This window comes from Nycticebus coucang, chromosome 1 (genome assembly GCF_027406575.1).
Source record: "Nycticebus coucang isolate mNycCou1 chromosome 1, mNycCou1.pri, whole genome shotgun sequence".
In the NCBI taxonomy this organism is placed as follows: domain Eukaryota; kingdom Metazoa; phylum Chordata; class Mammalia; order Primates; family Lorisidae; genus Nycticebus; species Nycticebus coucang.
The window spans coordinates 181,501,844-181,646,022 of record NC_069780.1 but is presented as its reverse complement, the minus strand read 5'-3'; the positions used below and the strand labels follow the sequence as shown (position 1 = coordinate 181,646,022).

At 40.2% G+C, this 144,179-nt stretch overlaps 2 protein-coding genes across 2 annotated transcripts; one reads left to right on the top strand and one right to left on the bottom strand.

Annotated features, from left to right (window-relative positions):
* Nucleotides 1–137,046: 137,046 nt before the first annotated feature.
* Nucleotides 137,047–137,528, bottom strand: LOC128589961 (histone H3.3 type 2-like). Its single transcript, XM_053596930.1, has one exon. It carries the CDS (start codon nucleotides 137,455–137,457, stop codon nucleotides 137,047–137,049), a length of 411 nt encoding a protein of 136 aa, XP_053452905.1. The 5' UTR covers nucleotides 137,458–137,528.
* Nucleotides 137,529–142,303: 4,775 nt separating this feature from the next.
* LOC128586748 (histone H3.3 type 2-like) lies at nucleotides 142,304–142,740 on the top strand. The gene has a single exon (XM_053592835.1). The coding sequence runs from the start codon at nucleotides 142,304–142,306 to the stop codon at nucleotides 142,712–142,714; it is 411 nt and encodes a 136-aa protein (XP_053448810.1). The 3' UTR covers nucleotides 142,715–142,740.
* The last annotated feature ends 1,439 nt before the right edge of the window (nucleotides 142,741–144,179 follow it).

The following is a 144,179-nucleotide window of genomic DNA, read 5'->3' as shown; positions in this document are numbered from 1 at the left end:
GGAGCATTAGCTTATCTTTGTGCACTTCAGCTGAACTTGCCCTCTGGCCTGGTGTTGGAGAGTTTTTGGCATCAAGATTTACAAGCTCTTCCATCACGGTCAACCATCTGTAAATTCTTTCTTTCTGCTGTACTTTTCCTTCTGTTCTCCCTGTACCACCTTGGTCAGGGCCCTTAATTCCAGCCTGCACTGGCTTAGTATCCTGTTTCAGTTCTAACCAGTTAGAATACAGCCTCGGGGCTCTCCCCACACCTGTTCACCCTGTGTGTGGCACTGTGCTAATCCCTCCAAAAACTACTTAGCTCAGATTGCCCTGTGCTCAAAAACATTGAATGGCCCCTATGATGGCTACAGAGAAAAGGGCTGAACTCCCCAATTTTTTTTTTTTATAAGGACCTTCAGGATCTGTTCTTTCTATATTTCTCTGTCTTTCATGTGTCAAACTCACTAATAAGAACCCCTACGTATTGATATTCTTTTATTGTTTGTAACTCTCTGTATATATTGCATTGTATATAACTAAGCCAACAGAAATCATTATTTTTGTAATGTGAAACCTCAAGGGAAAAGCTTGAGGATAAACACCAATGGATGTTGCAAACATTTAAAGTTTTAATAACTGTTATAACCCCACATAAATCTGGCAGGATCCTTTTTATAATTAACTCTTTGGTCACAATAGGTATTAGGTAGAGTGTTGTGACTAAATCCATCCCACCTAGAAGCAGATCCCATTTGTGTAGAAATCTTCATCTTCACAAGAATCCGTCCTGCCGTTGCGTTGTTCTTTGTCCGTCCTTTTATTTTGAACTATCCCTTCTGACATTTATTATTAACAGTGCCTGCAGTCCCATGTTCCTGAATACTTGCCATCCTCAGAACAGCTGGGTTTATTTTGATTGATGTCCATGGCTCATCATGCAAACACAGCATCTCTTTGAACATGATTTTCAATTTGATGAATGTTCTGAGGGTTTATTATGCCAGGGGTGGTCTTGTCCATAACATATTCCCCAGTGGATTCTGGAAGCTTCTCACATGTTTATGGGTCTGGAGCTCACAAATTTTAACTCTTATATTCCTTTATTCTTAAAAATCTTATAATCAAATCAGTAATTTTGTGTTCAAATAATAGCTGTTTATGTGTTTGAAATCTTTTTTTTTTTTTGGTAGAGACAGAGTCTCACTTTATGGCCCTCGGTAGAGTGCCGTGGCCTCACACAGCTCACAACAACCTCCAACTCCTGGGCCCAAGCGATTCTCTTGCCTCAGCCTCCTGAGTAGCTGGGACTACAGGCACCCACCACAACGCCCGGCTATTTTTTGGTTGCAGTTTGGCCGGGGCCGGGTTTGAACCCGCCACCCTCGGTATATGGGGCCGGCGCCTTACCGACTGAGCCACAGGCGCCGCCCATGTTTGAAATCTTTTAATTTTGCTTAAGGGGCAGTATAGGAGATACTAAGACATTAGTATAGGAGATACTAAGACATTAATTTATGTTATTATTTCTAAAGACATAAATGCACATATATTGAGGATGAACACTTATATTTTTAATGAGGGGTACATGATAACGTGATACTGAAAGTTTGGAGACCATTTATATATTTTTACCATTGGTTTGATATTTATCATGTCCCACAGTATGTGATTATCTTTTTAAAGACAGCTTTATTGATGCATAATCTATATTCCACAAAATTAATTCCTTTCAAATATTAAATTATTCTAATATTTGATTTTAATATTTTTAAGCAATGAAATTATTTTTTAGTAAATGTGTAGAGTTATGCATGTATCAACACAATTTTATTTATTTATTTATTTATTTATTTATTTATTTTATTAAATCATAGCTGTGTACATTAATGTGATCATGGGGCACCATACCCTGGTTTCATAGACCGTTTGACACATTTTCATCACACTGGTTAACATAGCCTTCCTGGCATTTTCCTAGTTATTGTGCTAAGACATTTACATTCCACATTTTCAACACAATTTTAGAACATTTTTATTTCCCCCCAGAGATCCTGTATGTCCATTTGCAGCCACTCTCTGTGCCTCCTCCCAGCCTCAGGTAGCCAGTGATCTATTTCCAGCTCTGTGGGTTTGCCCCTTCTGGACTCTGCATTTAAATGGGGTCATACATTATGGGGTCTTCCATGACGACTTCCTTCACTTAGCATGTTTCTGAGGTTCTTCCATGTTGAAGTGTGTATTAATATTTCATACATGTTTCTGAACCACAGTCCATTGTATAGACATACCACATTTTGATGGCCATTTGGACCATATGGTACTATGAATAGTGCCATTGTGCACATTCACGTGGACATGCCTTTATTTCTCTTAGGTAAGTTTCTAAGGGTTGCTGGTTCATATGGTAATTTCATGTTTAACTTTCAAGAAGTGGCAAAACTGTTTTCCCATGCAGCGTCACCATTTTGGATCCTATTAGCAATATGGGGGGTTCCAGTTTCCTGATATCCTCCTCATCAACTCATCAACATTTGTTCTTGCATTTTTAAAATTATAGCCATTCTAGTGGGTGTGAAATGGTATTTTTCTACAGTTTTGTTGGGTTGGTTTCTTATTCTGTTGCTTGGTCTAGAGTGCAGTGGCATCATCATAGCTCATCATCATCTCTGCAACCTCAAACTCCTGGGATCAGTAGAGCTGCCTGCTTCAGCTCCTAAGTAGCTGTGATTACAGGAGGGACTATACCACCACACCTGGTTAATTTTTATATTTTTTGTAGAGGCCAGGGTCTTACTATGTTTCCCAGTCTGGTCTTGAACTCCTGGCTTGAGTGATCCTCCAAAATCATTGTTCTTTTTATTTGCTTTTCTTTAATGACAAATATCGATGCTCTTTTCAAGGTATACCTTCATCTGTGAAATGTCTATTCAAATCTTTTGCTGATTGTCTTTTTTACAGTTTTTCCAAAAAAGGTGAACCCTCCAGAAGTATAGAAATAATGTTCTATACTTCTCTAAACTCCATGTGCCTGCCTGGAATATGATAGAGTTGTTTCCACAGTAGTGACCCAGATGCCCAAAAGGATGAAAATGATTTCATGCATTGAATGTAAAAAACAAATCTGATGTTCTGTCTCGTAGGCTCACAAACTTAAATGTCCACAGAGGCCACTGAGGCGAGATAAATGTGTGACTTGGGTCAACTTTAGGAAAGAAGAGAGTGATGGAGAGTGCTTGTCCTATTTTATTTTTTTTTAATTTTTTCTTTCAAATTAATATGAAATTACAAATTTTTAGGCTCATTGTTCTCACTTCCGGGGCCATGTTGTAGACCCTCACTGTGTACACATGAGGTGAGATTTGCTTCTTGCCCACCCTCCTTCTGCCAATCGCCCCCCTCTTCTGCCCCCTCCCATGTCCCTCTACCCCTGTACTGGACTATATTTGTGTTTTATTTTTCATACGAGCATGCAATTATTTACATATTGGTTTTGTATTAGTATGGGGTATATCAAATATTTATTTTTTCAGGAATACTATTCAGCCATTAAAAAGGATGGAGACTTTACATTTACCTGGATGAAGTTGAAATACAAGTCCTGCTTTAAAAAGAGATCTATGTTCATTTAAAAATAACCACTAAGGCCGGGAGTAGTGGATTGCCTGAGCTCACAAGTTGGAGATCAGCATGAGACAGAGCAAGACCTTGTCTCTAAAAATAGCTGGGTGTTGTGGCAGGTGCCTGTAGTTCCAGCTACTTGGGAGGCTGAGGCAAAAGAATTGCTTGAGCCCAAGAGTTTGAGGTTGCTGTGAGCTGTGACACGGTGGCATCCTACCGAGGGTGACAAAGTGAGACAACCAAAAACAACTAAGGTGAAGCTCAAGAAGATGCATTTATCACAGGATTTGATCTGTAGGAATGTCAGATTGATACTCCTGGTTAGATGCCACTGGACTTCTAACCCCTGAACCTAATTTAGGAGAAGTCAGGACACTAAATAGAGTGTGTTTCCCTATCACCCTGGTGTGATGAGGATCTTCTAGGAGGAGAGATTCTTCCATATTCTAATAGGTCTTCTCCCCCTTGGCTTTCCACAGGTCACTGAAGTACAGCTAGAGGTGTCTTTCTGAATACAGCCTGGCTGTTATTGTGGCATTTAAAGCTGTCCAAAGCATCTCCATTGCTCTTTCGCGACTCTAAGTGGTCTAATACGTCCTCTAAGAAGACTGGACCTGAGCCTTTAGTTATGCAAATGCTCAGGCCATATCGTCATCACTGGCCCTTTGCTCCTGAGATTTCATCTTCCCGTAACTTCCCCACCCCTCCCAGCTGACAACTCCCTGTCTGTCCTCACAAACAATGTGACACTTCCTAAAAACTCCTGTGGGATCCCATATTATTCTTGTCTGAGCACATTTCACAATTTATTGTCGTTCATGTTTTCCTGTTCAGCTTATCTGCTATTTGAGGGCAAGGGCTCTGCAGATACTACCCCTCAGTATGTCCTTGGTGACCAGAGATCTGCACAGAGGAAGACTATAGGGGCTGTTATGGTGCCATCCTGGGGAATGACACTACAGTGAAGAGTCACCATGCCTGGCTAGAAAGGACCTAATGAAACCCCAATTCACCTGCCCAGCAGGTGGATGCATTATTTTCACTCATATTCTCCTCTGAGTATGAAGTGTGGGAGACATTTGCCTTTGTTTCCTAGAATGGGGTTTGCTGGAGATGTTCAGTAAGGTGTGGAGCCAGGATGAGAAGCTGAATGACGAAGTTGCCAGCTGCAGAGTCATTCAGAGTGTCGACAGGTTGCTTCCCTCCGGGTGACGCTGTGCCCAGACATCGGCTTCCTTCCTTCTCCAACAGAGTCCCCGGGGAATATTAAATTCTTCCCTAACATACTAGCTTCTATGACACACCAAGTAACGATTAGCAAAGCAGTTCAGAGTCAATCTTCGCCTAAGGAAACGCAGGGCTGTGGGTGGTGGAGATCTCTGCATGCCAAACACATGACTTCATTTTCTTGTTTTAAGAGCTTAGGTCATTAGCAAACCTGCAGGGTCCTAGTAATTGGCTCACTTTAAATTTGGAAAGGGCGTCACTGCTTAGGGCTAGAGTTTTAAAGTTACTTTTTCAAATTTGACTGTAGATGACATGCATGCGGGCATTCTATCTTGAAGACCTAGTACCACTCCCCGGGCCATGTTTTAGGTGCCTCAGGCAAGCAGAACTGAGGCGTGAACTGCTTTGGGCTGCACCATTCTTCCCTCTTCCAAGGGCAGGACCAGACATCTGTTATAGAGCTCACCAGGCAAATTCTCCAAGTTTTTAGGATGAGTAAAATCTTGCCAATAATGTTACCCTTTCAAAGTGTGTCCTGTGTGCTGCTGGCAACATCACAAAGAAGATGATGAACTGAGCATGTTCTTGACTTTGCTGTAACTCTTGAGAATGGAATTAAATTAATGATATTTTAACACTTCATTTATTTGTCTAGTTAAGGAGTCAGAGGCTTCCTATTAAGTAAATTGTAAGAGATCTTTCCCCTATAAGCACTAAAACTTATATTCATCTTTGTAAGCTACAGAATACACTTCTCTACTTTATTAAGATTTTATAAAAACCACAATCTAATGCTGCATCAACACCTTAGGCTGTTGATAAAGAATCCTGGGTTTCTCTGTTACTGATGTGTCCAGAGACTCTCTGTAGGTGGGTAGGTCCAACTGATCCTTCACTGAAAAGCAGCAGGCTGCTGCCTGATTTATTTTTCTTTCTCAACTCTAGGGTCTTTTTAATTTTCTTTTTCTTTTTCTTTCTTTCTTCTTTTTTTTTTTTTTTTTTTAAGAATTTTCATCTCATGTTTGCAGTTGGGTTACCATGTCTCACTTCTTTTTGCAAATATTAGGTCTCTTTCAGCAATTGACTCCTCACTCTTTTTTCTTATCTGTGACTTTAGATTTTATAATGGGTGAAGCAAGTAGATCACTGAGTTTCTTAGAACTTACTTAAGAGTCTATAGGTGCATAGATACTATCCGAGGGTTAAATGGAAGACACTTAGTGAGCGGAAGATGTTGTGTCTGCTTTGGCTACTTTAAAAAATTCTGGACTTTTTCATGTTACAGGTGATCAAAGATGTTAGATACCTGAACTCTATAGAAGTGATGTGTTCTTGTATCACATTTGCGTGATCAAAGTAAGGGATACCATCTTAGTCCAAATCTGTACTTTCTATCTTTTTCAGGCTGAGAGAAGGATGATCATGATGAGAGAGGTTGAGTACACAGTAGGGGTTTATCTGAGGCCCAGGACTTAGCTTTATCTTTCAGAAATTTAATTTTTCAGTACATTCAGAGGTTATCGGATTCTGAAATATTAAATCACACCAATTATATTAGTTTCCCCATGGCTGCTGTCACAAATCACCACAAATGTACTAGCTTAAAAAAACACTGATTTATTATTATCATACAGTTCTAGAGGTTAAAAGTTGTAAATCAGCCTCACTAGGCTAAAGGCAAGGTGGGCTCCTTCACAGGGTCTCAGGGAGAATCTTTGGTCTCCTCACATGACTTTCTTCCCTGGCAAAAAAGAGTATCCTAAGTAAAAAAAAATTAAAGGTTTCCTTGCCCTTTTCAGCTTCTCGAGGCCACCTGCATTCTTTGCCACTGGCCCCTTTGTTCATTTTCAAAACCAGCACTGGAGCATTTTTGAATCCTCTCTGACTGTCCGACCTCTGCCTTACTCATTACTATAGTGGCCAGACAGACTTTCTTCTGTGCTCTACATATTTCTACCCAGATAGTCAGCACTGGCTGCCGGAATTGTTTTGAGTAGTCAGTTCTTGAGTTTGATGGCCTAACAGGCGCAGGCCTATGGTTCTTCTTCCACTGTATCCCATGGAATGTGGAAACGATGGCTGGCTGTGACAATCATGTTTTCTTGTATACAAAGTGACCCATCTGTGTTAAAGTGAACTTTAATCTACCCTCGTTGAAGCTTCTGAGTCAGAATACACATTGTAGGCTGATGAGTTAGCATTTGAATCATCACCCTGAGAAACTAACTCTTCTTTCACTTACTCCTTCAGATCTCTTAAAATCTGTACTAAAAGATTTATTATACAGCAACTGGGATGTAGGAAATACAGTTTCAGTAGTGAAGTGAGCAGTTTGCAAGGTCAGTGACATGGTTGGACATTTGTTCCCACCACCTCTGCTGATGAAATTTCATCCCTAATATTGGAGATGAGGCCTGGCTGGGGGCGGGGGGATCCCTCATGAACGGGTTGGTGTCCTCCCCACAGTAATGAGTGAGTTTTCCGCTTTGTTAGTCTGTGGGGGTCTGGCAGTTCAAAAGGGAATGGACATATGCTCCTTCCTCTCTCTGGCTCCCTCTCCTGCCATACCACATTCTTATTTCTTCTTAGCCTTCTTAGTGGAGGCTTCCTGACGTCCTCATCAGAAGCAGATGCCAGTTCCGGGTTTCTGGGACATCCTGCAGAACCATTAGCCAAATAAACCCCTCCCTTTTGCTCTTCTTTTCTTTTAACCCAGCATCCCATATTTTTTTGTAGCAATACAAAACGGAACCGAGACAGTCAGAGGCAGGTTAGAAACATTGGTTGGGTCTCAGTGCTTTTAATATAAGACCCAGGAGGGCCAGGGGACTGATCCAGTCAGTGGAGTGCTCAAGGTCTGGACCTACTGTGCTTTCTGGAGAACACTGGCACTTCCCTAAGACCTGGAGGGTTATGTCTGCAAGATGTCCTCTGATCTGCCTGCGAATGCAACTTCTGTGCAAGGTGCTGGTTAGAGTGTCAGAGAGAACACTATAGTGAGCTATGAGAATGGGTCTCATGGCTTTTTGGTGTCCGCCCGCTAGTAAATATTTCTGCAGTTTTCAGAAATTGGATAAAGGCTTGCTTTCTTGGTAATCTGCCACCAGGCATTGAGAAAAAGGGCATGCTATCCTGTGTTCTGAAGTGTCAGGATTAGCACCATGTAGGTCTTCAGCTCTTCAGCTTTAGTAAGCATCAGTGTCAGTGGGGTCACTGGTTAAAATTCGGTAGCTGGGCCCTGGCCCTTGAGTTTCAGACTCAGTAGGCCTAGGGTGGGAAGTCGAGATGTTGCATTGCTCACAAGGGCCCAAGTGATGCCAACGCTGCTGGTTGAGAACCATTCGTTGACAACTACTGGGCTAGGGTTTGCTGTGACTTAAAGCAACCAAGGTTTATTTCTTGCTTGTATTACATGTCCACCATGGGTCAGCCACAGATCTGCTCTGCATCTTGGCTGATCTTACTTTGCAACCCAGGCCAATGGAGTAATGCAGTCTGGAGCAACCTTGCTTGCAGTGCACATGTGCAAGAGGGCCGGCAGGTGCGGTGCTGGCAATTGAAAGATCTCTCACAACCCATTGACTAATTCTGGTCACGTACCTCCCCCCCGCCAGGTAAATACCCAGAGTACCATTTGATCATGTGTCCTGGAGGAGGGTAGTCTGAATGTTTGTAAGGAGCACTAACGATAACCACAAATACTACCCACCTTTAACAAAAAGAGACTGCTAACAGCGGAGCAGCCACACTGATTTCAGAAAGCTGACAATACTTGGGCAAGACACAGCAGATGTCATCATGGCTCAGTCTTAACTACCATTTAGTCTTCCCAAGGAGAATCGGGAATTATACTAGTCTCACTGGTGCAAATTACAAAACAACTCTAACTTGTTTACTCTTAAATAAATGGTTAATTTAGCTCTTCCTCTTCCCATACCCCACTTCTGTTGGTTTTTAGATTCTGCTGCAGATATGATTTTTTTTCTGAGTTTTTCCTGGAATTTCGGTGATGGACTTGACTTTGGAGGCTTGCTGTCTTAATGCAATGGCAGCCATGATGAGAACAGGTCTGAAAATTCTGGTGATAGTGACTCTGACTTTGGGGTTCTCTTCATTCCTCTCTCCCTCCCTTCCTTTCTAATGCACCTTCATCATCAATTTAACCATCCAGGAATCTGGGACAACATAATATATAATTTAATCATAAACTTAAAACTTTTACTCCAAAATTATGTCTTAAGACTCCCTCCAAGTGATCGCTTCAACCAGTATTCCTGCAAACCACTTCCTTGTTATAGTTCTTAATTACTTTTGAGCCAGCCAGAGAGAGCTGTTAACATTTTCACCCAAGGACAGACTATGAGGAAAAACAACAGGGTGCAGATTGCTTGTTTTGCATTCTTTGGTTCAATCACTTCAGCTCATCAGGGAAATAAAACTGTCAGCACAACATCTCTGAGTATAGAGGACAGTGGTACAATATATGATTCCAAAGACTGCCCCAGGCTAAAGCCACTGTGTAAGCTTTAATTAACTGGGACTGGCAGGTGCTGTGGAAGGGAACACTATCGCTATTAATGTTAATTTTTTTATGTGAACACAGGGAAACTTCTGGATGCATTATTTTATAATTGATTTTCTTGTAAGTTAGGAATGGCCTAGATATCCCCTAAAGGAGGGCTGGAGAGATCATTTAGTGCAGTTTAGATTTCAGAGGTTCTTCTGGAAGCTCTAAGTTATGGTGACCATTTTGCTTTGCTTTTTTAAAATGTGTTTTTTTTCTGGAGCTTAAAATAGTTGTCTTTAACATGGAAATGGTTAATGATTATTACTATGCTTTTGGAATATTTTAAGCTCCTTGGGTGCATTTCAGGCAATAGGTCAAAGCAAGATGAGCAAAAATGACTAGGGGGGGACGTTTCTGGTATTTAAATCACTACTGCAGGAAATCTGTAGGTATTTATCAACTCAATAAATGTTGCCTTTCAAAAAAGAATGTAGGGTTATCCTGGCAATTGGTTTTAGCAAACCACTGTATTTTGCCTTATGCAAAATATTGTATATAATATTTTTTTACCTTAAAAGTTGAAGTTTTCTGCCTATCTTTTGTTAACATTGGCATTTTTTTATTGTTCGTCACCACAAACTTAATTGGGAACAGGTAGCACCCAGCTATTTGTGTCTGCCCTAAGGTTTAGAAGCAAGGCTGATTAAGACCATTTTCAGTTGAACCAGATTTTCAGGTAGGACAGAACTGCCAGGGTCTAGAGACAGTCTGAACTGCTGCCTGCGGGTGGCTGGGGTGATGGGGCAGGTTCAGTGGTGCAGAGAAGGACATTTTTCTCTGGGGACATGATTCCTTTCAAAAACTGGTGGGTTTCTCAAACCACAGCATGTCTGAGATATTTGTTGTATGGGAGTTAAAAACTCCCTCAAAACACTTCCCCGTTCCCCACCTGTGAGATTCTTCCTTGACATCTGTGTAACTCTTAGGCATATGGCACTGGAGCCCATGGTTTGGCTAAGTTCAAATGCTCCAGTACTTACCAGCTGAAGGATCAGACCAGGGTCCTTTATTTCTTATTTATAAAATGAGAATAATAAGAATGTCTCATCTCATGGAATGTTGAGAATATTAAGTGATAAAAAGTAGATTGCACAGTGTCTGCCAAAAAGGTAAACACTTAGTAAATATTATCTATTATTTTTGTGTGTCTTTTTCTTGTTCCATTTTCCAAAAATGAACAAATTCAAGCAACAAATGTACTTTTTCCTCCTCCCAATCGTAAGACATTCTTAGGCTCACAAAAAAATTGTAAGGCACAGTCTTCTTGCAAGGATTTAAAACAATCAGTGAGTTGAATCATAAATTAGTGATTATTTGGGAAACATAAGTGAGATACAAATTTTCATTAGTTTTCAAATAAATAGTAGAGAGCACACATATCAGTGAAATTCAAAGGGGGCAAAGTGATTGTGAATGCAGTGTCTGGAAGGCCTCACAAAGGAATGATACAGATAGTTACAAAAACACAGAGGTGGGGTAAAAAATGTTGGGGAGATACGCAGGGAGTATTAGAGTATTAGGTAATAATACAAGTATTCTAATATTAGTATTTTTAACACTAATAAAATCATTGAAGCAAAAAGTGCAGGGTGTGTTCGAAGAATAGGAAATAATTTAGTTGGTGAGAAAATACTTTAAAAAAAAGTGTGTCATAGTCATTTTTATCAGGGACATGTATTATATGTACTGTATTTTTTAGGCTCATAAGTATAGTCGAGAAAGTATGAATGTTAACATTTTAGTTGGGGGTGAAAAAGAAAAATAGTTTAGAGTGCTCTGTGGAATTTGAGACATACAGTTTATCAGGCTTGGAGAGACAGGGCTATGAACCTTCAGTCATATGGGTCCACCACCCTGAGGCCTACGGGCAATTATTTGAAGGCATTTTGTTCTTTCTTTTCTTCCTGGTAGTTCCCAGACTTGCTGATAAGTTATCCAAAATGCTACCATAAGTTGCACAATGTAATTCTGACCGATTATCTCCATATTCCTGGAACTAGTGAAGAACAATGTCTAGCCAATCATAGAATTGATGTTGTTTTCTGTAAACCCATGAGAATTCCTGACAGACAATTTTGTGTCAATCTGCTCCTGTCTCCCTTTTTTGTCTTTAACAAACTGCTCGTAACAAAGGCCCAGGGGAGCTCAGATAGGAGAGTGCTGGGAACCGAGCGTTGCAGGCAGAGCTGTACTCATTCATTTTGGCCCAAATAAACTCTTTCAAATTATATTTTATGCTTCAGCTTCTTCCTTTAGGTCAGCAGGGATGTATGTTTGATCCTTCTGTCTGCGTTATATGGTTATTGTCATGGTTAATTTATGCATCAACAAGCCTGGTAAAACATTGTTTCTGGGTTGGTCTGTTCGGGTATTTTCTCATGAGATTGGTAGGGGACTATGGAAGATGGCCCTTGTCAATCCACTGAGGGCCCAGATAGAACAAAAGGTGGAGTAAGGAAACAACTTAAAACAAAATTAATTTAACAAAGTTTATCTGAGCAAGGACTGCTTTATGAACTGCGGAGCACTCAAGAGAGGAGAGCACAGAGAAGCCCTCTCCGGCAGCCTGGGTAGGAAGGTTTCATAGCGCTGATGCAGGAGTTAGACAAAGAAAGTACATTTGTTTAGCTAAAGTGGAAAGAACCTAGTGAGAGGGTGGCTGGCAATTTCTGACCGCAAAGTCTCTAGTTCCCTTTTACTGTTTCTGTTGGCTTATGCAGGAACTTAACTCAGTAGAGCTACCCCAATCTAATGGCCTCCCATTTGAAATGGTTTTTTAACAGGGTCAATTCACTCTCTCTTCCTGAGCTGGGACGTTCATCTTCTCTGGCCCTTGGACACCAGTGCTCCTAGTTCTTGGACCTTCAGACTCAGACCCAGACTCACACTTTTGGGGCCCTGGGTCTCAGGCCTTTGGACTCAGACTGCGATTTACATTGTTGACTCTTCCAACATAATCATATTTATGATCTACCCATAAATATAATTGAGACATGGACATATGTCAACCTCTCTGCAGAGAACTCCTCTACACTTTCTCACCCTACTTTTAAAAAACAGCACTTCAGGGCGGCACCTGTGGCTCACTCGGTAAGGCGCCGGCCCCATATACCGAGGGTGACAGGTTCAAACCCGGCCCCCGGCCAAACTGCAACCAAAAAATAGCCGGGCGTTGTGGCGAGCGCCTGTAGTCCCAGCTGCTCGGGAGGCTGAGGCAAGAGAATCGCATAAGCCCAGGAGTTGGAGGTTGCTGTGAGCTGTGTGAGGCCACGGCACTCTACCGAGGGCCATAAAGTGAGACTCTGTCTCTACAAAAAAAAAAAACCAAAAAAACCCCCAGCGCTTCAAGCTGAACAGATATCTTGCACTATTTATCTGATATCGTACAGTATTTACCTGTTTTGATAGACTGTTCTTCTTGGCACTGTCCATTTGAAGTTCCTGAGACTTACTCCTTGGCCTGGCAAAAGAAAATAGGAAGTTTTGGATCAATTGATAAATATTTATATTGAATTTAATTATTATTAAATCACATCTACGATTGTAACAGCTTACCATTTTGGGGGAGGTGATATAATAAGATAGTATTGAACAGCTTCAATAATTTATATATTCTTTACTTAATCACTCTTTCATTGAACACATCCAAATAATTAAAAATAATTTTTACCTTTTAATATGGAATTATGTTATGTGGATTGATTATTTTAATAAAATGTCTAAAGCAGCATTCATAACTCCAGTGTCAGAATTGATGTTTCATAAGATTAAAATGTTTCTTCCATAAAATACCCAACTAAGCTGAGGTCCAACAATCACAACTTGAAGACAAATGCTTCTTCGTTTAAGATCTCTGTGTGTGTGTGGCAATCACCAAGAGTGGGAAGAGAAAGGAAAGAAGGGAAGGAGGAGAAGAAAGAAAAGTAGAATCCAGCAAGAATCACTTGGGGTCAATTGGGTGTCCTACTTGTGTAATAATTTATTTTTAAACTTTGATTCAACATTTTATTATGAAGCTTTTAATGGGGCGGTGCCTGTGGCTCAGTGAGTAGGGGGCCGGCCCCATATGCCGAGGGTGGTGGGTTTGGACCCAGCCCCGGCCAAACTGCAACCAAAAAATAGCCGGGCATTGTGGCGGGCACCTGTAGTCCCAGCTGCTCGGGAGGCTGAGGCAAGAGAATCGCGTAAGCCCAGGAGTTAGAGGTTGCTGTGAGCTGTGTGACGCCACGGCACTCTACCCAAGGGCGGTACAGTGAGACTCTGTCTCTACAAAAAAAAAAAAAGAAAAGTACAATAAATTTGAAAGAATTTTAAATAGACCCCCACATCACCACCACCTGGTTTACTCTGCCTGCTTTACACATATCGCCCATTCTTCTACCTTGGATGTACAAAGATTTTAATTCTGACTATGCAAGGAATGACTAAGTCAATTTTGTATAGCCAGAGTTTCGCTTTGTTAGGGCTATGCTGTTTTTCTGTTTCTGCAGCATCTACCGTCTCTTCCAAGCAAGACCTGGGGGAGAGATTGGAAGAGTCCAGTTCAGTTTATCAAAAAATGCTTCTTGAGCATTTAATGATGTTCCTAACTGGATTCTGTGGAGCTCTGAGGGCTTAGCTGCATAACAATCACCTGGGGGACTTGTTAACTGGACATTCTCTTGGGCCTCCCTCCCCAAACTTGTGAGTCAATAAATTTGACATGGGGATTTGAAATCTGTGTCATTTTCAGGGTGCTTTTAAGAGGCATCAAAGATTATTTTGACATGTGCCTGGTCAATTTTGACCATTGACCTTGACTTTACCAAAGAGGTATAGCTTACAGTCTGCAGAGAAGGCGAGATGTTTGGGTGGGAAGTCAATAATCCAATATCTCACCAAGTGCTCAATTCTGTGGTTTAAATTTTAAATGCTAGAGGCTTTCAGAGGAATCAGTAACATTTGAAGAAGGCACAAAAGAAGGGATGGCTAGTGCAAATCTGGGACCCAAAGGGAGTGTGTCAAGAAACTGATGTTGAGGAAAGGGGGGGGGGCTGTGGGTTTGGGAGAATGTCCAATGCTAGATAGGTAGCAAATGTTAAGTTCCTGAAAATTTTTTTAAAAAATAGCCTTGAGAGACTCCAGGCATCTCTGGCTGGTGGGATCTGCCTATAATCATCCCTTTGAGGACACACGGAGTCAGTAAGAGACTCCTGGACCCCAAGAGGAGGACAAAAATAGTGGAAAACTGGCAAGTGGTTGCGTGTGTTTGATCAACCTAATCCTGCCAGAGCTGTAAGTACAAGCAGCAGTGAGACTGCAAACGGGAAAGGCCTTAACTGTGAACTGTTTTGGTGTTTTTGGACTTGGCACTCAGTTGAACTGCCTTGGGGAGAACTTGAGCAGGAGTGCAGAGAACTTTGGGCATTGTTTGGCGCCCCAGACAAAGCCACTGAGATGGATGGAGCTGATGGTGTTTGGCTGTGGGCCACAGGGAGCCATTGTGAGAGAACTGCCCCGGCAAGCTCCGCCCTCAGGGTCACCGAGCAAGGATCGGGTGGGAGCTAGTAACCTAGTGACTGAGCAGCCTAAAGGCGAGGACTGAGCTGCCTTACAGCCTTAACCCTCAGGGGCAAAGTAAGACTGGTTTTGGCACACTGGAGCCATGGGCTATTGCCCTGGGTAGAGTGCCGTGGTGTCATAGCTCATAGCAACCTCAAACTCCTGGGCTTGGCGCTGCCTGGACCTCCATAAGAGCTGTGCCATGACCCCCAACCCATGACCCGTGCCTGCTGGGCCTCCATATGGAGGTGCTCCCACCAGGAACTGCGGGAGCCGTGCAACCCCGCGTCCTCCCTCCTGTACCCTCCCTGCCTCCACACTGGCCTGCTCATCCGGCCAGGGACTCTGGTAGTCGCATGCTCTCCGAGGCCTCCCTGCCTCTGCCTAGAGCCCTTCTCCTGGTCAGAGGCTGTTGGAGCCTTGGGCTCTCTGTGCCAAAGTCACTGAGCACCAGGCACTCCCAGAACTGTGCACACCACCTCTTGTCCTGTTGCTGGATCTGGGTGTGTCACACTCCAGAGCCGCTTCCACAACCAGAACTCCCTGGCTGGGGCAGCCTCAGAGGAACTACACAGGGTCACTCCCTACAAAGATCCAGCAACAATAGAGTGATCCCTCTGGGGTCTAATCTTGGAGAGACACCTCCCCAACTCTGAGGATGACCAGAGGCAATGGTGAAAAAAAATCTTGAGGTGAAATCAACAGAAAAACCCTGGCAATATGAATAGTCAGAGTAGAGCAACACCCCCAAGGATCTATGGGGCAGACACAGCACAAGATTCCACGCACAAACAAATAGCCGAGATGTCAGAAATAAAATTCAGAATCTGGATAGCAAATAAGATCGAATTAGAATTCCAAGCAGTAACCCAAAAGATATCTCAAGAATTCAACGAATTCAAAGACCAAATGACCAAAGATTTTGACACATTGAGACAAGAAGTTGCCGCCCTCAACGATCTGAGAAACACAGTAGAATCCCTCAGTAATGGGATTGGAGCAAGCAGAAGAAAGGATTCCTGAATTGAAGACAAAGCTTTCAAATGCTCCCAAACTCTCAAAGAGGAAGAGAAATGGAGGACAAAAACAGATCACTCTCTCAGAGAGCTCTGGGATAATTCGAAGAAAACTAATATTCGGCTTATAGGGATCCCCAAAAGTGATGAAGTGGCTTCACAAGGCACAGAGTCTCTTCTCCATGAGATTATGAAGGAGAACTTTCCAGACATGCCAAGAGATTCTGAAATTCAGATAGCGGACAGTTTCAGAACTCCAGCACGACTCAACCCAAATAAGACATCACCCAGACACATCATAATCAATTTCTTTCTTTTTTTATTATTAATATTAAATCATAGCTGTGTACATTAATGTGATCATGGGACACCATACATTGGTTTTATAAACAGTTTGACACATTTTCATCACACTGGTTAACGTAGCCTTCCTGGCATTTTCTTAGTTATTGTGTTAAGACAATTATATTCTACATTTACTAAGTTTCACATGTGCCCTTGTAAGATGCACTGCAGGTGTAATCCCACCTATCATCCTTCCTCCGCCCATCCTCCCCCCTCCCTCCCTTTCCTCTCCTCATTCCCCACATTTTTAGGTTATAACTGGGTTATAGCTTTTATATGAAAGCCAAAAACTAGTTTTATAGTAGGGCTGAGTACATTGGATACTTTTTTTCCATTCTTGAGATACTTTACTAAGAAGAATATGTTCCAGCTCCATCCTTGTAAACATAAATGAGGTAAAGTCTCCATCTTTCTTTAAGGCTGCATAATATTCCATGGTGTACATATACCACAATTTATTATTACATTAGTGGATTGATGGGCACTTGGGCTTTTCCCATGACTTAGCAATTGTGAATTGGGCTGCAATAAACATTCTGGTGCAAATATCTTTGTTATAATGTGATTTTTGGTCTTCTGGGTATATACCTAGTAGAGGAATTATAGGACTGAATGGCAGGTCTATTTTTAGAACTCTAAGTGTTCTCCAAACATTTTTCCAAAAGGAATGTATGAATTTACATTCCCACCAGCAGTGCAGAAGTGTTCCCTTTTCTCCACATCCATGCCAACATCTCTGGTCTTGGGATTTTGTGACATGGGCTAATCTTACTGGAGTTAGATGGTATCTCAAGGTAGTTTTCATTTGCATATCTCTGATGATTAAAGACGATGGACATTTTTTCATATGTCTGTAGGCCGTGCACCTGTCTTCTTCAGAGAAGTTTCTCTTCAAGTCCCTTGCCCAGCCTTCGATGGGATCACTTGTTTTTTCTTGCTTATACGTTTGAGTTCTCTGTGTATTCTGGTATCATAATCAATTTCACTAAAGTTAATATGAAGGAGAAAATTTTGAAAGCAGCCAGATAAAAGAAAACCATCACCTCCAAGGGCAAGAATATTGGAATAACTGCAGATCTCTCTGCTGAAACCTTTCAAGCTAGAAGAGGATTGTCATCAACTTTTAATCTCCTGAAACAAAATAATTTTCAACCCAGGATCCTGTACCCAGCTAAACTGAGCTTCATTTATGCCAGAGAAATTAAATACTTCAATGACATTCACATGTTGAAGAAATTTGCCATAACTAAACCAGCTCTCCAGGATATTTTCAGATCTATCCTCCATAAAGACCAGCATAATCCTCCACAACAAAAGTAAACCCATGCAGAAAATTTTGATCAAATTCCAACTTCCAAAGTTGCAAAAGGATTAAAAATGTCCACCGGACTCTCGAAAGGCTTATCAATATTCTCAATTAATGTGAATGGTTTAAATTGTCCTCTAAAGAGGCACAGGTTGGCTGACTGGATACAAAAACTCAAGCCAGATATCTGCTGCATACAAGAATCGCATCCTACATTAAAGGACAAATATATACTGAAGGTAAAGGGATGGTCATCTATACTCCAGGCAAATGGAAAACAGAAAAAAGCAGGCATTGCAATCCTATTCGCAGATGCAATAGGGTTTAAACCAACCAAAATAAGGAAGGATAAGGATGGACACTTCATATTTGTTAAAGGTAATACTCAATATGATGAGATTTCAATTATTAATACTTATGCACCCAACCAGAATGCACCTCAATTTATAAGAGAAACTCTAACAGACATGAGCAACTTGATTTCCTCCAGTTCCATAATAGTTGGAGATTTTAACATCCCTTTAGCAGTGCTGGATAGATCCTCCAAAAAGAAGCTAAGCAAAGAAATTTTGGATTTAAACTTAACCATTCAACATCTGGACTTAACAGACATCTACAGAACAATTCATCCCCACAAAACTGAATACACAATCTTCTCATCAGCCCATGGAACATAGTCCAAAATCGACCACATCCTAGGCCACAAATCTAACCTCAGCAAATTTAAAAAAATAGAAATTATTCCTTGCATCTTCTCAGACCTTCATGGAATAAAAGTTGAACTCAATAACAACAGGAACCTGCATACCCATACAAAAACATGGAAGCTAAACAACCTTATGCTGAAGGATAGATGGGTTATAGACGAGATTAAGAAGGAAATCACCAAATTTTGGGAACAAAACAACAATTAAGATGAAAATTACCAGAACCTCTGGGATATTGCAAAGGCAGTCCTAAGAGGGAAATGCATAGCCCTGCAAGCCTTCATCAAGAAAAAGGAAAGAGAGGAAGTTAATAACTTAATGGGACATCTCAAGCAACTAGAGAAGGAAGAACACTCCAACCCCAAACCCAGCAGAAGAAAAGAAATAACCAAAATCAGAGCAGAATTAAATGAAATTGAAAACAAAAGAATTATACAACAGATCAATAAATCCAAAAGTTGGTTTTCTGAAAAGATCAATAAAATAGATAAACCTTTGGCCAACCTAACCAGAAAAAAAGAGTAAAATTTCTAATTTCATCAATCAGAAATGGTAATGATGAAATAACAACAGACCCCTCAGAAATTCAAAAAATCCTTAATGAATACTACAAGAAACTCTACTCTCAGAAAAATGAAATTCTGAAAGAAATTGACCAATACCTGGAAGTACGCCACCTACCAAGACTTAGCCAGAACAACGTGGAAATGTTGAACAGGCCTATATCAAGTTCTGAAATAGCATCAACTATACAAAATCTCCCTAAAAAGAAAAGCCCAGGACCAGATGGGTTAACGTCAGAATTCTACCAAAGCTTTAAAGAAGAACTAGTACCTATATTACTAAACCTCTTCCAAAATATAGAAAAAGAAGGACTATTACCCAACACATTCTATGAAGCAAACATCACATTGATCCCCAAAACAGGGAAAGACCCAACAAGAAAAGAAAATTATAGACCAATATCACTAATGAATATTGATGCTAAAATACTCGATAAGATCCTAACAAACAGAATCCAACAACACATCAAAAAAATTATACACCACAACCAAGTGGGATTTATCCCAGGGTCTCAAGGCTGGTTTAGTATACGTAAATCTATAAATGTAATTCAGCACATAAACAAACTAAAAAACAAGGACCATATGATTCTTTCAATTGATGCAGAAAAAGCTTTTGATAATATCCAGCATCCCTTCATGATCAGAACACTTAAGAAAATTGGTATACAAGGGACATTTCTTAAACTAATACGGGCCATCTACAGTAAACCCACAGCCAATATCATATTGAATGGAGTTAAATTGAAATTATTTCCATTCAGATCTGGAACCAGGCAAGGTTGCCCATTGTCTCCATTGCTCTTTAACATTGTAACGGAAGTTTTAGCCATTGCAATTAGGGAAGAAAGGGTGATCAAGGGTATCCACATAGGGCAGAGGAGATCAAACTTTCACTTTTCACAGATGAAATGATTGTATATCTGGAAAACACTAGGGATTCTACTACAAAACTTTTATAAGTGATCAAGGAATACAGCAATGTCTCAGGCTACGAAATCAACTCCCATAAATCTGTAGCCTTTATATATACCAACAATAACCAAACTGAAAAAACAGTCAAGGACTCTATTCCTTTCACAATAGTGCAAAAGTAGATGAAATATTTGGGAGTATACCTAACAAAGGACGTGAAAGATCTCTTCAAAGAGAACTATGAAACTTTAAGAAAAGAAATAGTTGAAGATGTTAACAAATGGAAAAACATATCATGCTCATGGCTGGGAAGAATCAACATTGTTAAAATGTCTATACTACCCAAAGCAATATATAATTTTAATGCAATTCCTATTAAAGCTCCATTGTCATATTTTAAAGATCTTGGAAAAATAATACTTTGTTTTATATGGAATCAGAAAAAACCTGAAATAGCCAAAACATTACTCAGCAATAAAAACACAGCAGGAGGAATCATGCTACCAGACCTGAAACTGTACTATAAATTGATAGTGATCAAAACAGCATGGTATTGGCACAAAAACAGAGAAGTAGATGTCTAGAACAGAATAGGGAACCAAGAGATGAATAAGCTGATCATTTGACAATTCGTTATTTGATCTTTGACAAGCCAGTTAAAAACATCCAGTAGAGAAAAGATTATTGCAAGAGGGACTTTACCTAACAATTTCAATCAGTGTAACCTGGCTTATTGTACCCTCAATGAATCCCCAACAATAAAAAAAATAAAATAAAATAAATAATAAAAAAAAAGAAAAAAAAAAAAAGAAAAGATTCCCTATTTAACAAATGGTGCTGGGTGAACTGGCTGGCAACCTGTAGAAGTTTGAAACTGGACCCACACCTTTCACCATTAACTAAGATAGACTCTCACTGGATAAAAGATTTAAACTTAAGACATGAAACTATAAAAATACTTGAAGAAAGTGCAGGGAAAACTCTTGAAGGAATCGGCCTGGGTGAATATTTTATGAGGAGGACTCCCCAGGCAATTGAAGCAGTATCAAAAATACACTACTGGGACCTGATCAAACTAAAAAGCTTCTGCACAGCCAAGAACATAGTAAGTAAAGCAAGCAGACAGCCCTCAGAATGGGAGAAAATATTTGCAGGTTATACCTTTAATAAAGTTCTAATAACCAGAATCCACAGAGAACTCAAACGTATTAGCAAGAAAAGAACACGTGATCCCATCTCAGGATGGGCAAGGGACTTGAAGAGAAACTTCTCTAAAGAAGACAGACGCACGATCTATAAACACATGAAAAAAAGCTCATCATCCTCAATCATCAGAGAAATGCAAATCAAAACTACTTTGAGATATCACCTAACCCCAGTAAGAGTAGCCCACATAACAAAATCCCCAAACCAGAGATGTTGGCATGGATGTGGAGAAAAGAGCACACTTCTCTGGTGGGAATGTACCCTAATACGTTCCTTCTGGAAGGACGTTTGGAGAATACTTAGAGACCTAAAAATAGACCTGCCATTTGATCCTACAATTCCTTTACTAGGTTTATACTCAGAAGACCAAAAATCACAGTATAACAAAGACATTTGTATTAGAATGTTTATTGCAGCCCAATTCATAATCGCTAAGTCATGGAAGAAGCCCAAGTGCCCATCGACCCACGAATGGACTAGCAAATTGTGGTACATGTAAACCATGGAATATTATGCAGCCTTAAAGAAAGATGGAGACTTTACCTCTTTCTTGTTTACATGGATGGAGCTGGAACATATTCTTCTTAGCAAAGTATCTCAGGAATGGAAGAAAAGTATACAATATACTCAGCCCTACTATGAAGCTAAATTATAGCATTCACATGAAGGGCTACAACCCAACTATAGCACAAGACTATGAGGAAAGGGCCAAGGAAGGGGAAGGGAGGGGGGAGGTTAGGGTGTAGGGAGGGTAATGGGTGGGGCCACACCTATGGTGCATCTTAGAATGGGTACAGGTGAAACTTACTAAAGGCAGAATACAAATGTCTACATACAATAACTAAGAAAATGCCATGAAGGCTACGTTGAACAGTTTGATGAAAATGTTTCAGATTGTATATGAAACTAGCACATTGTACCCCTTGATGGCACTAATGTACACAACTATGATTTAACAATAAAAAAGAAAAAAGAAAAAAATAGCCTTGAAAGTCTTCAGCCCCTGCCATGGAAGTGAATGACGCACTGATTATATTGTTTAACTTTCTGCTGTGGTTCTGGCAGACAGAGCCACTGCATTCAATGCAAAGGTTGGTGGAGTCCAGCTCAGATCACTCTCCTCCCAGGAGGATGCATTCTCCTGTATTCTAATTGCTCAATTCCTTCTGGGTTTCAGTTACTTGCCAGTTTGAACCACTGAGATCTCAGAGGGCTTTTTCTCACTTTGGCATTGATTTCCTGGTTCTAAAAACCTTATTTGGCTCACATACAGATTTCTTCCATCTGTACTCATCCAAGATCTTTGGCTTTCATCAAATTCCAAGTCTGTGGCTGTTGTTATTTAGCTTATTATTTACTTTCTTTCCCTGTCTCCCCAAGGTCAAGCCTGAAACTGAGGTCAAGGACTATCTCCATGTTCCATCATCATCTTGGACCCCTATAGACTTATCTTTGACTTATTTATAGGACTCAGGAACTATGTTAGTTATCAGTTACCCCTATGATTGGCAGTTTCTGAGGGTCAGCGATCTGGAAGGGCTTGGCTGCATGGTTCTTGCTGAGGAGCACTTGTGTGGTTGCAGTTGAGATGTTGGCAAGGGCAGTACACATCTCAAGACTTGACTGGGGCTAAAAAAGCCACATCCAAACTCCAGCATGTGGCTGGCAGCAACCCCCAGGCCCTCACTGGCTATTGGCAGCTGCTTTCCCCAGAGTCAGTGATACCCCGGAGAGAGAGCCATCAAGCTGGGGAGGGCCTAAGCTGGGAGGTTCAATCTTTCATAACTGAGTATTAGAAGCAGGAGCTCATCACTTCTGCTGGGTATTATTGGTCACAGAGACAAACCATGGGGCAGTTCAGGGACGGACTATGACAGATTAAGTATTGAGATACGGGCTTCACTGGAGCTGCCTTAAAGGCTAGTCAGCCTTGGAACCATCACCCTGGTTTGGGAGCCCAACATTATCTCAGCTCCATATCTATCTAAATGTTTCTATATCTGTCTTGTCTCAACACGAAACAGGATAGACATTGAGCCCATTATCATAAAAGCATCAGTACATTGACTGAGGGCCTTCTGAGTATTAAATGCCATCTTAGGTGGCATGGAGGTCACAGAAACACTGGGAGGTGAATTCTTCTGAAGAATTTTATGATGTGGTTGAGAAAACAGAACACACACCAGGGCATTTAGAATCCTTCTCTCATGAAACTGTAGAAATTCAACTCAAATGTAGCTTAAGCAAAGAGGGGAATTTCTTGGCAGCTTGGTGTAGCTCAAGGAAGGGCAGGGGTGTTGGCACAGCTACCCTGTTTCCCCAAAAATAAGACAGTGTCTTATTTTAAGGTGTGCTCCCAAAGATGCGCTAGGTCTTATTTTCAGGGGACGTCTTATCTTTCCTGTAAGTAGGTCTTATTTTCGGAGGATATCTTATTTTCGGGGAAACAGGGTAGGTGTAGGGTACAAATCCCACCAGGTCTCTTCCTGCCCATTTCTCATTTCTGTTATTCTATGATTGACTGACTCCACTTACTCAGACACAGCTCCCAGCAGCTGTCTACAGCTTTTAGATCTACTGTGTTAAATATCACGACCGTGTACACTTCCCAATTTTAAAAGTTAAGCAAAAGGCTCTGATTGGTCCAGCCTGATCCTGAACCCATCAGCACATCTTCATTCTTCTGTCCAACCCTCATTAGGTGTTGACTTTGTGCCAGACACGGGCTGGGGCTGGAATTATAAAACTCTAAACAAAAAAGGTTTAATTTCTCTGCTAAAGAGACACAGTGGCTGGGAGGGAAGGGGCAAGAGGGTTGAGAAGCACATTCGTAGCCCTGAAACAATTCCAAATTGAAGAATTTGATTGTAAACAGTTCCACCTAACAGGGGAGGCAGTCAGGGTGTGGTGAGCCAGCAGGTTATGTGAGGCCATGTAGGATTGCTCTTCCTTTCTTGAACTTCAGTTCTTTCCCTCTAGTCTTCAGCTGGGTCTACCAGTTATCCTCCCTTGCATAAACCACTCTTCTCACGCTGTGTTCTGAGTATCATCCAGCTTGCTGAGAAGCACTCAGTTTCTCACAAGACATAATATTCTCTGACAGAGCTTTCTTTTGACAGCAAATGTGAGAAAGCAAGGTAGATAGAAATATCTTTGTTTTCCCTGAAGTACAGTCAGAATGAATAATTAAGACATTGATACTAAACCCAGCAGCATTATCTGAGCTGTTAGTCAAAAGAAGGTGGATGAAGGTGTGGGAGTGTTTGTGCTTCCAGATGACAGGTGGAAGTTTTTGAGCCCATGTTTCTGTTAATGGTTCCATCCAACTGGATGATGAGGGCAGAACTTCTGTTTTTCTGAAGTGACACACTTGGAGTAACTTTCATAAGTGGTGTAATTACAGGAAAATACAGGTTTCTAACTCCAAGTTAATATCTCAACTCTGTGCCCAATGTCTAAAGGGCTATCAGAGGCAAAATATTTTCTTCTGTGATTAAAAAGAGAAAGATGGAAATATTTCTGCAATCTTTAGAACACTAGTGTAAACTTATATTAAAATGTTGGTAAGTCATGTCCAATGCTTTCTTGGATTATTTTTTAATTGGATGAAGCTTGTGCATAAGGGTGTGTGTGAGAGAGAGAAAGAGAGAGGAAGAATAAGATTAGGCACATGGGCCTCAAATTTCTAATACACAATTTTGCCTAGAGCTGATTATGCCATTAAATCCTCATTCTGCTTTTTATCACATTCTGTCTGCAAAATATCAATATGGAACCAGATGTCGGACTCCTGTAGACTATTTATGCCTTTGCCTATTGAACAGCTTGTCTGGATGTTTGCATTCTGTAAGGCTAGTTCTCTCAAAACTTCATTCTTTTAAATAGGAACACACAATTTAACTTTTTTCTCTTAAATATGTAGTTCAGGGACTGAGAAAAGTTCAACATTCCTTTCCCAATGTAAGGCTCTTTCAGAAGAGCCTTATCTCTTTCAAATGACAACGTTTGGATACAATTCAAATCAGATAAGGCCTGTTATTTATTTTAAAGCCCTTTGAGAATGTAGCCAATTAGGGACTGTGGGACAAGACGCACACCCCTGAGGTTTCCTAGAAAGGGCTCAGGCTTGGGTTGTAGAGCTCCCTTACAAAGCATGGCAGGTTGCCTATTTTTAAAAGGACATTTATTTTTGGAAATCTGTGATCCTCGTCAGCCTCAAACTCCTTTGCTTGTAGGTGTTTCACAGAAGTCTGAGCCCTTGCAGGCTATTTCTATAAAGTCACCTTCTTTTCTCCCTCCATAGGCTGCCCGTGAGAGGGGCTAAGTAAAAATAGGGTTAGTAAAGCTGTTCCACACTCAGTTCGACTGAATTCAAATCAGTAATTCATTAAATTGCTATTAATTAATTATTTCATGAATTTATTGATTTGGTAAATATTTATTAAGAGCCCACTATGAGGTAAGTATCACGGTTGATGTGGTAGATAAGTTCTCTCTCTTATATGATAATATAGAAATATGCAAACACATGTGAACACACACATGTACAAATGAACAACAGGTACCGTTAAGAGCCAGGCTGCGAATTCACCCAGGGTGATGGGTTAGGCAGTGACTGGTCAGTATCTGAGTTGAGTGGGTGAGAGGTATTCTCTTTTAGAAGAAGCCATGTATGCAAAGTCTGTATGACCAGAAGGAATTAGACTTGTGAAGACCTAGGGATGAACATTCAGGGAAGGGCGAAGAGTTGGTGCAAAGGCCCCAAGTTGTGAATAAGATCGACGTGTTGGGAAAATAGACAGAAGGTCTGTGAGACAAAGCTCAAAGGCAGGCTGCAGACAGTGGTTCAGAGAAGTGGGCAGGGCCTAGACCATGGAAGACTTGTAGGTCGGGGCAGGAGTTCAGATTTTAAGTGCAGCGAAAGACAATTGGAGAATTTTAAGCAGAGAAATGGCATGGTGTAATTTAATTTTGTTCCATGGAAAATGGATTATGGGAAACAAGATTGGAGGTAAGGAGATCAATTCAGAGGGAATTATAGTAGGTTAGGCTAGGGTCTCCAATGCAGAGTCCACATAGTTCATAGAGTGTGTGGAATAATCTCATAGCATGGAAAACGAGTGTGCACACACACACACCCCGCTCCCCCATATATATAGTTCATTCAGACAAATCTAACACAATAGCATAAACTAGATGACTTAGAAACAACATAAATTTATTTCCTACAGTTCTGGAGGCTGGGAAGTTCATGGTCAAGTTACCATCAGGACATGTGTGTGGTGAGGGCCTATTTTCTGATTCATAGATGGGCTTTCTTGCTGTGTCCTCATCTTCATGTGATGAAAGAGGTAACAGAGTTCGCTATTTTTTTTTTTTTCTTAAATAAGGGCACTAATTCCATACACAAGGGCTTTACTCTCAAGACCTAATCAACTCCCAAACATCCTACCTAATAATAAATACCATCACTTGGAAGTTAGGTTTCAATATAGATTTTGTTGGAGGAGGTACAACCATTCAGGCCAAAATGGCACGTATTTAAACTTTCTCCTTACAACTTTTACTTATGTGTTATTAAATGTATAATAACATATGGATACCATGGTACATGTATTAGTCATAAATAAATCAGCATATGTAGTAAAGTACATAGTGGAGAACTGTGTGTGGTCAAAAATATTTTATTGATGTGCATGTGAAATTTCTCTATTTTTTTGAGATAGAGTCTTGTTCTATTGCCTAGGCTGGAATACAATGGTAGAATCATAGCTCACTGCAACCTCCAACTCCTAGGCTCCAGAGATCCTCCTGCCTCAGAGTCCCAAAGTGCTAGAATTACAGGTGTGAGCCATCCTGTCTAGTCAATCAAAAGGTTTTGGAAGTCACTGGTCTATGTGTTAGGTGATGGTGACTTGGATTTTATTTATTTATTTTTTTATTGTGTTAAGACATTTATATTCTACATTTAGTAAATTTCGCATGTACTCTTGTAAGATGCACCGTAGGTGTGGTCCTACCGATTAGGTGACTTGGATTTTTAGGTGATAGCAGAAAAGGAGAGAAGTAGATGCATTTGGGATACATTTTGAAGGTAAAACTGTTATGACGTATTGATGAGTTGGGAGGTGCTATGCCTTCTCTGAGGGCTGTCAGTACATGGACAGCTTGAGACGCAGGCCAGTCCTCAGGTACCCTGCAGCTCTATAGTATTTTCCTGACTGGAGACTGAGGATCTAACAGTTTTCAAGTTTTATTGACTTTTACATGCATAATTGCTCACAGTTCTCCAAGAAAAAATAAATTTCATTTCATGAGCACCTCTTTGCGTGGTTCTAGGGGTCACTATTTCAATTACATTTCTACAGCGTGACTCAGGACAAACCGTTTAGAATTAAATATTGAAAAGGTGATATGTGTTTGTATGCGTGTATGCGTGTATGCATATGTGTGTGTGTCTGCCTGTCGTCAAGAGTCTTTCCAGGTAGAGTAACTCTGATTTAGGTCTTAATTTTCTCTTCTTTTTTTTCTTGAGTTGGGGTGTGAGATTGCAGAAATAAGGAATAATGTGAAATTAACCAACTCATGACTCAGGAGTTCAGGATAAGTAGCAGACTTTAGGTGAGCTTTGGAATTAAGAACGAGGTTCTCATTTTCCTTCCTGCACGTGGTTAGGACAGAGTGTAACCCAGAGGGTTACACACATGTGATTTCCACATATGATCTTTCCTTGTCTTTTGCCAGGTTCAATGTGTCCCATAATCCCCACTCACCTCAACCCCCACCATCACCAGCCACGCAATAGGTCACCCACACCAACAGTATTCCTTGAGAAATGTTGAACTTATTGAAAATTTTGTCCACAGAAGATGTTTGTTTTTCCACTCTTACCACCTAGAAACCCCTTTTCTCACACAATTCTGTTTCTGGCTTCAGCTCTCTCAATGTCCTTTCTCACCCCAATTTGGTGTCTAATCACTGCCTCCCTTAGGGCACACCCACTGTGGGCACTTGAAATTATCTTCTGGACAACCAAATTGTCTTCGAGATGCAATTCACATACCGATCTCTACAAAGGCAACATTGCTTTATTACATGTGGTTATAATGATTATTACCTGGTAACAATCACATTGTTACTATGATAAAATAAATTTTCAGTTCCAACTGACTTACTAACAAATGTATGTTTGGAATATGATGTGTATTAGAGACCAGCCTTTATCTATTAAATTCACAAGTGTAGCCTTTAGATAGGTGCTGAAAAGAGTGTCCTTTACTTGTTCTGATATGAATACAATTTTTTCTAAGAAACAAACAAAAGAATTATTTTTTATTTTTTACATGTTTATTTATTTATATTCTAATTTTTAAAATTATTTTTTATAATGTAGTGTTCTAATTTTTCATAAAAATTAAGTACTAGGCAAAGAGTTAAGGTAGCCTTTGTTGTTGTCATTTTTGTTACAGTAAGGAGACTTACATTATGTTGTTAAAAGCATCTTAAATAAAGATGTAAGGTCAGGGTGGTGCCTGTGGCTCAACAGAATAGGGTGCCAGCCCCATATGCCAGACGTGGTGGGTTCAAACCCAGCCCTGACCAAAAAAAAAAAAAAAAAAAAAAAAGACTGAGATGTAAGGTCATTGGTTTCTAATAAGAAAGCACAAGAAGATCTACTCTGCCATTTTGTTGCTGTGGTGTTGGGAGTTCTGTGTTTTGGTTTTGAACTCTGAAAGCATAGAGAGACATCCCCAGTACTCTAACAAGTGACAATTGAACATAGACCCACAATGACTCGAGGCATTTGGGGAATTGATGGTTAAATCCATCACCTGACAAATGATTTTTGTCTGTAGCCTGTTTGTATTTCTGTCTGTGATTATAAGACTCACAAAAGTATGCCATTGTTGGAGTTTGAGTAAAGGTAGGTAGAAAATTTGAAATTGTTAGGTGTTGAGCAATTATCATGCTTTCTGGCTACCTTGTACATTTTAGACACTCTTCAAGTACCTGCAGAATTCCACAACTATGTTGGTTTTCTATTGCTGCTTTAAAAATTAGTGGCTTAAAAAACGTAACTTTAGGCAGTGCCTGTGGCTCAGGGAGTAGGGTGCTGGCCCCGTATGCTGAGGGTGGCAGGTTCATGTCCCGGCCCCGGCCAAACTGCAAGAAACAAACAAACAAACAAACACCCCCCACCGCCCAACCCATAAATTTGTTACCTTATAGTTGTAGAGATTGAAAGTCCAGATCAGTCTCTCTGGAAAAAGATCAAGGTGATAGCGGACTGTCTGCTTCCCGACCTCCCCAACTTCTAGAGGCTGCTTATACTTCTCAGTTCATGGCCCTGTTCTGTCTTCAAAGCCAGCAACACGGCGTTGTCCAATCTCTCTGTCTTCTGCTTCTGTTGTCACCTCTCTTTCTCCCCTACTCTGCCTCCCTTGCCTTCCTCCTCTGCGGACTCTAGTGATTAGACAAGGCCCACCTGCATAATCCAGGGTCATTTTCCCACCTCAAGTTCCTTAAGCACATCTGTAAAGTCCACTTTGCCACGTAAGGTGCTATAGTCCCAGGTTCTGGGGTGAGGACACAGAGCACTTGGGACCATTCCTCTGTGTACCACACCCCCTTCTGTTTTACACCCAGAATCTCACTTTATCAGCTCCCTCCCCCAGGGCTTTTAGCAGGATGGTAGCCTTTGCCTCTGAGTAAAAGAGGACCCAGACTATAAAAACGAGGTGTCCTTGACTTTGATTTAGACAGAGCAACCAAAGGAAGTAGGAGCTCTGCAAGAAATTTTCACACTGGCTTGGGAAGCTGGCAGCTGAGAGCAGAGGCAAAAAAAGGGTTGTCCAGGTCCTAGGGTCCCTGGGGTGCCAACCTCTAGGCTGTTATCTCGCTCAGGAACAATTGCTCTTAGGTGCTATTTACTTTAGCAGAAGGGAGAGAGAGAGAAAGAGATAGTCTTTGAGGGTGAAAAGGAATAAATCTTAATAGTATTTCTTAGAAGGATAGATCTTAGGTCTTTAACAGAGATCTTAATAGTGCTTCACAAAGTTTAGCTTAGTAATTTTCAGCAAAGATGCCCTGCTGGCATTCTGCAGAAGCAACAGAGTCAGAGTGAGCGGGTCCGCGATAGAAGGAGCTCACTCTCAGCTGCCTTCTCCCGCAGCCTAATACAGAGCTGATCGCCTGACTTTTTCACAACAGGTGTAGCGACTGCTGCTGCTCTCGTCTTGCGAGCACTCATGCTTGTTAGGAGAGCTAAATCCCTCCCCATGCCCTTTTCACCAAGGTGTTCCATTATTGAGCTATACAGGTGGTACTTGTAACTCTCACTCCTAACCATAGGCTACAGGGACTGCTACAATATGTGGCTGGCTTCAGAAGTAGTAGCTACTTGCCTGGTCCCCTGTTTTGGGATGTCAGTGGCCTGTGGGCCATAAGTTGGTGTAACTTAGGTTTTGTTCCTGGTCACATTGCTTGTAAGCCCTGATTCATCGGAAGATTTTGATAGCTACCTAAATCCTTTTCCTGCTTAAACAGACAATTTGCTGTTGTTTGTAACTAACAACCCTGAATAACATAATTTATCACAGTCAGGATGGTTTGATTAGCGTGGCAGAGCCAAACCAAAGCCACAGGCACCCATCAGTACTAAGGAGCAGCACAGCTCTGCCTTAATTAAGGAAATAAAGCAGATGTACCTCGCCTAAAAAATCCACCCTAATATTCTCTGAAATCTAAAAATATGATCTTCACTTCTCAGCTCCTTCCCATTTCAAATTTGGAGCTTATTCTGGACTTTATTAGCAATAAGAAGACATTGACTTTACCTCTGCACAAAGAATAACAAATCAGTTCCTGTTGGAGTCACATATGAGGTGCTGAGAGGATTTTTCCAAAATTAGCCTTGGTGCAGGCTTTTACTCTCTCTTTTAGGTTCTGATACAGGAGTAAAATTGTGATTCCAAATTACAAAATTTCTAGACCTTATATTCCAGCTGTTAATTTATCTAGTTTTTCTTTGAAGGTGGGGGAGTCAAGATGGGGCTTGCTCCAAAATTCTCAAGAGACCCCTGGCTAGTGTAGCCACACTTTCTTCTTTTCAGATCCTTTCTTTGAGAGCTTTCTTATCTTTTTGTCTAAACCTATTTAATCAAATTAATTATATATTAGAATCAACTATGCATTCATCAAATAATTTCTTTAATCATAAGAGATTGATTACTGTTATCAAATCACAAATCCGTGTCTAGTAGAAAGTAACAGATAAAAAATAAGCAAGTATTAAGATTATTAATCAAGGTAGTTGAAGTAAAGTAGGCAGGCAGCTTCTTTTCTGGTAGTTAGCAAAGTGTCCTGTGACCTTTTGCCAAGCCTGATTTCAGGGACAATTCTCTAAAAACAACTGTTAGGCTCCAGTTGTTAGCAGAGTCATCTTTACTGAACTGAAATCATAGTTTTCCTCTAGCAGTTTTTCTGTACTAATATTTTCCAACCCCTTATTTCTGCCCAATTGCTTTAATTCTGCAGTTAGTAAGACTTAAAGTAGTTATGACAAATCTGCATAAAAGGATGATATAAACAACAACTGTATCCGAATCATTGCCCTAGCACAGTGATTTTCAACTGGTGGGCTATGAGAGGAACTTTAAGTGTGCCACGAAAAATTTTAAAGACTGTTAATTAAATTATTTTTGAAAGAAGTTCAAAGCACTGTAAGTACATTCTTTTTTTACTTTTTTATTTTTGATCAACATAATTTAAGTGTGCTGTGGAAGTTTAACTATAGGTTCAAGAGTGCTGTGAGATAAAAAGTGTTGAAAAACACTGTAAGGTCATTGGTTGAAAGCATGATCATTGCCCAACACCTGACAATTTCAAATTTTCTACCTACCTTTACTCAAACTCCAACAATGGCATACTTTTGTGAGTCTTATAATCACAGACTAAAAGAGGACCCAGACTATAAAAATGAGGTGTCCTTGACTTTGATTTAGACAGAGCAACCAAAGGAAGTAGGAGCTCTGCAAGAAATTTTCACGCTGGCTTGGGAAGCTGGCAGCTGAGAGCAGAGGCAAACAAAGTGTTGTCGGAAGAAAGTGTTGATGTGAGAAATACTCTTTTATCCCTTTAAATGAAACTAAAAAATGTTCATATATTGGGTTCCAACAAAATGCCCAGCACTGTTATAGGTATTACCAGAGAGAAAAGTGGAAGCTTCAATGATTGCCTTCTGGACTCTTAAGATGTAACTGGAGAAGCTGGGCTCAGTGGCATGTGCCTGTATTGGACTACTCAAGGGACTGAGGCAGGAGGATTTCTGGAACGCAGGAGTTCAAGAAATTATAGGAAAAAATCTAATTAGATAGTGAAAATTAGTATTTAAACATGGAGTAAGTTATGCTAGTATAGAATCAAGAGCAAAACTGTGGGCTACTGACCATCACAAACATAATTTAGGAGTTCAGTCATGAAGCAGAAGAATGATAGCTAGAGGGAGCCTTCTGGGAGGCCTTTCTTCCTTATTTTTTTGTAGAGCAGGGTCTCACTATGTTGCCCAGGCTGGCTTGAACTCCTGACCTCAAGTAATCTGCCTGCCAGCCTCCCAAAATGCTGGGTGAGCCAACATGCCTGGCCTGGGAAGGCTTTCTTGATGGTGGTTCCCATGTAGCCTTCTTCTCCACCAGAAACTTAACTTTATCATTTAGAATGTGAATTAAAGAATATGAGTAGAATTCATATTTAATTAAGAATATGAATTAAAGAAGGCTAAAACTGACAAAGAAAAGTAGTTCGTTCCCAGGTCAGATTCAATCAGGGAAATACAAGTAAAAACCACGTAAGATATTTCCATCAGAGAGGTATTTGATCTGTGGAATTAGATTAAAAAATTGTTGAAAAGGTTGGAAAAGCAGAGCGTGGTTTTCAGAGATCAGGAACTCTAGAAATCTGCTGCCAGCCTGGCAGGTGTCTGCACTTGTCTACCCTGAGCAGCTACATGAGAGCCTGTGCTGGCCTATTGTTCCACTCCCATTTGAGTGTACTGTAGGCACTATATGAGTCTGCACCCCCTACTAAGACTTGAAAAGGAAAGGTTTGTACCCTATTTCCACTTTCTAATCTCACATGAAAGCCTCCTGTTGGCAGATCCTCCACTGGAAGCCTGTTGGCATAAGAAAGGGTAAAATGTAGTTCTCAGGCTTCTAGCCCCTGCTGAGAACCAATAGACAGTATCTGCATAAGGAGTGCTAGGGTGCAAGCGCTGTTTTGGAAAAATTTCTCTGTTAGTGACCAAAGTCCCATGATCCCAGTAACACTTTTTCTTTTCTAACTCTTCCAACCCATGTTGTATCCCCTTGCAACTGCTCCGGGGTTTGTTTTAGTCTTGTTACTTTCTATCATATTAATATTATATACTTGTTTAATATGTATTCGTTTTATCTCTTTATCTGAATTTTTAAACATTTGGAACAGAGCTTCATTTATTAACAAATAATAATTTGCATGGATGAGGAATAAGACATGTTCACAATGCTGAGGATGGAGCAGTTACAAAGACAGTCATAAGCTGCTCAGAATGGATCTTAACGTTTTAGTAAGACAGACTAAGAATAAACAATAAGTAAATTATTATGTGGTGATAGACGCTCTGAAGAAAAAGCAAAATATTTTAAAGTAATAGAGAAGGGTAGCAGTGGGGACAGCAGGATGCTGTTTTATATCAGGTGCTTGGGAGATTCTCTCACAAGAGAAACCATAGAATAAGAGAAAGAGGGAACCCTGTGCGTAGCTAGGAAAGAGGTTTCCAAGTGAACAAAGCACAGATGTAGAATTGAGGCAGAAGCTATGACAGCCCATCTGAGAAATGTCAAAAAGTCCAATAAGGCTGGGAGGTGTTAAGAAGATCAGAGAGGCAAGGCAAGCGGGGAAGATCACATATTGTAATATATGGTCTTATATATTATGTGGTAATACACGTGATCTTATATGGTATATGATAATATATAATATGACATATCTTTTGTGTCCCTCCTAAATCTACCTTTCTTCTGGGAAAGTAAGATGTTTAACTCCAATCTTTAGATCCGTCTCCTACCATCCAAAACATTCTTATTTTCCTTTCTGTATTTTATTTTGCTATCTTTTCTCTGATGTGGGTCTGTAGCTACATTTTGTTTTTTTCTTCTATTAAATTGCAAAGACTGCCTCCCAGAATGATGTATGGATTGGTTATTCCTGTAGGCAGGTTGCCTTAGAAACAGAGCAAGTCTTATGCATTTCAGCAAAACCTTATCAATAAAGCAGTCTCACAAGAGGCTAATGTTCACATCATTAAATGTCTGCTATGCTTTCCCTTCATTTCTTAACGATGGTAATTCTCAGATTGGTAATTAGGCAAAGGCCAATTGATTGGCTCCACAGAGCAGACATTAAGAAAGCATAATAATAAAAGGTATATCTCAGGCAGTCAAAGTTGACAACTCCAAGTTACCGTATTGTTTCAGTTTCCAAGTTGCACCACAGCAAATCTTTATCCCTTCCTAGCATAGTAGTGCAAGTTCCATGTTGAATACCTGGCATCCATTTAGACTGGCCGGTGTCCATTACTTAACAAGCCCTGGGCACTAAGGAAACAGTATGTGGAAGGAGAAAAGAGAAGGTCCAGTCTCACCAGCTGCAGTTTATGAATGAGCAGGGATGTGGCTGCCCAATGGGGCAAAGTAAAATAAATTCATGCTAAAGCTCTCAGGTTAAAACTTAAGGGACCTCACACTACTGAAATAAATGATCTAATTAATGGTAAAGCAGATATATAAATGAAGCCTTTTTTTTTTTTTTTTTTTTTTACAATAAGATGTATTTCTTACCTAAAATATTTAAGAGAAAACTAAGGAAGAAATTTATATTAGTCAAAGATTTCCAGAAATAGTACACACACACACACACATACACACACATACACTCACACACACACACATACACACGCTCTCTTACTAGTGATTGGTTGGTTGGAATTGGCTGACATAATTCTGGAGGCTGGAAAGTCTGAAACTGGTAGGGCAGCTTAGTAGGCTGGACATTTAGCTAAGGGTTGTTGTAGTGTCTGGAATCTGAATTTTGTAAGGACTGAAGGCCAGAAAGCCAGGATTTCTGTACTATTTTCTTGACAAGAATTCTTGAGAAGACTGGGAAACCTTAGTCATTGCTCTTCCAGCCTCTAAGTGATCAAGAATCACATAAGGTGATAGGAGAGGCACGGTGGCTCTTACCTATAATCCTAACACTTTGGGAGGCTGAGCTGGGACAATCTCTTGAGGCCAGGAGTTCAAGATCAGCCTGAGCAACATAGTAAAACCCTATCCCTACAAAAAGTAGAAAAATTAGCTGGGTATGGTCGAGTGCACCTGTAGCTACCAGAGGGAGCCTAGGCTTTTGAGGTTGCAGTGTGCTATGATGAGGCCACTGCACTATAACCCAAGAAAAACCCTGACTGAAAAAAAAATCACAAGATGATGAAAAGGAAGTGAAACCAGGATGAAGAAGAAAGATGGCAACTAGAATAAAAGAGATCGTACTCAGTCTAGCAATTTCCTTACCTCTTTTTTCTCATTTCCTTTAGCAGAGCACTTTTGTATGATAAAACCATTAGCAAAGCTGGGAAGAATATTCTCTTCAGTAAGTTGATGAATCAGGTCAGAATTTGCATCATTATTTTATATGGTACCATCACGTTAAAAACATCATCTTATGCCTTTACAATAGAGAACAATTACATATCCTGGGTAATTAGAGACTTTTTCACTTTAGGATAACCTCTTACATTAATGTGGTATGGTTTGCTTAAAAGAAATGATGATTGGTTTGACAGCAAAAGGGTATGAGGGACTAAAATCAGTGTGTTAGCCTGTGCTGGGTTTTGGCCCCTCAGTCACGTCTCTCTCAGCTTGTTGGCAGTAACGTGTGTATATTTATGCAATTTGCCATGACTGTCAGTTTCTATCTTTAGATAATCTTCTCTTGCATAGCAGGAGCTATGCCTCAATGTCTTGGTAACATCCTCCCCCAGCTGATAGAGCCTTTGCTGATACTGAAACTATTCTCGATCCATAAACACTGCCACACTGTGGCGGTCAACTTTGTGTCAACTTTGCTAGGGTATAGTACCCAATTATTATTATTATTATTTTTTCTTTTTTTGTGGTTTTTGGCCGGGGCTGGGTTTGAACCCACCACCTCCGGCATATGGAACCGGCACCCTACTCCTTGAGCCACAGGCGCCGCCCAGTACCCAATTATTTAATCAAACTCTAATCTAGGGATTGCTGTCAAAGTATTTTTTAAATATGATTAATATCGACAATCAGTTGAGTTCAAGTAAAAAAGATTAACCTCGATTATAACTTTTAGCTTTAATAGCAAAAACTGAGGCCTCCTAGAGGAAGAAGAAATTTTTCCTCAAAACTGTAATGTAGAAATCCTGTGAGAGCTTCTAGCCTGCCACCTGCCTTATAGACTGTAGCCGTGCTGGACCCTGCACTCATGCAAGCAAATTCCTTAAAATAACTCTCTGCAGAAATATGTGTACATATATTTACACGCATATACGCATATTTGTGTGTTTATATATAGATATATTCAATTGGTTCTATTTCTCCAGGAACCCTGAATGATACTCACACTGACACTGCCTTCGTATGACTCATCCATTTGCTTTATTAAATTTGGAATCTATCTGTTAAAAATAAAACATCTTTATGAAACTACCCAGGGTAATGGATGTAAGAAGTCATGTAGGCTGTGATGTTGTGGTCCTACTTGACTAGACCTGACAATAATTTTACTGGGACTACTTAATGATTTGAAAAACTTTTATGAGTGTTGGATAAAATGTAGAATTGAACTGGACGGTACTAGCTTATAAAATTATGTGTTTGGCTTGTGGGATTCAACCTTGAAAGTCTTAATTGACAAACATTCCTTAGAGCTGAGCCTCTAGAAACATAATTAGACTAATGGCAATGCCTAAAAGCATAACCAAGTGCAAGTGATGTGAATCTCTCTGCAAACAGAAGCATCCGTGAATGGGGAGACTATTCATCATGACAGAAGAGTTGAGTTCAAGGCATATGGTACAGATACCTGCATGAAATTTCAGTACCTTAAAAAAGGATGCTAGTCACGAGGTTTGGTTTAAAAACAAACGCTAGCTGAGCAATGTGGCTTGGTTTAAAAGGATATTAAAATGAAGAATAGCATGGATGTTTAGTTAGGGTACGAACGGATTAATGCACTTTCTTAGAATTGTTCTCATTAGAAATCTGCTTGAAGAGGTGCTGAGTGTAGAGTTCACTCTTAGCACTATTCCAGAAAGGCAGCCACAAATATGCAGCCTTTGGAAACTCAACTGGGAGCCACTTTGTGACACAGAACAGAAAACTGGCAACAAGTGTTTCTTGAAGGCAAATTGTCTGTGTGCGTGTTAAAAATGTGGGTTTACAAATGAGTGTGAGTAGCACCAAACCCACAGTTCTGTTACTCACGTAAAATGGTCTTTTGCTTTCTTGAGTTGACCGGTGGAATTTGGGAGTCTGACATAGATTATTTGTAAGATGTCAGGAAGTGCAGGATTAGAGGGGATGATTTTGGGATGAATTGCATAAAGCAAAGCATTGAACTCTTTCCTGCTGACACTGCTCTTTTGAAGGTTATTCTCTTGCTCATTGTCAAGTTCAGTGGCTCTGAGTCTGCCCTCACTCCCCAGGGTGTCTGCTGAAGTCGCTCCTTGGGCACTGTCTTCCTGACACTACATGTTGTTGTCTGGTCTGCCAACTTTTCTTTTTCCCACGCTGGCTTATTCTAACACTATCTTCTCTGCAGAAAGAAATTTAAGAGTCTCTAAGTATAAAATCACCTTAGAAAACAATTTTTTCTTATCTTAAAAACTTCACCATTCCCAACTTTTTCTATCCTCCCTTCCTCTTTGTTCTTTTTAGAGAAGAAGAGGAAATATTTAAATTATAACAAGCCACGGAATTATGCTGAGACTCCTTCACAATAAGCCAGAGAAGGAGGTTTGCTTGTATTATGGTTTCCTCATTCAGGAGAGAGTGGAAGACCTCTGCCTCCTCCCGGGAGAGACGGCTGGGAATGGCAACTCTGAAGGGCTTCCTCCAGCATGTTGCCAGGAACATGGGTCCCAGAAGCCCAACCTGGCTTCCTGTGTAGGGAGAAACAGGGCAGGAGAGACTGGGCAATGGCGGATTAGAAGAAAAGAGGAGTGAGATGGGCTCAGGGAATAAAACTGGCTTCTTCCTCTTTCTTTTCTATTCTAAGCTGAAGACTTTAGATAGATAGGTTTTTGTAAAAATAATTTGTCCTATCCTGCCATTGTGATTCAGAAACTTTCAATTTAAATCTGTTTGGTGTCCAGAGCCCTTTTGGCCAGCCTCATTCTCCAAAAATTCTGATTTCTCCAGTATAACTTTTTCCTTCTTGTCAGAATGGTCCTGTGCCTACACAGGCTGCATAATTATCTCTCAGTACAGACCCGAAAACATGGCATTACATTGATCTTTAGCCACCAAAGATAGCACTTCTCAAAGCCGTAGGGAGCAATGTAGATTCTGGAGCAATGTAATTTTACCAATGATTTCCAGACCTGAAGAGTATCAACTTCAGAGCCAACAATTTCATTATAACCCTAGAAAGAGTAAACACCAATATGTATATAATTCCTTGTTTCTGTGTTAAACAGTACAAGGATCAGACATCCTTTCTTGCCTATGTTAAACAACACTGAGGAAAAACCTTCAAAAACCCAAACAAGCAAGCAAAAGATCTTACCTAGTTGCTCCAGGAAATACTTGCTTCTTGAAGACAAGGTGAACCACTATAATAGTTTACTTAACAGAGCTTACATCTTACTCTCCAGGGCTCCCTTCAAAACCCTCACTCCACTGTGCTTTTCAATCCACTGCTATTATGTCAGAAATTCTAGCCCAAGCAACCATTTTGCTATTTTGGAAGACCCACCTTAAAAATCACTTGAGGCCCCCAAATCCAAGTTTCCTCAATTTTCCCATTTGAGACGAGTTAAATTCTATCAAAAGTTGTTCCCCTTGATTGTTGGAAGTTGGGTAAATTGGTCTCTGCTTTCTGGTGTTCCGTCGGGAGGTTGTTGAGACACTTTTGCTCTCTCAAGTTCCCTCAGTTTCCAGCTTCTCTTTGTCCTTCATTCATGTAGCTCTTAACTACCCACCTCACCTTAACTTCCCCATTCATGAGCAGGGCAATTCAGATCAACTCCTGTTGGTAAATCTGCAGGCTTTTGGACAGCCAACCACCAAGGAGACCTACCCAAGTATTTACTCAACCACGTGGTTCTCCATGTAGAGAAATTAATACTTGCCTTCTAATGTTAAATCGCATTGTTCCACCTAGAGTCTGGGGGTGTGGAGGTGTCTGGGGGTTTTATTCATTTTTTTCGTTCTTTTTCTCTCTACCTATCTCAGGAGGCTGAAACAACTGGCCAGCAGCTGCCCAAGAAAGACATTGAAAGTGTGAAATCAGCAGATGGCAGGGAGAAACATTCACTACTCTGACTGCCGTGCTTTCTTTCTTCCAAAGATGGGCATTCACTTTGTGTGTGTGGATATAGAGTTACAGGAGGATTACGCCTCTCCCTAACCAACTCCCCCTGTTTTAGCCCCATGGCGTGGCAACATCTCTAATTTCAAAAGCGGAAAAACAAAAGAAAGGATATAAGGAAACCCAGAAATTCCTTGGGATTAACTAGTGGTTCTGTGAACCTCTTGGAAGCATAGTGAAATTCTTCAAAGCATAAGTGTGCTTTTAAAAGTTCCCCACAAATATGATTTTTAACGACCACATAGTGTTCTATCGCAGGCATGTTGAATAATAATACTTCTTTACCGTTTCCCTGTTGATGGACATTTAAGTTGTTTGTAGTTTCCCAGAATTTTAACCACTCCTCAAAATAGTTGCTGTCATTTCTTATTTCCTTTTAGCATGAATTTCTGATTGTGGAGTTACTGGATAAAAGGCTATGACCATTTTAAAGGCTTTAAGTATCCACTGTGAAAGGGCTTCTGTTTGGAAATGTGAGATCTCCCATGTGAGATGGGTAACTACGTCAAAGGAAGAAATATGTGGAATCAATCTTTAGCATTAGCTGCAGGTCAAATTGATATGGAAACGGCACTTTTGACTATCCCTGTGCACCAAGTGGTAGCTTTGTTTTTGAACACAAGCAGATCTGTAGATGGCTGCCGGGGTCTGTCTGTTTAGGGGAAAGTATTTACCATTCCGTATGCCAATTTTAATAAATGACATGTTCTCTGTTTCCCACTGTTGCTGCAGGGACGCTGGGCTTCTCAGAAGACATTGAAGCCATAGAGACAAATCCTCTTTCTGGAATCAGATGAGATGTTCATTTCCATTAGACGCATTCTCCTCTCTTGGGGTATTTTTCTGTGTTTTCTTGTTATCAGAACTCCTTGTACTTTTGAAAAGCCAGGCCCTCCCCTTCCCCTTCCCTTACGTTGTTTGGAAGTGGTCTGTGTTTCTAAATTGTCTAACCAGGCAGAGCAATTAGTGCCCAAGGAGAGAGGAGGCTGCCTGCCTGCAGAATGAATGGTTTTCATGGGAATAGATTGAAAGGACGTGCTGAGAACGGAAACTTGCCAGCGACCTTGTTTGGTGCTGGCCCTCCTGTCTGGATTTACAGAAGTTGTTTATATTTGCTGATGCTCTAATAAACAGCCCCTTTCACGGAGCGAATCCATGGAATGGTTTCATTCCCAGCATGCACCCCTATCACCAGTTGAACACTACAGGGGAGAATCAGCTGAGAGTAGCCGTGGTCTCTGCTGTTCTCTGGTAAGCAAATCCAGGCCCTGGTAAGTCCTGGGGTCTCACCTCCTGGGGGAAGCCTTTCTGCAGTCACTCAGTCTTCAAATATCCATCAGTTGGCCAAGTGCCTCAGGTCCTGTTTTGGAGAGGAAAGGGTGAAACAGACAAAGTCCTATTTCTCAGGGAGGTCTCCACCTAGTGTGTGTGGTTAGGCAATAAACAGATAAATAAACACAAGATTTTTCAGGTCTTGCCAAAGATAGACAGATAATTAGACCAGCCCGCTGTGATGATGACTCTCAATCCCTGACCGAGATGTCTCAGAGAAAGGCATCGCTGAGCGACTCTGAATAACTACAGGGACCGGCACATTTAGAAGAGGGTGAGGATGCCAGGCCAGTGGAGAGATGAGCAAAAATAGTCCTAAAGCAAAAAGATTGGCGGATTTAAAAAATAGAAAACCAGGCACCAGGCCCACATGAAGAGGACTCAGTGAGCAGGAGGGTGTGGTGTGAAGTGAGGTTTGTGAGTAGGCAGGGGAGACCCGGGTCAGAAGGGTCTTGAAAGCGAGACTAAGGTGGTTGGGTTTTCTTCCCTGTGTCCTAGGAAGCCTTGGAGGGCTTTAAGCTGAGGATATATTGTTATTTGGGTTTTAAACACTCCACCCTGCAGGCTGAGTGTGGGTTACATTGCAAGGGCAACAGAGGAAGCAGAAAGATTAGTAGGGAGCCTATTACACAGGGAAGTCCAGAAACCAGGAGAGGACAGATCGGACTAGAAAAACAGCCCTGGAGATAAGAAGTGGTGCTGGAATTGGGATACACACCTGTGAGGCTTTTTCACACAACCACAAATTCTCCAATTCTCCAACACCAACTTGGTGTCCAATAATTCAATTCTGACACTAACTGTTAATAACGGAGTTAGCACAGACCCTACAGGGGAAGGCTCTGTCCCACACTACTGTTCCTGCTTCAGACATCAGCCACACAGGGAGGGTCCAGGATACATTTGTCACTATTAGAGTTGGGGTTCTCACATCCCCCCTCGGGGTTTGCTAATTTGCTAGAATGACACCAAAAATGCAGGAGAGGGCTTTCTTACTCTTAACGGTTTATTAGAAAGGATACAAAAGTGAACAGGCGTTCTGAGGCCTCCTGACGGCAGCAGATGCACCCTCATCTCGGCAGGAGGATGTATTCACCAGCTCAGAAGCTACCTTAGCCTCTTTGTATCAAGTTGTTATGGAAAAGCCTCTCTCTGTAGGTATAGTTCGTAAAATCATGGGCCATCGAGGACTGAAGGCCTTCTCCAGCCCCTCTCCCATCCTTGGAGGAGGTTGGAGGGTGGTGGGGAAGATTCCAAACCTCCAATAACATTTCTGGTTCCTCTGGCAACCAGACTGGCCCCCATCCTGAAGCAATCTAGGGACCCTGCCAAGAGTCATCTCATTAACACAAACTCAGGTATGGTTGAGAAGGGCTAGTTAGGAATAACAAAAGGCACTCCTATCACTCAGGGAATTCCAAGGGTTTCAGGAACTCTGTGCCAAGAACAGGGACAAAAGCCAAACACACAGTTTTCATTGTATCACCATACTGGAGGTTGAATTTGTAGGCTTGAGCGTGGCAGAATTTTGGAAAAGAAAGCATGAATAATTCCTAGCTGTCTTGCTTGTGTCTCAGCAGATTGTACTGGTGGTTTTAGCTTATTCAACAACAGAGACATATGACATAGTTTGAATGTTATGGTTTCAAAAGGTGTTCAGTTACTGCACAAGACTTCATTCTATCCCCAGTGGGGTTTTTTTTTGTGGGGGTTGTGGGGTGGTAAGAACACACTGGGAAGAAGAAGAATTGGACGTGCTACCTGATATATTTAGGAATTTCAAATTGGCGCTTTTCACGCCGGCTCTACAATAGAAGGATTGAAGACCAACCCCACGTGAGCACACAGTGTATGTAGACAGCCTCTGTCCCAGCTTCAGGGGTCTCCTTACCTGTATGCTGACCTTGAGTACTGATCTCCATTTTCTTGCGATTAATAGCTGTAGACACCAGTGTGACCAAAGCATTGCAGCAGGGGGGAGCGTCCTGTTTCTGCAGAGTGCGGGGAAGGCTGCACAAGGAAAACAGGTGAAGGAGGGTCAGCTGTGCATGGACAGGCAAGGGTCTCACCCAGCGACATTCAAACTGGGGTGTGCACACCTCAGGCAGCAGGTGCAGGCTTCCCAGAGTTTGGTTGGAAGCCTGGGGGATTTTAATGGATTTTGCTTCTAGAGAATCAATTTCCATATACGCTCTTGTCTGGAAAGTGATCTGCCTCTGAACACGTTCATGAAAGTGCCAAGCTATTCTTCCCACCTCTCCTTGGGATCTCATTTTTGCTGCTTTATTAAGAACAGAATGGCCTTCTGGTATACCAGTTCTCATTAGGTGGCTTTATTCATGACGAATAAACTTTATGAAGGCCAAGCAAAGGAGCAACCCAAAACTATATTGGTGTCAGAGGAGTTTTTTACAGTCCAGGCACTACAACTTTGCCTATCCACTTCATTAGGCAATGCATTTCCAAAAGTGTTTTTTTTTTCTTGATACAGAGCCTCATGCTGTAGCCCTTGGTAGAGTGCCATGGCATCACAGCACAGAAAACTCCAACTTTTGGGCTTAAGCGATTTCCTTGCCCCAGCCTCCCAAGTAGCTGGGATTACAGGCACCTGCCACAACGCCTATTTTTTTGGTTGTAGTTGTCATTGTTGTTTGGCAGGCCCGGGCTGGATTTGAACCCGCTAGCTCTGGTGTATGTGGCCGGTGCCCTAGCTGCTTGAGCTACAGGTGCTGAGCCCCAAAAGTTTATTTTTTTACTTTTTATTTCTTATTAATTACCAAAACTTATTATGTGTTTCTGTTGTTTTGATCAATTGTGCACTAATAATAATGTTATTGATTCCTAGAACTTCTGCCCACCCTCCAATTTTAATCACTTAGAATCATATGAGTACAGTGACTTACACACGATATAAACTTAAGATTACCTACTTATGTTTGATGATTTACGATAGAGTGATCCACAGAAAACATTCAAATGTAAAAATGCATCACTATATTGTAAGTTATGTGCAAAATTAAATAAAACATATAATTTCAAGTAGAGAAGAAATAATGTAAAATATACAAAATTTATATTAAAAATGCTTATTTATATATTAAAAAGTAGAAGACAATAAGGTTCAAATTGCTTTAGTATTTAAATTAACACTCTTATTTTAAAGTATCACAATTTAAATATATGATATAGGCCAGAAATTATATCTCTGGCAATCATGTAAACTAACATAACAAATTTTAGATATCCACTTAAAACCTGTTACGTAATCAGAAGTTTGAAGCTCTAAACAACTCACTAACAATGTTTTTAGAACTCCCATTGGGGGCATTAGAGCACAGGCACGTTTTCCTTCCAGATGGTTCTCTGGCTTTTTAGTTTATTGGTATGTTTAAATTATTCTCATGAATCTTTTTTCTATCAGGATGGTGGAACTTGAGTGATGGTAGTGACGGCTGAGTGGAGTGTTATTTAGCTAAAACAAGGCAAATTGCCTCCATTATTTTTTTCTGATTTTTTTTTTTTTTTTTTTGAGGGTGAAGGAAGCAGGAGTTGAGTAGTTGGTATACAATATGCCCAGGTTTAGAACTGCTTCCTTTTGAATGAGAGCCGGAGAGCTTCAGAATCTTTTAACCAAGGTCTACCAACAGTTTCTTTCCTTTCTACGGCTGTTTTTATGCGAATCAAATATAGGGCTTACCCTTTGACAAAGAATTTTAATTTTATTTTGCTTATGGGATAGAATTCTGCTGACTTGCAATTCTTTCTCCAAACTGCTGACCTCTCTATTTACAAGTTGATTCAGGATTTAGAGAACTTCACTGCTCTGCTTCCTCTTTCTGTTGCAGTGGGAGGAGACCATTGCATGGAGTCCAGTCTGTGTCCGGTATTCACGCTTCACTGTGAATCAACTCAGCTTTCTCTGACCCTCAGGGATCTGTTTAAACGTAGGAGCCTTTCTTGGGAGCCACTGAGTGGGAATTTGTGCTCCCATGTACAAGATGGGGTGACAGGCCCACAGGCAGGTCCCAAGCTGACGTCTTGCATCTGTGAGCTCTGGCTGGTGCATTTCTGAGTTTTACAAAAAGAGCCTGTCCAAAGACTTTAACAATAGATGATGGGCATAAAATTCCTCTGATATTTAAAGTGTCTAATACCTTTATTTGAAAAGTCTAACAGACTGTGCCCCAGACATCATTTGCTACTATGTTTCAGCCTCTTAAACATGACTTTGCAATCCCCTGGTCTTCTGTTCTATACCCCGTTTATCCCTTTCTTCTGAACTGTTCTCAAGGATTTACAGCAGAACATTAGGACTAAAAGCAAATTAGTTAACAGCATAGTGCTCCTCACCCCGGGCTCTTAACCCCCCCTCCCCTGAATAAAACCTTTTATTGGGTCATGGATTAAAAATCATTATCTGAGCTTTTTTTTTTTTTTTTTTAATTTAGAACAATTTGCACCTGGTGCTATTTTGGGGCAAGAGCACAAACATCTCATGTTCACTTTAGACCAACTGTGTAGATCTACGGTTTTACGTAGTGTTATTATTTGTTTAGCCGTTGTCTCCTGCACTGACCCATCAAGGGGCTTAATAAATATATAATAGGGATTATATTCTTTGGGGGCATAATAATTCACTCTATGAGAAACCTGATGAATCTTGTTACCTTGAACAGTTGCATTTCAGGTGAGCAGTAGCTGAGTTTGATTGAATTTAGAAATGGGCTACTCCACTAGCCTGCAGCTGACAAAGGGTACTGACCCCCAACCCCTAATCTGGGGGCTCCAACTTGGATAAGGCTTTGTTACAGGAGCGTAGAGATGCTCGGTTGCACCCCAGGGCAGATTTCCTGACAGGAAGGGCTCCCTTTTCTCATTTTGTATTCTCCAAACATGAATATAAATCCAGCCATTCTCTCTCTCTTTCTGCCTGTCATCTCTCTCTCAATAGAAGCCTATGTGGTACAAATCAAAAGCCACTGATTCCCAAGAGCTGGGAATATAACATACTTTTCTATCATGGAATTTAATTCCTATTACAAACCTTCATTTTTTTCCAGGCCAAAAAAATCCCTTTATCTAAGTTAATTTAGTGCTTTCCCCCGCATTTTTAATGGGGTCCAGCCTCCTGCAGGGGTCAGATGAGGGTTTGGCTCTCACCAGCATCCATGCCCAGCATCCTCTGCTGAGGACACTCATTCCTGTCTGCTTGGTCATTAGTTCATTCAGGTAGTGCCACTTTTGGGTCTTACGGTTCTCAGTCCAAACACCTGCCAAACATGGCCTCCAGAGAAACAGTCTCTGCCTCCAGAAGGGCCACCTGGATTGACCTCCCATCTGCCCAACCACCATATTCTGCTCCTCCCTCACTCACAGTGCCTAGGCACGGGTCAGTCAGACAGAGGCCCACTGCTGCCCCGGGACCTAGCTGGGTCCTGCCAGGAATAAGGTTTAAGTTCCAAGCCTATCAGTCCTTCCCTGGGATAGGAAGGAGGGAGGGGCAGGCTTCAGGGCTGCTTCTCAGGCACATACCAGCTTGGAATCCTCTTGTCTCCTCTGCATTTGTCTCTCCCCTCTTTCTTCTCACCTGAACAAACTTCATCTCACTTTGGAACAGAGAAAATAACTCCTGCCTGATATAAGTATGTCTTCGCAGTGTTTTAAAGCCTGGACCCACAGAGGCTTTTGAGACTCAGAGACTGAGGCTAACACCTGCCCTCAGTCTTACCCCAGGGCCTGCTTTGATTGTTTTCTATAGCACTTTCATCAGCTGACACTTTTTATTTTCTTTTCCATTTTTAATTTCTTTGTCCATTACCTCCCCCCATTAGGATATACAGGTCCATATGGATGAAGACCAGGTAATCTGTTTATTATTTTCACCACTTAGGACAGTGTCTTACAGATTGATGGTGTTCAATAAATATTTATTAAAGTAATAGGAATAGTAATAGAATGTTACTTTCTATAGATAGAAATAGAATGTAATAGTAATGTGAATGTTGCTTTCTTAGTATTGTTATTATTGCTTACTATTTCCATGTAGTAATTGTCTGATTCCTTTTTCTGAATGTATTTATGTTCGTTTCTTCTTTACGAGGTTTTTGTTTCTAGTCCTTATCTTAAACATTGTTATTGTTATTCAATTTTAAGCCTTTTTAATTTTGTGAAGGCAAAAAAAATGGAAACCTAATAAACACATGTATATGTAAAAATAAAAAATAAAAAATAAAATAAAGTAGTAGGTGAATAAATGAGTGAAGTTGACCTTCTTGCCTTTTTGAATTATTCCTTTCTTGAGGCAGTAGAAGTAATCTGAGTTGGGAAAAGGGGTGTGGATTCACAGATCCCAGAAAAAAATACTTGGATAGCATCTCACGACATTGTCCCATTCCATGTAGGCACTGGTAATAATGATGCTATTTACAAGGTATAATGAGAACGGAGGTGGTGTTTTCCTGAAGGTAGAAGAGTCTGCCCAGCTCCTTCCTGGCAGGCAGATTTCATTTCCTGATGTGCAGAAGGAGCTTGGCGGCAATTTGGTGTGTAGCACGACCATTTGTCTTCAGATAGCTCAGTGGAGATCTTTCCCTCCCAGTCATGTTCCTCGGCTCTGGTGGGAGTTACAGCAAAGGCTTTGTTTACATTCTTCTTGGAAACTGGTTGCAAAACCACTCTGGAATGCGATAAAACATAAAAATGAAAACACTAGTGGGAAATGGACTTGAACTTCATGGTGTTGTTTTTTTTTTCCAGACAAAATACATGTATAGAGAGATTTATTTTTACAGAAATAACATTTTTTTTCTAAGCTGCTTGGTTCTAAATAGAACTGTAGCTCTTATTTTTTACCTCCAAATCAGAACTGAGTATTACAGAACACAAATATTCTGAAAAGATTTACCGATTTACTGGTGTATCAACAGCTGAGATAGGAGACCTAAAGACATACCCTGGGGAAGGCCAGTGACAAGACGTGCGTTCCTAAGTCCTGATGCAGATTCTCTTGGACTGCAGACAGGAGAGAGGCACAGTTGTCTTTGAAAGTACAGCTTCCTCACTGATTACAAGCATCAGCAGGACTAACATTTTTAAGCCCTATGTTTACTCTTGATACTAATGATTACTTTGCACATAGAAAATTAATGTATTTACAGTCATTTAGAAATACTTGGCTATAACAGACTCATCTTTACCAAAGAGTTATAAGTTAGATATTAGGGGTTGAAAGTATAACTCATTTTTTTTGCAGATTCTTGGGTGTTGGAAGACCTATTTCTGAGAAAAATTATGCTCCCTCCCTAACTCCAACCCTAGTCAAGCTCCTCCGTGTGGATAACTCCCGGCTCAGATGTTTCTCATTTTATGCAGCAGTGCTCTCTTGAAACTGCAACTAAACCAGATCATCTTTTAAATGTACTGAAAGCACTGGCTGTAATAAATCATGAAAAGTGATACCTTCTCCAAACTGAATCACTACCTCTAATGTAGCTGACTTTTACATTTGAATTCCCTGAGGTTTGGCTTCAAGCTTGGCTCTGGGCCAAGCTGCCATTAGGAGATCGTGCGGCTAACTCCAAGACACACCACGAGATTGCCCCCAGGCTCGTAAGTGGTCTCAACAAAAGGGAAAGACACCCTTGTATATAATTTTGTAGACAAAAAAAGACACCGTATGAAAATTTCCCTGCAATTTCTACCTTTCATTCACTGTGGCTGCTTCTGTGCACATGAGAAAAGTAATGACATAGAAAAAATTACATCGGAGACAAAAATATATTTCTACCCCATGGGTACTTATCCCATTGTAAAGAATGATGAAAAAGGGTGTCATTTGGTGACATGGCTCTGTGAGTCATACATACATCATGTGCTTAGAGATCATGTTTCTCATTCATTTCCATGTTTGCTGCCAAATGGAGCAATTTACTGATCAGCTGTTCAAAGAGCTGGGCGAAAGTGTGTGTCGCAGGGCCTCAGTCTTTTGAATGCTGTTTATGGCTTGGCTTTGTAGCTCTTAAAAGAATGCAGACTTGCCCCATATTCCAGCCCACTGTAGGTGCTGAGTTGCTGGTATTATCATTAGTACTTGGGAGTTCCTCTGGCACTTGGAAAAAAATATTTCTCAGTGAGAGTTAAACTTTGAAATCGTCTCATGTGAGATTAGAATATTGTACAAAGGACTCGTAGAAAAGGCAAAATGGCTTTTAGAACGCTTTAACCTGATGGGAAGGTTTTTCCCTTAGCTGTGTTGCTGCTGTCACTCTGAACCAGTTGAACCCATGTGGATGCTTGGATAAAACATTTATTAACCATCTAGCATTACCTAGGAAAAGTGAGGTTAGCCAGAAAACTTGAAGTGCTAAGGACCTCCACTGATGCCACTGTCTCTATTCTAGGGAGTGTAGCCCAATGATCTTATATTTCCAGTTAATATTATTCTTTCTGTTCTGACTCCAAATTCACCAGGCCACGTGCTAAAGACAGTTCTTTCTTTATCGCTTCATTAAGTATGGCATTTCTCCATTGAGTGAGTCAACTGGCCCTTGACATGGGTCAAAGGACCTACATCATATTACATACTTGGTTTCTGTGAATTTGCCCGTGCAAGACAACAGATCTCATGTCAAATACACAGAATATACAAACCCAGTTTCCTTTATTCAGTCAACAGAGGAGTCCCCGTGCACCCAAGACTGCTAATGTCACTCTGCAAGGCCCCTCGGGAAGGCCAGAGGACGCCCTGCTGAACTCAGGCCAGTGTCCACTTAGAAATATCTACGTGTCTTTTCCTGTTTCCTCCCTCCCTTGAACCTCTCTCAAGCGCCTGATGCGGTGGCACTGTTGTTACCAGATGCTCATTCAACCTTTGAAAAGTTTTAAGAATTTTCACCAGCTTGCTGGTTGGCAACGTGTGATAGAAAATGATGCTCTGCTCTGCCCTAGCAAGTGGCAGCAGTGACATAGGTCTCACTTCAAAGCCTGTGTTCACAGTTTTTAAACTGATAAAGTTGTTTCTCCCAAAGGATCTCATGTCAGGAAAGAAAAAAAAAAAAGGGAGAGAAGAGAGTAGGGGATGAAAGCCTACTTATTGGGTATAATGAACATAAAATCAGCCGTGGTTATTTTCTGAGGTACAGCTTTGCTCCTGGGCCACTTCTGAGAGCTAATAAGCCCCTTATAACCCTGACTCACACAGAACATAAGAGAGCCACGTAATCAAAAACATCTGTACTCTTATAATATTTTGAAATAATTAAAAAAAGGAAGACATCATGTTAAATGAGATAAGCCAGTAACAGAAGGATGAATATCATATGCCATTTACATGAGGTAGCTAAAGAGAAAAATTCACAAGGACAAAAAATAGAATGGTAGTTGCCAGAAACCGGGGAAAGCAGGAAATGGGGAGTTACTGTTTATAACAATGTGAATGTAGTTAACAGCACTGAATATTACACTTAAAAATGGTTAAAATGGTAAATTTTAAGTTATATTTATTTTACCACAAGCAAAAACAAATGAACAACAATAAAAAGTTGTCTGAAGTGACACCCAGTTCTTTCATTTTGCTCAACCAATGGCACCAGATTAGACGTGCAACCTTTGTTTTGTTTTATGAGTCTAAAAAAAGTCACTCTTTTTCAAACTCATGTGTGTAATCATGTTCTGATTTATAATTTTTTAATGCATGTCTTGTATGTTAGTTTTATTATTATGTAACCTTTCTTCACCCTGTGGATTTTTGGTTACATTCACAATTAGTTTCTTGAAGACAGGGATAGCTTTTGGTACTTCCATGTTTTTGGATATGACTGTCACTGTGCTTTGTAAATAATAAGAATCCAATGAATCTTTTTTGATGGATTTGATTCACTCTGAAATGAAAACAGTAATAGGCTAGGAGATCATTTCTTTCTAGGAAACTGTCAGCTTGGCATAGGGGACCAGATGTGGTGGGAAAGAATTATGCCTTGTGTTGTATGGAGAATTGGGAGAAATTCCCACAAGATCGGGCTTAGGAAATTTCTCAAGTGCATCTTTGTCCCTGGACCACTTCTGAGAGGGTTTGTGGGTAAATTAGAATGATTAGCCATCTCAGTTTACCTGGGACTGATGTTTTCCCAGAACATGGGATTCTTGGTGCTGAAACCAGGACAGTCCTAGTCAAACCCAGATTGTTTTAGCAAGCCTGCATGTTTGGTGAGGAGGAGAGTAGTTGGTTTTTTTTTGCTATCTTTATGTGATTTTTTCTTTTTCTGTGCCTTTAAACCTAACCAGCCAACTAGCCAACCAACTGGCCAAGCAACATTTGGATATCTTAAAAGATATATTGAAGTCTACTATTTCATAACTGCTATATACTTTCTATCATAAATATGATATGATTTAAATAGCCAGTTTTAGCTTGGAAGGTCTGATGGTGTTCTGGAGGTCATTCTCATCAATATTTATCTGTCATGTGCAGACAAGGCCCCTGATGGTCTGTTTCATGTTGCAGGTCTCCTTTGAAGCCCTGGAGAGTTTTGCCCACTGAGTGGCTGTACAGGAGGCAGACAGGAATACAAGCAGGTGATTAGCATGCACCATGCGTCCAGGAGAGCTGTATCAAAAGCTCACACGACAGGGCATGTCATTTATTAGCTGCTCCGTAGAAAGAGGCCTGGTGGGCAAGGTGGGTTTGAAGAATCTGTGGAGAGGAATACTAATGAATTCATACCATTACATCTTGGCTTCACTCACATACGGATGAAGACTACTTTCTGTACTAGCGGCATGTACACGTATCTGTTGCTACTTTGTTGGTACCCTGCGAGTTGGTGGAGAAGACCACACCAGTGGGCTGACTAGTATTCTACTTTCAAGTTATTTTAAACTTCCCTTTGGCATTGATAGGTGATCCTATCGTGTTTCTCTAGCAGGTATTCTTTCTCAACCCTTCTTTTTGGTCCCAAACTTCCCACATCCTCTTTTTTAGTAGATGACCTTGCCTCCTTCTTTAGGAGATAAAACAAATATATCATCAGCCCTAGTTCCATAATCAGTCACCACCAACTATAACAACCTATCTCCACCTTCACACACATGCACCTCTCCTGCTCAGTTCTATGAGAACTGTTCCTTCTCCCCCAAGACGAACTGTCTCATGTCTGCTCCCTGCATTTCTTAGTTCTATGTAGACAGCTTCTGAATTGGGTTCAGTGATCCCTGTTTCCTGGTATTCAAGCCCTTAGGTTATCTCTGCAGTAGAGTATGGACTGGACGTAGTCACTTGCTTCTAATGAGAAGAATATGGCAACAGTGATAGGCTGGTCTTTCCAAGATCAGGTTACAGGAAACTGTGACCACCACCTGGCCAGCTCTGTCTCTGACCTGCTGGCTCAGACGAAGCACCTGGTGTGTTGGCAGCTGAACAGCAACAGGCCGGCAGGAGCAGGGGCTCGCCAGTCCAACCACCACGAGGAGTTGCATCTTGCCACCAGCAATTTGGGAAGGCTCAACGCGAATCCCTCCCCAGTTAAGGCTTGAGATGATGGCAGCCCTGCTGACACCTTCATCTCAGCCTGCGAGAGACCCTGAGCCAGAGGATCCAGCTGAGCTGCACCCAGAGTCCTCACACAATGACCTGAGAGATGGTAAGTATGGCTTTAAATCAAGTTTTATTTTTTCACTTAGCAGTGGATAACTCATACGTCTGAAAGTTTTTACATCTGTGTTTGTCACTGGATTCAAGATAAATACATGCGGAGATACAACTTGCTTTGTATCTCTAAAGTGCTATTGTATGATAACATACAAGGAGCCATGAATGGGAACAATATATTTTCCAGTAGACACTTTAAAAAAAAGCAAAAGGAAAACAGGTAAAGTTTATCTTAATAACATATTTTATTTAATCAATATGTCAAAATCATATCACTTAAACACAATCAATATGCTACTTGATTGAAGATATACTTTAGAATATAAATATTATATATACATATATATGTATGTATATGGCCCTGTTATTTCCCCTGAGGTTCTCCCAGGCTCTTGGAAGGGACCTACCTCCATTGGGCTCTCAGCTATCAGCTGTCTACCCTGTGCCCGTGTACGTTATCTAGCATCTTTTGCAGATAGATACAATTCAAATTATTAGTGCCACTTCTGGAAAAACTATTTTTTAAATTAAATCATAGCTGTGTACACTATGGCAATTATGGGGTACAATGTGCTGGTTTTATATACAATTTGAAATACTTTCATCAAACTGGTTAACATAGCCTTCACCACATTTTCTTAGTTGTTGTGTTAAGGTTAACATAGGCTTCACCGCATTTATGGAAAAACTATTCAAAAAACGATTACTCACCTGGTAGCTGCCTTTTGGCCTCTCCTTCTCATTTCATTTATTATGATTGGAATGTAAAAGTGATGGCTAGATCTAGCAGCCATCATGTGACCAAGAAGCATCCTTGAGAACTGAAGTCTTGTACTAAAATTGAGGTGAGAGATACGTAGAAAAAGTATAATGTATGATTTAATAAAAAAAATTGTTAAGAGGGAAAAAAAGAAAAAGTATAATATTGATGTCTGGCTTCAGACTAGATAGTCTAGATTTATTAGTATTGACCTTGGAATATCCACCTCTAGATGTTGTATTATATGAGAAAAATGAATTCTTATCTGGTTGAAGCCAACTTTCCATTTCTGGCATTCAAAGTCCCATCATAGGCATACTTACTTTAAATTCACTTTCTTAAAACTCTTGTCACTTCTTTGAAACTACTCTTTTCAAGTTCTTACTTTTTAAATAACAAATAACTCAATGCCGAATTCAATGAATGCCCTTTGGTCCTTTCTTTCTGTAACCACTTACTGATGGCTTTCAGGTTCAGCCTTTCCTCCAGTCAGTCTCCAAGTACTTTCCTTCCCCCAGTGTCTCCCTGCAGAGCAGCTTCTCTCTTTGGCTAACTTCTCTGTCTCCACACACATGTCGATGTGCCTCTTGAGCCTCTAATCTTTCTGTATACTAGGTTGGACAATTAAGCTCATGAACTCATCCTAGGAAAAGTGCATTGAAGGGTGAACAACGTGCTGGCATCAGTGCATAGCTTTCCAAGGGAAGTGATATTCAGCAATGAGGTATCATTATTTCTACCTGCTTGTGGATTAAGTTTTCAAACTTAATTGTCCAACCTCATATTTTATCTTTAGGTGATTTCAATCATTTTTAGGGATTCCTATTAATCTTTATGTTAGCTATGCCAAAAATTTTATCTTTTGCTCACAATTTTCCTTTAGGTTCTAGACATGACATCCATAGCTGGTGGTCTAGTGTTTCCTCTTCGAAGTCACACAGACTTACCGTGGGTAATAACCAACGGCAGCAGAAGATAATCTACTCTTCCAGCTGCCCCACCTTCTCCGTCCTCCCCAAAGCTGCCAACACCGAAAGTGCACAAAGTCATTGTCTGGCTTAGGACCCATCAATTGCTGTCCATTACACTTGGGATAAAACAAGGCCCCCGGCCTCTGGTCCTTCTGAAACCTCATCTTATATCACTCCCCACCCCCTTTATTTAGAAGAGGGAAATAAACTTCCCCCTTCTAAACTTTATTTAGAAGTTTCTTGAGCACGGAGGCCTTTTCTGCATGGAGCCTTCTCACCGACTGTTCCTCCTACCTGGAAGGCTCTTCACCTCACTTTTCCAGGGGCAGGCTATCCCTCTCGGAGCCTCCACATCTCCCTCTGTCAGTCACATGGATTTTCCCCTGATTCTCTTTTAACCCTTGCTAGAGTTTGTAGCAATTTCATTTATTTAGTGGATTATTTCTTTTCAGTTGTGTCTTTAGTAGAATTGAAACTCTCTTAAAGGGAGGGTTTTTAATCTTTCTTGCTTCCCAACTCATTCCTAGCACCTGGACTATCACCAAGGACAAGAGAAATGTGAATAAGGAAAGGACGGCCCTGGCTCTACCTGGGCAGATGACTCTGCACTTTGTTCTTAGCTATATTTGTCACCAAGAGAAATAAAATGGGAATCAGAAATCCATAGATCATAGGAATAGTATTTAATTCCTCGAGGATAATGCTTATTATTTTTATAAAAATCATATAGGCTCACTCTAATAAATTTTTGTCAGTCATAAACTCTATAGAAGAAAACCTGATTACTCAGAATAAGTCATTATGAACATCTACAACCGTCTTTTTTTGTTTGTTTGTTTTTTTGAGACAGAGTTTCATTATGTCTCCCTCTGTAGAGTGCTGGCGTCATAGCTCACGGCAACCTCAAACTCTTGGGCTTAAGCCATTCTCTTGCCTCAGCCTCCCAAGTACAGGGGACTACAGGCACCCACCACAACACCCGGCTATTTTTTTGTTATAGTTGTCATTGTTATTTTAGCAGGTCTGGGCTGGGTTCGAACCCACCATTCCCCGTGTATGTGACTGGCACCCCTACCTACTGAGCTATGGGCGCGGAGCCTACAACTATCCTTTTGACATCACCTTGTCATAAATACAAAGGTGAACACTTATTTAGTTATAGAAAATAGTATTGTATTCTATATGACTTTTTCAATAAAATATTGATTCAACTTTTATTTTAAATATTTATAAAGAAAGAAAGTGAAGGGATTGCTAAACTTCAGATTAACTATTCACTTTTGTTCCCCCTTAAAGTTATCTCTACAGTTAAGAAAAAAAGAAAAACAGCTTTGGGATACATTGAATAAATTAAATTCATTTTTAAAGCAATCTATTTAAATTTTTGGCAGTCTTAATGACTCTCCTTTATCCTTTCATTTCTCTTTCATCTGCTGATTTTTGATGGTTTTATTATTATTGGTATACAGTGATGCTGCAACATTGCATTTTGTTCTGTAACTATCATTCCAAAGTTATTTTGCCTTCATTTCATATTTAAATTCATTTTGAATTCACTCTCATCCTTTTATCTACCTTCTTCAATTGTTAGTATCAAGATTAAAGCATCTGTTTTTTTTTCCTTGGGCTGTCACTTCACTAAAGTATTGTATAAGAGTACATCACCACTAATTTTGGGTTCCTGTTTCTTTATAGCTTAATTTTTTTTTTGTTTTGAATTATTTTGATTAAGCCTTGTAGGATTCTATTTGTTAGACCTCTTTAGTTGTAGATTATAGAAAACCAACTTAAGCTAGCTCAAAGCAAGTGAGGCATTTTATTTTCTTATATAAAGGGCAACTTTAAGTGGGTGCACTAGTTTCAGCCATGGCGGGACCCAGGAGTGCAAATCTTGCCCCTGGGACTCCGGGTCTCCATGTCTGTGCTCAGCTGCTGTTAGTCTGTGGTGTGCCCTTTAATTGTGGTGGCAATGGCGTCTACCATTAATGGAAGTTTCCATTGTCTTTACTGGCAAAGTAAGAGGCAACACAGCTTGCAGATCATCTGTGTCTCTGAATTAAAACATTTTCATTGAACTTGATAAATAAAAAGTTAGATAATGTTACTATGCATTTTTCTGTAATTGACTATTAGTCATGTGTGTTCCTTAGTCTGCTCCTACTTTCCAACCCCTTCACTCCAATTCAGTACTTGCAGACTAATTGACATAGGTTGTAGTAGATTAGGCACAAACCATTTCCTTGGGAGAGAGAAAGATCTGATTGTTTTAGAACAAGATTCAGGATCTTCTTGATGATCTAACATGATGTTTGCCTGATAGAAGAACAGAGGAGCTAGCTGGTGCCGTTACCTCTGCAGCTGTCTTCTGCTTTGCTTGATATGGGCAGCCTGACTCTGGGGAATATTAGGCACATCACTGCTGAAGTGATTGTTTGTTTAAAGTCCTTTAAAAAGAGAAAGTTTCCCAAAGAAATCAACGGTGTTTGTCAGCTGCAAGGTCTTCGGACAACTTTCTGGTCCATCCAGGGTCCACAGAAGGAGCCACAGGCTCCATTGCAAACCAGTGTGTGTTTTGAACTATGCGAGATTCTGAATGCAAATGAGAAATTCAGAGGATGGAGGGAAAACAGCTTCATCTGGGCAGGAAACTATTCTAGTACTTTCCTCTTTATCTCTCTAGCACATATATGACACTTACTAAGCACTAAATAGATGGGTCTTAACTAATTTGAGTAACCAATTAATATATAGAAAAGTTAGACATTGAGTTAAAAATTAAAAAAAAAAAAGTGCTACCTGAAAAGTTGGCTGCCTGCTGAATTTAATCGCTGCACCTTGAAAAGACTCAGCAAATGTTCCTTGGTATCATTAACTGATATTCAATTAACTTGTAATAACTACCTTAATAATAATGAAGCTATAATTTGAGTCTCCTTAAGAGTTGTCTAGCATTTTCTTTTGTTAGTCTGTTCTGGGAGAATGAGTCATAAGTATTAATTATTGAGTGAGAATTCATTTTTTTCTAATGTAGTGATGAACATACAGCACTAATATTAAATAATGCTGAAGAGTTTTTCAATAATAGGAAGTTATCAGTAATTGGTGGACAAAGAGAAGATTCTATTTGGTTGTACAAGCATGTGGTAAAAGAAAATTGGCTTAAGTTGTTGAATTTCTGCTTCCATTTTCCATTTAATAGCCGCTTAAAAATGAAAGTGGAGAACGTGTAATTACCCCAATGGAATGATTATGGGACATCGAAAAACTGGCTGCCCTAGGTGGTTAACTGCATGATTCAGCTACAATAACAGTATGGCTAATGTGAACCTTGCCCAGTAGTGATCTCAATTTGCATTTTGGTTCTGTAAAGCACAAGTAGGTTAACCGAATACCAAAGAGCAGTGAACTGCCTATAATTTGCATCTTTAAATGATGGTTAAGAATTCAAGAAATTAGAATACAATATTTATAACACAATAAAGCCAAAATATCCCCTCTACTTCCTATACTTGTGAGTGTAGAAAGACAGAAAGGGCCATATTCTTCACTTATGTAATTGATAACTACTCATTTTCTAAAAATTTTCCAATGATTACTTGCCATAAAAATGTAAAACGAGGCCAGAAGCTTTAGCATGTATTATTCACACTGTAATTTTAGTTTATTTCCTTCTATGCTTTCTTCTGATGCATATTTTTAAACAGTTATAATCATGCTGTAATTCACCCAACTTTTTAAAATCTAATGTTACAGAATTTTTGTGTGTGTTTACAATAGCAAAAATATATAGAAAGAAAGTAAAGATGTACCATATTTAATGGATAACCACATTCTTAAAAGTATTGGTTATAAAAATGACACCATTTATTGAACAATTTCCTTATCTGACTGTCTAGATCAGTGGTTCTTAACCTTCCTAATGCCGTAATGTATTTTCATTGTTCCAAAGGGGTTGTGACCCACAGGTTGAGAACTGCTGCTCTAGACTATGTCTATTTTTTACTGTTACAAATGAGGCATATATTGTAATATGTGTATTTCTATTAACATAGATTCCCACCCTCCCCGGGATTTTTACTATTTTCTCAGAAGACAATTCTATAAGGGAAATTAGTGGGTGAAAATTTCTAAACTACTTTTTAATGACTCTTCAAGCAAAAGTTATCCAAGACCTATTTGTTCTAACGGTGACTTTTTTTTTTTTTTTTTGCAGTTTTTGGGCAGGGCTGGGTTTGCACCCGCCACCTCCGGCATATGGGGCCAGCGCCCTACTCCGTTAAGCTACAGGCACCGCCCTCTAACAGTGACTCTAACTAGCTTAGAAACAAAGGGGGAATTTAATAGAAGCAAATTTTCATAACTTGTGTAATAGCAGAGAGAGACAGTGCATCAAGATGGCTGGAACCAGGGACTTAAGTAGCACCAGAAGTTTCTCTGACTCTAATTTCTTTCCAAGGCTCAGCAGTCAGCCTCATTTCATACATTTGCTGATCAGCTCCCATGTCTGTTCCTCAGCTGGAGTGTCTGCAACATCTGTGGGTTTGCTGGGCATCACTTTCTCCACATTTTCACATAGTAGTTGGATTCCAAAGTTGCTAAAACAGGAGATGCAAGGTGCCTTCAGTCACATAGCATCAGGTCAACTCTATTCCATTTGGAAAGCCTGTCTCACGACAGGCCAATTCAGGGGGAGGGGAAGTAGGCTTTATTATTTGATGCAAGTGACAGCATACACGATGGTTACCTTTATGTGTCAACTTGCCTGGATCACAGGGTGCCCAGATATTTGACTTAACATGATAGTGGGTTTGCCTGTGGAGTGTGTTTCTGGATGAGATTAATATTTGAATCTGTAGACTGAGTAAAATGAGTTGCCCTCGCTAATGTGTGTCGACCGCAACCACTCACCTGACAACCTGAATAGAACAAAAAGGCCAAGTATGAGGAAACTGCTTCTTTATGGTCACTTGGGTTGGGATAATGGTCTTTTCCAGCCTCTGGACATGGACTGAAGTGTGAGCTCTTACTGGGTCTCAAACCTCCTGGCATTCAGACTGGAACCTACACTGTTAGCTTTCCTCATTCTCAGGCCTTCAGCCTTGGACTGGAGCTACACCTTGGCACTCCTGGGTCTCCAGCTTGCCAACTATAGATCTTAGGATTTGCCAGCCTCCATAATCATATAAGCCATGCTTCCTATAATAAATAATAATTCCTTATAATAAAGAACAAATTATATACATACCATTGGTATTCTTTTTCTGAAGGACCCTAACACAGAATGCATATATGTGGGTGGTGGAGATTGTTGGTGATCAGTTTTACAGATATTCAGCTTCAAAGATGGTGGGGAGGTGCACTTGCATGCTGAAAAGAGTGTTGCTATTGCAAAGTCTTGACTGTGTATACAGAGCTGGGAGTCAATACCAATGATCAGAAGATAGGACTGGTGGGGGGAAGAAAAAACTACACAGAGTCTTATAATATCTGGTTACATTCCTAAGTATCAACAGGTTAACAAGGATCAGAGACATTTAAGGAAAATTACCGACATGAAAGATAAAACATCAATATGATAATACAATGATGATTCCGGAGGACAGAGAGATAATTTAGTGAACAGAATGGAACTTTAAAAATGATTATAATTAGTATCCACCCCAGTTTCCTATTGCTTCTATAACAAATTACCATGAGTTTAATGGCTTAAAATAACACAAGTGCGTGGTCACCTAGTTCTGGAGGTCAGAGTCTTGAATGGTTCTTGTTGGGCTAAAGTCCAGGCAGTGGCAGGGCTGTGTCCCTTTTTCAAGGTTCTAGGACAGAATCCATTTCTTTTTCTTGCATCTCTTGGTTCAGGGACTCTCCTTCCATCATCCAGGCTAGCAATGGCCAGTTGAGTCTTTCTCATACTTCATCTCTCTGGTTCTGACCCAAGTAAAAACCATGAGATACATCAAATAATTCAGGATAATTTCCTTGTCTTAAAAAAGGCTAATTAGCATCAGCAATCTCACCTACAATGTTTATCCTCCCTTGCGTTCTAACCTAGAATAGTCGTAGTTTTTAAGTATTAGGACATGGATGTTTTTGTTTTCTTAGAAGGGGAGAAACATTATTCTGCTCACCATAGTTCCTAGTGAATTTTTGGTTTCATAGAAAACACAAGTCTTTGATAATAGAAATTATACAGTTTTTTCTTGATGAAGGAGCACTTACATGTTAGCAGAATCTCCATTATATGAGGGGATCAATAAATAATTGTTGAGTAGTTGGAGGGAAGAGCTAAAAGACCAATAACTGGGCCTTGTGAAGTTTGCAGGTGTTGATAAGATGGATAAATATTTAGCAGAGAGTGTGGAAAGATGGCTGGAAATAACCTCTTAGAGAGCAATGACAGAGCAGGATCTTGCAATCAGATATTTGTGTACGTCATCCCAAGGAATGCGAAATGTGTGAGTGGTACTAAATAGGGAAGAAGGGGAATATGTAGAACCAGCAGTGGTGTTGTTTGTGGTCTGAGTCAGAAGTGTCTTACACAGATACCTAAATTCATTCATTTAGGGATCTAAATGAGGGGAAAGTGTAGGAGAGGGTTTTCTTTCTACTTCGTTCAATGTGCAGACAATGACTAAATTGAAGGAACCCATTTCAAGGCCCCAGATAAGCAATAGGACTGTAGGGTTAGGAAAGGCGGGGGTGCCCATGGAAATTAGCTTGAAATGTTTTTCAAAGTTTCTTGCAAGATACAGGCAACAGGGTAGATTCTCCATAGGAAGACTTTTTCTTTTCTATATTTCTTCAACCTAAGAACTGGGTTGTTTTCCCCTCATCTGGAATGGGATGCTGCTTTGTTAGTTTACAATGCAGTGACTTTACAGTGGATGTCTGCTTTATTTCTTTTGAAAATTCCATGAACCTTGACATAAATTCTTTTTAATTAGCATTCTTCATATACATGTAAACAAAATGTTCCACTGAATCCAAACAAGCAGACCTTTAAATTTTGAATAACTGTGAGAAAACTGAGTATTCAAGATTCAAAGAAAAACACAAGCAAACTCTCTAACACCATCCCATATCCCAAAGCTGACTTTAATAGTAAGTTATTAAATTGAGATTCTATCAGGATCTGGGGCAGAAAAACTGCATTTTTAAAACCCAGTAGGGTATTTTTTGATTTGGTTCAGGATGGGTTACACTGACAAGTGATAGGAGATTATCTTTTGAATTATCTCAAGAATAAGAGCTTTGCTTTTATGAGACAAGAGTTCCAGGATGTTTTGTGTCATGCCTAATCCCACTTGGCACGATCCATGACTCTTTAACATTCTGAAACTCAGGAGAACTTTTAAGTCTTAATAAGAAAAACAAGTAGCAGTGTTTTGGTACTTTTAGTTCAAATTTAATGTATTGTACTTCAGAACTCATGTTATACATAGAATTTCAAATGTAGGTTTATATTTAGACTTAGTAAATATTGTACAAAATAAGGCTTGATGTTCTGCTTCATAATAATACAATTTCTTTTTATAATGAACTTTTTATTTTGGAAAAATTCTGGGTTTATAGAAAAATTCCAAAGATAGTGCAGACAGTTTTCCTCATGCAGCTTTGGTTTGCCTCATGTTATTATCTGACTTTACTGTGGTACGTTTGTCAAAATGAAGTAACTGTCATTGGGACATTAGTGGGAGCTAGACTCTGGCCTAAACTTAGGCTTTTACCAGTTTCTCTTTCATGCCATTTTTGTGTTTCTGGATCCTGTCCAAGACACCGCATTGATTTAGTTCACACATCTCTTTAGGCTCCTTTGGTCTGTGACGGTTTCTTAGTCTCTTCTTGCTTTTCATTATCTTGACAGTTTTGGTAGTGTTGGTCACAGATTTTATAGACTGTTTTAAAATTTCGTTTTATCTGATGTTTTTCTCATGACTAGACTGGGATTATGGGTTTTGGGGCACAGTAACCCAGAGGTTACCTGATATCCACATCATTGGGACCTTGGGTCAGGTCATGATTTCCTCCACATGATACCAAAAGTGTAAGCAACCAAAGAATAAATAGAAAAATTGAATTTTATAAAAATTAATCAAAATTTTTAGCACTTCAAAAGACAGCAAAGGAGAGCCCACAGAAATATTTGCAATCACATACATGATAAAAGACTTTGTATCCAGAATATATAAAGAATAGTTGCAATGCAACAATACAAAAGCAACCCAGTTTTTAGATAGGACAAGGATTTGAATAACTCTTTTACCAAAGATATTATAAAAATGAAACAACAAAACTGCTCAACCTGATTAGTCATTGGGGAAATGCAAATTAAACCCACAATGAGCTGTCAGTTTACCCTCTCTGGGATGGCTATATTCAATAAACAGAAAATAACAACCAATAGCAAAAATATGGAGAAGCTGGAACCCTTGCATATTGCTGGTGGGACTATAAAATTATGTAGCTACTTTGGAACACAGTTTGGCCATTCCTCAAAAAAGTTAAACATGGAGTTACCACATAACCCAGAAATTACATTCTAATGCATATGCCCAAGAGAAATAAAAACATAGGTTCACATGAAAACTTTTACCTGAATGTTCATAGCAGCACTGTTCATGAGGGCCAAAACACTCCAACGTGCAACTGGTGAATGATAAATAACATTTTGTTTATCTTTGAACAAAAAAGGAAGCTTCATCTCCTGCTTATTGGAATTCAAAATCATATTTTGCTAATGTTTTCTAAAATCTAAGTGGGTCTGAAGTCACGTGTATGAAGAAAGGAAATGCTTACCCAGAGGCCTGGCACAAGCTCTTCCGTGCTGTTTCTGTCCTGAGTAAAGAGCCTGTGTCTGATTCATGTTGACTCTCTTGAATGTTTTGTCTAAAACACCCAACAATATTGACCCATGCAGGATGATGATAAAAGTAAGTGGAAAGAGATTTGCACATTCTTTTGAATGTATTTTCATCTTCAGATGAAGTAAAGATGAATTCTAAATACAGAATAGAGTAAGCTCACTGATTTTAAACCAAAGCGTTGGTATGACAAACCCACCAGGCCACACGTCTGTACATGTCTGAGTTCTGATGTGTTCCCTGTACTCATTCAATGGCCAGCTGACAAACAGGTTCCCGTTGTCTTAGTTTACATCACTGCTTCCTTTTTTGAACTTTAGCATTCATCCTGGGGGTCGATGGGCTCTAATCCTATCTGACTGATATGCTTATCCAAAGGGGTAATTTGGTCCTAAGATGCCAGACTGGGAGAACACTGTGTGAAAGTGAAGGCAGGGATCAGAGTGATGTTTCTGCAAGACAAGCTCCACCCCAAATTGCCAGCAAACCACTAGATGAGAGGCCAGAGTTCTTGAACAGATCCTCTCTGCTGGCCCTCAGAAGGAGCCTGTCTTGCCAACATGCTGATCTTGGAACTCTAGCCTCCAGAGCTAGAGGAAATGTATAGTGAGACGATACATTTCTGTTGTTTGAGCTATCCAGTTTGTGGTGCTTCTTTATGGCACCTCTAGGTAACTAGTTTAGCCAGTAATCAAATCCTAACCGAGCACCCCAGCTTTTGTGGCCCAAGCTACGTTGTTTGCAGGGCTCTGTCTTAGTTGCATACTCTGTATAGAAGGAATCTGCAACTTCCCATTTACTGTGAGTCCTTTTTGCTCTGACTCATCTACTAAGTGTTCACTCATGATTTCTGCATGGTGTAGATCATTTTGAAATTTGTGTTATTTCTGCACCATCTATAAGATCTTTGCCTTCTGAAGTCATCTTCAGTGCCTGACAGCTTTCTTTCAACCAGCCTTATTGTGAGGACAAACCAGTTCTGGTTTTGGTAGTCAAATCCCTGCCCATTTCCTGATGGTTGAATCATGCAGCTTTGCCTTCCGATTCGGACATAAATGGGATGAGCCACATTTTTTTTTTTTCTGATAAAGCAGCGCTACCTTCCAGGGTGGAATGAAATATGCTTGTTCCTTTGGCAATTGATTTGAAAACATTTGCGTTTTCCATCTGAATCAGCCAGGGCTACATTAACCATGGATCACCTGTGCCCCTCTCCCCAGAGTGTGTGGGGCACCTATGGAAAACTCTGTATAGTTGTGCTGGCATCTGACTGGCGATGGTGGATATTTTGTTCAGGGACCAGAATATGTTCCTTTTTCATGGAGGAACTAATTACTTACTTGATGAACTGGAGAGTGGAGAAAAGAGGTAGTGGGTAATCGCTGTCATTAAAGGAAATGGAAAATTAACTTCTTAAAGCTATTATCATATAATAGCTCAATATCATACGTTCTGTACTTTCTCAGAACAGTTCAACATTCTGGGACATGCCTGATGATGATCTAGGGAAACAGAGTCCATTTGGAACCTAAAGGAACTAAAATGTGGAAATGAATGAACCACTCATAAATGTACCTCTCCCCCACCATTACTTTAAAATTTAAACTCAGATGGACCTGCAACCAACATTTCATTAGGAAGGTGGCTTGGACATTCAAATAGACAAATGAAACTTTTGCAATTATGTCTATTTTTCAATAAACTGTTGTTAAGTACAATTTTGGTGATTGAGGGTCTGCTGTAGCCTTCAGCTGTTTCTCCTCTAAAGAAAGAAATGCCCAAGTGGGAGGGTGCCTCCGACCGTGGGGATGAACACGGTCTGGTCCCGAAGTGAGTTGAGGCCACTAGAGATGGGACTCTGCATGCCACTGGTGAATTGAATGTTCCCAGTTGGGAGACTAGGTGTGGCTTTCAGGTTTGTGTTACACATATTCTGCTGAATCCACTGCCTGTATTTCATATTAGACTTTTCATTTTTAGAGTAAAAGTGCTAGTTCATCTCTAAATATGCCTCTTTTCTCTCTTTTTGGATTTTTTTCTTTATTAAATCTTAACTGTGTACATCCATGCACTTATGGGGTACAGTGTAGTGATTTGATACACAATGTGAAATGCTTACGTTGAACTGATTAACACGTCCATCACCTCGCTTACTTATTTGTTGTGGTAAGACAACTATACTCTTTTCTTAATAGTTTGAACTGTACCATTGCATTATGCACATTAAGTGAGGTCTCCCCTAACCCCTCCCTCCTGCCAGCCCCCCCCTCCCCTCCCCTATCCCTCCTCTTCCCTCCTACTGTCTGGACTATACTTATGTTTTGCTATTCATATGAATGTGTAGGTGATTATGTATTGATTTCATAGTAGTATCGAATACATTGGCCTTTTTGGAAAGAAGTTTGGAGAACACTCAAGGAACTAAAAGTAGACCTACCGTTTGATCCTGCAGTTCCTCTACTAGGTTATACCCAGATGATCAAAAATTATTTTACAACAAATACATTTGCACCAGAATGTCTATTGCAGCCCAATTCATAATTGCCAGGACATGAAAACAGCTCTTTTTGGATTTACTGTGTTTTTAAGGGAAGAGTTGCCAGCTCTGATTTCTCCAATGGTCGAATCCTTACCTCCTTTGTGGAAATTGCTGCATAGCCTGGATTATCTTGAGGGTAGTTTAAGGGACAATCTCATTATCCTCAGAATGGCACCAAACCATAAATTGGAAGGTGTCAAAAGAGGGGAACAAAGTCTTTCTAGCGCAAAATGAGCTAGGTTAAAACAAAACAAAAGACTGAACAAAAGAGACGGAGACCTGAATACCTCAGGTAGTGAAACTGTCACTTATCAGAGCAGGAATGAACAGCACAGCCTGAGCTCCAGGCAGCAGGAGAGATACAAGGCCAGCCTAAAGGGGAAGAAGCAAGAGGAGGGAGCAGACGCCGAGCACAGTAAACCCAAATACAATAAAAGCAGCAAAGCCCAGCAGAAAGCTATAGCCGCGGTGACTGACTGGCTGCAAATGGGGACTGTGATTTCCACAGACTATCAGGGACTAGCAGGCAGTGACAGGAGGTGCTTTTGCCAGGTCTGGGTGGGGGAAAAGTGGAACTGTTTGGCTGCATAGAGACTCACCATGTCATACCTCGTTGTGGCCTATCGGGAGTTGATTACATCCTAGCATGAAAAAATAATGGCTCATAATGTCGATCTTTGGGTCAAAAAGAAAAGTCTGAATTATGCTTGTATATTTTACTAGAAAAGGAAAAGGTCTATTATTTCAACAGTGAACAGAAAAAGTCAAAAGTTGAGTTAAAGGGTTAAATTTAATGATCTGTACGAGTGTTTGACAGAATCACAGATGACTTGAAATACTGGAAAATCGATGTGGAAATAAGGTTGTCTCTCACCCTGGAGATGAATAGATTGAAAATTAAATTTCATAGGAAGGCTTGGCACCTGTGGATCAAGCGGCTAGGGTGCCAGCCACATACACTGGAGCTGGCAGGTTCGAATCCAGCCCGGGGCTGCCAAACAACAATGACAACTACAACCAAAAAATAGCTGGGCGTTGTGGTGGGTGCCTGTGGTCCCAGCTACTTTGGAGGCTGAGGCAGGGGAATCACTTAGGCCCAAGAGTTTGAGGTTGCTGTGAGCTGTGACACTATGGCACTCTGCTGAGGGTGACATAGTGGGACTCTCTCAAAAATAAAAAAAAAATTTCATGGGAAAAAAATTATTGCCTTGAATTATTACCAATGATGCAGAGGCAATTTGTGGGACATCAGTGTTAAAGAATGGAGTAAAAATAAAGATGCTCTAATACACACACATTCACACACACTAACGTACACATACACACTCTAACACACACATACTAACACACTAACACACATACACACACACGCATACACAATGCTGTCCCAATTCATTTTATTCTTTCCCGTCCCTGGCCTTTCTATACAAATTGGTGTATGTACGGCCCTTCCTGTTTCAGGATTTCTAAGTTTGAAATCTACCCAGAAGGTGGAAGGGCCAGTAGGAGAAAAGTCGGTTTGCTGAATAAAAATTCTTAGCAGAATGTAGGCTCCGAGAGAGCTAGTTTATCTGACAGAGGTCACCAAGTGACTTCTCTCTTCCCTTCCCCTCTCCCCGACTTCAAGTTGGCCCCAGGCGCACATTTCCAGGGCTTTCTGTGCTCATGCATTATTGACAAGTCATCCTTTCTCTATTCCCACGGGGAGGGGGCCATCTGAGTCCTGCGGTGAGCTAGCACTTTAGCAAGGGGAAGCTGGTGAGGAAGAGCCTGTTATTTCATCATCCCAGCAAGCAGAACTACTGACTGCCTCCCTATCTGTTGTTTACTGGCTAAATGGACACCAGCCTCGTTAGAACAGCAAGTGTGGGATCTGTAGTTTAACGCCTTTACATCTCTGGCCCCTTCTAAAAAGAGATCGCTGAGCCCCAGGAGGTGGTTTTGAAGGAGAAAGAAGGTCCACGGAGGGGATCAAGGCCACTGCTTCGGGCTGGATGGAGATCTCCGTGGAGACCCCTGGAATGCATTATTTGTCTTCTGGCTTTTAAATACAGGGTTCTAAGGCACATGCTTGGGATGTCCAAAATGTTGAGGGGACAGATAAACATTTAGACAGTGAACAGATAAAGTAACGAGAATGGTCGTTTCTTGAGCTTGGAGAGAGCTTTGTGTTTGCTGTCTGGTGTTGTAGAAGTGAATCCCACGGTGGGAGAAGGACAGTGATCTGTGCGGCACCAGCTGTCGAACGGCTGGTCGGTACTGAAGAATCTGTGCACATTTTCTGGGCTAATATATTATTATTATTACCTTTTAACTGGAAGAGTTTGTGGGAATTTCCTTTGTGAATTTTGAAATAAATTATAGAAGCAGGAAAAGGAGACTTTTCTTCTCTCCCCCCGCCCAAAGAGTTAAAACGAACCAAATTTAGAGACAGTTTTGAAAGCACATTCTCACTTTGTCTTAGGAATCTAAAGTGAGGAAAATTAAGTGCCATCGGCTCTAGATCTTTGAATGTGGGTGAGAGAAAAAGCAAAGCCCTGGCTGATTTTAATTGAGCAGGAGATTTAGAGATTTCAGGTTGTAGAGGGCTCATGAGTTCATTTGTTCCAAAGTTTCTCTTATTGCCTCTGAAAATCTAAAGTTCCTGGTGACCATAACCATGGCGGTCTGCTGCAGTGAGTCTTAGAGGGCAGGGATTTGGGGACAAGTTTCAAGTGTGGCGAGGAGGAGGAGGAAAGAGAGGAGGAGGAGCAGGTGTGGGAGGCTCAGTGGGGTCAGGCACTGGAATGGGAGGGGGGATTTTTAGGGAACCTGAGTAAGTGGAGACAGGACGGGAAGGCAGTCAGAAATACCATCCACGCAGTCAACATCACAACCAGAGAGGTGGGGACATTCTTCCAAGGCCATTTCAGGACAAATCCTTCATATTACTTTCAGTCTTAAAACTAGGACAAATGTGTTTTCCTCTGGACTTGGGGTGGGGGGGAGTGCTCAGCAGACTTGCCTGATTTCATCTTTCTGTCTAGGTCCACACAGGAAAATGTCAGGTTTGTTGGGAAAGACTCTAATTGTCATCCTGTGCTCCTGATTTTCCAACTGCCTTTTCTAGGGTTTGGGGGGCATGTTTTGAGGGAGAAGGGGGAAGCTGAAACTTTATCTTGCCTTTATCAGAGCTGGGTTTCCTATATTAGGATTTTCAATAGTATTTCCTTTGGGAAAAGGAAGGTAATTTTGGCAAAACATTTGGAAAAAAAAATCCCTCATTTAATCTCTTGTCCTCATTTTTCAAATGAAGAAACTGAGACTCAGATCTGTTAATTGACTAATAGCTCAGATTGAGTTTCAGCTCTGATCTTTCCACCACCAGGGTACCAGAGAAGTGGGATCTGGGGAGGAGACTTTCCATGTGGGAGCCATAGTTCTATTCAATTTATGAATCACATAGAGCAGTCATCATCCATGTTTTTGTGTTGTATCTGTGTAATAATGGCATAGTGGCATGTGCATCAGATGAGATTAATAAATTCTCTTTGTCTTACGTAATGATAATTCAGAAATTCTAATGACTTGTTCTGCTCGTTTGCTTCTTGCATAAAAATGGAATGAAACTCAATTTTTTTGTTTTAAATAACTTAGGGGATGACTAAAATTTAACCAAGTGGTAAACCACTTTACATTTTTCAGAACACCCCTTCAGAAACACGAATAATTATATTTGTTGACTTAAAACATGTATGGGAATACTTACTTTTTCCATCCCCTACTTTATTTTTTTTAGCTTGAAAGCCTAGCCTTATTTGATCATCCTCCATTCAACTTTTAAATATTTTCCATGGAGACTGTGTGGTAACAATGCAAAGTTTCTTTTCAATAGGGAATAAAGTGCCATTGCTATCAAGTGGTGAATTACAGTTCCTAATGGTATTAGGAAACCAATATGAAGTATAGTAGAACCTCCACCATTGACCACCTCCTTAGGATGACCTAACTTCACAGACCTGATGTTTGCCACATGTGCATATCCATAGGGAAGGATTCGTTCCTTATGGTGACCAGCCTGTTACAGTCCCTTGGTTGGTCAATTTACAGACGTTCTACTGTCTACAAGTATAAGTTAGAAAAACTTCATCTTGGAATTACTGCTACTTTCCAGTTTCTGTGGTGTCAGTTCTCAGTATTTTCTGGAAAGCATCCTCAAGGCTTGACCTCGCTGCCATCCTCCTGATGTTGTCCCAGGCGCGTCAGTGACTAGTGTGAGCAAGATGTACTCCCAGTCTCAGCTGGCGAGTGTAACCTAGAGTTACATAAAGGATATTCTGGGAGCTGGGAGGAGGAGTAAATAAATTAGGCTGGGCAGATGGAGCACAGAAAGGCTTGTTAACAGAAATGAATGCTTTCAGATCAGTTTTGAGGGACTGAGTAGGAGGAAACTCAAGGAGAAAAAGCAGGACTTAAAGAACACTGTTTTGGAGTTTGAAGCTGCCCTGGAAACACAAGTCTTCCTTCCAGGGTGTCTGAAAGAGGAAACTGTTTGTGTGGGATGAGAAAGGAGAGGAGACAAATGGACGGTGGACAGACTGCAGAGGGCTCTCTGTGCTGAGATGAGGGTGAGGACCAGTTTTTTAAATTTAGGACAAAACAGTGATGGATTTTAAGTGTGGGCTGACAGGGAAGAATACCAATCTTCAGGAAGAGAAGGCAGAGTTAAAGATGTCAGAGCAAACATAAAGCCCTATGGTTGCCAAGGAATGTGGTGGCTAAGTTGGCTTTTGAGGTACAAGTCTACAGGTGGGAAGTTCAAGGGTAGTAAGAACTCAAAGCCATGTTAAAGATCAGGCAACCCTCCTAAGACATAGATATCATCCTAGTGTTTTTAGGAATAGAGATAGAGAAGAAAAATTGGTGGCTACTGACATCCAAGTCTTCAACACATATCAGGGAGAGTCAGGGATTTGACAGAAGACATCAAGAAAGCTGGATACAGTAAGCCTCAACCCTGGTGTCTTTATTTCAAGGTAGGAATGGTGAGCTTTGGAGGAATAATAAGAGAGTAACAGGAATGCACTCCTGGAGGAAGGTGTAAGGCTGAGTTGTCTCCTTTTGAAAAGGGTTGAGTTACATCAAAGTTTAAGGGAAGAGAATCCATGAATTTTCTACCTAAATGATTCTAAAGCTATCAGGTAAGTGGTTGCTCAGCAATGATTACCAAACATTGGATTATGTTGTATAAAGAGCTATGACTCTTGTATGGAGTAATAGATCCTGGCTAGTCAGTGGCTCTTTGTGCTTTTACTGGGCTGTGGAGATGTTTGTTGTTATTTCTTTGCTTGTTAATATCTCTAATCTTAGCACTGAAAGTTTATCTCTCTCACTTTGCCTTCTAGTGAACTGTGGCTTCGTATTTATCATGTCATGGCTATTTGCTCATTTTTACCAATCTTTTCTGAGAATTATTGTGCCTTAGATGCTGAAGGTATGAAAGGGAACAGGATAGAAACTGTACCTCTTTTTTATGGACAGTAGGTGTGGAGTCTTAGTAAGATTTTTAAATGCTTCAAATTATATCTTTAAGAACCAATTGAAAAACAGCATTATAGTACATCATCTTCAAAGATCAATGTGTGTACAAGATGTAAATAAATCAATATCTAGGTGTGATCATTAATCCTTAGTCATTATCCACCATTGCTTAATCTAACTTGAGTTTACTTTTCATTCCTGAATCCTTAAAACTTTGCGAAACATTTTCTAATCATAATTTTTCTTTCCCAAGAAATACAGCATTCAAATTCCCTTAATTACTTTGTTTATTTGTTGTTTTTTTCTCATATATTTCTCAGCTCTTTGATATAACTAAGGATTTTGTATCTACCCATCTTTCTTGTTTTCTCTTTTTAAGTCTCTTTTTCCTTATAATGGCCTATGGTCAATTTTGGCAAATCTCTGTGTGAATGTTAACTATTTCTGTGACACTTGGTAAAGGTGTATACTTTTTCTCCTTACATAAAGAAGAGAATTTTCCTCATTTCCAGTAAAAATTAAGCTTATTAGGTATTTATCTTACTGATAATTTGCATTCATTTCCTTCATAGTAATAAATAATGTGAGTTGGAATAAGAAAAATTCAATTTACACTCAAAATTGCTTTTATAAAGGGTTATATAATAAATTATTTAAAAATCAAACAATGAAAAAAATGTAAAAAGCCTTAGAAGTGAAATTAAAGATGAATTTGATCACAGGTATAGTAAAACCCCAGTGATTGTATGATCGTAAAAAAACCTGTGAAGACTGATATGACTAAAATTGCGATTATTACATGAATAGTTTTATTGTTTTTAAGCATATGTATATGATTTGAGGAACATTTAAGAGTAATACACATATGTTGGGAGCAAATTATTTTTAAGGTACTCTTAAAACAGTGTGTGCGTACATATATGTATATGTTAATGAGTGTACACACACACACATATTTGTGTTTTTGAAAAAGAAACAACTCTCCCTTTGGATTTACTTACTTTGTTCCACTGATCTGCTAAAAGAGCACAAGTATTCTAATTATTTTATCATGAAAATATACTTGGGACTGTGTACATACAAGGATAGACATGAATCAACAAGGAATTGCATTAATAACTAGGTATGCCTTTGGCACTGTTAGTTGAATATCAAGTAGTTGAATCATTTCCTTTCCTTACTTGAAAAGTTCTTTCCTAAGGAATGAAAAATGATTGTCCCCGCTGCTAAATGTAATCATCTCACCGAACCATGTGTTCTGGCCAAAAAGATATAAGTAGAATTCCACTTTGGGGCTTCTGGGAAAGATTTTCCTTTCTGAGATAAGGGTCAGGTGCAAGGAAAGAGCTCTCTGCTTCTGCCCTTCCCCTGTTCTATTGCCCTGGACCAATGCTAGGAAAGGTGATGGGGGCTCTGTGGCAGCCATCATGTTGAAAACACGAGACAAGCCTGAAGATAACACCCATCATATTTGGAATGATGAAAGATAGCAAAAAGGTAACAAGAGGACAAAGGAGGGTGGAAAAAACCCACGTCTCTAGTGACATCCCTTTGTTATTGTTCTAAATTTAAAACCACTTCCCTGGAGTTTCACTATATGTGAGACAATTAAAAGTTAGCTGTGAACAAACTCGTTAGTACTCAATGTTTCTGGACACTCTTTTTGATAACACAAAGTAAATTTTTTTTTTGTAGAGACATAGTCTCACTGTACCACCCTCGGTAGAGTGCCGTGGTCTCACACAGCTCACAGCAACCTCCAACTCCTGGGCCTAAGCGATTCTCTTGCCTCAGCCTCCTGAGTAGCTGGGACTACAGGCGTCCGCCACAATGCCCGGCTAATTTTTCGTTGCAGTTTGGCCGGGGCCGTGTTTGAACCCACCACCCTTGGTATATGGGGCTGGCGCCTTACCAACTGAGCCGCAGGTGCCACCCAACACAAAGTAAATTTTTAAAAGAAAAGAAAAGAAAATGTTGTTGTTCTGACACAGTCCCTGATTGGTGGCTGAACGCTAACTGATACATTCCAGCATTTTTCTGTTTCATTCCAAGTCCCATGTTTTATTACTAAGCACAGTAGATATTTTAACCCAGGATTTTGGATTCCAAGTTCACTGTTTTCTTGGCCTTGCTATCTCTTCACATGGCCATAATTTGGGATATGAGTATACACTCTATGAAGTAATAATGTGCATTACCCACTTTGAAAAATTTTCCTATTCTTATTTAAATCCCTGTTTCTCTGATAACCCCCGGGACTCACTCTGCCTATGGTTTGTCTATCAAATACTGGGAGTGAATTTCCTTTTCTTTCTCTCTCTTTTTTTTTTTTTTTTAGAGACAGAGTCTCACTTTGTCACCCTAGGTAGAGGGTTGTGGCGTCATAGCTGACAGCAACCTCCAGCTCTTGGGTTTAGGCGAATCTCTTCCCTCAGCCTTCCAAGTACCTGGGATTACAGGCACCTGCCACAATGCCTGGCTATTATTTTGTTACAGTTTGGCTGGGGCCGGGTTCGAACCTGCCACCCTCAGTATATGGGGCCGGCGCCCTACTCCCTGAGCCACAGGTGCTGCCCCTGAATTTCCTTTTATAATCACTTGTCACTGGATGTTCATTATGACTTTGGGCACCTAATCAAACATCAAATTGTATTTCCTGATCTTTATAAGAGGATAACTTACACTCACCCCTTCCCACCTTTCATAGTCTTGTTGAGTGTGGGGGATGAGGGTGGGGCTGGAGTTTGGGGGTCTCCATTCATTATCAACATGTGATTTTTTTTTTTAACTAGTGATTGTTACATAGACTTTAAAATTTTTATGTGTGTTGCAAACATCTAATTATGCCTATTAATGAGAAAACAGATCAATACGTAAAATTTATAAAATCGCAAAGTTGATGGAAATTTGGCATGCAGACCTTCCTGTGAGAGAGAAGATGGAGACTGGAGGAGCTCACAGTTGGCTGCCCATGTGCTCTGCATCAGCTGGAGAGAGTCTGGAGCTCACCTATCAAAGTAAATTATATGTGAATTTAATGTTGGAACCTCAACTCACATGAGATACACATAGAAATTACATACTGAATAAAGGCCCACGTGAGATGCTTCCTTTCCACCCGGCTTTGGAAAGACATGGGCATGCTTAACATTTTTTCTTCAGTCTGAAGTGGTTACCATCCATCATTTTCTTTCAGTTGATTTACCTCTTTTTAGGTATTAAATGTGGAAGACCCGTATGTAGATGTTGCTATGTATGTAACTAAAATCTAATTATAGAGAGCTATTCATGTGCTCAAAGAAACCACAGAGATATTCCAGTCATTGTTTTTGTGACCAGTCTGGGGACTGCAATGAATCCCTTATGAATGTTGAATTAGGAAAAATGAGAAAGCTTACAGACTACACTGTAAAACCAAGTTATAAGGGAGCAGAGGAGAGATTTGCAGATACGGATTAGGGGAAAAATGACCAGTAGAACTTTTACTTTTGGTCAATTGCATGTACCAATATGTTTAGTGAAAGAATGTATCCAGAAAGTGGGGGATTGAGAAGATAGAAATACATTAAGAAGAGGAAACCCAGAGGAGATGAACTTTGTGCCATTCAACCAGGACTTCTGTGAACCAGGGACACAGCCCATGTCCAAGGGAAGGCATATTATTGTTATTATTATATTAGTCTCAAGTGTATAGTGACTGTTTTCTGCACATTTTGTGTATTATATTGTTTAATTCTCATAAAACCTCATAAATGGAAGCACTACTATTAACACTATTTTATAGATGAGGATGTTAAAGTGAAAGGAGGTCAAATTGCTTGTCGAGGGTCCTCTAGCTGGGAAGTGTCAGCATTAGAACTGAGTCTCAAGAACTTGAGGGCAAAAGAGAATTCTCCCCTCAGTTTTACGAAGAGAATTCAGAGGATCAGAAGTTTGTGATAGCTCAATGAGTAAGTGTCAGAATTAACACAGTAACTCAGGTCTCCTGAATCTCAGTTTGATGTATGTTTAGTGACCAGGATTCTTCTACTTCAGGAGAAAGACACTGAAGAGCAAAGCAGTAAAAGTGGATTGCCTCCGGGGTTGGGGAGGAAGGAAGAACCTGCCCGTGGGTAGAAAGTCACTGTTAAGCCCCCAATTAAGGAGTGAAGGATTATTCTCCACTTTATTAAGGGTGGATTAGATGCATAAGTTATCCAGAATTCTTCTGCATAAGGGATTTGTCTATTCTTCATTATTTATTTATTCAATCATTTCTTTACATCAGTATGGGCTCATGAGTAGGTACTTTATAGTTTGGGTTATAATCCAATAGATCTTATTTATTTATTTATTTTTGCTCAAATTGTTCCAGCTTTGCCTTTTGGGAGCTTGCTCAGTTGGCTCCTGTGCCCTTTTGACACTCTTATCATCATGGGCCTTTTGTTTTCTTAGCACTTCTTTACTTTCTGGTACTGCAAGATGCTCTAAGAGTTCCTGCTTCAGGCTTAAAGTCAGCTATTCCTCCAAGAAGCCCTGGTTCTTTTATTGAAGAATGGTATTAGAAAATAAGGTCTAGCTGCTAGGAGTGAATCTTATTTTAAATGGTAGCTGATATGTAGAAGTTAAGGCAGCATTTGGAGAGGTGGGGACAGGAACAGGTCCCCAAGAGGGTTCAAGGGCATATGATCTATTTCTTGTTCTCAGTCCTGGTTGTCTGAAAATTCACTTTATGAAAATTCATCAAGTGTCCAGTTACCACATGTGCACTTTCCTGTCTTTATGCTATATTTTAATAAAAATTATTTAGAAAATAAAAAAACAAGACAAAAGCTAATAGCGAACATTAGTCTCTCTGGCTTCAAATAGTTTGACAGCTACACAGCTCTCAGCTCATTCAGTTTCTCCATTTGTGAAATAGAAAGAGGGTCATCTTCTACCTCAATGGCTGACGAGAGCATTAAATGTCTGTATACACCCTCCACAGAGGCACGTGTACTGGGCTTATGTATACACATGAACGTCGATCCTCATTATTTATAGGTCCTGCATTTTCCCTTTTTCCTCCTTGCTAAATTTATTTGAAGTCCCCAAATCAATACTCTTGGCACTTTTGTGATCATTTGTGGGCATGAAAAGGGTAGCAAAATATTTGGGCATTTCCCTTTTTCCCAGTGAGCTCAAACAAGCAAAGCTCTGCACTCATGCCTCAGCTTTCATACTATATACAAGTATCTTTTCCTCAATATGTATAAGGCCACATTTTTCACATTTTAGTGCTTTTGGGGGGTGATTTTGCTATTTCAAATGCACCCTAAGTGCAGGGCTGAACTCCTGTCTAGAGTTCCTAAGTGCCAGAAAGGTGTGATGTGCCTTATGGAGAAAATATGTGTGTTAGATAAGCTTTGTTGAGACATTTGTTACAGTGCTGTGAGTCTAATATTAATGTCAACATTGTATGGGAAAGGAAGTCATGAATTGATCAGTTGATCAAAATGCTGTGACCAGGAGCTCTTAAGAACCTAACCCTATATTTCTCCAAGGAGCAGTGGTTCAGTAGTTTTTGTGGCAAGTTTATAGAACACAATGACTACAAATAATGACAACAAATGTGAATATTCATAGATATATATGCAAATACATACGTCTATCTGTATAGATGCAGATATATATGTACACATACATAGTGTGCATAAAAATATCCGGGTATGTCTCCCGAGACATGTGTATATACATATAAATATTTAGAGATATATGAAAACAGTGCCTCTGAATATGTTAAGTCCTTAATAAGTGTACTAGCCATTATCATCTAGCTATCTGACTAGGATCACCCTCTAATTATTATTTTTCTGAAGTAGCTTTCCTCCTCCAAGGTATGGAAGAAGTAGCAAGAAAAAACCAAAGCCCCTAGTCTTACGGCACCCACACTGTGGTCTAAGAGATCTCAGTCTACCATTGCAAGCATGTCTATAATATCGTACCTAGTACTTAGTACACATTCAATGTTTTTCTATACGGAAATCTTAAGGAAAAAATGAGAGTATGATAAAGGAAGAACAACGTTCAGAGTTAAGTCGCTATATTTAGACTCATCTAGATTGCGTACACAAAGGAGCACTGGGTAAGGGAATTTTGTAATGACTTGCCCTTATCCTGGAACTTACTCTTCTATGAATAAGTTCTTGGATTCTACATAAATAAGGAGAAACGTTCCAGATGTGAGGAATGAAGGCATGGTCTAGCTTCCAAGTCGATTAGCGTGCTATTCCTATTTCTTTTCTACGCTAAGAAAGCAAATCTGTTCTGAGGTCACACCGGTTAAATACAGGATCTGGTTAGTTCACTTATGCTGTGTCAAAAATTAAAAAAGAAGAAAAAGGGCTTTCCAGTGTTTATGATGGCCTACTGAACACAGTTGGTGTCAGGACACCTCAGCAACAAGCCATCAGACAACTTGGATCAGGCTGTAGAGCTTTGGAAAACATGCTCCAGCCGAGTGAAGAAGACCAAAGAACTCTGGGACTGTGCCTGCTCGGAGCTATTTCAGAAAATGTAATACTCAGGTCGGTTTGAACCATCATCAGGGCAATGCTGATATGAATAATATGAAAGCAGATTTTAATCAAAGGAGGAACAGGGAAAGGACAGGGCCATCTGCACTTGGAACACAGGACAGAGATAAGCATAGTTTATCTCAAGAAAATCATCACTATTTGGGGGAATTCTGTGGGGTGAGATCATTTGTTGGAGTTTGGGTGAGGCTCAGAATGATCCAGTGGCTATCACATCCACACATAAGCCTCTACTAGAATTGTGCCAAAGCCAGTACGGTCCTGGAATTCCTCCAAGCCTCCTATCTGGGCCATCAAGCCTTACTACCTAGATGTCTGGTTTCTATGAGCACAGTCTGGACGAAAGATCAGCAAGCCTGTTGCAGAAACATGTGGGGGGCAAGAGTAGGGAGAAAGTCTGTTTCGATCGGATCAGATCTCCTCATATATAAACTGACCTGATTATTTCTGAAGCCCCTTCTCATTTCCAAAATGCAATAATTACATGAAAGAAATATGATATTCTTAATTTAGGATGGTAGTCATTTTCTCAGCTAAAAAACAAACAAGTGAAAGCACTGCCAGTGTGCTTATATCATGTCCTGCTAATGCAGTTCTTCCTTGAGGTGCTGAATTGCTCCTTTTCCTGGGGGAAAGCTCTGGGCTGGAGCTATGAAAACCCCCGGGTGGCAGGTGTGCATGTGTGGCAGTCCTGAAGCAGCTGCTCAGCTCTCCCTTCCACAAGACTTGCTTGAAGGTGGGAGATCGCGGACAGCCTCCAGCTGCTCTGTCTTCAGATCCCCTGGGGCTCTCATGCAGGGGCTTTGCTAGCTGGGAGCCACCTGCCCGGCAGGAGTGCCAGCACCAGGGCGTCCCCGCAGAAGGTGGGTTTCCGCTGCTGAGCCAGGGCTCACTGGTTGTTTGTCAGCCTGGACTTCATGAGGTAAGGACTTGCTACAGGCTGAGGCTTCTCCTCCGACATTCTGCCTCTTTCTCTCCCGAGCATCTCAGCCTGAGGACTCGCTCCAGCACCTTTCTGGTCCTTCTCTCCTCCCCTCCCCTCTACCTTTTAGAGGCTTCCATGCCCCTAACCCTCAAATCTTGAGTATCTATTTTTATCTTTGAATCTGCATCTCAGAAATCGTGACCTGATGCACGCAAAAGAAAGAATTTATTTAATTAGAACCAAAAAGAAAGGAAAAGGAGGGGTCTTCAAACTGCAGCCCGCGGGCCACATGAGGCGGTGTGATTGTATTTGTTCCCGTTTTGTTTTTTTACTTCAAAATAAGATATGTGCAGTGTGCATAGGAATTTGTTCATAGTGTTTTTTTTTTTTTAAACTATAGTCTGTCCCTCCAATGGTCTGAGGGACAGTGAACTGGCCCCCTGTTTAAAAAGTTTGAGGACCCCTGAATTTCTGACACTAGTCAATAGTGCTTTTTTTTTTTTTTTGACTAAGCACCTGGTGGAACAGTTAAAATTAAGTCAAGTACAAGGTGACACAGACTGGCCTCCATTTCTGGGCAGCGCCCAGGAGGGACAGGTGACACACCCTGGTGTGGACTCGAGGTTGAGAACTCTGGATCCATCTTGGAACACTGGTTTGTTTTGGGTGAGAAGGAGCAGACAGATTCATACAATCTCCACCCAGCTCTAAACTCTCAACGGAGAGTAAGAAAGAGGCTTAGCAGAGAGAGGCTCAACTTTATGCCGTTGCCACTCAGGGTTCAGGGTATATGTATGAGACCCCTCATTTCCCCTTGGGGGTGCATGGAATGCTCATTTGTCCAGCTTCCCCTGTAGGAATGCTGGGGAGACTTTCCCAGTTTCACACCTCTCAGGTGGAGAGATGAGGGCTCCAGACATTCCCCTGAGTTTGTAGCTGGAAGAGCCTCCAGCTGAGAAGAAAAGGGGGGCTGGGCAGAGGGCTCCTGGACGTTGTCACCAATAGGAATAGAACCCGTGACCTGGAAATCTCAGAAAATATCACATTCCACTGGCTTCTTTGTCCTATGGGTCTGTGGAGACAGCCTGGAGCAGAAGTCTTGCCTCACTCCCACCCAGCCCACTTTTCTTTTCATCAGCAAAAACATGATTCAGTTAGGTTTCCCAGAAGCGTGCGTTTATGAGTTACCTTTCCTCAAGAATAGGGAAGTACTTTCATGATGCAGGGAGGAACCCTGAGGAGTTAGAAGCTCTGGGCCCTGCCTCCAGCTCTTGGACAAACTCACCCGTAGCTTTGAGCAAAACATCAAACCACTTTCACCCCATGCAGCTAAATCGATAGCTCTGTGAGGCAAGGTGCAGCCCACTTCTGCCATTCTCTATATCATCATATATTGTCTTGATAAAAACTGTACCTGGAATGTGACAACAAAAAGGCATATTTGACATTGGTGTTGCCTTTCTTTATAAATTTGGTTAGCCATCTTTGCAACACTGGCTCTCTCAAAAGAAAGAAAATAGTTTTATTTTCATAAATATTTCCTTCAAAAAATCCCTGTTTAACAGGAAGGCTTAACAAAGCATCTTCTATAGACATAGAAGCACATTTTTCTCCACTTAATTCAGAGTTGTTACCAGGCATGTTCAGCTAAAAAAAATTAATTAATTAATTAAAAAGCATATTGCCTACCAGAGAAGTTATTGAATAGATCTTATAGTTTTACTAGGAGTATGCTGGAAATATAGCTATACAAATATATATATATATATATACCCACATATGCACACACAAATATGTATGTATACATATACATTTAAATTCTCCAAAACATTAACTACTAAGTGAGATATTAGGCTAATTTTTTTAAAATTAAAGTCATTTAGAGAAAACTAATACAAGTCCTAAATATCCCATCTTGACTTATTTCCTGAATTCTAAACACTGAACTTTATTAAAAGGAAGATGGGGCATGTGATGGACCAGTATGGAGGACACTACTCAGGAAAGCACAGGAAATACAGCAGGCTCATGGTCAAGTTCAATGAGTGTTAAGTATCTGGCAGCTATTTGCAGTTACCATAAAATTCCTTTAGGTCTGCATTACTTGCTGTTAACATTGGAAAGTGAGGTCTAATATTTTCTGCCTTTAATCTCTTTGTCAACCACTAGCAGCTGGTTAGAAAAAAAAGAAAAGAAAAAGAAAGCAGAATCACTTAGAGTTGGCCGTCACATTATCCTGTCCCCAAATGGCATTGGGAGCACACAGATGGGTTGCCAGCTACAGCCACATGGGCTGGGGTCATAGGGCTCCACATACATTGCAGTGAGGACTGGGGGTCCTCACACTGCCTCTGCCTCTGAACACCCCCAGAATGCTTCTTTCCAGCTCACACTTAACAGCAAGGCCCTGGGTGTTTTGTCTCAGCCTGGGAATCGCTAATAGCTTCTGGCTCTCTGCAGCCAGCTGGGGACCATTTCACCAATGTTTACTTCTACACGTGCCCCACTCAGCAGTCTCCTTGAGAGGAAGAAACCTCAGCAATATGTGAAACTTAGTAAATGTGGAATGTAAATGTCTTAGCACAATAACTAAGAAAATGCCAGGAAGGCTATGTTAACCAGTGTGATGAAAATGTGTCAAACGGTTTATGAAACTAGTGTATGGTGCCCCATGATCACATTAATGTACACAGCTATGATTTAATAAAAAAAAAAAAAAAAGAAAAAAAAAAGAAAAGCAGACAGACATTGCCCTCAAGGGAGGTGATGTCACAAAAAGGACCAGGCAAGTAGTCACATCCACCTATCTCGGTAGGCCCAGAACTATTATTTTGCGCCTTGTATTCAGGTTCTTTATTTTTTAATTTAATTTATTTACTTATTATTAAATCATAGCTGTGTATGTACTCAGGTTTTATAGTAATTGGGACTTTCAAATTTACATTGTCAACATTCATATTTTCAAATTAACAATTGTAAAGTGTTCCATTCTACACTTCAGAAACTGTGCCTAGGATGGAGCAAGTGGCCTAGATCCAGCCAGCCAATGAGTGGTGACTAGCCAAGAAAGAGGACACTCGCCTTCCAGTCCAGAGAGGTTTTTCATTCCACCACACTAACATGCAGAAACAACCTTTCCTCTACCTGGACCAGTGATTTTCAATTCACGTGGCACACTGGTGTGCCATGAGGATCTTAGGTATGCCACGAGGATTTTTAAAGATCTTTAATTAAATTATTTATGAAAGAAGTTCAAAGCACAGTTGGTATATTCTTTAAAAAAATTGTTTTTTGATCAACATAATTTAAGTGTGCCATAGAAATCTAACTACAGGTTCAAGTGTGCTGTGAGATAACAAAAGGTTGAAAAACACTGACCTGGGTATTAAAGGAGAGAACATGAGCCAGGTGTCCTGGTGGGTGCCTGTGGTCCCGGCTATTTGGGAGGCTGAGGCAAGAGGATTGCTTGAGTTGAGGAGACCGAGGTTGCCATGAGCTGTGATGATGCCATGACACTCTACCCTAGGTGACAGAGTGAGACTCTGTCTCAAAAAAAATAAAATAAAATAAATAAATAAAAAATAATTAATCAAAGGAGACAACAGGGTCAAAGTCACTCAGTGAAGGCTCCTGGCTGGCCAGAGAGGGGCCCTGACCATCTCTCTGACCATCCACTCTCCATCATAGTCAGCAGCAGCTAGACACTCTCAGAAACCTGCCTTGTCTGAAATCCAACGGGGAATTCCAACCCCTCCAGGCAGAGGGCCCTTAATTAGGCCCACGGCCTCCAGGGCCATTCTTTTCTGGCAGCTCCTCCCTTTCTAAGAATCAGGAGAAAATGAGTGTGTACCTGTGTGTGTGTGAGAGTCTCTCTGTGTGTTTAGTTATGCAATTAAAATATGAAGCAAAATCAAGTCAAGAATAACTTGATTTGTTCCCCCGAGAACTGGGCTGTTTTGAGGATGAGAGACTGCAGAAAAAATCCTTTTTGTAAACTGACTAAAAGGTAATCAGTAATATTATTATCACGTACCTGCAGGTATTGGAGGTGTTGAAACTTTGTTTTCAAAATAAATTTTACTAGATTTACTAAGTACTCTGGACATCCCTCAGAATTTAAGAGAGCTTTCAACAGTTAGTATTTAGAGCTCAGCTCTTCTACAGAGTCCCGGAAAATGACTTTTTTTTGCAGTTTTTGGACAGGGCTGGGTTTGAACCTGCCACCTCTGGCATATGGTGTATGGTGCCAGCACCCGACTCCTTTGAGCCACAGGTGCTGCCCAGAAAAATGACTTGTTAACAGAAGGTGACATTCGCATACATTTGCTCTATAGTATGTGCTGTAGAGTGGCTCCCAACAAATCTCCTTGGCACGGTTTGGTTATCCTGTCCCCAAATAGCACTGAAAGCACCCAGAGGGGTCATCTGGAGAGGGGAGGGGTTCAGATCCAGAGTTCCTGATGGTCCTCTGTCACAGCTGCAGCTCTTCAAGAACTTAGGCTGAGCCACTTCCTTCCCTTCCCAGTTCTAGCAAGTCCCCTAGAGCGCCTTTCTTCCTTGTTCATGGTGTCTGGAGCTCTTCTGAGCCCCTCCTTGTGATTATCATTATTATCTTTTCCTTTTCACTGGAAACTTCCTCTTCTGCCCATAACACTAACATTTTGAGGTCACACATCAAGAAACTGCTGCTGTTTCTACAGAGGATCTTCAAGGTCCTGCATCCTCCTGACACTGGCCTTCCTCGGTTTGGAGTCTGCATTGGTTCTCAATTCTTCACCTTTTCTGGAGTGTTTTTGGTGTGCAGGAAAAAGCAGAGAATTCAGCAAAGGTGAATGAATGATTTACGTTTATTTTGAACCAACTGGAATTTAGTTTAAGAAAGTTGTGTGTTCAAAACCCTAATTGTTGTTCAAACTTTGAAGTTAAAGTCACAAAACTTATTATTCTATTCCGTCCTATTCTATTCTTTTCTATTTAGCAGATTGTACAATAATTTTTAAGGGTTCTCTGAATAATGTTGGTTCCATTTAAAATCATAGATGATCCCCATTTCAGCCTGGTGTATTACTCCAGTCAGCAGTCACTTACAAATTTCATGTTTTTTCCTTCTCTTCAAGCATTCCATTATCTAACTTAAAAATAAAGCTTTCTCTCACACTAAATAACTATTATAAACTTAAAAAGAAACTTTAAGACTTTAGTTATCTTTAACTTTCCTATAGCATACACACACTCAACATAAATTTTAACTTAAGAACCAAAGTCTAAGTACATGACTCAATCACATATTTTAAATTGAGGTCCTAAGACTGCCACTTGAATAGGCCAAATCACTCCAAGCACTTTGGAATGTTTGGTTTGAGAAGTTTGGCATAAAAAGCACATTAAATACACATAGATTCCATTTAAAAAAATAATGATTGCCTATGTTTATTGAACATTTATTTTGTGCCAGGGACTCTTTTAAGTATCTTTTTATTTATTTTTTAATCAAAAAGAAGAAAAAAAGTTTTTTGGATGAGATCTCCCTGTGCTCCCCAGGCTGGACTCAAACTCTCAGACTTAAAGGAAGCTCCCAGTTCAGTCTCCACTGTAACTTGGACTACAGGTTCATGCCACCACACCTGGCCTCTAACTTTCATTTTAACCCAAATAATATGTATACATATACTAGGTTTTTGATGCTGTTAAAATTTTCTTTGATTAAGTCTATGTTTTTCCGTGGTTAAAAGATGCTTCCCTATTATGGATGATAGTAGCTTGCCTGTTAATTCAGTTTTTTCAGGGCTGAGATTCTAGTGCATGGTCATGGCAGGATTCATGGAGCCCTGTGTAATAGTTGTTAATGTCATGGGCTTCAAAACATGAAAAAGGTTAGGTCTCGTTGGTCCTGTGGAACTACACCTCTCGTTCCAAGTAATACATCTTCTCCCTAATTCTCTTTGATCACAGAAATCGGCAGATTCATCCAGGTTGATCTCTTGACAGAACTCTATTTTTTGGTTTGTGAGATCTGTATATATATTTTCCCTCGATTTGTTAAGACCATGGGTACCATCTTAACACAATTGATAGAGTTTCAAGACATTTAAAAGTATATTTTCTATTAAGCGGTGAAGACCTTTTTATTCTTTGATCTGATTCTGCACCCTGTCATGGCAATTAAGACCTTACAATTCTGCTGAATATTTAAAATGATATCCAGTTGAATTTTGATATCAATTTTTTTCTCTGACTTGTTGCCATAATTTATGAGGCCTCTCTAACACACCAGCATATATATATTGGTAAACATTCATGCATGATGGAAAAATTTTAAGTCCATGAGCCTACATTCCATTTGGTCTCCTCAAAACACATGATTTTGGTTAGAGTAGAAGGAGAGGAAGTGAAACTTCTTTCATTCCTTCCAAGATTATATTGGAAAGGAAAAGTCAATATTGAAAACTACTTGAAATAAAATTCCTGTATTCCCAATGGATTATATTGATAAGGGATAGCAAAGCAGGGTTTCTCACTGAGGGCATGCTTCATAAGTTGTAAAGCTTAAAATGAAAATCCTAGCTTTAGTTTCCAACTAGGCTTTCATTCAATATTCATTAACAAAATACAGTAAAAAAAATTTCTAACTATTAAGGGGATACAAGTGTTCCTATTACATGGACATCTTGTATAATACTTAAGTCAGAGCTTTCGGTGTGCCCGTCACCAGAATAGTGTTCATTGTGTCCAACAGGTAAGGATGTATCCCACACCCACCCACACCCGCCTTCCTCCTTCCTCCCTCCTTGTTTTCTCATGTCTTTTATATCACCCGGGCCCAAGTATAGCCTTCTATTAGCTCCATGATGTTTTCCATTAACCATATCTTTAAACCCCTAGTGTGCCTAAGTATGGTTCCAGGAGATTTGAGATATATGAATGAACCAAAAGAACGACGACAGGTGATAAACAATAAATACAATACACTAGTGATTTATATAATTTTCCAGAAAAGACTAAATCCTGTGGAAAAGAGAACAGTCGCGTGGGGTAGTGGGGGAGGAAGAATGGCAGAGGTTACAGTTTGAAATGGGGGTGGTCTGGGGAAGACTCATTGAAATGGGATAGTTTGAACACAGATTTGAAGAAGGTGGAAGGAGTTAGCTATGCCGATACCCAGAGGAAAGGCTTCTCTGCATAGAGAGGAGCTACAGCCAAGCAAAGATACACTGGAGGACAGCAGGAGACCAGTGTTCTGGATTTGGGATCCACTTCAAGACTTGCCTGGTGGCCATTCATGGGTTTTGGCTTTTTCTCAGAGGGAATTCGGGCGCTATCTGAGGATATTGGGCAGAGCAGTGACGTGACCCATCTGATGTTTTAAAAAAATCACGTGTTTTAAATAGACCTATGAGAGGGGACATAGGTTCTATAAGGAACCTATAATCCACCAGAGAGAGAACAGCTTAAGCCAGTGCGGCAGCAGCGGAGGTGGGGAGCAGTGGGTAGGTACGAGGCTGCCTTTGGAGGGAGGCAAAGCCAAGTGCGTTACACTGAGTGTGTGATACGGTGTGTTCTTATTTATAAAAATGTAAATGTATAGTTGGGTGGAAATTTTCCAACCCAATCTATTGGAAAAATTTCCAGAATGAAGCCAGAATTTTCAGCTTTCTAATGAAAGGGTCAAGTTACAGTCTACTCAGTTTACATTTTACTCATTTGTGAATTATCCCTCTGCTCATGGCTGGGCTCAGCACAGCCTTTACGATATGCGACCTAGAAAAACAGACACTAAGACCCCAGCAGAACCTATCCAAATACCACGGGGTGGTAATCATTTGAATTAAATCGGAGTCCATTCTTAGCAGTCTGTGGAAGCAGCTCAGCCCTGAATGATCATGACTCCAACAGAGGCAAGAGTTTTTCATTGTACCTATTATTCACATATAGCAATGATTAGGAAGAACATTCAGCCCAGGGTAATTTTAAAACATCTTGTTATTATTATTTTTTTTCTGATCCCTGCTTTAAGTGAAGGACTCAGTTGTTATAGAAATATAAAATGCAGAAAGGAAGAATCTCCTATAACATTGCCCAATAGTTTGTTGAAGATGGTGTAGGGGGAGGCAGCCAGGCTCTACCTATTGACATTTCAGAAGGCCTCTGAGATTTAATCACAGGGATATTTGGGGGTTGCTCTGGCCACCCACAGACTGTAATTAGCTTGAGGTTTGGCTGTGATTTGTTGGCGGGATGGATTTCAGAATGCCCAGAGTCAGTACAGTGACTGAGCCCTGTCAGGCAAGTCGTGCCAAGCAGCCTCTGAGAGGTTCTGTTCTGTGCTGCGGTGCAGCTCGGGAAGCTCCGTGTGGTTGCTGCTGGCTCTCTGCTTCTGACCAGGAGGATTTGATACCTTTCAAAATGTGGAGTGTATTGATCTGTTTTCTAGGCAAAGAATGCCGAAGCCCCTTCCACTGATGTGACTACAGAAGGTTAAATTTGGATTTTGGAAGAATCACCTACAAAACATTTGTGGACCAGTTGTCCGCAGGCCTCAGTTACGCTCTTGGAGTTTGCCCTGGCCCGGCAATACCCCAGGCTTCATTATACAGTGGGATCTTTGGAAGATTAACAAAAAATGGGAAGAAAACAGAAAATGTTAAAGACAGAAAACAGTTCCCTTTACACACGCATTACACATTTTTTATATTAAATCATAGCTGTGTACATGAATGTGATCATGGGGCACCATACACTAGTTTCATAGACTGTTTGACACGTCATTATACATTTTTTAATATGACATGTATTCATCAGTATGACCTTGTCCGTCTCCCATTTTGCCCAGGAAGGTAGACAGAGAAAGAGAGAGCAAAGGAAAGAAAATGACAATGAAATCTTCCGCAGTGGGATACAGAATTCAAACTTTTTAGGGCAAAGAAAATAAAAATTTGGCAATATGTTACTTAGCGCCAGATTTAGAAAGTTTTTGTCATTTGATCTTCAAGCTTTTTTCTCCTCCTGCTTTTTATACAGAGCGTGGGCAGTAAAAATAGTTATGCTGGTTTTCATTTTGAGTCTGGTTTCACGTCTTTCTTCTTTTATATGGTGGTAAGCGGTAGTATGCCTGAATTTATGGAAAATACCTCAAGGAAATGCTTCAAATATTTTCTTGATTTCTGTTTAATAAAATCTGTGTTAATATGGACTGATTCATATTAAAGTTTTTTTTCCTCTTGACCATTTCAGCTGCAGAAAACACAGAACCTTGATCTAACTATGCAGTCATCTGACCATGTGACCAGCAGTCAGTGTCTTCATGTCTCTCAGCGCACAGTTTTTATATGTGTAAAACGTTAATCACATGCCCTGGCATTTCACAGAACTGCTTGGTGTGTTACAAGAAAAATCTGCGAGGTAGTAAATTCCAAACTGAAAAGCCCACCGAAGGCTCGCTCAATATTTTTACATTACTTTCAATACTACTGTTGAGACAAACTTTTGGAGAAAAAGTTCTAACGTTGGGTTTGGCACTCTGCTTGGATAAAAGAGATGTGAAAGTGAAGGGATGCTTGAGTTTTCTGGATTTAGCTGTGGGCTAATAGACAAACTCGCAGGGGAGAGGAAATCTTTCTAAAACAGGCATGTGGATAAGTGGTAACCTCAGAGACACACCTTTGATTTTTCAGGCTACTGTAATTGATTTACTGTGCTGCCATCTTCTGTGGCTTGTGTAGAAGTCTGTGCGCCTATGTGATATTAGCCTGTAATTATATTATAATAAAAGTGTGAATTATACAGGCAATTAAAGTTTATGAGACTGGAAGGTGATCCTCTCCCAGAGGTATAGTTTCATAGGATCAGATTTCCCATAATAAGAACAGCACCCCAGGCCCTCACCAGCCCTTCTATAAAAGTCACATGAGTTTGTGTGGTTTAGAAAACTTTCTCTTCTGCTGGTAGCAGGGTGGGGCTTAACATGGAAAATGAAACACTGCTTGTGCAGACGAACGTACCTATAAAGGCACGTGAAGAGCCACCTGGTATAGGCCATAAAAAGTTCTGCTTTTCTTTCTTCATTTTAAGCTTATTTTAGAGAGAGAGAGGCAGAGACAATATCTTTTGATGTTCTTCTCAGTTCTAAGGGGATTGTGGATTCTCGACAATTATCAAACTACCCATGACAATTTTCCATCCATGGCACGGAAAAGGCTTTTAATGATGTAATAGATCCCTTTAGTTACTTGTTTCTTGAATGAATACTCAGCTTTTGCCAGGTCTTGGGGAACAGAGCACTTTAACCATCAGGAGGGTGAGATAGCATATTTATTTTGTGGATGAATGACACTCATAGCAGATGCAGTGAACAGAACCAAATTGAGAAGTAATTTCTTAAAAATTCTTGGCTGATGTTAATTTATTTAAGTGTTGGAATGTCTGAAAGATCAAAAGTATCTTTGAATAAACTGTGTTGTTCTTATAACCCACCTCCATTGCTTACTAGAAGTAACACTTTGGGAAGATGGCTCAGTTCCCTGAGCCTCAGTTTCCCCATCTGCCAAATGAGGGTAGGGCTGTTGTGAGGGTTCTATAAATTATTTCATTTGAGGTACTGGAAAATATACCCACAGCATCATAGACACTCACTATATGATAGCCATTATTTAAACATTTCAGGAAAATAAGGAAGAATTTCCTTTAAGCAAGGAAATCTCATATATTGAAATTCTCATAAAGCCAGAATGAAAACGATGTGTTCAAATTCTTCTGTTGGTGCTTGTATTGTGACATTTGGCACAATTATTGTTATGTTAATAGAATTGTTGGGAACAAAGGGTATTATGCTAGATGAACCCAGCCTTCATTTTCCCCGCACCACGGTCCTCACATTGATTTATAGAAGGACATTGAAAGGCAATAACAACAAAAAATAGCATCGATTTGCAACAATTTGGGCTAGAAATTTTCCATATGCGTGAGTCAGACAGGCATGCAGCAAATCCATCTTCACTGGCCTGTTGTTATCCCAGATACATATACAAAATATGTAACACCTGGCTGATGGCTGCATCCCAAGAGTCTCTGTCTGGTACACAGGACCGTTTCTGGTGGCTCTCTACCCCAACCAACCCTCTCACTCTCACAATCTCCTTCCACCTTACTCTTTCTCTTTAAGTTTTTGTTCTTCTCCCTATCATGTCTAAAGTTTGCTTCCTCCCCCACCCCAAACCTGCAGACATTTTCTACTACCAATTAAGTGACAGATACAGAAACTGGTAATTCCTTGGGAAAGTACAATTTACTCAATAAAGGAAGGATAGCCTAAACTGGCCTTTTTAAATATTAAAATCACTGTACAATGCTTTTATTTGAATTAATTGTGGTTTCCAGTAATTGCCTAAGTTAGAGTTCTAGTGCAAATAAAACTTATTTATTTTTGTCTTTCTTCCAGACAGAATGTGAATACAGCAAGTGGTAGCTTGACCTGAGCAAAAGACTCCAAAAAAGGAGCAGTGGGTCCTGCCTCTGGCACGCTGGGCTTATGCATTTCTTGCGGCTCTTTTGAAAAATGAATGAAGACACCAATGGGCATAATCATCACAAAGCCAAGGAGGGAATAACTATGCCTCCCAACGATGATGCTGAAGAACCGTGCACAGGCTAGCACTTCCCAGGGTGCAAGTGTTTCTGGCAGTGATGGACAGAACGTGCTGCTCTGGGTGGCACTCTCATAGTCCAGAGCTGGAGATGTGGTGGGCAAAGAAAATGTATGCGTAGCACAAAAAGGTGGAGAGAAAATAAAGCCGTTGCCAAAGAACAGGTGACAAGGACCCAACCTGCTGTGGAAACAGATTGACTTCCTTTCCAAGTTTCGATTTAACATTGAATAAAACCACAGTGACTCCCTAGATTTTTCCAGAGAACCTTGTCATAAAGCAGTGTCCTTCTCCTTAGCTTCTGGTGATGTTACTGTGCAGTTCATTTTCTAGGGAGACTGGCAGTCTGTTCCCACCTGTGCTATTTCCTTAAGTTGTGCAATTGCACAGCCATGTCTTCCCCACTTTTTTGTCTTTGTTCAGTGATGCTTATGTGGCATTGGGGACTTCACCCATTGTGGCTGAAGTCAGAGTTTCTCCTATAGTGGCCTTGAGCTTCAGCCAGTAGATCTGCCTATGATAAAATCTAAGGCATGCATTCTAGACAAATTCTTCAGGCATAATTTTTCTATTTCCCATGATTCTGCTTTCCCCCCACCAATAACATGGTATCTAAATGGAAAAATATTTTATTTATTTATTTATTTATCATTTCAACATATTATAGGGTAACAAATGTTTTTGGTTACATGTACCAAGTTTGTTACGCTTCAATCAGGCTTGTAAGTGTCACTATCACCCAGATCCATGATTTCTAAAAAGAAATGAGAATCGATCAAGATGTAAGAAAATTCCTAGTCAGCTTCCCAATGCCTCATCCCTGGTGATGTGCTTTTTTGAACTGGGACATGGCACATGTCTCTACTTCATGTCTGGCTTTGGGGCCAGCACTCTTGGTGTGTGCAGCCCTGGGCAAATATTTTTTTGTGGGTCCCCTGTGTATATAAGCAATTCCACTGAAAGACGCTGTGCAAAATTTGGAAACACATATTTACAAATTTCATGCATTCAGTGATTTATCACTGAAGTTACAGAATGATGGGCAGAGAAGAGGTACTGACCTATTTGTTTGTTGTTCAGGGTGCTTGATGATTCCTCTTGGTATCCAGACACCGTCTATTTCATTTCAGATCCAGGAATCATCTCTTTATATAGTGTCAAATGTGCTGTTCCCGGGTAATTTCATATCTCCAACTGTGAGAAAAAGGTAACGAGCTATTATCGTTCAAGTCCTATAGCTAGTCAGAGCCTGTCCATGCTGAAACATTACAGCCCTTCTTGCCTGTAAGGTCCCTGATGCCATTTGTCTCCTGCTGGCGACATCATTACTCACAATGCCGCATCATCCATCCTGCTGCTCTGGACAGTAGCTTCTGTTGGCTCTTTCAAAGGTTGTTCCTGTGCTTTTTTTGAAGATGACCACAAATGCACAGAGTATGCAGGAAAATGTGTGCAAGCCTTTATTTTACAGTCATGTTAAATTTATCATTTGGAACTGTAAGGTATAAATATAGAACAACACATTTTTTCAGCTATGTCTTCTCTTGAACTCTTTAGGCTATAATCACAGTGTTGTCAAAGTGTGATCTCTTTGTGGGCTGATTGTGCCCCTGGTTTATTCACATTTCTCCAGTGTGGAGGGCAGGGTGGGAGCTGAAGGTGGAGAAAGAAGAGTGGTCCCATGCATGCAAGAAATCCTTGAACCTTATCTGGCTCAGCCTAACCTGGCAGAGCATAAAGTCACTGTGTCTTTTGGAGGTAAGAATGAACACAGATGGGAAGGGGTGTTAGGCATTGCACTCTAGCAAGACCTTGGAGAAAATGGGTGAAGCCTCCACCGAGGACTGTGTGCAAAACCTGCAGAGGATGGGGGATGGCCCTGGATGCCAGCACTGGGTGCATGAGGTAGAGATGGCCTGTCAACTCAGGTGCTGCAGGCCACAGGCAGCACCCTGGTGGCAGCTTGGGGAGTGACTGGGGATACAGGGAATCACATAATTATCTCAGACTCAAGGGTCAGCCAAGGGCTACTGGGAATGCAACTTCCCGAACTCATTCTGTGTCCAAGTGACTGGGAATCACTCAGAATCAAAATGTTACCACCATTCTGGCAGCCCAAGGTCATGCTGTTCTATGATAGCAAAACTGTGCCAGCAGGACAGATCCATCCACTAAGAAGCTTTCTTGGAATAGGAGGTGAGCCCCAGAGCCCTAGTGAAAACCCTGCAGGCACAAGTTCTGGAGCTTTACAGAGCATCTCGTGCACATGGTGCACAAAGTAGTGTGTTGGAAGGGCACCAGAGGAGAGAAGGGAGGCCGGCAAGTCTCTGCTGGTTCAGGCAACCTGCCCAGAGAACACTACCAGTGCTTGGATGGCTGGGGGATGAGGGGTGGTCCTCTGGATGTGCCATGGACCCTGAAACATGAGGACAAGGCAGGAGTCCAGCCCCTAAAGTCACCAACATCACTTGTTTCTTCTGCACCAAAAATGACTGGAAAGGATAAAACCAGTTAGATATGGAAGGAATTCAGTCAAGAGTGAACTGTTCTTGGAAGTCTGAGTCCTGAGAAGGGCCACTCATCATTGACCCCATTCAAGGGGATAAATGTATTCACTAAGAAATGGAATATAAACAACCACCACTGCAGTGACAACAACAAAAAGAGATTTTCCTATGAAGCTCTAATAATTCTGCACTGGAGGGAGAAAATTCAATATGGGACATTCTTAGGTCAATTGATGAAATGAGACTATGATTGGCAGATTAGATAGAATCATTGCATCAACTTAAGTGTATGACATTAATAACTATCTGGTGGTTATATAAAAGAATATCCCTTTGCTCAGGATATACTTTGAAGTATTAAGGGGTAAAGAACCATATTCAGAAAAAAATATTTATCTATCTATTATCTTTTCATTGAGCAATTGACTGATGGATTCATTAATTCATCTAGTGATCTACTATCAACAAATGACAAAGCAAATGGGAAAATTGTTAACAACAGTAGAATCTGTGTAAAGGCTTAATGGGCAATCTTTGTATTATTTTTATGTTTGCACCTTCTTGTAACTTTGAAATTATCTCCAAAGGGAAAGTTTTAAAAAGTTACTCCAACATACTGTATCCATTTGGTAAAATTAGTTATGCCAGTGTTTTCTTTCCTTTCCTTCCCTTAACCTCCACCTTCTCTGTTTCTCTGCCTCCTTTCCTTCCTTTCTTCCATGTCATACAACTGAATACTTTGGGAACTTTTGTTATACTGGCATCTTAAGAATTTAAGATTAAAAAAATTTAAGATTAAAGAATAGGGTCTCTTCATTTTGGTCAAGGGAACAATGCAACAAGAGGACATTTCAATTCTAAATATTTATGCACCCAATATAAATGCTCCCAGATTTATGAGAGAGAACCAATTGGTCTGAGCAATATGATATCTTAAAATACCATAATAGGGGACTTTAACACCCCTCTTACAGAGCCAGACAGATTCTCTAAACAGAAACTAAACAAAGATACAGGGGGATTAAATGGGACTCTAGAAAAATTGGGCTTAATAAACATATATAGAACACACCATCTCAAAGCTAAGGAATATACATTCTTCTTGTCAGCCCCTGGAACATTCTCCAAAATAGATCATATCCTGGGACACAAATCAAACCTCAATAAAATCAAAAGAACTGAAATTATACCTTGTATCTTCTCAGACCACAAGGTAATAAAAGTGGAACTCAACTCCAATGGAAGTTTTCATCCTATCACAAAGGCATCAAAACTAAACCACCTAATGCTGAATGATGGTTGGATGAAGGAGGAGATAAAAAAGGACATTATTAACTTCCTTGAGCATAATAACGACAAAGACACAAGCTACCAAAACCTTTGGGACACTGCAAAAGCAGTCCTAAGAGGGAAATTTATTGCATTAGAAGCCTATATCTGAAAATCAGAAAGAGAACACATCAATACTCTAATGAATCATCTTAAAGAAATAGCGAAGGAAGAGCAATCAAATCCCAAACCTAGCAGAAGAAAAGAAACAACCAAAATTAAACCAGAAATAAATGAAATTGAAAATAAAAGAATCATTCAGAAAATTAATGAAACAAAAAGTTGGCACTTCAGAAAGATAAATAAAATCAATAAACTATTGGCCAGATTAACTAGAAATAGAAAAGTAAAATCTTTAAAAACCCCAATCAGAAACAAAAAGGGGGAAATAACAACTGATACCACAGAGACACAAGAGATTATTTCTGACTATTACAAGAAACTCTAAGCCCAGAAATTTGGCAATGTGGAGGAAATGGACCAATACCCAGAATCACACCATCTGCCTAGACTTAACTAGGAAGAAACAGATCTCTCGAACAGATCAATATAAAGTACTGAGATTGAAGAAACAATAAAAAAGCTAACAACAACAACAAAGCCCTGAACCAGATGGGCTTATATCTATACTGCAGAACCTGTTCCAAAATATTGAGAAGAAAGGAACCTTCCCCAACACGTTTTATGAAGCAAACATCACCTTGATTCCAAAACCAGGAAAAGACCCAGCTAAAAAGGAGAACTGCAGACCAATTTCACTAATGAATATCAATGCAAACTTACTCAATAAGATCATACCTAATAGATTGCAGCTACACATTAAAAAATTATAAATCACAATCAAATAGACTTCATCCAAGGGATGCAAGACTGGTTTTACATACACAAATCCCTAAATGTAATTCAGCATATAAATAGAAGGAAAAACAAAGACCATATGATCCTTGCAGTAGATGCAAGAGCAGCATTTGATAAAATTTAGCATCCTTTTCTAACAAGAACACTTAAGATAATAGGCATAGGTGGCACATTTTTTAAGCTGATTGAAGCCATGTATGACAAACTTACAGGTAATATTGCACTGAATGGAGAAAAACTGAAAGCTTTTCCACTTAGAACTGGAACCAGATAAGGATGTCCACTATCTCCATTACTATTAACATAGTTCTGGAAGTTCTAGCCAATGCAGTCACTCAAGAGAAGGAAAAAAAATGGCATCCAAATAGAGGTAGAGGAAGTCAAACTCTTGCTCTTTGCTAATGACATGATCTTATACTTAGAAAACTCCAGAAACTAAATCACAAAAACTCTTGTAAGTGAACAGGAAATACAGTAATGCCTCAGGGTATAAAATCAATGTCCACAAATCATTATTGTATATGCCAATAACAGCCAAGTTGAGAAGCAAATAAAGGACACAATTCCCTTCACAGTAGCTTCAAAGAAAATGAAATACTTAGGAATATACCTACAAAAGAGGTAAAGAATCTCTAGAAAGAGAATTATGAAACCCTAAGAAAAGAAATAGCAGAAGACATTAACAATTAGAAGAACATAATATGCTCTTGTCTGGGAAGAATCAACATTGTCAAAATGTCTATTCTACCCAAAGCAATCTACAGATTTAATGCAATCCCCATTAAAATACCACCATCATACTTTGAAGAACTGGGAAAAATAGTACTTTGTTTTGTATGGAACCAAAAAACCCCATATAGCCAAGGTGATTTTTAGTAATAAAAACAAAGCTGCAGGCATCACCCTACCAGACTTCAGGCTATATTTTATAAGTCTACAGTAATCAAAACAGCATAGTATTGGCACAAAAATAGATATATACACATATGGAACAGAATAGAAAACCAAGAGATGAAACCAGTCTCTACTTGCCATATGATCTTTGATAAACCAAACAAAAGCATATAGTGGAGAAAAGAATCTCTATTCAACAAGTGGTACTAGGAGAACTGGATAACCACACATAAAAGATTGAAATTTGACCCACACCTTTCACCACTTATAAAAATTGAAAAATACTTACATCTAAGACACAAAATGATAAAAATCTTGGAAGAAAGTGTCAGGGAAAACTCTTGATGATGTTGGACTGGGGAAAGATTTTCTGACAAAGACTTCAGCAGCCATCGTAAGAAGAAGAAAAATTAATAAATGGGACTTAATTAATCTGAAAAGCTTCTGCATAGCCAAGGACACAAAAAGTAAAACAAAAAGAGAAACTTCAGAATGGAAAAAGATATTTGCAGGGTATGAATCTAACGAAGGGTGGATAACTAGAATCTATAGAGAACTCAAATTAATCAACAAAAAAAGAGTAAACAATCTCATCTACCACTGGGCAAGAGAGATAGACAGAACCTTCTCTGATGAAGACAGATGAATGGCTGACAAACATTTGAAAAAATGCTCATCATCCCTGATTGTCAGAGAAATGGAAATCAAAACCACCTGAGATATCACCTAACCCCATTGAGAATAGCCCACATCACAAAGTCTCAAAGCTGCAGATGCTGGTGTGAATGTAGAGAGAAGGGAATAGTTTTGCATTGGTGGTGGGACTGCAAATTAATACAACCTTTTTGGAAAGAAGGATGGAGAATCCTCAAAGAACTCAAATTAGACCTCCCATTTGATCCCACAATCCCACTACTAGTCATCTGCTCAAAAGAAAAAAAAATCATTTTATTATAAGGATATTTGCTCTAGATTGTTTATCACTGCGCAACTTATGATCACTAAAATGTCAAACCATCTAAATGTCCACCAACCCAGGAATGGATTAACAAGCTGTGGTACATGTATAACATGGAATACTATTCAGCCATTAAAAAAGATGGTGACTTTACATTTTTTGAATTAGCCTGGATGGAGTTGAAACACATTCTTCTTAGTAAAGCATCACAAGAATGGAGAAGCAAGTATCCAATGCACTCAATTCTAATAGAAAGCCAGTAGACAATCTAGTACATGCCCACATAAGAGAAAAACTCAAATCAACTCAAGATGGGGGGAGGGGACAAAGGTGGGGGAGGAGGGGGATGGATGTGCTTCCACTTAGTGAGCACAATGGTAGGGTATATGGCACACCTTTTGGTGGTGGGACACGATTATGCAAACATGGTAACCTATCTCTTTGTACCCTCAAATTAACCTGAAATTAAAAAAAAAAGAAAAGAAAGAACAGAAAATTGTTGAAATCCCAAAGCGGGAAAGAAAAAGATTTAAGAATTAAAGGAAAGCATTGCCTAGATTAGTATTTTTTCAAACCTTTTTAATCTTACAACACACTTGAATCTGTAGTTAAACATCTGTGGCACACTTAAATTATGTCGATAAAAGAAAAAGAGTAAAAAAAAAAAAGAAAGGAAAATACTGTGCTTTGAACTTCTTTCAAAATTAATCTAATTAATGATCTTTGAAAATGTTCACGGCATTCCTGAGAGGCTCTCCTGGCAGACTGGTTTACCACAGTACACCTGTTGACAATGACTGGCCTGGATGCAGGATGGAGGCTACTCCCGGGAGACATGGCAAGAGAAATGTAGGGTGAAGTGAGGTTATGCAGAGCTTGTCTGTGGGTCTCCATAGCTGATAAGAAAAGTTGCATAGAGCTTGAGTAAAATAATCACGATAATAGCTATATTTTTGAAAGGGGAGGGAAAATCTACGCCTTAATTTGATTTTAAAATGTCCATCTTTCTAAACTAATATTTACCACCAGAATCCTAGTGTGTCATAAATGTTCATGATGTAGGCTCCAGGGAATGCGAGGCTGGGTATAAACTCACTCACCCACCATGCGGGAGAATCTGGGAAAGATTCTGCCACCTTTTGTGCCTCAGTTTCCTAATCTGTAAATGGCAATAATAAAAGAACCTGAGAGGAATCCCTTTGCCTGTGTGTAACAGAAACTCTTTTTTTCCCTCTTTATTAAATCATGACTGTGTACATTAATGCATTTATGGGGTAAAATGTGCTGATTTGATATACAATGTGGAATGCTTACATCTAATTGATTACCATAACCATCTCCTTTCTTACTTATTTGTTGTGGTACTCTATTCTTAATAGTTTTGAAATGTATATTTGCATTACGCACATTAGTGAGGTCCCCCTACATACCCTCCCTCATCCTGGCCTCCCCAATCCTCTCCTCTCTCCCTTCCCTTCCCTCCTTCTTTCTGGACTCCATTCCTATGAATGCGTAGGCGATTCTATGTATTGATTTCATAGTAGCATTGAGTACATTGGAAAACTCTTAATTACTAGTAGTTTAAACAAAGAGCAGTCAAATGGGAGGTGCTGCTGATCAATGGTGTTAGAGAAATGGGGTTCCTTCGTCTTTGCCACACTTGGTGAGTGATTTTACTTTTTATGCAGAAAGAAAGGCAAAGAGAAATGAGAGACCTTTTTGGCTGAGTCAGCCCCTTTCATTGGAAAATCAAAGCTTTTTTCCAAAGTTCCAAAAAGCAGAATCTCACTTTTGGGCCTGAATCCTGTCCGCCAGCCACATTTGCTTGAATTTGGGAAAAAGGGGCCTTGGACAGTCAAGAGTGTGGGTGACTGCCTGCTGCAGAATTATTTTGAATATCAGATGACTGAACGTTGTGAGGTTCTTAGAAGCATTCACAAGAGCTTAAATGTGAGATTATCTTTGTTGGTAAGAGTGATAGAAGTTGCAGTATTTTTACCTACATATTGAAAGATGTCATCAGTTTTGAAAATAATTTTGGAAAGGCCAATGGAAATAGAGGGAAAGGGACAGAAGCCAACAACTCCCTGCCTAATTTCACCTCTGGTGAAAGCTTAGCAGGAGCCGAGATGCAAACATGTTTGCAAGCACATGATTGGCCTTCACAGTCTAGGTAGGACTGTGGGCCCTGCTTCCATGGAGAAGGTCTTGCAGATTTTAAAGAGGGGACGGTGGGATCCCAGAGCAGCACAGGCCAAGTGGCTGGCCCTACTTGCTTATTTTTATAACCATCAAGTGTGGTGGATCATCCGTTTCTCCCTTGTTTTCCATGCCGATGGGCTGTGTTTATTTTGGGGAGCTTAGCTCATAGTGAACACGGCAATTCCTGCCTTGCTGATTTTCAGTGGGTCACATGGCCCCCCCAGCCCATCTAGAAGTGGCAGTGTTTCGTCTGTCCAGTGGAGCTCCACCGCCCCACACCCCCACATTTTATGGGTGGCTCTTTTCCAGGTTGCTGGCGTGGCGTTTTTCAAAATGCCCTGAATGGCTGTTTAGAACTTGTCTCTGCTGACTCCACTGGGCTCAGTTTCAAATCTCTCCTAATCCACTAATGAACCTTTATTAAAGTGGGAGAGAGAGAGGTTGAATCAGTCTTTGGACACATTATTAAAATAAAGTAGAAGCAATGAAATGATCAAAAGAGAACAACATAAAAGGAACACTCCGTCTCTTCTCCCATCCATTTCTGTAATGCTGATATTTTTTCTAGGTTGGGGGTGGGGGAAAGATGTTAATTATTAGTCTAGTTTTCAGTAGCTTTTAATTTTGTTACATTTTTAACTTTAATTTTGTTTTATTTTTCAAGGAATCTCATGAAGAGACTGCTGATCACCAGCAAATCCCTTTCACCCATTTTCTTTTTTCTTCTGTGATTTAAAGTTCAGGTCAGCATGTTGAAGACCCTTGAGGACTTAAATGACTAAATAGGCAATAAAATGCTGGATCAAACAGTGATCATGAACCACCCTGCAGGTTATCACAGCCTTCACCCCCCTTAGCTCCTCTGCCACCCACTCTGCTCCCTGTGTCTGGGACATGCTGAGTCCACAATGATTCTGTGCTCAACTACAAAGAAACCATCATGTACCTTTTCAAAACCGTCCACTCATCCTTAAAGTTGCAAAACAAAGAAGAGATGCCTTCCAGATATGCGATTCAGCTTCCAGCACCTGCCATCCTTTATTCTAAAAATTCCCCGTTGTCCCAGTGCACTGGGTGCTGGTTACTGTTTTCCTCAAACACTGAGCAAAACAACTTTCTGTTAGACCCACAGGACAGACAGACAAACATTCCTGGTTCAAGGAATCTGTATTCTGGCAAAGAATTTACTTCTTAAGAAGTTATACAAAACTAAAGTAGAGGAGAAAATCCTGAATATAATTTTGTCCAGTTCCCATTTCTTCATTAGCTTCTTTAGTGTGAAAAAATGGTCCTGACACAAATTTATTCTCAAATTTAGCCATCAATATTTTGATTTTTCTTTATTTTCTCTGTCTCTTTCTCATGTTGTATATAGAGAAGGCTGCTCCTTGACTTATAGTGGGATTCTGTCCTGATAAGCAGGGTCTTGGTACATAACTTAGTGTTTTCTTTGGAAGACAAGTAAAAGTGAGTGCTTAGTATATAAGTTCGAGCCAATGTCTTCCTAGTTCCTGTGATTGGCGGCCTGCTGGGACTCCAAGTTTGTTTGCTTTCTTTTTCCTTGGTGCTGGAGCTTGTGTCTTTGCTCACCTCACCCTATCCTCATGGTGACTCTGTGCTACCTCTGACTTCCCTTCCCCACCTCCTTTGGCAAGCGCAGGTGCCGGGGACGATGGGCTTCTCTGGGCCCCAAATTGTCCTGATGTTCTAGGCGGCGATTCACACCCTATGTCTTTCAGTGTGTTAGAAATAGTTTGGAGGTTATAAAAAGAGCAACTTGAACACCATACCTTTCCCTAAACTGTTTGATATTCTGGAATGTATGGTACGCAGTAAAAGCTAGGCAACTCTCTCTGCAGTTCTGGGACTGGGATGTGCGTGCGCATACCCGCATCTGCTCTGTTTTGGTTTCACCTCACTTTAGTTATTTAATTTGGTGTCTGCAGAACTCTGCATGCACATTTTTATGAGCCTTGGGACAGCTTGCTGCCAAGCCTGCTTGAACTGTAAAATATGCTTCCAGTTTCGGAAAACCACAAATTATTTAGCAAGGAGGCAAGGAAATGGAGGTCATTGATCTCATTTCTTACATAATTTTAAACTTCCTTTTTGAGGCCTGACATCTCCCAGCAGGCAGAGTGATGTCTTCTTTAGACAGATCTGATAATGGGGAAGGAGAGATGAAAGTGTTAAGAGTTGCTAACTGCTGCGCCCCCTGTTTGCTTTTCATGCTCAATTGCCAGGAATCAAAGCTAGAGTAGAGCAGGGTAGATACAAAGTATCCCCTCTTTCCTTATTGTGCTTATAAAGAGTTAAGCAGAAATTGTCGGAAAAACTCTACCTCATGGGAAACAAAGTTATTTAAGATATCAAAGGACAGTATTCACCTAAACCAAGAGAACGAACCATTATTACAATGAAATCAAAGAGCGGTAGAGAGAGTCAATTTTGAAACATTAACTTGTCTCAGTTTCTTCAAAGACACTTTGAGTGACTACTTGTGACTATATTCAGCACCAGAAAGAAACAGTGTGAGAGAGGCTATAAAATAACTAGGAAAATAAGTGATGACCTGAGATGAACTGTAAAGGATAAAAGAGGAAAAGATAAATCCCACGTGTCTATTGTTCAAAGATAATGGCTCAGTTGAGTGAAGTAGGGGACACATATACTATTAGTTTGAAAGGTGGAACTTAGAAATTTCTGAACAGATGCAAAATTTGGGTTGTGTGGCTTTGTTTATAGTAGATGGGTACCTGTGTGTACCTAAAGGGCACAAAATGCCTCTTTGTTAGGCTTTGGGAATCTTTTTCTTCCATATTCTCTTTTCTCTTTCCTCCGAGCAGGCAGAGGAATGAGAGGTACCAGGTGCTAGTAAATTGTTTACCTTGGAGAGTCCCGTGTCATGGAGGAAATAGCAGGTAGAGTCAGCAGAGTCCCTTTCTGGGGAGCCTCAGCACTGTGAGTTAAGAACTTGGAGCCGGGTGGTGCCTGTGGCTCAAGGCGTAGGGCGCCGGTCCCATATGCCGGAGGTGGTGGGTTCAAACCCAGCCCTGGCCAAAAATCACACACACACACAAAAAAAGAACTTGGAGCCAGGAAACACCGGATTTTCATGACATCAGTAGGATACAATGAATACAACCCAGACATAAATGAGGTGGCTGACAGTGGGGGACAGAATCCCAACTGCATTTAGCTATAATTTCAGGTGTGTAATAAAGAGGCATGGCTCCAAGCATATGATGAGTTTTTTTTTTAATCTCTTCAAGTTTCTGATTTTAATTATTCCTGTTTCTCAAAATGATGAGTGGAGACAGTTGAGGGAATGGACTTACATCCTAGAAGTGAAGGAAAAAACCAGGGACCATGTCCCATCTCATTGCCAGGCTTGGGAATGGGGAGGGGCTGAATCAAGTGAAGGGGGGTGTTGGCAGGTTGAGAAGAGGGAGGTGGGAGTGGCCCAAGCTGAGCTTCTGAAGGAAGGACTCAGTGGGGACCCAAGCTGATTCCTTTGGAATCCACACCACTCCAGAAAAATCCAGAGTCCAGCAGCTAGATGGAATGTTTATTTCTAAAAAGAAGGGAAAAAAAGCATTGAAATGGACTTGAAGATATTGGATTAATTGAAATGATTTACCTTATGGGAAGTTCAGGTTAATAAATAACTTTATTTTACTATCCAGGCATATAGTTCATTTTCCAACCATGATGATCTTCATAAGTTTAGCATAATGTCCGGCACCTGAGAAGGGCTCAGGAAATGTTGGATCTTTACTTCTGATTGCACTTCCAAGTTGTGTCTGATTTGATATTATTCTGTTATCATGAACAATCTCAGCCAAACTTTCTGTAGCGGGTATCTGCATTTCCTAAGTTAATACACAAAGTAAGATTTGATATTCTTCATTGCTTTTGAATTAATTTCTCCATGTTCCAGTGGCCTCAGATTTGTTAGACATGGAGCTTCTTCTTGAAATTGGTTTTCCTTATCTTGATTATAGGACAATTTGAAACAAAGGACTTCTATTTGTTTTCAACAGCAGCTAAAACACAATACATCTATCTTTGACGTGTTCGTTGTTCTGAACTTATTGAAATGTATTTCCCCTTTAAATTAGCAGTATTAAAGAGATAATTTGGAGCACATTTCATTTGGGCTTAACATAGTGACTGTGGTGCCTTGATTATTCAGCCTATTAGATTCAGAGAAAGGATTTTTCTTCACCAGATTCCTGAGATAGCGGAGGTTCTTGAATGTGAGTGTTGCTAGCTTTAAGAATTTTGGAAAAGTTTTGATGATGTTTGCTTCAGATATTTATCCTGCCCTGTTCTTTCTTCTTCAGTAACTCTAATGATAAGGATCCAGGGTTTTACAATGTGACTTGCATGTGATTGATACATGTGTTCTTTTGTTTTCTCTATGTTTCAGTCAAATATTTTTTATACTTGTCTGTCTTTGGAATCACTTAACTAATCTTCAGCTGTGCTTTTAAACTTATCCAATGAGATCTTGGTTTCAGGATTATATTTTTTGGCCTTAGAATGATTATTTTTAAAGATTCCAATTTTTCATTACTTTTGTTTATATTGTTTTCCAATATTTTTAACATATCAAAATGTAGTTTTTGCATCATGGACTTTGGAGACTTTGAAGAGGGAGGCTGGGAGGAGAGTACAGGATGAAAAATTACATGTTGCTACAACGCACACTCTTCGGGTGTTGGGTACACTACAAGCCTGCAGTTCTCCATCATACAGTCCATCCAAGTAATAAAAAAAACATTGTATCCATTATATCTATTGAAAATGTAGTCTTTGAATGTTAATACAATATCCATTTTTTCTTTACATCTGCTTGTATTATTCATTTCACTTGGTAATTGATCACAATTTCTTGCCTCTCTCTCTCTTTTTTTTGGCTGGGGCTGGGTTTGAACCTGCCACCTCCGGTATATGGGGCCAGCACCCTACTCCTTGAGCCATAGGTGCTGCCCATCTTGCCTCATTCCAGGTGAGTAATTTGTTGGTCAGATGCACAAGGCAAGTGTCAAAACACTGAATGATGCTCCTTCTTCCAGATTCAGCTCCATTTTTTTCTCTTTGAAGCAGAGAAGGTGAGGATCTCTTGATCTCAATCCAAGGGACTGAGTTGAATCAGGAATGAGTTGGCAATTTAGTCAGATTCCCTTGACTTCTAGTTTTGCTTTTACTCTGCAGACCATCTCTCCTATACCTGTGGTTGAGAGTTCTGACAAACAGTAGAAGAGTTGGTTTGTTCTTCAGCATCTTGCTGTACATGATATCCAAACTTGATAAACATCTTGTTTATCAAGCCATGTTTCTGAGCCAGACCCCTCTCCTCAGGTGGAACTTTCTCTCTCAGTTACTATGGGATTATTGGACATTATTATCTGCTCGACAGAAACTCTCCACACGTGTGCTCAGCCTCCGAATTCAGCAAAGGTACTGTGAGGAACCCTGGCCAAGCATTTGGGGACATTTTTGCTTCCAAGCCATTGTGGTCACTTGCATGAATGACAAAAGCTTTTCCGGTGTCTCTTTCTTCTCTTAAGGTGCTTGATCTGATTTGTGCTGGATATGATTTGTACTCAGAATCAGCAAATGCCCCAGGGAGGCAGCCAGGGACAGAGAGTTCACCTTGGGAAAACTCTCTGCTCTCAAGAGCTTGTGTTCATTTCCTTCTTTTAGTTTTCACAATTCATGGATCTCTTTAAATGTAATTTATTTATTTATTTATTTTTTGCAATCAATTTGTCTTATTTTTTAGTCAGTCTAACAGGGATGTGTTCTTCTGCAACCAACTGCATTCTGCCTGTAACTGGAAGTCCCTTCTGGGACTTTTAAGGAGTCTGGAGCAGCTGTGTCCTTCTAGCCTAATATTTTATAGGGGAGTCTTCACCTGTTCCAGGAGCTTCAGATGAGATTATCACAAAGAAAAGTGTGGACACATGTGACAAACTGAGTTTAAAAATTAAATTTTTGTGTGTGCTCAAAGTTTAAACAGAATGATATTCTTTACCAGCTTGCATTCCTGTCACATGTAGTTGTAAAGACAACATCCCACATAGCCACATTTACCATGCAATTTTTTTTAACATGAAAAATACTTGTTAAGGTGATTCCTGTATAAGGAAATACTGAAATATTTCAAATTGAATCTTGCAGGTCATAACGAGACCTTAAAGTTCTTAGGACCAAGATCCCCACATGCATATTTTGAGTCTCCTTTTTTCTCTCCATGTGCACAGGGGGTACAGAGAGATTCCCGGGAAATCACCAGTGCAGAAGGTAATGACAATCTGGGTCCTTTTGGGCTTGGCAGGTGTCCACTGATACAGAGAACCTACACCCAAGGAACTGGATGTCATTATCCTTACGTATGGTGACCGAGTTTGTGATTTTGCTAGATGCTTTGATGTGGTCTGAATAAATATTCCTTCTGGAATTGAACTTCAAGTGCTCCTAGTGTTGGCCTACTTTGATTTCTCTGAGTTTGTTTCAAACATCATAATATCCCAACTCTTTTCTCTGTGTAAATTTCCCTGGCCACACAGTGTAGCTTAGAATTTCAAAATACTCGACAGGCTTTCTTTGACTCTTACCATGAATTTACATGGCTAGCCACGGCCCCGAAGTTCTACTTTATAAACAAGGACACTGGTAACAGCAGGTGACAGAATCTAAACCCAGGTCACTTTACTTCTTTTTTCTGCTATATTATTATGTGAGTCTATCCTAGATTTAAGATGACAGATGGCCCTAAAGAAAAAACACTTCCTTGCATCTGGTATGTAGCTGAGAAGTGAAGATTCCACACAAATAAATATGGAAAGAAGTTTTACCTGTTTTCATAACTTCCTCTCTGGGGCCGGGCACTCACCAAGGTTAGACAACAGAAAGGGGCCTTATGTAACAACCCAAAGCAGAGAAAGTTTTGGAGACTCGCTTAGTGTCATACAGCATGAGCTGATCATCCTCGCAAGGGTGAAAGTTCCGATGGTCTCGGTGGTGGCTCCACCCTGAGTGAGTCCGCATTCCTTCCTGCCTCTCCTTCAACCTCAGCATCACTCATGGCCTGGGTACCTTTTCTTTGCCCGTAAGTGCATGTAGAAGAAACTGGATGGAACTGAATGACCGAGTGTCTAACTAAGGCGAGGAGCAGAGGCACTGGAGGGAGTGGTGTTTTCTGGGGGAGATGCTCTGATAAATTAGGAGACCAACACTTACATCAGGGAACTAAGACATCAGGGAATAAAGGACTTACCAGCTTGCTGAAGACACGGATCAATGGCACAGGACAAAGCAAACCTATTGGACCTAAGACTCCCATTTGAGAAATTTGTCACTTAAAAATTATAAAATATTGGCAACTTCATATGATTCAACCTAATATTTTATAACTTTTTCTATTCTGAAGCAATGATTTTCAACAGCATAAGCTATATACATGCACATAGAACTCTTCACTCTAATATAGTGGACATTTCAATGAGTAAACACTCAGCATGCCTTCATCCTTATGAGAAGACATGATGTATAGCCAGATGCTTGCAGCTATATTGAGAATACTGGGGGTAGCTACAAATGCAGATGTCATCAGGGTCATTGTATTAGTGTCTTTTTAAAATTAATTTTTTTTTTTTTTTGTAGAGACAGAGTCTCACTTTATGGCCCTCAGTAGAGTGCCATGGCATCACACAGCTCACGCAACCTCCAACTCCTGGGCTTAGGTGATTCTCCTGCCTCAGCCTCCCGAGTAGCTGGGACTACAGGCGCCTGCCACAACGCCTGGCTATTTTTTTGTTGCAGTTTGGCCGGGGCTGGGTTTGAACCCGCCACCCTCGGCATATGGGTCCGGCGCCCTGCTCACTGAGCCACAGGCGCTGCCCTTAAAATTAATTTTCAATTAAAATCATAACTGTATATATCTACAGGGTACAATGTGATGATTTGATATGCCATGTGGACTGCTTAAATCAAACTGATTAACATAACCCTCACCTCACGTACTTATTTTTTGTGGCAAGACTTTTAGATTTACTCTTATTGTGAAATCTACCCTTGCAATGTGCACATTAGGTGAGATCCCACCAAATGCCCACCCGCCTGCACGTATCAGTGTCTTAAAACACAATAGCGATTTGTCACATTGAGAGCTGCCCCTGGGCCAACTCCATGTTCCATGATCTGCCTTTTCAACCTCTTCCTTTCTTTTGGCATCTGAGTTTTCTTTCTGTCTGAAATTAGTTACGTATTTAAAAATACACATAGCTATGTTTCAAATACAAAGTGTAGAAAGGGGTGTTCCTTACTGGATGGTCCTTCATGTGGCAGGGAACAGAGGCCATGACAGTTTGAGACGGAGGAGGCAGAGAGATCACACGGGCAACGAAAGCTAAGCAAAGACAGCGTCCTCCACAGTCGGCCTTTCAAAATGTATTTGCAGAAAGGCAGCAAAGGCATAACATGCAAATGAAACTATTTTTACACCGTCATTCTCAGGGCCAAGGAAGAAATTCTGAGAATGAGTTCTTTTAAAAAAAATTATAAGACTTTTGGTGGTGTTTTCAGTTGAAGTAATGTAGAGATGAGTAGGTATTGTTATTTTTAATTCTGTGTTTTAGAACAAAGATTTACCAAAATAGAAAGCATTGCCATGTCTTTTCCCCACAACTTTAAAAAGTACATTGTAAATGTTGGGTCATCACACCTTTCTTTTTTAGTTTCCTCTTCTTGCAAATTTATCCAGGATCAAATTGCATTGCCCCCCTCCCTCTCCTGCACACCTGTGGCAGGGTAACATAAAAAGGCCCAAGCTTGTCTTTTTGTCTGTTGCTCTGAGTGAAGAGTAAAAAAATCAGATACCTGAGTCCGGTGATTTGATTTCATACAAATGGATCTTGTTAGAGCACTTGTTTACACCTGGAGTACTGGGGGTGTATTTGTGACCATCCTTACCAGCTGGACCGCAGTGACGCTTACTCTCTGCAGGATGTGTTGTAGTGTCAAAGGTTTTGTTACTGAACTAAGAAGGACTTAGTTGACTGATTAAAACCAACCAAACTAAACTCTTTTTTTTTTTTTTGATCTGGATAATTTTATTTCACTGCTCATATGACTTTGGGTTTTTATGAACACAGGCTCACCTCACTTTATTGCACTTCACTCTACTGTGCTTCCCAATAGTGCATTTTTTTTCTTTTTTTTCTTTTTATTTATTTATTTTTTATTGTTGGGGATTCATTGAGGGTACAATAAGCCAGGTTACACTGATTGCAATTGTTAGGTAAAGTCCCTCTTGCAATCATGTCTTGCCCCCATAAAGTGTGACACACACCAAGGCCCCACCCCCTTCCCTCCGTCCCTCTTTCTGCTTCCCCTCCCATAACCTTAATTGTCATTAATTGTCCTCATATCAAAATTGAGTACATAGGATTCATGCTTCTCCATTCTTGTGATGCTTTACTAAGAATAATGTCTTCCACTTCCATCCAGGTTAATACGAAGGATGTAAAGTCTCCATTGTTTTTAATGGCTGAATAGTATTCCATGGTATACATATACCACAGCTTGTTAATCCATTCCTGGGTTGGTGGGCATTTAGGCTGTTTCCACATTTTGGCGATTGTACATTGAGCTGCAATAAACAGTCTAGTACAAGTGTCCTTATGATAAAAGGATTTCTTTCCTTCTGGGTAGATGCCACAATGGATCAGCAGCAAAGTAAGATCCCAAACTAAACTCTTTTAAATCATTTAGCTGTTTGGCCTATACCAGTGTATAAGTATTGTACTATATGTAATGGTGTGTGTATGTGTGTGTATATATATATTAATTTTTTGGTTCTATTACCTGATTGTGTGTAGACTCAGCTATTTCTGCTAATCATATAGTTCCCTGGACTCCAGATTGTTCACTTGTAAATTGTTCCTTACAGAGAGAGCCCTATATGTCAATGGAGGGTGCTCTGATGCCACTTGAGGGATAGAGCTGAGATGGCAGAGAGGTAGGATGTGCTGCCTCTGGGGTGAACGGGGTCCGCTGACCTATAGGGCTTCTGAGTGGGACACACAACTTTGGGGCTCAAGCTGAGGACCTTGGTGATGCCACTGAGCACTCTGGACAGTATTTTTATTTCCTCTCCTGCTCCCGCCTTTCCCTGGTCCCACCCCGTGTAATTCCCGGCCTCCTCTGTGAATAGATGGTGAAGATGTCTTTACACAGCAAAGCTGTGCCAAAGTATACAGCAGCCCAAGTGGCTCAGACATCTTGGTTTGGCCCTGGCTAGTTTTATGAGAAATGAGAAAATACATTGCTGAGAGGTTTCTGTTATTCTCTTCTGTGTATGTATCTGTGTTACTTAATTCTGGGGGGTTGGGGACAAGTGCAGACTACTTGTGAACATCCCCCCTTTCTTCTCTTCTTTTCTGCCTCTTCTTTCACACAGCTTCCAAGAATTAGATGAAGATCTCTATTGACGATGCCGTGAACAGCATGATTTGTAGTTACGTGTTGGGGAATGCAGGGTTGACCTTTGAAATCCAGTGTTGGGTGGGGACAAAGTTGGAATGGAAGAGAAGTAAGACCCCTTTACTTTCTCAGTCTAGAGAAATTATGCCTGTGCCACCTCCTCTGAACGAGAACGGGGTGTTTCTGTTTCCACCATTTTTGAAATCTGATTGCTAATGTAGGTACCTTTGAAGATTTCTGCTGTTTAACACAAAGCTGAGATCTCTCTTCCTCCTTTTTGACACAGCCTAGGATTCTACTCTGTCTGTGATTTGAAGGAGACTTTACCTGTCTTTCCTATCCTCATATTCTTTTATCCCTGTTATTTCTCTTTACTCCTGTGTGATAGAAAATGCTAAGCCCCTTGGCAAGCACCTCCCTCAGTTGGTGAATATTCAGCAGAGAATGGAGACCTTTCTCTCCAAAGGATCAAGATGGAGCTGTTTATAAACATTTTTCAAAAAGTGACTGCAATTAGTTGTGGTGTCAGGCAGGAAATAAAAAGTACAAAATATTCTTTTCTTTTCAAATTGAACATCGCTTGCACAATCTATATTTATTTACTGCAGTGGTTTTCAACCTTCCTAATGTCATGACCCTTTAACATAGTTCCTTATGTTGTGGTGACCCCCAACCATAAAATTATTTTCATTGCTACTTCATAACTGTAATTTTGCTACTGTTATGAATCATAAAGTAAATATCTGATACACAGGATGGTCTTAGGTGACCCCTGTGAAAGAGCCATTCAACTCCCAAAGGGGTTGCGACCCACAGGGGGAGAACTGCTGAATTTTACTGGAAGAAAACTTAGAGTCAGTGTGTAACTATGTGTGTGCGTCACTCATGTTTTTCTGGAGTAACTTTTTTGTGCCAGGCATGGTGCCAGTTGAGACATAGAATTGGGAGTGAAACAGTCATGATCTCTGCTCTCAGCCAATTTACAATCTAGGATAATCAGCTCTCTGTGTTAAATTCACTATGACATAATTACAATATGATAACTACTGTATTTGAAGAAAAGTAAAAAACAGTACAGAGAACTAATATGATGGGTGAACAGGGGAACCTCATCCAGCTTAGAAGTCTCGATAGTCCTTCCTAATAAAGTGGCATTTAAGGGAAGACCTTTAGGGTAAGTAGGAGTAGGTCAGATGAGATTGGAAGCCAGGACTGAGCACAGAGGCTCACACCTGTGATCCTAGCAATATGGGAGGCTGAGGAGAACACCATTTCTAAAAAATAGAAAAAATTACCCAGGCATTATGGCACTCACTTTGTAGTCCAAGCTACTGAGGAGGCTGAGGCAGGAGGATGGCTTGAGCCCAGGAGTTTGAGGTTGCTGTGAGCGAGGCTGACACCACAGCACTGTAGCCTGGGCAACAGAGTGACACTCTCAAAAATAAGAAACATGAAGCCAGGAGACAGGGATTGAAGTAGGGAAGACATGGAGAGAAGGGTGGACAGCTGGGCAGGCTGATGGACAGAAAGAAAGTAGAAATGTCCCTAGACCCCATGGCTTGATGTAGAGAGACAAGCTGTGGTGAGGGACCTGCGCCAAGGCAGCCAGCAAGGGAAGAAGCTGAAGTTGAGGGGTGTGTGAACGTGTTAGTGTGGAATTATCTGGAGTGCCCTTTCTAGGGATAACCAAATTCATGGTGTGACTGTGGCAGTCGGTGCTTGAGGTGGAGTGACGGCAGAGGTCCCTTACAGAGGGTGAGGGTGAGAGGTGCCGGCCCAGGGGCTCACGTGCCTGTGATGCCGAATTTGCCTATGAATTGGGTTTTAAGTTCTTTAATGAGTGACCAGATGGTTAAAAGGACCACAGGGAGAAGAGGAACTTATTGTTAACTGCTCCTGAGAGTGGCTTAGGAAGGAGTGCAACCGTTTGTGAATACATAGGCAAGAGGCCATAGCATTAGTTCTGCTTCTGATTGTGGGATATGTGGAGTTTGACAGAAAACACGGCTTTCAGCTATGACTTCAGAGGAGATGCATTGTCCTTAGGAGACAGTGGGCTTTGGTGAAGTTTGGAAAGTGTGTGTGTGTGTGTGTCCATGAGAGAGAGAGAGGTATGCCTGAGATAATTATGAGATAGAAACCAGGCTACACTGATTGCATTTGTTAGGTAAAGTCCCTCTTACAATTGTGTCTTGCCCCCAATTAATTGATCATATCAATTAAGGTAAGAAGAGACCGCCTTAAAATTCATACTGTCAGGCATTTATCCAAATTTTGAATTTCTTCTGGAATGCTTCTCCCAAATCACATTGAAGTGGTCCAGCAACAGCCGAGTCCCTCTCCTCTGATGTATGCCATTTCACATTTGGTGGCTCTTCCAGTTGAAAACATGATACTGTACATGGTGGACACTCTAACAGCCTAGCACATTCTATGAAAATGTGTAGAAAAAAGTGCTTGGGGGGTGTGTATAGAGGGTAGACTGAAAGGTTATTTTGTTTATTTGTATTTTTCAGAATAAGAATTTGTTCATGTAGTATTTGTGTGATTTAAATTGTAAAAATTAAATTTGTATGTAGAAAAATTGCATTGAAACCTGAAAGATTCATTTAAAAATATTTTATAGTATTGGTAGAATGATGAATGTAATTTATTTTCTGAATTAGCTTTCTGACAGTTACCAACTTTAATTGTGCTTCATTTACTTTTTTATTTTTTTGAATTGGAAACATTTTATAGTTTACCCTTGACAGATGGAATGTTAGCACTTAAGAAGAAAATTATATAATTTATGGACACATTCAGTTAATTTAAAACAGAAATTTAATTTTTTGAGGGTGGGTGGGTCATGGGGTCTTTACTTATTTGCATCCTGAAAACATAGTTGTGTTTTTCTTGCCTTAAAGTAAGCTGTGTAGTCAAGAGAATAGTGGCAATGCTCACCGAGTGGACATTGTTTTTCCTGAGCTTAATTCCACACTGGGCAGCTATTAGCTAGAGACTCATCCAAGCCACTGTCCCAGTGGGTAGCAAACTCAGTGTCTAAAGAAAACTACTGCATCAGATTAAAATGATTAAATTGTCTTAACATGTCTGGATCTTATCTTTTCACAAAAACATTTTTTGCTAACCATTTTTATTTTTCAAACAAGAGGAACTGCTCTTAAGATTTTCTTTCCCATGAGAACTGGAGATTCATCTTTGACTTTTCTGCTTTTATCCTTCCCACAGAAGCTATATATTTTGAGGCTAACCACTCAGTTACAGGCAAAATATCCTTAAGTAAACACACATACTTAGATAGTGAATGAGCATTTTTGATAAGAATTGATTTCACAGTGGCAGACTAACTGGATCGAAAAGGCCACCAGAGTCCTTGTAGCTCAGAGCTGAGGTTTTATCTGGGATTCCTGTGTCCTGTGGAACAGTGTGTCTGCAGTAGTTTGGAGCGATAGTACCTCCTGTTCTAAGAAACTAATGTCTAAACAGACAAATGCCACCAGATTGTCTGACAGGAGCTAGAGGAAACATTTTTGCCATCGTAAATGGGTCTCGTTTTTACTACTATACAAACTGAATGCTTGTATTATTGATTATGTGAAGTTATCCACGATTATTCAAAAGGCATAGCTCATGATTTCCAAGAAGATCAGTTTTTCTCTTTGTATATTGTTGTCTTTTAGGTTTGGTTTTAAATTTCCTTTTCATTTTCAACAGTAGTTTTTTTTTTTTTTTTTTTTTAATTGTTTGGGATTCATTGAGGGTACAAGAAACCAGGTTACACTGATTGCATTTGTTAGGTAAAGTCCCTCTTCCAATTGTGTCTTGCCCCCAAGTCACACACTGTGACCCCACCCCCTTCCTTCTTCCTCTCTTTGCTCTTCCTTTCCCCCACGCTCCACCCTCCTTCTAGTATTTTCTTTTAAAAAAGCTTATTTATTCACTTTTTATTAAGTAAAAATTGTATACATTTATTGTGTACAACAGGATGTTTTGAAACATATATACCCTGTGGAATGGCTGAACCAAGCTAGCTGATACACATACATTTATTTATTTACTTTGTGGTGAGGACACTGAAAATCTACCCTCTTTGCAATTTTCAAAATTATGGTACATTGTTATTAACTGTGGTCACCATGTCTCTTGAACTTATTCCTCCTGTACTACTGAAATTTTGCGTACTTTGACCAACATCTCATGGTTCCCCATCCCCCAGCTCCATCAATCTACTCTCTGCTTCTATGAATTCAACTTTTTTAGACTACATATGGTTGTGATCACGTGGCATTTGTCTTTATGTACCTGGCTAACTTTATGTAACTTAATGTCCTCCAGGCTTATCACGTTGTTATGATTGGAATGACAGGCTCTCTTTCTAATTAAGGCTGAATAGTATTCCACTGTGTACAACACATTTTCTTTATCTGTCTGTTGATGGACACTTAGGTTGATTCTATTTCCTGCTACCACGAACAAGGCTGCAGTGAACGTGGGAGTGGGGGGGATATCTCTCTGAAATACTGATCTGATTTCCTTTGGACGTACACAGTATAGCCAGCAGTAAGATTGCTGGATCATACAGTAGTTCTATTTTTAGTATTTTGAGGAACCTCCACGTGGTTTTCCATAGCGGTGTACTAATTTACATCTCCCTTGCACTGTTTTCTGATACTGATAGAGCAGTAGCTCTGTTCATTTTGCAAACCTTAATTGTTTACCTACCATTGTGTACCTACTATGTGTACCTACTATGCATACCTACTATTGTGTACCTATTATTTCCAGGATAAAGGGAGGTGCAAATGATACTCAGATAAAAGATGCAGCCCTGATGAAAAGTGGATATGATAACTATTTATTAAATAAAGTTGGCAGGGATGGACAACTGGCCACATACGAGAGGGTAAGAAGGGAGTGGAATCTGGGATGATGTACATATTTCAGACTTGAACTACTGAGCTGGTGAGGGTGATAATTGTTTCAAAATGGAATGTATCGACACCTTATTTCTATTTATTTTTATTTATTAAATTTTATTCAAATTAATAGGAGGATACAATTTTTAGGTTACATTGGTCTCACTTGCAGGGTAAATTTCCAGTTATAGAAGAGCCCTTCGCCCAGGGGACGTGTTATACACCCTCCCCATGGCATCTTACTTCTAAATAGTGACAGGCTGTAGTCAAATACAACTCTTCAATCTTGACTCAGCATATTAACGAAAGGTACTTCGTGATCATGAGTAGCTCGTGTGAACACTGGATTCATTTCTATCCTGTTACCTTGATGGATGAGAAATAAATTTCAAGAGCAAGAACTGAATGAAAGAAACATTAAAAGTTGGATTGTCGTTGATTGCAAGAGGCGATTTGTAAGGAAGTTCACTCCATGACTTGCCTAGTGGGATAATCCTTCCCATGTCTGTTTTTTGACTAGTAATATAAGTTTCTTTGAGGAGCTTTGGGTATTCCAACTCAAATTAAGCTTATGTATACACACTTTTATATAAGCATATTAATGTTCACCTTGGACCTGGATAAGTAAGGTTATTAATGAATTAGTTATAATTTTCTGTTTTAAAAAATTTCAGGTTAATATGTGGGGTACACAATTTAGTTTACATTATTTATGTTTTTACGGTAAAGACCACAGTTTGAGTTGTAGTTGAGTCCTTCACCAAGAAAGTGTGCCTTATGCCAACATGGTACCTGGTATGGGGGAACTTACTTAACCCTCCCCACAACACCTCCGGCTTCTTGAATTTAATTGTGCTGTTCTCTCATGTGGGCCTGTAGTTGTTGATCTACTAAGTTATAATTTTCTTTAAAGAATTCAAGGTACCCTGAGGTGCTGTCTCTAACAATGGAATTGTTATCTTTGGAGGACAGTTCTCTACAAACCTTCTGCACGTCTTCTGGGTGAGGACTGCCTTTAATTCTGTACTATGTTTTCAGTGGTATTTGTCTTGAGAACAGCCTTGGAAGACAGAGCAAAGGTCAGGCGTACTTCCTGCCTATTATCAAAGATTCTAGTTCCCTAAATTCAGAGTCTACCACTGCAACACAAACACTGGGCCTGCTGTTACTACGTGGCCTTCTTTATAACACTTTGAAAGAATGGAAGCGTGGGGAACTGGCACCGAGATTGATGATGCTCTGGCTACTGCTGTGGCCATGTATAATAAACTGTCCTTTGTCTGTGACCCAGAAGCCTGTGTCTTCTTCCAGCATCCGTGAGACTTTCGGCAGCTAACTTGTTAGCTTATAAGCAGGCAGAAGTCCCAGCTTCTTCACAGTTCTTGAGAGTTATTGCATTTCAGTGTCTTAACTTCCAATCCACAGACTCTATGTTCTACCATAAAATGTGAAACATTTCAACTTTTCCACCATCGATAAAGTGGAACTCTTCAGCTGTGGATGAAATAATAAACAACAGAGAAACACAACATCTGCTTTTTCTCTGGTGATTTTTCTTGTGCTTGCAAATGACTATGATGCCTGGGATACCTCACATTTATTATAGATCACAATTTTTAAAAATTTCTCATTGAGAAATACTGAAGTGTAAGAGTACATTTAAAACAATAGTTTTTGTGAAATGCTAATCTTTACCATCATTCACAGTTCACTTATTTTTAGTGCACTTAGGTTTTATTTAAACATAATAGAGAAATGTTTTACATGTTCTAAATAATTGGAATTGTTAAGGTATAATTTAGGTGTCATAATCCGTATCCATTTAAGGTGTACAAATGATGAGCTTCGACAGTTGACTATCCCTTCACAGTCATAAAACATTCAGTTCTATCACTGCAGAGTAGTCCATGTGCCCCTTAAATTGTAAATGAATTTTGGTAACGTGTGAACCTTTCACATTGGGGCATTTGAGAATGACTTTTTCTTAGCAGGTTTTGCTAGTTTTCCATTTTATTTCTTTTAAATCACTGAAAGCATTAGTATTTAATTTTTTTTTCCTCTTGGCTACTTGCTCTGACTTCTGTTTTTCTTTTAAGAGTCCTCTGTCTAGTCATGTCTTTTGTTATCCCTTAAAGCAGGAAGACTGAATAATATTTTCATGATCTCATACAAATGGCATAAACAGTATGAATTTGAAAAATACCAAGATTAAGTTATCTTGAAGGGAAAAAAAGGTCTCAGGAAAAAGAAGGTGGTTGTTAGTATATTAGAAAATTGATCATCTAAGCAATAAAAAAGTAATAACTTTTTGATGTAAGTAATTGATGAATTGTGTATATATTATGTACTTCTTTATTTATATTAATAATGATTTTCAATTTTAGGGTTTTTCCTTCTCTCAATAATTGATACATTTTCTAGGGAGGCTTTCTCAATGTTTTCACCTGGCTTTTTTAATAATCATGGCTCTTAAAACCTAAGGATGTATTATGAATAGTTTATTTCTCTCCTCAGTATAAAATGGGTCACATGGGTCACGTTTGTCCTGGGACCCATCAAAGACTGGAATGTGAGCCAAAATCACAAATCAAGTTTCCCAGGGCCCTACTTTTTGTGAAGTACAAGACACTTACCTGTTGTAATTCCAAAGATAAAATATTGCTAAAAAAGATCTTTGGTTAGAGTTCTCTCATTTGTCATATAACTTCCAATTTATAAAACAAGAATTTTCTCTCCTCTCTCATTAGTTTGGAAAGCCAATTTTACTTTTCAACATTTGGATGGAAATCAGAGTCTTCTATCTGCTGTGCCTAAAAAGAGGAAAATGCCCAAAATGGTTTGTAAAACTATAAATTGGAATACTCGCGGTCACTTATTTAAGATTTTTATATCACTCTTCCCCCAACCACCCACTGGCTCACCAGTGAGGGTTTTTTCCTAGTTTCAGGGAAAAAATACACAGCAACTATAAAAATGTAAAATGAAGCAAGTTCATCTAATTAGTCTGCAATCTATCTCTTTTCTTTTGCATCTGGAAATGCTCAAGTGGACACATGTGGAAACCCACAGCGTACACATTTTATCCTTGTGTATCTGCTTGCAATTCTCAGGCCATTCTGCAGCCATGCATGTCTTTTGTTAGAAATAGGATGCTCAAAATGAGAATAATCAAAAAAAATTTTTAAGGATTTTATTTTTTTATAAAGCAGTATTAAGGTCATAGCAAAATTGAGAGGATGATGGGAATTTCCCACATACCCTTTCCACTGCCTTCTTTTACCTTTCCTTATTGTCAATATTCTCCACCTGACTGGTACACTGTTATAACTGATAAGCTGACATTGATAAGTAATAATCACCCAAAGCCCCGAGTTTTACTTTAGTGGTTTTCTCTTGGTATATTTGTCCATCCTATAGGTTTGGACAAATATATAATGATATATATATAGAGAGAGAAAGAAAAATAAAAATTTGAAATCAACATCCCACCTTCCATTTTTACTATTAAATACAAAGCAATTGTTATTTCTTTTCCAAAAATAATCTGCCACAAGGAGCAGTAAGTAGTGATAGTTGGAATTTAGGGGAGAAGGGGACTCCAGAGACCTGCTCCACACGTACACACAAACATATTTTATAATTTTATTGTATTTAAGAACATTATTCTGCTGGTGTCTGGATTTCTAAATATCATACTGTAGGTAAAATGTAGTTAGGAAGCAGTTGGCTTGAGGTGGGATTTGGGTTCTGTTTGCTAGAATGGAACCAACTATGGGGCACCGAATACTCAGAGAGGTTTTTTTTTTTTTTTTTTTTTTTTGAGGCAGAGTGCCTTGGCATCACAGCTCACAACAATCTCCCGTTCTTGGGCTTAGGTGATTCTCTTGCCTCAGCCTCCTGAGTAGCTGGGATTACAGGCACCCGTCACAACACCTGGCTATTTTTTGTTGCAGCTTGGCCAGGCCTGGGTTTGAATCCGCCACCCTCGGTATATGGGGCTGGCGCCCTACTCACTGAGCCATAGGCACTGCCCTAACATTAAAATTTTCCAATTTGCACCTTGGTACAGCACATACCCTCAAAACACTGGGAGGAGGTGAACATCACATCTTCAGAAAGACCGATGTTTAAGATTATCCCATTTTCTATCTTTTGCAGCAGAAGCGTTGTTATTTTTTTAACATCTGAGATTCCCTATTGAATTGGAATGTTATCAGTATTATCCATATATAAGTATGAAGTGTTTTGACCCAAGAAAAAAACTTTTTTTTGTTTCTGTATTTTTGTTTTTGTTCATTTATTTCTATCTGTTTGCTTTCACTCCTATATAGTTCAGAAGTTCTGGATCAAAAAGGAGGACCAAGTTGTAACAGGGAAATGAAGGAGATTGGAAAGAACCAAATAAGCGGCTCACTAAACTGACATAGCCCTGAAAGCAAAGCTCAGGAGAGACTGAGAAATTGTAGTGAGGGCTAAAAGGGGGTTGAAAGAGATGAAACTGGGTTGTAGGTAAGAGAAAGGCCAGGCTGGATATGAACTTGTAAACGAGTGTTTCTGCTCGGTTTTCCTTTCATGAACAGCTAGAATACTAGTTAGCACTGGATATGACAAAAGTACCCAATAGGATGAAGAAATTAGTCTTGAGGTTTGGACTGGGTCAGGATTTCTGACCCTGAGAAGTTAGTTGGTCATGCAGCAGTCAACACGCACGATAGGTCTGGGCAGTAAAATCAGGTGATGGGGAAATGAGGCAGCAGGGATCAGCAACCAAAGGAGAGGCCTCATGAACCAAAAGCCTAGAACATCTGGGTCCAGGACGCAAAGATACTATTGTCAAAGAAGGACCAGGCTGGATGAAAAAGAAATCAATTGTGGGTGTACCAGGTACAAGAATGAAGCTAGATCCAATTCAGCTAAGTGTCACGGGCTTTTCTGTTTTCTGTGGATGAGCGGAATAGGTGGGCAATTTTGAGAAGGCCTGAGCATGCAGTTTCAGAAGGTAAATTCTATCTGACCATGTTATTGGAACACGTTATTGAAATGGAATATTCCAGTTCAATAGTGGAGAGAAGTAAGTTTCCGATGCATAATCTGAAACTGGAACAGATTTGTAATAATAAAGAAAAACCATCATATGTATATACTACATTTTATTAATCCATTCATGTACTGGTGGGCAGCCATAAAGATAAATGGCAATTTAGTATCTTTTTGAGACAACCTAGAGGGAATTGTACACCATTCTTCTAAGTGAAACATCATAGGACTGGAGAAAAAACACATGCACTCAGTACCAGGCTGGAACTAATTGATCAACACTTAAGTGCACATATGGAAGTAAATTTCAGTGAAAATTAAGCTGACAGGAGGGGGGAGGAGGTGGCAGGTAAGTTCACACCTATTGGGTATGGTGCACACCATTTGGGTGAGGAGCATGCTTATAACCATTACCCAATTTGTACAAAAAACAGAGTATGTAAACAAAACGTGTGTACCCCTAGTATTCTGAAATTAAAAAAACAAAAGTAAAAGAAAAAGCAGAGGGGCACACTGAAAGTAGATGAAAATATCCAGATTAAGAAAAAGTATAATATCTTCTAAGTATCATTCCTTTACATTAAAGCCTACAAATATTTTCTTTCTCTCTCTCTCTCTCTCTCTCTCTCTCTCTCTCTCTCTGTCTTTTTTTGCAGTTTTTGACCGGGGCTGGGTTTGAACCCACCACCTCCAGGCATATGGAGCCCGTGCCCTACTCCCAATGTGGCATAGTACAGCCTTGAGCCACAGGCCCTGAAGAAGGAAGTTGGGCCTGGCCTAAGTTTTTTTTTTTTTGTAGAGACAGAGTCTCACTTTACTGCCCTCGGTAGAGTGCCGTGGCGTTACACAGCTTACAAATATTTTCTTATGAATTTATTCATTAGTTCACTTATTCATTCATTAAATACTTATTAAATGTCTACTATATGTCAATGTACTTAACATCTTTCAAAATTAACTGTAATTATTGACTTTCATTACTTGTCTATTTTAGTTCTCAAAAATGGAAAATCCATCTCTCTATTAATATTTGCAATTAAAAATGAAGCGACTATTGAGGCAAGTCCAAACTCTGGGAATTAAAGAAACTTACCAGAAAACATTGATGACAGTGGACAGAAATGGAATAAGATTATAAGAACTCACGATCTTATGAGGTCACAAACCTAGTGATGGTTTGCAATTAAAATATTGATTTGAGAATGTATTAACTAAACCACTTAGCTATGATAATGGTGAGGTTGGATACTCACGTTTCAGTTGTGATTGATTGTATAACAGTTTAGAAGTTGGTCAAAATCCCCAAACTGGATAAAAAGAAATCAATTTAGTGGCTTCCTGTACATTTATTATTTAGCAAGGGATACCAAATTAAAAAATGTAATGGCTTTTTTTTTTGGTACTGGTTCAAGTGGTTTACCAAAAATAAAGTCTAAAAGGCTCTCCTTGCTCCTATTTGTGACTTGTGGTTTATTGAGCTAGCCATTGTATTGTCCTGAAAGAATTACTATTTTTATTTAGTTTTGTTTTTAATACAACGTGAACATGTATGAGAATATGTGGAAAGACAGACTAGGATATGTTGAAGTAACAGGGAATATGCTGGTAACTCAAGAATGATCCCTTATAAGCAAAGATTATTTTGAGTAGCAGATTATTTAATTTACAAATTTCTCTCAGAAGGTTTTATAGTTTTTTCTTAAACAGATTAAATATAAATTATTTTCATTGGATATTAATTCTATTGAAAAGAGATAATGTAAGGATTTAGAAAGAGAAGTGTTATTGTTGTTGTTATTGTTTTTGTAAAGGTAAGAGACTTTGGGCAGTCATTAGGCAAGGTGGTGGCAGTACAAAGAACCATAGGTAAGAAGCAAAAGCAGGGAAAAGTTTCAGAAAGAGAAATGAGAGGAGCATTGACAAATTTGCCTTGGAAGTGGAGTGCCACTACATACTGACTCTTCTTCCCAATTTAAATTTTTAGGACAATTTGTATTTATGAATTTCAGTGTCTTTTAATTTGATCCTTTATACTTGAACAAAGTTAGTTCAGCACAGTATCTTTTTTTGAGTGGTAACTCTCTATATAAATGCCACCTGTTCAGAGCTTGGAGCTTGGAAAAGAGAAAAGGAGAGGGGAGTAAAAATAAAAATGCTATAAGAAATTTATAAGAAATATTTATTAATAATATTTATTAATAATACAATTTTTATTCTTTTTGTTGTTAACATCCTTAATTGTTCATGAATATATGAATGCTTTCCTGATTTCTAAGACCGAGTGATTGCTGAGGTTAGGCTGTCAAAAATGAAATCTCTGCTGACACAATGGATTCATGTTAATATGTATGCAGACTTAAGACTATGCAATTTCTACCATAGCTTGACTAAAAAAAAAAAATAGAAACAAGAATTTACATATTTAGAATGATTGTGCCTTTCATTTCACATTTCAGTGAGCATGTGCCCTGCCATGTGAATGAGACAGGTGATATGGAGCTATAATCGCTCAGTTTCAGTTCCTGATGTTATTTATGGTACATCGAGAGGCTGATAATATTGTCTAACCAACCAACCAATGTACTGATCAATTGACCTTTATTTGGTCTTTATTGCCCAGTTACTTACTATTTCTTATACTCTTTTTTCCTGCTTTACATCTGGTGTCATTTCCTTTAGTGTGAAAAACTTTTTTTGTAGCAAGGTTTTGCTTGCTATAAATTCTCTCAATTTTTGTCTGAAAATGGCATTAATTCACTTTCATTTTTCATGAAATTAACAGTTGACAGATATTTCATTGTAAGGATATCATTCTATTATTGTCTATCTTTTCTTTTCTCATGAAAAGTCAGGCATCATTCTTATTGTTACTCCTATGACTAGAATACATAATTTTCTCCTCTGGTTGCTCTTAATGTATTTTTAATTATTAGTTTTCAACAGTGTGGCCATAGGTATTTATCTTTGTGTTTGTCCTGCTTGAGATTTGCATCTTTTTTTCAATCTGTCGATGTGTTTTTATCAGCTTTGGAAGTGTATTAGCTCTTCTCTCTTCAAGTATTCCTCTGTCCCTTTCTCATCTCTTTCTGAGACAACTGTTGCACATACATTAGATCATAAAATATTACCCCAAAGGTCTTACATACTCTGTTCCTGTGTGTATTTAATCTTGTTTTCTATAATTTTGTCTTTGAGTTAATTCATTGATTTTTTCTCCTTTAGTTCTAGTCTGAAGTTAGGCTAATTTAATGTACATTTTACTTTTAATAATGTACTTTCAGTTTTACAATTTTCATTTGGTTAGGTTTCTACCTCTGTACTGAGATTCCACATCTGTTCATCTATTTTGTTCACTTTTTCTTCAACCCTTTATCAGAATTGTAGAATTGTATTATCTGTTTTAAAGTCTTGGCTAATTTCAATATCTACGTCATCTGAGAGTCTGCTCCTATAGATTTTATTTCCCCTGTCAGTTATGGTGGTGTTTTCATGTGTTTTTGTATTTGTAATAATATTATTCATTATATTTGGATGCTGAACATTTAGAATAGTAAAACTTCTGGATTATGTTGTCTTTTCCTAAAGATTGTTAAATTCTGCTTTGAAAGGCTGTTCAGTCACAAGCATACGCCTTTGATCTTTTGGCAGCTTGGCTCACCAACTGTGTTTCTTCCATTTGTGCCTGTTTGGGATTGTACAACAATGCCTTCACATAGTTGTTGTTTTAGTATTTGTCTATAGTGTATAGTTGTTACTATAGGAGATTTAGTCTGATATAAGCTATTCTATTATAAAGGAAAACAGAACTTCTGCATAAACAAATATCTGTCATTAATTGACTGCAAGTCCTTTCCTATCTACTGTGTAAGATATTTACATATGTTAACACTGGCCCCCATAACAACACTACAAGATAAGTATCATCATCATCATCATCATTTTACTGAATAAGAAACTTGCACAGATTTATAAAACAATGTCAGGCAGAATGATTAGAAACTTGTTCAAATTTATAAAATAATAGACAAAAGCAAGATTTGATGTTGTATATGTCGCAAATAAAGGTTGCAACTTGGTCAATGATTCTAAGAATTGGCTGCAGAGTGGAATTTCCGGGGTGCTTTAAAAGTACTGATAGTTTACTATCACCCCTACATTTTTTTTTTTAATACCTGGTCTTAACTGTGACTTGCTGTTGAGGCTTTCAAAATTCCTCAGGTGTTTCAAAAGTGCAGCTAAGATTGAGAACCATTGTTCTATCCCATGCTTCACCTGATACCAACTAAATCCTATGATCATGTCAATTAGTGCCAACTTTCTTTTTCTTTCTAATTCATTACAGAGTGAAAAGATGTTTCATGCATTGATTATTCCTGATATCCTAATGATTAAAAATGATATAAAGACTTCTTGAATATCTCAAATTAGTTCTTAAAAAGCTAATCCATTACTAAGGGTTCTGGATACTGTTAATCTACATAAGCAATTCTGTTTATGAATGAATATTTCTATTTAGACTGTAATAAGAATTATGTACTTGTTCACTTGTTTTGTGAATAAGAATAGATAAACTTCCAAGAGTTATTGGAATACTTTTGGTGTTTGTTAATCAATATAAAGAAAAAAAGCAGCCATTAATTGGAACAAAAGCTAACACTTGTTGATGTCTAATAGTAGCTGTAGATAGTAGCTACTTCTAGTAATGCGATAAGGAGCAGCATTTTGTGGAAGATGTAAGTTTTGGAACCTTTGTTTCAGTTTCAGGTATTAGACTAGTTTGTGTGACCTGAAAGCCTCTCAACTTCTCTGGGCCTCAGTTTTCTACCCTATAAGATAACAAGTTGTAATCGTGGCCTTTCTAGCTCCAAGGTTTTATAAATATCAGGTTATTTTCGTTCTTGAAACACTTTTCCTCTGCTTTCAGTGAACAGAATAATTAATCCAAGAAGGCATACAGGCAAACATCAAAAGTGAAAGTGTACCATTTGAGCATGTTTTTAACTATACCTGTTCCAGTGAATAAACCCTGTTCTAAGCTGACAATTTGGAAGTAAAATGGATGCTGCTAAAAGATCAGTTCATTAGAGAAAATTCTGGACAGAGGAAGCTTGATGTAGACAGAGGACATGAAAAGCAATGGTAAAATTTAATAAATATCCAATGAGTCACACGGGAACCCTCCCTGTCTTTGTTGAAAAGTCCCATGATGCAGCATTGTGTTTTCCCCTGGCAGGAGAAGCTGGTGCTGGTGGTTTTCCACAGTCAAGCCCTTCTTTCCAGAATGGTAACACCGTGATTTGCTTTTGTTAGGGTTGTTATTCTTGTTGGGGGAGCTACGGCTGTGATAAAAGGTAATAAACCCACCAAAAAAAAAAGACTGATTTGTGTTGGCTGGCTACAGCATAGAATTTGGGACAATAGAACAATTGATAGGATAATAATGTGGTGTTTGGAAGCACTTCGACCTGGGTATCATTCACAGGTTGAACACAAAGCTATTTTTACTGGTAGTTAAACATTTGGCAATTGCTGTTCAGTAGCAACATACTGGATGTCCTACGGAAGCAGCATGGCTCAGTGGGCAGGACATTGATTGAATTAGAAAGCAAAAATATTTGTACTTAAGTGTGTCTGTTTTACTATCGAGTAATCTTAGGAATTTGGTCTTGTCTGTTAACATCTTGATGTGTATGTGTGTGTGTATGTTTGCGTGTCTATATTGGTTTGTTGTGAGATGTGGAGTCAGATAGGGTACCTTTGCTATGATGAGTTTAAATTATTTAAAGAAATAAACAAAAATGATAATAAGGATTAAAAAATTCAGAAAAAAACAAAAGATGATGCAGGATATGAACAGGCTGAACAACAGTATGTACTCACATAAAGATATTCTAGACGGGGTAACGACAGGATGTTCTTATGCAAAGAAGTTCTAGATGGAATATTTGAGATACTTGAGGCTCTTATCTTAAGAATATCAATGTAATAAAAAGCTAGATCGTTGACTCATAGATTTGCTAAGTATATTATATGTTGCTTCACTTTATACACTCTTCAGGTGGTTTTAGTTACTCAAGTACTGTGTTCTCTTGTCTGTAAACATAGGTTGCTAGTGTTCAGGTCAAATTCAAGGCCAAATTCCATCCTTTGAACAAGTCTTACAACATACCAGAACTCTACACTTTCCATTCAATTTTCTAAAAAACTCTTCTTTGGTCTAAGTGCATGTACTCTGGTGAGAATTTTGTGTGTGTGTGTGTGCATGCGTGCATGTGTTTGTGAGATAATTTGATCATTTTTACCCAAGAAGCATTTTTATGTACCTTTGTTTTATTTAATAAGAATAACAAATAAACATCGTAAATGTAACCCAGGTGATAGTGAGAGTGACATGACTTCGACAGTAGTAATTCTAGGATTCTTTAGACCTGAGCATTTACAGGTGTTACATGGGAGTCATCCTGTTTTACACCTTTCTACAAAATAGAGGAGTCTATTTTCAGCTTGGACGAAATCGGTAGGTTTTTTTTTTCCTTGCCTACCACAGAATGTCAAGGGTTTAAACTTTTCTTAAAAGAGTGTCTTACAGAACATGGGTGGGAGAGCCTGGGGGCTGGGGGGGGGATGCATCCCAAAGGCAAGTAGCCAGAACAAAGGCCTCTGCCAAGAAAAAGGGAGATTCTGAAGTATGTGACAAGGACTCCCACCGCCAAACCCCTCCCAGGAAAACAGAGCATACTGGATAAAGCCATTTTTTTTTTTCCACTGATAAAGATTCAACACTTTCTGTGAATCTTGGGAAAGCACAATATCAATAATCCAATTTTCTACCATCACCACCACCACCAACAAAAAATCCATGACATAGTGAAAAAATAGTCTAAATCTTGGTGCCAGATTTCAGGAATTACATGAGATATCTATAAGGAAGGGCAAGGAAGCATGGAAAGAAGCTCTATCCAGAATGCAAACTCCAATACTTTTGTGGAATTGACTGTGTGTTGGGAATTCTGAGCAGTATGTCTCACTCTGATGCATTTGTGTGTTGACAATATTTCACCTACTGGGAGTACAGATGTTCTCCCTAATCCAGAGGGAGGCAGAAGAATAAAAGTTGAGATTGGGCAAAAATACTGTGTCCTAACTCCTATGCCTACTACCTGTTACTCCAGGCAAATTTCTTAAACTGCAGGGACTTTAATCAATTTTAAATGCAAACATTAAAGTACCTCCCTTATGTGTTTTTATGAGTGCTGAATGAGATAATTCATGCAAGGAATGAGGAGAGTGCACAGACAGTGTTAGCTATTAGCGTGATGTGGTTTCCTCTGAGAGAAACCAAGTAAAAGGCTTTCGATTATTGAAAATGTAACGGGGCCCTGGTGAATCAGGTGATTTCTCATCATGAAAATGCACTGATAGGTTAGCAGACGAAAGAATACAGGCAACTTAGAATACTTGGCTTGGCATGAGGAAATGGACAACTTTGAGAGTTTCAAGAATTATTGAGATTATTCCAACTTTTAAATCAACTCAAACAAGAGCCCTTTACAGAATGTTGGAGCAAAACAGTTTATCTTAATATTTTCAATGTTGAAAATCACAGTGTACTAATTAAATATTACTTTTGCTAGTTTGAAGATTTCTCTAAACATTTGTGACTGACACTGAGAGAGTTGTTAATGTTTTGAACAAAATTCAGAATTTATTGTTTTTCTTTTTTGGTTAGAGGCATCTATATTTTTTTTTTGTTCCTGGAGGGTAAGATCTCTGAAGTGAGGTCCGTATCCTAATTCCATCCTTCTCTGTGCTTAATGAGACGTGTACGGTGCCAAGATGGAAATAGGTGTTTGGTCCTAACAACATTCTGCAGAGGGTTCTTGTTTGAGTTGCTTATTTTGGAATGGCATAATACGTACAGAAGTCTACCTTGGTTTCTTTAGTGGTCGCTATACATTTACAAATTATTTTATTTTATACACGTATTTTAAAAAACCTCTTGGCATTGAAAATGAATAAAAGTTTGGGTGAGTATGGCTGAATTACACGGTGTAATATAAAGTACATTCATTTTATTACAAAGTTAATGCAAACTTAAGTTGAGACAAATTTTAAAATATTATTGCATATGATAATAAACTCAGTTGCCTTCTCCTTAAAGAATTAGTGAAAGCCCTCAGTTGGACGTGACAAAGGAAAATTTGTTTTGATTTGCTGTATTTTAGAAACTTCTGCCCCAGTTCTATAAGTTCTTTTGACCCTCTGGGACTCATTTCTTTCACTGTTTCTCTGTTTGTGAGCCATGTTCAAATCTATTGGTTTAGATGTTTCCTTCAATGCTTCTATCAGGTCCCCCTTAAAATAGATAATAATATATTAAGTAAATATTATGTCTTATGTATAAAATTATATATGCTATATTTATATGATATTAAATGTTATTTATTATATAACATAGTATGTATATCATATATACCAACAGTTTTACACATTCTGCTCTGAAAGGTTTTGTGTCTTCCTTTAGCTGCCTGTGTGTTCTGCCCTGCAGTCTCTGCCACCCTGAGGAGTCAGGGAAGCTTGTCGCACCTTCTGTTTTTCTGCAAGAATCATACTCTGAAGGTTTTCACTGACAATACACTCTCTTCTCGAAAAGACCTGGATGATATGTCTAAACAGTGTCAATTTTCACTAGCATTGGATCAATGCCATTTCATTGGCTTCTATTCTCAAAAGGGCCCTGTGCTTGGGTTAACTCTCTGCTGCTTGATATTCTTAATAAAGATCAAGAAGCCCCTCATTTTTCTTAGTCACCAGCCCTTGCAAATTACAGTGTGCTGCATCCGCGTGCCCTAAGCATTCTTCTGGGTTGCAGAAGGTCGTAAGGCCCTCTGCAGCCGTCTCCATGGCAGCAGCGCTGCGGCACACTGCTTTGCTCACTGTGTGGACCAGTGAGTGTTTTTACGTGAGCTTCTGTGTTTTATCTGAAGATAAACACTCCCTCTCCCCACATTGAGACTCATGCTGCAAACAGTGATGACTTTTCCACAGGATCACTTGATGGATATTGAAAACTCTAAGGCTGATGCTTCACTTCATGCCAATAATTCTTGAAGGAATCCTCTTAAAGTCTGTCTTTCTGTGATTAGAGAATTTTCTTCAATTCTAAGGTATCGGCCTGGAGTATGTTGTGAAGTAGATTAGCAAAAAATATTTCGGAGGAATGAAATGGAGGCACTGTATTAGTTTCTTAGGGATGCCGCAACAAATTAGCACACACTACTCAGCTCAGAACAACAGATTTATTTTCTCATGATTCTGGGGACCAGAAATCAAGGTATCAGCAGAGCTGTACCCCCTGAGGCTCTGGGGACAAATATAATCCTTGCCTCTTCCAGTTTTTGGTGTGTCCAGATGTTCCGTGGCTTGTAGTTGATTTTGTCTCTCTCTGCTCCATCACCTGTTCCTTTCATGGGTATCTCTCCTCTGGGAGCTGTCCCCACGCTCCCACTCTGTCCTGTGAGTACAGATGTGATTGCATGGAGAGCCAGCTAGAGGATGTGGGATCCACTCTTTGAAAGATCTTTGACTTACGTTTTCTGCCATATAAGTCAATATTCATTCCTTTGCCTTATAAACAAACAGGCCAAGATTCTAGGGATTAGAACATGGGCCTACCTTTTGGGGGGCCACCTTTCAGCCCACTACAGGCATTATATGGATATGAGCCTGTAAGATGTTAAAGCAGGCAATGTGTGGGAAGGACTGCAATGCACTTTTACTTTTAAAATAGGTGTTCTTCAAATTGCAAAACCCAAAGTCATCAGCTTTTGTGGTTGAAGGTGTTTGTGGCATGCTCCTTTGTTTCTATTTTTTTTTTTTGTAGCTAATCTTAAAGATGTTTGCCTTAAATGTCCTGATTAATTCTAGCTTGTTCATTAGCTCAAAGGCTCTGGCATAGAGTTGCCTAAGAATTCGTCTTCAACTGTTTAGACCCCTGAAAAAGGCTCAGTGCATAGTCAGCATTGGTTAAATTTCATGTTTAATACATGGTCTGTCTACATGTTTCCATTTCCATCAATACTTGGAGACTAGTTCCTCTAGTTCCACTGAAAGGTGATGAAGTTGGGTTAAATTTTTGGGTTGATGTCCTTTGAGTTGAAAATGTCATTATTCTTTTATAAATTAGAATGGAAGCTCCATATGGGTAGAAATTGAAAAGAAACATTTCATTATAGAAACTTAAAACACACAATGGGTGATACAGCCTCATGCACTCATCACTGAGACTCAACAATTTAATTCCTAATCAGCGTCACCTAACTCCTCTCATCATATCAAGAAACACAACAAGCAGTTCAGCAGTAGCCTAACTTCCGATTCAAAAACAAAGTCTGTTTGGAGACTTCTGCTTCTGTCAGATCCTTCATACCTAAAGTATGTAATGTGACCTTTAGATGCATAAATACCACAAAGATTTGGGGAAAAAAACTAAATAAAGCAACTTCAATGTTGGCAACAGACCTAGGGTGGTGTGAAGAATAATCTTTTATGTCTCTTTCCAATGTGTTTATGTTTTTGGCATTACATTGAAGATATTTAAAAGAATACCATAACTTTATTCTTCTTGGGAGCACTATAAAATAGGAGCTGCTTCTCCCCACAGGGATGTCCAACCTGTGGCCCGTGGGCTGCATGAAGATTATTTGAGGTCTGTTTTGCTTATCTGTGGTGTCCATATTAAGAAAATTATGCAAGGATTTTTATTTTACTCATAAGCTTTTGTTAGTGTTTGTATATTTTAGGCATGGCCCAAGACAACTCTTCTTCCAATGTGTGACAGAGAAAAAAAAAAAGGTTGGCCACCCTGTAGGCAGGTGAGACTGATGCCTCAAGTTACTGACATCTTTTAGGTTTATATTTTTCAAGAGTTAACCTAGGAGCCTCCTTCCATTTTTTTAAATCGTGTATCTTATCATTAAAACATTTTTTTCAATAACCCAACATACATCTTGTTATTTATAAGCTTTGTTCATGCATTATAGTCATTTTGTATGTTAAATATTAGTTAACTATTTCTTTCTTTTTAAACAAAAATAAACATAAATAGAAATGTTAATATTTTTTTTCCTTTCTGCTTTGTCTTGTGCACTTTCTAGGGTAAATCCTCCTTACCCTCACTTTATTTTAGAAATCATTAATTTATGCCTATTTCTAGCCTGGAGGTAAAAAAAAAAAAAAAAAACCCTCTCATAGATTTTAGAGAAAAATGAGGAATATAAGAAACTTAGACCAATTCAGTTTGTCCTGAGAGTATAGGGAGAGAGAACTATCAAAAGTTTATGTATTTGTGTTTGTTTTATTTCAGGGGTTCATTTTCAATTTGTGGATGGTTCCTATCCTTTGACTTGGAGGGTCTTTCTGCTTATAACCTGCTGGTCATGTCTCTAGTGACAGTGAATGCTGAGATAGGGAGGCCCTGTGTGGCTTGCATGGGCTCTGATGTAAATATCTTCTTTTTGGAGAAGGTGAAGTGAAGGTTTTGAATTATGCATGAATTTCACAGGTGTTCTTATAAAAAAAATCTTTTCTCCCTCACATTTGTTAAGTAAAATTGATTACTTAGTATCAAAGCACAAAAAATTCTCAGGACAGTGAATATTTTAATTGATTATTAGAGATTAGATTTTAAACTCTAGTGTCAAGCACCAGGCTTATAGAAGCAGCCACCAGTTCTTGAGGGAGGTGCTGGGAGAGAGACAATATCCTAGCTGGCATGGAGATGTTTTGCAGCCCGAGACAAGCCCTCAAGCAACTGCATGCATTAATGAGATAAGATCAGTTGCTCTTTACCAAGCAGGTGTTATAGTCTGGACATTTGTGGTGCAATAGGGTGGGGGCCCAGCCTGTGGGGAAAGAGCATGTAGCAATCATTAAGCACGTAGGTCCTGTACGTTGGCCCCCACACGTGTTGTATAATGCTTCAATAAAAGGCCATGGCACGGGTTACTTGGAGCTCTCCCTGCACCTAGGGGAAGCCCATCTCTTGTAGGCTTGTACCTTTACTCTGCGTCCTGGCTGTTTTTATTCCCGCAGTGACAGAATGCCACAGAGGGCACTCTAGGTTTTGAAGACTGTTCTAATATTATTCTCACTGTTACTCCTTTTACACAAATTTCAGCAATTTGAGTCATTACATTATCCTTTATTTTATAGCCAATAAAATGCTCAGCAATTTTATTTATTTATTGTTTAGAGACAGAGTCTCACTTTGTCGCCCTCGGTAGAATGCTGTGGCATCACAGCTCACAGCAAACTCCAGTTCTTGGGCTTAGGTGATTCTCTTGTTTCAGCCTCCCAAGTAGCTGGGACTACAGGTGCTCCCCACAACACCTGGCTATTTTTTTTTTGTTGCTGCAGTTTGGCCCGGCCAGGCTCAAATATACCACCTTCGGTATATGGGGCCTGTGCCCTACTCACTGAGCCCCAGACACTGCCCCCAAATGCTCAGCAATTTTAATAGTAAATGAACTTTTGTTAAATATAATTGTCACTGGAGTCCTAAATCTTGCTATTGTATATGGCATTCATTAAAATACTAGAAAGCAAGTCAAAGAAGTCCCTATCAAACATTGGCCAATTTTCACTTTGAACAACTAAAATCAAGGCCCATTACTATTTTATGTAATGTTGATTAGAGGCCAATGCAATAAAATAAAAAGAAATCTGTGAAATTAAAGCTTGAACTGTTTGATTCAAGTACAGTCCTATACATACTATTTTCATATGCAGAGAGGTGCTTCCAAGTTCTTAGATTCTTTTAGGATCTTTGATTCTTGCATAAGTAAAATCAGCTTAGGAAGGAATGCTGAGAAGGCGAGTTGCTTAGAATTTGAATCATTCTAAATTTAATATTTATACTAACTGATTGAATTGAGAAGTTGAATCATTCTCCATTTAATAATTAATGTTGTAAAGTGTGGAGGGAATTCGTCTTCCCTTTAAGAGTTTAAAAATCTTTGTGTCTCTCACATACATAGATCTAGATACATGCATTGCAAGTCTTGCAAAGAATGTTTTGTATATTGCAAATTTTGTTACTTAAAAATAAAATTATGGTATTCTTTTAAATGTCTTCAGTGTAATGCCAAAAACACAAGTAATTTCATATCTACTATCAAATATTTTGAAAAATACAAAATCTCTTTAAAATCAGATATCTTCCTGCCGACTTTATCTTCTGAACTACTTTTTATGCATTTTTCCCAACACAATTTTTTCCACATGTGGTATATATTTTTATGCTCTAAATAATTTTGTTGATCTCTCTCTTATGCTTCTCTCCAACAGATGGAAACATACATGCATATAAGGTAAAAAGTGAAATAAATATTTCCAAGTTCCTCTCCGCAGCCCAGTTCATCCTCAGGGTACCTGAGAAACAATGCAGTTGTGGTTTTGGGCAGATACTTAAGTTTTCTAAGGTGCAACTTTATAAAATGTTTCATTTTTAGTGTAAGATTTCTCCTTATCATTATGAAATATAAACTTTCAGAATTTATGAGGCTGACAGAGTTCTGAAATGTCTGGACATTTCTTCTCTCTGAGTTTGGGTGAAACTCATGAATTTGATGGGGTTTCCAGTCCCTGTGTAGGTTAGACATTATGTAAACTAGTTTATCCAATGAAGTAAGATGGGTGGATCTGATCCAATCATCTGAGTCTGGTGTTAGGGACTGAACTTCAGGGACATTGCTCAGCCCAAAAGGGATTACCTAGGAGGGAGATTCCGCACTACTGGCAATGTAAACCAGGGGAACTCCACTTCTCAAACCTGGGAGAAGCTGAGAGCATCCCCAGACCAAGGTTCAGAAAAGACAGGTGGGCCTCAGTCCCATAACGCTTAGGCATCCAATCTGGCCACAACCTGAGTCACCTTGCAACTAAATCCCTCTCTCATTCAGGCAGCCTCCACAGAGCTGGGTCCTCCCTGAATGTCCCTGGTGCCATCCAGAGAGGAGGAGGCGGCCACTCTAAGCGGTGGAACCTCTAACCTGTGGACATGCAAGCTGGTAAGTCTGGGGTTGGGTCTGATGATGCTCAGTGTGTGAGAATGTCTTCTACATGGATCTAACATGACTGTACTCGGTATCCACAAGTTTCTTCATGTTGTGGAAGATAGAAAAAATAGTGCATATATTTGTCTGTAGGAAGGGAAGAGAGGGTGCTGTGTCCAGTCATTGATCAACTACGGCTCTACAAATTCAGTTGCCAATCCCACAGCTAAACTCTTTGCAATAGTTCTCATTGTAGATCTATTATCAAACTACCCCACAAGCTCCTGCCTCTGCAGCACTGCCATGGACCAGACCTGCACCTCACCTACAGGAATAGGGAGGTGGACAGATGTGGCTGGTGAGACACCCACCACGGCCAAGGGGCCCACCACCAGGGTAATCCCTGAGGACCCAGATGGAAAGCTGGAAGAATCTGCACATCAGGAAGGACAACTCAGGAGTCAAGATGTCTCAGGCTTTACAGCACGTGACAGGAAAGAGTCATGCTCATTTTCTCCTATAGACCAAAGGTTGAAAATGCATTCTAAACAAAAGAAATGAGTCCACCAATCACGGATGCAGAGGAGGATCAGACGATGACATTCCTGCCGTCATCCTTGTCTGAGGAATGGCTGGCCCCTGTGAACTGTGTTGTTGGTCAGCTTTCCCGTAGTTACCCATTAGCAGTATGATGCCATCCATCCTAGCAGATTGGTAGACGAGGTCCTGGATGTGTTGGAGACATGGGAAGAAACTCCCCCACTGCAACTAGAGCATGTGGGGAAGGCTGTGCAGAGGTTTAAGTCCAAGGGCCAGATCTCCAACACCAGGTATAAGGAAACCACATTCTTTTGGGCCCAATCCTATGTAGCAAGGTCAGATCATGAAGGAAGAAGTACTGGTTCTATGATTCCCGTGATAGGACAGTCTGTGCCCGAAGTCCACCCTGCATTGACCCACCACTCTGATGTCTTTCTCAAACTCTGACACTGGCCCCTTAAGGCACATTGAGACGTTTCTCTCTTTCTGAATAGTTAGGAGATGAAACTCCATGAGCCTTGAGCTTCCTGCAGACAGGGAGCTGTTTTCAGACAGAGAAACTCCATCTAAGAGACCATGATGTTGAAGCCTGCAGTTGCTGTGTCTTGGGTTTATGCTACATCAGGGTTTATGTAGATGAGGCATCCAGAAACTTCCCTTGTGATATTTGTCCTCAAGTCTGTGTAGCAAGCAGGAGCACTGGCATTGTTAGCCTTATAAGGATTTTATATTTTCTTATAAGTAGTCCAAATTATTTTCCAACCTGCAAAAATAAGAATGAAATCAGAAAGCATTTTTTTTTATTTAAACTGACTGTTTTTATATATCTACTGATTGGATTTTATGTTAGTGAGTGATCTTTTACAGTTTTAGGACAGAAACATAATATTTATGTTTCTAGTATTTAGAGCCTCATATATGACTAGAGCGAGAAAAACAGTTTCCAAAAAGCCTCCTTTCTGCAAACAGCCATTTGCAATCATCATCTGTGCAGTTTCAAAGGTACAGAGGGAGGCTACTGATAGTTCATGTTTGCTGTGTTATTACCAGTTTTTCTATATGGAACAAAAATTTATTTCGAATCATCATTTTAGAGTAGTCTTCATTTTTTTTTTTGTTCTGAAACATACTAGTTTCAAATGGGGATACATTCAGCCAACTAAACCTGAGCATAGCAACACAGGAAAAGAAATTGTTAAAACACGGGACAAGGTAGGTTCATCAGGAATTGTGACGTTATTACATACTCTACTTTTGCTGAGCCTACGTCTTGTTTGCAGAACGCTTTTACAAATTATAAAGACTTGAGGTTCGTTAGCGAATCATCATGAACAGTCTCAGCTCAGCTTGCAGATATCCACACTGCTATTTCAGCCTGTTCACCTTTGCTATGTGTCCCTGAATCATAGAGTGCAGGCAAAAATAATCTACCCACCCCACTTCAGATCTAAGGTTGAATGGAGAGTAGCCCAGTTTTTCTTCCTGAAGCCAAATATACTTCCCCACAAAATATTGTTTTATTTCTTTTTACACTCATATTTTGTCAATAAAATAGGATTTATCATACATTCACTCTGTTATTGTTTGGGTGACTATTACAGAAGCTTCTAAACTATATCAAGAATGGGTGAATTCTATTTCACACCACCATATTCTGACCTTGTTTGTTAGCTCTTGTTTTATTTTACCAACGTCCTATGTTGGTGTAATAGGAGTATAACAAGTTAGACCAGGAGGGAGGGCTTTCTCAGTAATTAAAGTGATTCAACAATTGAAAGAAATAAGATACAAAGGACTCAATATCTCCCCAACTTTACATTGCTCTCAGCTCATTCTTTTTTTTTTTTTTTTACCAAGTGCAGTGGGGAGTCCTGGAAACTGTGTTCCAGAGGCTGTGGCAGGCCTGTGTCTCTCTGAACACTGGAGGTAAAGAGAAACTGTCTCTGGAAGTCTATAGCAACTCCAGGCTTCAGTGTGAAACCATTATGATCCTTAAAAGGGTAGAGGTCAGCATCATCAAAGAACACTGCAGTGGTGACAGACACTCAGCTTAGAAGCTTTCCCAGCCATGCACAAAACACAGGCTTTCAGTGGGATCTGAGTAAACCTGAGCCACTGAGGACAGAAGCAAGTGCCCATAGGGCATTTCACAGGACACACTTGTCTGCCCACCTGTGTGCTGGGCTTGTGCACAGGCCTGGTCCATGGCTGTGTTGTGGACCTGGAGCTCTGTGATTTGCATCTGGAGCTACAAGTGTGAACCTTTGAAGGCTTTAAGGTCACCCCTGCAGCTCTGTGCTGTTCAGCAGTGACTGAGCCTTGCTTCGTTTCTCCCCCTTGCACACAAACATGCACTGTTTCAATGAAATAACTGGTGGATACAGAGTATAGTATACAGTTTAATATATGTTCATAGCAAACTGGAAACCTTGGAATCATGGTTGCACGTAGGATAACACAAATGCTTGGGTGCAATCTGCCCTTTGATATAATGCACATTTAGTTGTCATCAATAAGATACTTGATTTTTAAAAGTCCAATGCTAGTATTGTCCAGACAAAACGAACTCGTTTATATCTATTACGAAGTTGAACTGCTAATTAGTTCCCTGAGACTTCTGGACTTGGCACTAATGATTTACATACTGAGTTTATATTAAAAGTCCACATTTAAAAAAAAAGAAAACAGGAAAAACTGTCAGATTCTAACTTTTCTCTCTAATTTCCCACGCCAAATCATAGGCTTTGGTACCTTTGGACCCAATGGAAAACAAAACAAATCAGCTAACATTCAAAACTAAGGATAACAGGTAGAGGATTAAAAAAAAATGAGAACACGATTATCTGGCCCGGCGCAGACTCCTAAGCGCGCTCTCCGCGAATGCGGCGTGCCAGCTGCATGTCTTTGGGCATAATGGTGACACGCTTGGCATGGATAGCGCACAGGTTGGTGTCTTCAAAAAGACCCACCAGATAGGCCTCGCTGGCCTCCTGCAGAGCACCCACTGCCGCGCTCTGGAAGCGCAGGTCTGGCAGGAGGGCCTGAGCCACCTCCCGCACCAGGCGCTGGAAGGGCAGCTTGCGGATGAGAAGCTCCGTGGACTTCTGGTAACGTCGGATTTCCCGCAACGCCACGGTGCCCGGCCTGTACCGGTGGGGCTTCTTCAGCCCTGACAGAGGGGGCACAAGCTTGCCGGAGACTTTGGTGGCCAACTGCTTTCTGGGCGCCTTGTCGCCGATCTGCTTGCGGGCGGTCTGCTTGGTCCTCGCCATGGCAGGGGCGCAGGCCTGGGCCCTTCTCCTTGGCCGAGCTGGGCGCGCTGCAGGAGGCGCTGGAGTCACAGAGCGAGGGCACCCTGGCTGCAACACAATTCAGACAGCCCGTTAGTGTTCAGCCATGTAGAAGACAGCCCCCCACACCGGGCCTCTCCAACCCTGCCCCACACTCACCAGTGCACAGTGTGTAGGTCTGAAGTCCCACTGCTCCAAGCCAGTGACCTCCTCCTCTGCTCAGGGTGGCACCGGGGGACGTTCAAGGGTGTGCGACCCCTTGGAGGCTGCCTTGACTAGGGAGGGATCTGGTGGCGAGCAGACTCAGGTCGGTGGCCCGATGGGATGCCTAAGGCTTGGGAGACCCTGACCTGTGCGTCCTTTCTGGCTGTTGGTCTGGGGATGCTCTGCGCTCCTAGACTCCGTGGAGCTTCAGTCACTTATAAAGGGCTCAGATGATTGGATCAGACCCACCCTGTTCCTTCTGGTATATTTATTGAGTCACAGACTCGTAACCTAATCAGGTCTGTGAAAGGCCCTCGGTTCCGGGTTTTGCCCACCCACAAGGGAGGGGCAGACGTCTGGAGTGGGCATCATGGGAGAGATGGGTCTCCCAGAATCCTGCCTGCCACAGAGATCCAGAAAGTGAACATCTCTTCAGAGTAATGGAAGCATTTAGAAGTATCTTTAAAAAAGAGGTTTTTATGAAGTTGTACCTTAGGCAATTTAGGTATCTTCAACAAAACCTTAAGTGATGGAGCAACAAGTGGATTATCAGGTACCCTAAGCATGACATGGCCTGGGAGGAAGGGGACTGTGGAAAACCTAAAGAGGTTCTCCGTAGCTTTTCACTCTGCAGGAATGGTCTTCAGGTGTTTTTCTCCCCAGAATGACACACATGGAAATATGGAAATCACTGGAAAACTGAAGATGATGATGATGAAACAGTCATGTGACCCACTGATACTCTTCCCTAGTTCCTTTTCCACCTTGAACATGGGTGTGACAGATGGGCTGACCCATGCTTCTGGTGTCTGAAATGGAAGTGCACCAGGGTCTGAGAAACTAGCTCTAACCTTGCTGAGCTGCTGAGCTGAGGTCACAGCTACTACTCCCACAATTCTGGCTCCCTGCAAAAAAATTAAAAACAAACAAATCCCCTTTCACTGCATTTGTTTAAAAAAATGGGTCTAGTTCTGTTGCTCAGGTTGAAAGGTTGAAGTGCAGGGATGGTCACACTTGCCAAGTATTTTTGTAAAAAAAGAAGGGGAAGGAGGAGAAGGAGAGGAGAATGAAGTGTAGGGACTGGATCCTTAATTCACCACAGCCTTGAATCCCTGGGCTCAAGTGATCCTTGCACCTCAGCCTCCTCCGTAGCTGGTCACTGAGTTGGGATCCATATTTTAGTTTGTTTTGAGGCAGTCTTACTCTTTCTTTCTGGCTACAGTGCAGCTCACCACAACCTCAAACTCCTGGGCTCAAGTGCTCCACTTGCCTCAGCCTCCCACATAGCTGGGACTACAGGTGTGCACCACCACGTCTGGCAGAATTTTCTATTCTTTGTAGAAATGGGGTCTTGCTCTTGCTCAGACTGGTCTCGGACTCCTAGGCTCAGGCAAAACTCATGCCTCAGCCTCCCAAAGTGCTAAGATTATAGGAGACACCACCATGCCTGGGCTCAATCATTTTCAATAGATTTTTTTTTTTTGATACTTGTAGTAGAAATTAACACCTATCCATGCAGAACAAGAAATTTACCATATTTATAGTTATAAGGAAAGTTCCTATTAAAGATTTAAAATAAAGCTTTGTTTTAGGTTCCATAGCACAATTGGGCAGAAAGCAGGACATGTTCCTGTACATCCATCCTGCATATGTATAGATTACCCCCCACCCCGGCTATCAATTTCCCATACCAGAGTGGCACATTTCTTGCACTCACTGAACTTACACTGACACATCACCTCTAGAGACCATGGCTTACCTTAGGGTTCACTTTGGTGGTGTGCATTCTGTGGAATCAGACAAATGCGTAATGAGACATATTCATGATTCTGTTAATAGTACTGCATGGAATAGATTTATTTCTGCAAAATCCTTTATGTTCTTCCCTTCCTTCCTCCCTCACTCTCTCACCCCTTATCCCTTGCAACAACACATAAATGAATCATTTACTTACTTATTTTAAATTGACATATTAAATTGTGTGTATTTATATGTTCAACATGTTTTTTGCTTTTTTGTGTTTTTCTTAAATAAGGTCTCCCTCAGTCCTAACATGATCATAGCTCACTGTAGCCTTGGGCTACTGGGCTCAAGTGATCATCCTGCCTCAGCCTCCTGAGTAGCTGGGACTACAAGCATTTGCCAGCCCAGCAGTTTGTTTGTTTGTATGTTTATTGATTTATTTATACAGATGGGGATCTCACTATGTTGCCCAGGCTGGTCTTGAACTCCTGGCCTCAAGCAATCTTCCTGCTTTGGTCTGTCAAAGTGTTGGGATTATAGGCATGAGCCACCCTGGCAAGCCAACATGATGTTTGGAGGTAAGTATACATTGTGTGATGTCTAAGTCTAGCTAAATTAACATGTGCTTTACCTCACACAGTTACCTGTGTTGTATGGTGGCAATACTTCACATCTATTCCTATAGCATTGTTAAAGAATACAATGTATTGTTAATTGCAGTACTATGTTATACAATAAAACTCTTAAATGTACTCCTCCTACCTGAAATTTTGCATTTTTGACCAAGATGTCCTTAAACCCCAATCCCTAACCATGTTGGCCTGTGACATTCTACTCTCTACTTGTACGAGATTAGCTTCTTAATTTTTATTATTTATTTATTGTGGCAGATTGAGAAAGAAGCAGAAGAGATTAGCTTGTTTAGATTGCTCATATGCGTGAGATCACGTAGTATCTGTCTTTCTCTGCCTGGCTCGTTTTATTTGGGTTGATGTTCTCAAGGTTCATTTTGGATCAAATGTCTGGATTGTCAGGGTGGTAGTGCCCTCAGTTCGTGGTGTGCTAAAGGCCAAAGAATGACCAGACACACCAAAGTATCGAGTCCAACTTCCTGATTTCTATTATCCTGGTTCTCTGGCTCCTTAAGATGGAAAAATCACTGGTTTTCTGAGTCTTCAAGAGGGAAAATCACCAGCAGAGCCAACGAGACAGAGTGACCACAACCAGGCAGCAATCTCCCTTGAGCAGCTCTTTTTTTTTTTTTTTTTTTTTTTTTGTAGAGACAGAGTCTCACTTTATAGCCCTTGGTAGAGTGCCATGGCATCACACAGCTCACAGCAACCTCCAACTCCTGGGCCCAAGCGATTCTCCTGCCTCAGCCTCCTGAGCAGCTGGGACTACAGGCGCCCGCCACAACGCCCAGCTATTTTTTGGTTGCAGTTCAGCCAGGGCCGGGTTCGAACCCGCCACCCTCGGTATATGGGGCCGGCGCCTTACCGACTGAGCCACAGGCACCGCCCGAGCAGCTCTTTGTTATGAGTCTGTCTCCAGGAGTGGGGAGAGGCAGACTCCCTCCCTCCCTCCCTTACTTACTGACTGGTCAGGTTCTTTCCTTTGCCCCAGGAGGTGTAGAATAGGAGGACTCTCAGGAAGTGACAGATGTTACTAAATGATCAACAGGTTTCCTCAATTTCCTCAGCCTACATGAGCTCCCCCTCTCTGAAAGCCCATCTGGAGAAGGGAGAAGAATTCCCAGACTGTAGAGCCTTCCCTCCTTTCTTGGGTGTTAGCAGTGGTTCAGAATAGGATTAAAGGTGGAGCAACACCAAAGTGGAGGACCCACCCTAATTCTTCTTTCTAGCTAAAGCAATTGTTCAAGAAAGCACCAAGACATTCACATTCATTTCAAGGTGGAAAAGGAACTAGGGAAGAGTATCAGTGGGTCACATGACAGTTTTATCATCGTCATCAGCTTTCCAGTGATTTCCATATTTCCATGTGTGTCATTCTGGGGGAGAAAAACACCTGAAGATCACCTGCAGAGGGAAAAGCTACAGAGAGCCTCTTTAGGCTTTCCACAGTCTCCTTCCTCTCAGGCCATGTCATGCTCAGGGTACCCGACAATGGACTTGTTGCTCCATCACTTCAGGTTTTTTTGAAGACACCTAAGGTACAACTTTATAAAAACATCTTTAAAAAAATACTTATAAATGTTTCCATTATGCTGAAGAGATATTCACTTTCTGGATCTCTGTGGCAGGCAGGATTCTGGGAGACCATCTCTCTCATAATGCCCACTCCAGACGTCTGCCCCTCCCTTGTGGGTGGGCAAAACCCGGAACCGAGGGCCTTTCACAGACCTGATTAGGTTACCAGTCTGTGACTCAATAAATATACCAGAAGGAACAGGGTGGGTCTGATCCAATCATCTGAGCCCTTTATAAGTGACTGAAGTTCCACGGAGTCTAGGAGCGCAGAGCATCCCCAGACCAACAGCCAGAAAGGACGCACAGGTCAGGGTCTCCCAAGCCTTAGGCATCCCATCGGGCCACCGACCTGAGTCTGCTCGCCACCACATCCCTCCCTAGTCAAGGCAGGCTCCAAGGGGCCGCCCACCCTTAAAGGTCCCCTGGTGCCACCCTGAGCAGAGGAGGAGGTCACTGGCTTGGGGCAGCCGGACTTCGGACCTACACACTGTGCACTGGTGAGTGTGGGGCAGGGTTGGAGAGGCCCGGTGTGGGGGGCTGTCTTCTACATGGCTGAACACTAACGGGCTGTCTGAATTGTGTTGCAGCCAGGGTGCCCTCGCCCTGTGACTCCAGCGCCTCCTGCAGGGCGCCCAGCTCAGCCAAGGAGAAGGGCCCAGGCCTGCGCCCCTGCCATGGCGAGGACCAAGCAGACCGCCCGCAAGCAGATCGGCGACAAGGCGCCCAGAAAGCAGTTGGCCACCAAAGTCTCCGGCAAGCGGGTGCCCCCTCTATCAGGGCTGAAGAAGCCCCACCGGTACAGGCCGGGCACCGTGGCGTTGCGGGAAATCCGACGTTACCAGAAGTCCACGGAGCTTCTCATCCGCAAGCTGCCCTTCCAGCGCCTGGTGCGGGAGGTGGCTCAGGCCCTCCTGCCAGACCTGCGCTTCCAGAGCGCGGCAGTGGGTGCTCTGCAGGAGGCCAGCGAGGCCTATCTGGTGGGTCTTTTTGAAGACACCAACCTGTGTGCTATCCATGCCAAGCGTGTCACCATTATGCCCAAAGACATGCAGCTGGCGCGCCGCATTCGCGGAGAGCGCGCTTAGGAGTCTGTGCTGGTCCAGATAATCGTGTTCTCGTTTTTTTTTTTTTTTTTTTTAAATCTTCTACCTGTTATCCTTAGTTCTGAACGTGACCGTTAGCTGTTCTGTTTTGTTTCCCAGGGAGTCCAGAGGTACTTAAGCTTATGATTTTTGCATAGTAAATTCGAAGACAGAAATTAGCTTTTGATGTGAACTTTAATATAGACTCAGAGATGTATTTGAACTAAGTCCAAATGTCTCAGGGAATACCTTTATAACTGTTATAAATGAACCTTAATTTTTCTAGACAATAACTGCATTTTTGGCAAACAAGTCGATTTTTTTATTGATCACAGCCAAAGATGTTTATTTAATTTGTACAGCGTAGTAAATTCCGTCCATTACTGTATATTTGACTTACCCTATGTACAACTATGTTTTTTTCTTTCTCTCTCTCTTTTTTTTTTAACTCTGAAGTATCAGCTTTATTGATAAGACCAATCGGAGAATATGGCTTAGTTGTGTATGCAATCTCCCTCTGGATTAAATTGATTTACACCATGGTAGCTGGGTTACTGCAAGCCTCTTCTATAGGGACAGGCTCCCCATGGTGGAGGAAGAAAACAAGTGTTTAAAAGTCATGCCATAGTAAAAAAGAAAAAAAGAAAGTGATGAGCCAACATGCTGAGCATCTTCCCCCAGATCTACCATTCAAACAAATCACTCCTCATCTCACAGAGGTGCCAAAGGCGACCTCAAGTTTTTATTCAGTAATTTTGGAAGTTTCCTCCCAAATTTTGGTTGAGGTCTTAAAGACTTTATCCTTGTAGGCCATGTCAAATACAGACCCTGTAGGACAGATCCTTGTCACCCTGACGTTTTGGGGAGAGGTCCTTCTTGGCGAATACTTTCCATCTGGACTTCAGAAGGGTCATTCCGTGTTGACCTCAGGTTTAGGAAAAGGTTTTCTCAATTGATCCTCTCTGTTTGGACTCTGGAAGAGACCCTCTCAGTCATCTTCAAGTTTGGAGGTGTCTTCCCATTTACACTTGGCCAGTCTATAGAGTTTCGTGGGAACACTCAGTGGAAGGGATGCCTTCAGCAGGCTGGTGCAATGGGTAACCCACAGTTTAAGTTTTGTGCTGCTTATCAGCTGCTTTCTGGCCTTCCAGCTGGATTTATGAGCAAAAATTACTGTCCAGGTAGTTGCAATTGTCCGGGTTTCTAGAAAAAAATTACCCAGAATAAGCTCAAACTTTGATGGCTAAAATAAGGCTCCTTTGAAATTCCAAACAAACCTATCTGGCACACAATGTGAACAAAGAATATATCAAACCTTCCACAGATGTTGGAAATTTTTTCATTTAGCTCTTTGAAAACTCTGAATAGAATCAAGAGACTACCATTCATTGCTTCTCTTAGAGAAAATAATTCCAAATTGAGTGAGCACCTTAATGACATAGAAAGAGAGATTAGCACTCGTGAAACT

Bases quoted from the DNA above. Each gene is read 5' to 3' on its own strand.
- LOC128589961 (XM_053596930.1), bottom strand. From the start codon at position 137,457: ATGGCGAGGACCAAGCAGACCGCCCGCAAGCAGATCGGCGACAAGGCG.
- LOC128586748 (XM_053592835.1), top strand. From the start codon at position 142,304: ATGGCGAGGACCAAGCAGACCGCCCGCAAGCAGATCGGCGACAAGGCG.